The 107,196-nt window shown below is 48.2% G+C and overlaps 8 protein-coding genes across 18 annotated transcripts; 3 read left to right on the forward strand and 5 right to left on the reverse strand.

The window, feature by feature from the left end:
• Window positions 1–1,639: 1,639 nt before the first annotated feature.
• IFFO1 (intermediate filament family orphan 1) lies at window positions 1,640–12,080 on the forward strand (the record flags this gene model as incomplete). 3 transcript variants are annotated; one of them, XM_080348349.1, is made up of 9 exons in its annotated part: window positions 1,640–2,349; window positions 7,949–8,009; window positions 8,099–8,194; window positions 8,420–8,560; window positions 9,480–9,664; window positions 10,119–10,245; window positions 10,937–11,026; window positions 11,216–11,346; window positions 11,948–12,080. In XM_080348349.1, the coding sequence occupies 9 exons, from the start codon at window positions 1,640–1,642 to the stop codon at window positions 12,048–12,050; spliced, it is 1,644 nt and encodes a 547-aa protein (XP_080204475.1). In that variant the 3' UTR covers window positions 12,051–12,080. The 3 variants fall into 3 exon arrangements, with proteins under 3 accessions (XP_080204475.1, XP_080204474.1, XP_080204476.1); XM_080348348.1 differs by having other exon boundaries at window positions 10,119–10,239; window positions 10,934–11,026; XM_080348350.1 differs by having other exon boundaries at window positions 9,504–9,664; window positions 10,119–10,239; window positions 10,934–11,026.
• An 11,592-nt stretch (window positions 12,081–23,672) lies between these two features.
• GAPDH (glyceraldehyde-3-phosphate dehydrogenase) lies at window positions 23,673–27,598 on the reverse strand. The gene is made up of 12 exons (XM_080357268.1): window positions 27,574–27,598; window positions 27,011–27,054; window positions 26,344–26,443; window positions 25,985–26,091; window positions 25,816–25,906; window positions 25,522–25,637; window positions 25,356–25,437; window positions 25,054–25,205; window positions 24,847–24,925; window positions 24,541–24,624; window positions 24,316–24,413; window positions 23,673–23,961 (listed from the first exon to the last, which is right to left on the reverse strand). Exons 2-12 carry the CDS (start codon window positions 27,031–27,033, stop codon window positions 23,892–23,894), a joined length of 1,002 nt encoding a protein of 333 aa, XP_080213394.1. The 5' UTR covers window positions 27,034–27,054; window positions 27,574–27,598; the 3' UTR covers window positions 23,673–23,891.
• A 2,340-nt stretch (window positions 27,599–29,938) lies between these two features.
• On the reverse strand, window positions 29,939–31,792 carry LOC308043204 (C-type natriuretic peptide 2-like; the record flags this gene model as incomplete). The annotated part of the gene is made up of 2 exons (XM_080349128.1): window positions 29,939–30,211; window positions 31,694–31,792. The coding sequence occupies 2 exons, from the start codon at window positions 31,790–31,792 to the stop codon at window positions 29,939–29,941; spliced, it is 372 nt and encodes a 123-aa protein (XP_080205254.1).
• Window positions 31,793–36,203: 4,411 nt separating this feature from the next.
• Window positions 36,204–62,341, reverse strand: NCAPD2 (non-SMC condensin I complex subunit D2; the record flags this gene model as incomplete). Of its 2 annotated transcripts, none has more annotated exons than XM_080360552.1 (31): window positions 36,204–37,025; window positions 37,210–37,368; window positions 37,498–37,624; window positions 37,881–38,067; window positions 40,064–40,144; window positions 42,900–42,994; window positions 44,030–44,207; window positions 44,423–44,578; window positions 44,773–44,896; window positions 45,202–45,313; window positions 47,213–47,341; window positions 47,722–47,828; window positions 47,932–48,016; window positions 49,545–49,677; window positions 51,046–51,179; window positions 51,329–51,413; window positions 52,986–53,160; window positions 55,169–55,378; window positions 55,925–56,046; window positions 56,313–56,481; window positions 57,117–57,201; window positions 57,754–57,888; window positions 58,398–58,595; window positions 59,143–59,290; window positions 59,372–59,495; window positions 59,580–59,707; window positions 60,601–60,740; window positions 61,216–61,379; window positions 61,831–61,889; window positions 62,025–62,100; window positions 62,212–62,341. In XM_080360552.1, 31 exons carry the CDS (start codon window positions 62,339–62,341, stop codon window positions 36,946–36,948), a joined length of 4,035 nt encoding a protein of 1,344 aa, XP_080216678.1. In that variant the 3' UTR covers window positions 36,204–36,945. The 2 variants fall into 2 exon arrangements, with proteins under 2 accessions (XP_080216678.1, XP_080216677.1); XM_080360551.1 differs by having other exon boundaries at window positions 47,213–47,427; window positions 47,664–47,828.
• A 144-nt stretch (window positions 62,342–62,485) lies between these two features.
• MRPL51 (mitochondrial ribosomal protein L51) lies at window positions 62,486–63,378 on the forward strand. Its single transcript, XM_080361237.1, has 2 exons — window positions 62,486–62,861; window positions 63,040–63,378. Exons 1-2 carry the CDS (start codon window positions 62,603–62,605, stop codon window positions 63,234–63,236), a joined length of 456 nt encoding a protein of 151 aa, XP_080217363.1. The 5' UTR covers window positions 62,486–62,602; the 3' UTR covers window positions 63,237–63,378.
• Window positions 63,379–65,726: 2,348 nt separating this feature from the next.
• Window positions 65,727–87,244, forward strand: VAMP1 (vesicle associated membrane protein 1). Of its 8 annotated transcripts, XR_013922654.1 has the most exons (7): window positions 65,727–65,806; window positions 66,499–66,628; window positions 67,410–67,568; window positions 67,814–67,865; window positions 70,935–71,038; window positions 77,466–77,670; window positions 78,597–78,660. XR_013922654.1 is itself a non-coding variant. In XM_080351631.1 (6 exons), coding segments are annotated over exons 1-5 (399 nt in total). In that variant the 5' UTR covers window positions 65,727–65,804; the 3' UTR covers window positions 68,881–68,912; window positions 87,098–87,244. The 8 variants fall into 8 exon arrangements, 7 of the variants coding, with proteins under 7 accessions (XP_080207757.1, XP_080207758.1, XP_080207755.1 ...); XM_080351631.1 differs by lacking the exons at window positions 70,935–71,038; window positions 77,466–77,670; window positions 78,597–78,660 and adding exons at window positions 68,825–68,912; window positions 87,098–87,244; XM_080351632.1 differs by lacking the exons at window positions 70,935–71,038; window positions 77,466–77,670 and adding an exon at window positions 68,825–68,912 and having other exon boundaries at window positions 78,597–78,649.
• SCNN1A (sodium channel epithelial 1 subunit alpha) lies at window positions 75,855–82,466 on the reverse strand (the record flags this gene model as incomplete). Its single annotated transcript, XM_080351619.1, has 12 exons — window positions 82,102–82,466; window positions 81,427–81,682; window positions 80,364–80,551; window positions 79,478–79,578; window positions 78,621–78,784; window positions 78,174–78,272; window positions 77,892–78,009; window positions 77,566–77,644; window positions 77,191–77,248; window positions 77,007–77,062; window positions 76,399–76,474; window positions 75,855–76,181 (listed from the first exon to the last, which is right to left on the reverse strand). Exons 1-12 carry the CDS (start codon window positions 82,449–82,451, stop codon window positions 75,855–75,857), a joined length of 1,872 nt encoding a protein of 623 aa, XP_080207745.1. The 5' UTR covers window positions 82,452–82,466.
• Window positions 87,245–97,899: 10,655 nt separating the features above from the next.
• TAPBPL (TAP binding protein like) lies at window positions 97,900–102,280 on the reverse strand (the record flags this gene model as incomplete). The annotated part of the gene is made up of 6 exons (XM_080349248.1): window positions 97,900–98,009; window positions 98,712–99,032; window positions 99,218–99,559; window positions 100,013–100,291; window positions 101,586–101,834; window positions 102,031–102,280. 6 exons carry the CDS (start codon window positions 102,278–102,280, stop codon window positions 97,900–97,902), a joined length of 1,551 nt encoding a protein of 516 aa, XP_080205374.1.
• Between the last annotated feature and the right edge of the window lie 4,916 nt (window positions 102,281–107,196).

Consider the following 107,196-nt stretch of genomic DNA (forward strand, 5'->3'; position numbering starts at 1 on the left):
AGTTATGACTTCCAGCAGTCACAGGTGTGCCAGAGAGGATGCAGCCAGGTAACTGGCAGGAGAGGAGGTGTTATAAATGCCAGTGGGAACTGCTGCAGGAAGCTCAGAGTTGTGGGCAGGACAGGGGAGACAGGCAGGTCATAGGACAAAACTGATGCTGGACACAGCAAAGCAGGTGAGGGGACCCAATTTCATTCAGTCTGCTCCCAGGCAAGGAAGGCAGAAGAATAATGGAGGGATGGAGGACCCCTGCAGGCCTAGAGGAGAAACAGCAGGAAAAATGCAATAGGCAGACTCCCAGCCAAGACTAGCAAAGCTGGCTGTCCTCAGTGGGTCCAGGAAGTTTCTGGAAGTGTGGAATGAGCCAAACCTCAGATCCCAAAGGAAGGGCTGCAGCACACTACCCCACTGGAACCTGCCTGCCTTCTGCCACAGAGTTCAATGTAGTGCAACACCAGGCATCTCCTTTTAATTCAAACCCATTGCTCGCTCATCCTTTGCTAAAAGCTCGGCTGAGATCTCAGAGGCTGGTTTGCGCAAGTGCCATGCTCAGCTGCACAGAGGAAGTCCTGGGGGAATGGGTCAAGAGCACACAGACACATAGGTGCCCATGTCCATAAATGTTTATGTATTGATCAATTTGTGTGCCATCTCCTCCCACCAGAAAATGGGGTGAGGGACCATGCCAGTGCTTTTTGCAACATTGACCTAGGGTTGAGGTCAGGCTGAGCGGGAAGACACTATAGGAAAAGACCTAAAGAAGGCTAAAATAGCGGGCAGGAAACAAGACCTGAGGCTGCTTTGAGAACAACGAAGCCAGTCACAAGCCAGTCACAAGCCAAACATGATATTTGAGAGGCTGGCTGCCTCCACACAACCTCCTCTGCCCTCTGGCTCGCCATTGTCTGGTGGCAGCTCTCCGTAGGCATGCTGCTGGTAGAGCAGTACTGCTTTTAGAGGGGGGCTTGAGTGATGGTAAGAAGGGGGGCTTCAAGAATGCAAGAGGGAAAGTTATGCCGTTTTTAGCGGGGGGCGGCATAGGGGAAAGCACTAAAGGCTATGCAAAAAACAATAATTATTCAAACCCAGGAAAGCACAGACACACTGGGTTGATGACGGGAATCAGTGCCCGGTGGGAATTCAGCTTGCGGTGCTGGAGCGGGGTCCCTCCCTGCTGCCGCCGAGGCTGCCAGCGCGGAGGCCGGACGGTGCCCACCGAGGGCTACGGCCGGAGTCCCGCTAGACGTGGCCGCGCTGCCCGCCTGTTCCCTATCCTTTTCCCCTGCGGAGTCCCGAAACCGCCGGAGCAGAGCGCCGGGAAGCCGAGCCGCGCCCCCCAGCGCGGGGGGACGGGACGGGAGAGGAAAGGGAGGATTCCGCTTTGTCCCCTCCTGTTTCTGCCTCGTCCCCTCCTCTGCTCGCTCCGCCCGAGGCCGGCCGGCGGGGCGCGGGGCCGGGTGGGGGAGCGGCTCTCCGGCCCCGCCGCTGCCGCCGCATCCCCGCCGCAGCGGAAGCCGCACCCCCGCCGCCGGGGCCGGCCGGGCGCAGCCCCCCGGCGCATCCCGCCCCCGCCGGGCCCCTGATTGGCGCCGGCGGGCTCGGCTCCCCCCCGCGCCCCGCTCCCCGTCCCGCCGCCGCCATGAACCCGCTCTTCGGCCCCAACCTCTTCCTCCTGCCGCAGGAGCAGCAGGGGCTGCCGGGCTCCGAGCTGCCGCCGCCGCCCGCCCCGCGCCCCGCCGAGCCCCTGGCGGGGGACCTGGCCGCCCCACCGCCCCCCGGCCCCTTCCCCGCACCGCCCGCCGCCATGGCCCTCCGCAACGACCTGGGCTCCAACATCAGCGTCCTGAAGACGCTGAACCTGCGGTTCCGCTGCTTCCTGGCCAAGGTCCATGAGCTGGAGCGGCGCAACCGGCAGCTGGAGAAGCAGCTGCAGCAAGCTCTGGAGGAGGGGGGCGGCGGCGGGGGGAGCCGGGGCCGCGGACCCCCGCGCCGCGACCAGGCGGTGCAAACCGGCTTTGTGGGCCCCATCCGCACCCTGGGGCTGGGGCTTGGGCTTGGGCTGTCGCCGGCCCGGGCGCTGGGTTCCCCCGGCTGCCGCCTCAGCGCCCCCGCCCAGCCGTCTCCTCCCTTCTCGGCCGCCTCCCGCTTCATGCCCGGCACCATCTGGTCCTTCTCGCAAGCCCGGCGGCTGGGCCCGGGACCGGAGACCACCCTAGTGCAGGGACCGGGGGTCTCCTGGGTCCACCCGGACGGGGTTGGCGTGCAGATCGACACCATCACCCCGGAGATCCGGGCCCTCTACAACGTGCTGGCCAAGGTGAAGAGGGAGCGCGACGAGTACAAGCGCAGGTGAGAAGGGGCGGCGGGAGCCAGGGGGATGGACTCGTGTTCCCCGTGGGACCGTAACCATCGCTGGAGAAGCTGCAGGGCTCCGTACAACGGGTACTGGTGCGGGAGAAGCAGGCAGGAGTGAAGAGGCAGCCCTGGTCTGACTGCCTGTGAGTGTGGGCTCCAGGCAGCAGTTTGAGGTGAGGGAGCATGTAAGGCAAAAATGTGGACTCCTGAAAGCATCTGCCTATGCCTGGGTCTCCTCACTTGCCTCCTGGTGGTTGAACCCCCGTGGGATGCTCACTGTGCCTTTTTCAATCTTATCAACCTGGTGCAAGGGACTAGAAATGCCTTTCCAAGTGGGGAAGAAATAACATGACTCCAGGAGCAGCGTTTTAAAAGGGAGGGGATCTGGAAACACTCGGGAAGGAGGAGCAGCAAGAAAGTAGGTGAGGAAGGTGGATGTGCCGGGTAGGTTGGAAAAGGCTGCTGGGAGGAGAATGGTGCTCTGGGTATGTTAGATGGCACTGAGAAGCCCCTCAGCAGGATGACTGACACTCCAGGCCCATTCCCTCCCTAGTGGTCTCCCAGCTGGTGCCTCAACAGGAGCAAACTGTGCAGGAGCACCCTACTCCTCTGGGGCTTTCCTCCCAACCCAAAATAGCTGTGGCTTGGCATGTGCCTGGGAGAAGGGCGAAGCAGAATGCAAAGCTAATCTCTTGGCTGGTTCTTCTTTCCCATGTGGGGCAGTCGCTGGTCTCGCATCGCACTGGCGGCGCTTTTGTTTTAAGCCAGTTTCCGAGGCTGCTCCCGGATCTGTACATAGGTTGAGGTTGGACAGGGGGCTGGTGTCGCTGGATCAGGATGCAGGGCAAGGAACGGGGCTGCGTGACACCGCCACTGGCAACTGACACCACCCTAGTGACTGTTTGTTTTGTTTTTTTTTTCCCAAAAGTCACTTTATGATGCTTTAGAAGCACTTAGAAAGTAACTGATTATGTACCCCAAAGGGGCAAAAGAGTGTACTCTAGCCACAGGGGCCGTGCCACTGACCTGGTGGGCTCTGGTGCCAAGATCAAGGTTGGGAATCCAATATGACACCTTATGTTTTTGGCTTTATAAGGCCAAGTTGAGCAGACTTGCCTGTCAGATGCTCTGAATGCACTGGGCAAGGCACATGGAAAGGAGGAGTTGACATCTCTTCTTTCCCACCGACTGCTGCATGTACCTAAAGACTTTTATTATTAAGCCAGGGGTCAGGCTCCTTCTTCAGGGTTGGGCCTCCTTGCCTTGTGTTCAGCTCAGATATCGAGTAGCTGGAGGCACCTTATTTGGTACAGGGGGCTCAAGCCTCACCTATTCAAAGCAGGTCAGTCAGTGGGGAACAAGTTAGCTTTGTTGCTGCTCTAACTTTGGGATAGAGGAGAGCTTTTGGGGGTTGTCTTGCTCTGGCAAGCGGACTTTGGGGAAGGCTGCAGGGGGGTGATGATGGAGGGAGCGGGCACCCTGGGGGCAGGCAGGGGGACACCATGAGCTGCTGTGGGCCAATGTTGTTGATGGGATCTATTTTTGGACTGTGTTACCAGGAGCTGGGGAAAAGCAGACCCCACCCCCAGACCCTTTCCAGCACCGGAACTTTCTGACGGGTGCAGCCAGGTCCCAAACAGGGGAATGGGACAGGAGGATCCCGTTTCCACACCCTTCCCCATGCTGAGGGCAGATACCGACATCCCCCAGCAGCGACTTCCCTGCTATGGCAGGCTCTGATCTGCTGTGGGGACAGTGTGGCTGGTGTCATCCCTTTGCCACCTGCCTGGGGGCAGAGGGAAGAGATTATGTTACCAGAGGACTTCCCAGTTCTCTGGCCCACAGCTTGGGTGCCTGAGCTTGTGCTTTTTTCAGGGCAGCATTGCCACTATGCACCCCATAGTGCTCAGAGCAGTGCAGCAGGAAATGTGCCAGGCCTGAAATTCAAGTCTGGGCTCTAGGAGGGGTGAAGGGGCAATAGTGCAGGACAAGAAGAGATGCAGCAGCAGGAGAGAGGCTCACAGGAGCCCTACTTGGGAGAGCAGACTGAGGCTAGGTGGTCTGTGGGGGGCAAAGGGTGCCTGTGAGTATCATGCAGACCCACCAAGTGCTGGGGATCTGAGAGTTTCATCAGGTTTGTGCTGTCTGCTACATCTGTATTCCCAAGTAGTTTTTATCTTGGATGCTGCAAGGACATACTGGAGGTGTGGGTTGAGTAGTGTTACAGCACAGTGTGTTAGAGTCACAGAATGGTTTGGGTTGGAAGGGATCTTCAAGTCCCTGCTGTGAGGTTTCATTAGATCAGGTTGCTCAAAGCCCTGACCTTGAACACTTCCAATGATGGGGCATCCACAACTTCTCTGGGCAACCTGCTCCAGTATCACACCACCCTCAAACTAAAAATATTCTTCTTTATGTCCAATGTAAATCTGTTGTCTTTCGGTTTAAAACCTTTGCCCCTTGTCCTGTCATGACAGGCCCTGGTAAAAAGTCTCTCTCCATCTTTCTTATAAGCCTCCTTTCTATATTGAAAGGCCACAAGAAGGTCTTTTGTTGTTGTAATTGCCCTCCAAGGAGGTGTGCAGGGTGTCAGGGCATTCACCATTAAGACTGAAGTTCAAACATGGTGAGAGTGGAAAACATGCAGCTTCAAGCCCCAAGCAGCCCAAAGGGTGCCCCGCAGCACCGGTGTGCACTAGCTGTGCAGCACAGGGTAAGGCACCCCAGTGCCTTTTGCATTGAACAGGATTTTTAAAGATGTAGGGGGCTGTTTATTTTGCTAAGTGAACTTCTTGAGGTGCCATACCTGGAGGAGGGACAGCACTGCATCTGATCACCTCCCCAGCTTGGGGAGGGCTCGCTTGTCACTGGCAAGGAGATGGCCGGGTCTGTTTGCTGCTGGGACCCTCCTGTCCTCACTCTCTACCTTCTCCTGTATTTCAGCCTTTGGGCAGGTCGCTGCCTTGCAGCAGTGCAGGGAGGACGTGAGCCTCCCCTTGGCGTGCGCCAGTGGCCATGGGGTTGTGTGGGGCAGCCTTGCTTCCAGCCGGCAGCGACCTGGCAGCGGCTGCGGCCGTGCAGGGCTGCGGGCACAGTGCTGCAGGCGGGTTATTATTAGGAGTGGTGCATTGCAGGAGGGAGCAGGGAAGAAGGAGCCAGGCAGGAGGTGATCGGGAGAGAGGCTTGTAAGGGATGGGTGTGCAGATTTGTTGCTTGTGGGGCAAATCGCTGTTGCCTCCTGCCTTTAAATTGGCGTCTGCCTGATTCACACACATCTTCTGTAAGACTCGTGTGAAATGAATTCTTCCAAGGATTTGCAGCTGTGCTTTACTTCCCCAGTAAGTCCGAGCTATATAGAGACCCGGAGGGAGGCGGGGACCAAAAAAGAGAGAGGAAGTGCCACGCTGAGAAAGATGCTGACAATTTTTTCATGTGATGGAAGGCGTTTTTATCCCCGGGGAGGGACGCTTTGTTTGAACAGTTCCCATATAAGGGCAGTTCTACGTTTTAACTTTCTCCTTCCCTCTTTCTTCATCTTCCTCTTCCCCTAAAGGGATGGGAACCCCCTTTGACTCCCTTTCTGTAGCTGCGGGATGGAGCCAACACCAGCACGAGGACTGCACACTTTCTCCTTGTTTGAGTAAGCAGCAGCGTTGCCAGCCTTAAGAACTTGGAAATTCATAAGGCGGGACTCTCCTATGTCACCAGATTGTCCTGATACCCCAAGATAACAAGTGTGAGGGCTTTTCATATGCTTTCTGGTCTCCTAGAACTTAGGATTTATTTTTCGAACTTGATGTAAGCGAGACATTTTTCATGTCCTCATGCAGGATTGCAGTGCCTGTGTCATTGCTTGAAAGCATTAAATAGAAATTGGAGATCACAACACCAGGCAGGGCCCATCTCTGGTTGCTTTCCCAGAGAAATCCTGCTTTCTCAGAGAAATCTGGCTCTCCCAGAAGAGCCAGGAGCTGGGTAAGAATGCAGCAGCCCTGCCCTGTTCCGCATCGCAGAGCATGCCAACCCGTCTGCTCTATGGGATGGTCATTTAGCAAAGAGCAGTACAGCCTGGTGGCCTCCCAACAGACTGTGGATGGAGCCAACACCGCAGCATGGCCCAAAATGATGATCTCATGCAGTGAAACACAATATAATAATTGCTAGGCGATGTGTCTTTGTATAGCAAGGCTGGGCACCTTGCAGCTCAGTCTTGCAAAGCTGCAGAGCCTGATACAGTACCCACTGGCCAACCTGGCATAAATTGGAACAATCCATCCTGTTTCCTTGTAGGATGAAACAGTGTTATTTAATCAAGCATGTTATGTGGCAGTACTGCCAAGGAGACTTGTGCCCCTGCCCAGGTAGCTTGGCCCAGTGCAGGGCAGCCCCCTGCACTGGTACAGGCAGAAGATCACATCATGAAACACATCATAGCCACTCACACTGTAACATGGTTTGGTATTAGGTTGGGGTTTTGTGCTTCTGGACAGCCTGAACTGCAAGACTGCAGACACACAAATGTGGTCACAAATATGACGCAGGTGATTCTGCCTCTCTGCTCTGGTGAGACCCCACCTGCAACACTGCATCCAGCTCTGGAGCCCTCAGCACAAGAAAGATGTGGACCTGCTGGAGATAGGCCAGTGGAGAGTCATGAAAATGATCAGAGGGCTGGAACAGCTCTGCTGAGAAGGCAGGCTGAGAGATTTGGGGTTGTTCAGCCTGGAGAAGAGAAGGCTCCAGGGAGACCTTATTGCAGCTGTTCAATATAAAGGGGGCTTACAAGAAAGATGGGGATAGACTTTTTAGCAGGGCTTGTTGTGATAGGACAAGGGGTAATGGTTTAAAACTAAAGGAGGGGAGAGTCAGGTGAGACAGGAGGAAGAAATTTTTTACAATGAGGGTGGTGAAGCAGTGGCACACGTTGCCCATGAGAGGTGGTAGATACCCCATCCCTGGAGACATTCCAGGCCAGGCTGGATGGGGCTCTGAGCAACCTGATCTAGTTGAATATGTCCCTGCTCATTGCAGGGGGCTGGACTAGATGACCTTTGAAGGTCCCTTCCAACCCAAACTATTCTATGATTCCATGATTCTGTGTTTTTATATGATGCAGGTGGGGGCAGCTGTCCAATGTCTGCAACCCTGTTCTTGAGTGTGGGAGCTGAACAGAATGTGACCTGAGGCCAAGGGGTTTGGGAGTAGATGGAGAGGCCAGTGGGCTACATCGGGCCACGGGCCAGCACCAGCATGGCAGGCCATGTAGTGCAGCTGCTAAACAGAGCCTGCAGTTGGTGTCCCCAGCTTCCCTGTTGTGGAGCAGGCAGCTGTGGGCCAGCCCATGGTAGGGACAACAGAAAGCATGGTGGGGAAGGGGTTCATGGCTGGGTGTGGGTGGGGCTGACAGGCGTTTGGCAGCTGCCGTCGTCTGGAAACAAGCAGAGATGCATTCCTGGGCATGTTGTCCTTCCCACCCCGGTGCCGTCATCACTCCCTCTCAGATAGCTTTGGGGTGAGCAGCTGCTGCTCTGTCCTTTCTGGCAGCCAGCGAGGCGAGGCTGGTGGGATCCGACCAGTGTGTTTGTCTCCCTAGATGGGAAGAGGAGTACACAGTGCGTGTCCAGCTTCAGGACCGGGTGACTGAGCTGCAAGAGGTGAGCATCACTGTCCTCCCTGACCCCTGCACCCCAGCTGCCCCACACTGATTGATGCTGATCTGCACATCTCCCTCTGCCTGGGACAGGAAGCCCAAGAGGCTGAAGCCTGCCAGGAGGAGCTGGCCATGAAGGTGGAGCAGCTCAAGGCAGAACTTGTTGTCTTCAAGGGACTGATGAGCAATGTGAGTCCCTAACCCCTCTCCAGCCCAGCAGCAGCATCCTACCAGAGTGGTGGGGCTGCGTAGAAAAGCAGTTCCTTGATGGGGCACGTCCAGCACAGAGGTGGTCTGGCAGAGTTGGTCCAGGGTGCAGTCGTGCAGCATGGGGGAGAGCCTGGGGGCTCTGATTGCTGTTTGCATTGCCCAATCTTCCTTCTTTGTCCCCCTTCTGTGGTGCCATGGGTTCAGAACATCACAGAGCTGGACACCAAGATCCAGGAGAAGGCCATGAAGGTGGACATGGACATCTGCCGGCGCATTGACATCACTGCCAAGCTGTGCGACGTGGCGCAGCAGCGGAATTGTGAGGACATGATCAAGATGTTTCAGGTGAGAAGCACCTGCTGCTGCTCCAGGCTCAGCCACTGGTTCTGGGGAGGAGAGTTCCCGAAGGAGGTAGAAGAGACAACACCAGCTCCCTGCTAGGGGAGACGTTTGGTCACCCTCACGCTTACTCCTTGCAGTCCCTCGCTCTCTGCCTCTCTTGGGAGGGCCAGGCAAAAGGGCATGGAGAGGAGGTGGAATGCTCCAGATGTTGCTTTGGGCATCACAAGTCCCCTGAACCTCTTGCTGACCTGTTGTGTTGGGCTCAGGGACCCCTCAGTGATAGGGGAGCAGCTGCAGGAGGGAGATGAGTTGCTTGAGTGTCTGTCTCTAACTCCATCTCTCTCCTTCCCCTTCCCCTCTCCGTCACCTTCTCTCTGTCTCTCTTTTCTATCTCTGTCTCTTCTCTCTTTCTGGATGTTGCTGCCTTTCTGTCTCGCTCTCTTTGTCCCTACAGAAGCAACTGGTTAGTTCCATTCAGTTGAGAAAGCATACAAATTTTAAACTTTCTTTAAATAAGGTCGGATTGTAAATATTGACATATGTCACCTTTTTCAGACTCTGTCTCTTTTTTCCTGTTTCTGTCACTGTGTTTCCCTGTCTGTGGACTGGGGTGGTGGGCAATTTGAGTTTTTCTGCAGTAAAACCACATTGTTTTTTCTCATCAGGTTCATAGATTCCATCTTTAGTTGCTTAGTTTTAATTTTAGAAAATGCTAAAACCATGTTTTATCCATTGCACCATCTTTAACCTGATCATAATGAGCCCATCTCTCTCTCTCTCTCTCTCGCTTTTCTTCCTTTCTTCCTTCCTTTCTTTCTTTCTCTCTCTCTTTCCCTGCCTTTCTGTCCCTCCACCATTCCTTTCCCCTCCATCTCCTCCCAACTACCTGCTCCCGACCTCGGACCCGGCCTCGTTTCTGTAGTCTCTGCACTTGTCTCCCGTTAAGGTCCCAGCCTCGGTGGGGCGGAAGCGGGAGCGCAAGCAGGTCAGTGACGAGGACACCTCGCTGTCGGAGAGCGATGCCTCCCGAAAGCCTGACGAGGAAGAGGAGGACGAGACCACGGCCATGAGTATCAATGAGGAAATGCAGAGGATGTTGAACCAGCTGTGAGTGCGGCTGCTTCACATTTCTGCCACCAGTATTGAGCGAGGCTCTGGCACTGGGCTCCCCACCAGTGCCCAGGATTGGGGTGGGCTGTGGGCCCTGTGCCTGGGGGAGGGTGAAATGGGAGGTGCTGCCATGGGGTACATACACCCTGTGCTCTGTGGTGTAGTGGGACTGACCTCCCAGGAGACCTGAGCCCACCTGTGCAATGGGTGTGAGCTGGTCCAGCTCCCCTCCTCTTGCCCCCCTTCTCGCCTTTCAGGAGTCCCTACCTGAATTTGCTGGGGCTCCTGACCATGAAGCCAGCCCCTTCTCTGTCAGCTCTTGGGTTTGGGCACACTTGTGCTCACCCTGGCCAGACCTCCAAGTGCTGCAGCCCTGTCTGTGACTGGGGCAAGGCTTTCAGCACCGATGGTTTTTCTGCTGGGTGCTGATGTGTTGTTCCCTTGCCCCTAGGAGGGAATATGACTTTGAGGATGACTGTGACAGCCTCACGTGGGAGGAGACAGAAGAAACACTGCTTCTCTGGGAGGACTTCTCTGGATACGCCATTGCAGCTGCAGAGGTGCAGGGGGAGGTAACGGTGGTCAGATCCCCACAGACATCCAGCCCTGCATTGAGACACTTTGGTTCTGCCTGAAACTGGGAAGGTGCTCCCTCAAAGACCAGACCAGCCCTTCCATCCCTTGTAAATCTGTACAGATGCTTCCCCACCACAACCCATCTTCTCTACATGAATACATTACTGCATCCTTATGAAGGTCTCTTTGTTAGACAGACCAGGGACGTGTAGGCTGAAAGATGTGCTGAGGGCACAGCCCGCACATGCAGGGAGAGCTGTAGCCCTCTCATAAAAGGAGACCTTCTCTGGCTGGTGGTCCTTTGCTCAGGCTCTCCAGCCCACCTGGCCACTATGCAGCAGCACTGCCCAAACAGTGACCTCAATGTCTGGCCAAAGCCCTCACTGTCCCACATCTTTGGCTCTCTGCCGTCCCCTGGGGATGTATCATGCTTGGGGACGGTCTGTGCTCTCCAGAGCTTCTGTGCGTTAGCTGGGCTTGTTCTGGGCTGATGTGCTCAGTGCCCAGCATGGAGAATCCTGAGTCTCTACCCTGTGTTGGCAGGGCTGACTTGTGCGTTATTTATACTACATTGCTCTTCTTTCTTCCCCTTTTCCAACTGCTGCTAGTTCTTTCTCTGATTTCTCTCTCTTCTGCCTTTGGTTCCTCATGTTGAATGCTTCTAAACATGCCATCTGCTCTCCTCAACAGCAGGACGACAGTCTGGAGAAGGTGATCAAGGACACAGAGTCGCTGTTCAAGAGCCGCGAGAAGGAGTATCAGGAAACCATCGACCAAATAGAGGTGAGAGGAGGAGGAGGTGAGGAGGACATGGCACAGAAGGATGGGAAGTGAGGGAGTGGGTCTCCAGGGGAGGGAGACACTGTGCTGGAGCAGGTAGTTGATAATGTGGGACAGAAGGCTCGGGCCTGGCCGTGCCCCCTGCCCTGCACTGTGCCCCGGGCTCATCTCTGCGCTGTTTTCCTTGTGCAGCTGGAGCTGGCCACAGCCAAGAACGATATGAACCGACACCTGCATGAGTACATGGAAATGTGCAGCATGAAGCGAGGTTTGGACGTGCAGATGGAAACTTGCCGGCGGCTCATCACCCAGTCTGGGGACAGGTGAGCTTCAGCATGAGGGCTCCCTGGGCAAGGACCAGAGCCAGTGTGGTGGTGGGTGGGAGCTGAAGCACAGGGTAGTAGCCCTGTGCTGCTGTGGTCTGGGGAGAAGAGAGTTCCCGTAGGCTGTTGGACTCGTGGTGACCAGCCTCCATGGTGCCACCTCAGCAGAAGGTGGACTGTGTGCAGGAGTCAGTTTTGATAGGTGAAGCCAGACATCCCCAATGGAGAGAGGGGCTGCTGTTGTGCAGGGATGTTGTGCAAGTCCCCACAGGTGTGTGAAAACAGGGTGGCTCCAGGCTGGGGACCTCGGTGGTTGGCTTTCACTGACCCCTAGCCTCACCTGCCTTGACAGTGTCCTGCTCTGAGCCTGCTCCCTCTTCCACCTCCCCTAGCTTCATGCTCTGGACCTCTTGGCTAGTGTTCTCTGGTACACCCTTTTTGGCACCCGAGGATTCCCATGGACCCACACATGTCTCAAGGGAGTAAGAGGGACGCTTCAGCTTCTCTTCTCCTTGTTCTGGTGCCCACTGCCCACACCAAACTGGGTCCTTTCCCTCCCCTGGCCAGTGCTGTGACTGCTGCCCTTTACTCTTCTCTGCAGAAAGTCTCCTGCCTTCACCCCAGCCTCCAACAGCGAGTCAGCCCCGAACGAGGAGAGCGAGGAGTCCGACCGTGACCCCCCCAGCGATGCTTCCATCAGATAATGAGGGCACGCCCTGCTCCCTTGGACCCCCCTCCTGGCACAGGGGTGCCTGAGCTGCACCTGAGAGAGACTGTCAGGGATGTGGAGCCACTGGTAAACATCTCTTGCCCAGGCTCACTCCTGTTTTGGGGTGCTTGGCAGACCCCATGCCCCCCTGCTGCTGGATATTCTGCACATGGGAATAGCTAGATAGACCTGAGGGCCCTTGCTGGGGCTGCTCAGCCTCCAGCTCCTTCTCTATTCCCTTCCCCTGCTTTGGTTAAACTGTGGTTTGGGCAGGGAGGCTCCAAACCTGCCATGGTGGCATTCTCCAGGACCCCTCCCTGAGCCCCCCAGACCCATCTTGTCCGGTCTCCATCCTGGTACGCTTGACCCACCCCCTGCCCTCCCTGCACCACACGAAGCCGAGCGAGAGCCATACCTCCCTGCAAACTGGACCTGACACTGGTGCCAACTGGACCGAGCCCCGGGCTTTCTCCGTCCTTGCTGCTGGCTGGGCACCCGGCTGGGAGTCCCCATGCCGCACAGGGCACCCCGAGCCCCCCTGCCTCCTCCGAGGTGGGGGCCGAGTCCCGCTCACTGTGCACTTTGCTTTGCCGCATGTTGGCGGCACGCTCACTTTCTGTGTTACGGGGGCGAGGGGTCATTAAATGGGACAGTTTCCTTTTCTACAGCTTCGCCAGGTGTGGGCTCTCCCTGTGCTGCCGCGGGCGCCGTGCGGCTCAAGGCAGGGGGTGTCCTTTGCTGGACCCTCAACCCCACATCAATGGGGACCTCCCATGGGACACTCCCATCCCTTGGATGTGCCAGATGGGGCTGGCAGATGGGACAGTGGCAAGATCCCTGTTCTGGAGCCACTGGCTGTCCATGTGTAACACTGGTGCTGTGTGAGCTGCCTTGTTCTTAACCATGGAGCAGCACCGATGCTGAGGCTCAGGGATTGGAAAGGTCTTGGCTCCTGTGGGGAAAACGAAGCTGAATGTGGCTCAGACCTGCGGACTTTCTTCTCCCAGAGCCTGGCCTCCTCTGCCACGTCAGCTTTTTATCAGGACATTCCGGAGCATCTTCTTGCCTGCCCCCAGTCCCACATCCAACCTTGGCATAACCACAGCAGGGGTTCCCCTGTCCTGTCATCTCTTGTAGCATTTGCTTGGGTGGCTGTTGCTCTTGCTTCTCCAGTGATGGGAGGCTGGTGCCTGGCAGGGTCGCAAGATGGGGTGAGCAGCCTGCTGAGAGGAATTGTTTTCTGGCACCATCTGCTGACCAGTGGACCCAAACTGCACAGTCAAGGCAGGTGAAGCTCCGGAGAAAAATGCTCCTAATTAACGTTCCTGAAGGAAGGAAAAAGTAGATGGCAAGTAGAGTTTTTGGATCATCTCTAAGATTAGGTAAGGTAGATAAAATGGGGACTGGGGGATGCAACACTTTGTCTCCGTCGGTTTGGCTTGGTTAGCTAACGCTGCCATGCACTTGAGCTTTGAGCACGGGCACATCCTCACAGCGCAGTGCAGGGGGTCATTGTTTGTGCAAGGTGAGGTCCTCTGCCGGTGCCTGCAAGACGCGTTGAGGCATGTGTTGGCGTTTCAGCGAAGGCTGAGCTAAGAGTGGTGAGGCAAGGCCCTGCAAATGGCAGAAGTCAGCAGCCGAGGAAACCCTCCAGGCCACGGCACAGCTGGGGCTTTGCTGCTGGCTCAGGAAAATTGCAGTTAATCAGACAATGGTCTGCTGTGCCTAGGCTCTGACTCATGAGTGCCTCCTGGGAGCAGCAGGTGTGGGACAACAGCAGAGGGGTGCTTCCCCTGCTCCAGCAGCATGGGGCTGCACAGGACCTGTGCCTTGTTGCCTGCACTGGGACCGGGCCTTCTCCATGCACCTCACCTCCAAGCCTTGCCCAATTGCTTCATTTTTTTTCCCTCTTCCCTATTTTTCTTCCTAAAAGGGCCAAAGTCAGAAGAAATATTTTAATCTGGGCTTTTTCTTTCTAGTGATGATACCTCACATGCAGTAGCTCAGGGATCACTTTATATCCTGGCTGGAGGCTCTTTTGGTTGATGCAAATCCTCTTTCCCATACATTTCTTTACAACACTTTGTTCTTTCTCTGCTATGGAGATCTCTCTGAGTGGCTGGATAAGTCTGGCTTCCCTGTATGTAGTCCATGACATGCATATCTTGGCCTCTCAGTACTGCTTAAGAAATTCACAGGACTGTAGAGCATGTACGCTGAGAAATTTCAAACATGAAGCACAGAAGGACCAATCACCTCTGCCTCAAGCAAAGATGCCCAGAGGAGCAGCTAGTGCTGCCAGATGCCCATGTCCCGGGACATGTGGGTACCCCAGTCCCACATTGCTTGTCAGGACTTCATTTACAGTGAAACCAAGATATCCTCTGCCCACATGTGCAAGATACAGTTCTCTGGTGAACTGTATTTCCAGCAGTAAGGTCCATTCTCCAACCAGTGTGAAAGCCCGTGAGATCTCAAAGGCAGAACACACAACACCAATATTTTGCCTCAGCAGTTTCTTGGCATGGGAAGCACAGCACAGCCCAAGACCTCCAGTGTTAGCTGGACCATCTCCCCTGCATCTCTCCATCCATCAGTGGTGACCCCATATCCTTGAAGCCTAATATGAAGAGATGTGGACCTTCCATTTATCCAAGTCTTCTCTGGGCTACTCTCAGTTCTTTGGGGAGTATCTAGACTGCTTTTCTCCACCATGAGCCCTGCTGGGAACTGTGGTATCTGGGAATTGTTCAGTGCTGTGTTTCTTCTCACTTCCCTAGCCTCAGCCCTTTCCCAAGACACCGGGCTCAGGAAGCAATACCAGAAGAAATTGACTAGAGAAGACCCGGGTCTCAGCTGCTTGATCTTTTGAACACCTACTGGTCTGTATTCATCTCACAGGAAATAATTGTGTATCTTATTTACCTTTAGACCCCAGCCTATTAAAAAAATCTTTGGCCTAAACTTTCTCCAAGTCTTGGTTGCAGGGGCAGCTTGGCCAAGGATGGAAGAGGCCTTTTCCTATTCTTGACCCAGCTGATGAGTTGAAATGATGATGATGATGATGAAATGAACTTTGGAGGAACAGATCAGTTCCCCTTTCCAGCTGACCATGCTTAGCATGGCTGTTGCAGCTGAGCTTGTTGTGGTCCTTGGTGCACTAGAGCATACCTTGACATGTCCTGTCTCACTTGGCGTCCGTGGATTAATAGCAATGTTTATTGCCCAAGTACAGCCCAAGCACAGATGTCTCTTACTGAATGGAGTCTCATGACAGGATGCATCTGGGTAGTCTCTCTGTCAGCAGCCATCTCAGGACTCTTCGGAGGTGGCTGCTCTTTGTTCACCTCCATGAACATCTCTCCAAGACCATCCTTTTAGGATTATGTCTCTCTGGATTGGCAGTGAGGTCTTCCCACTTAACATTTAGGCAGGCCGGTTCAGCTTCCCCACCCTACATAAGTCTGTGTTGGTGGAAACTTACTTGGACAGTCTGAGAACATACTAGTGGTTGCTCTGGCTTCTTACTCCCCAACATTTGGACTGGCACAACTTGTATATCGACAATAGGAGTGGCACAAAACCCCTCCCTTGAGGCAAGAGCTGTCCCCAGGCTGGGACAGATCCTCTTGTCATCATCCCATCTCGATGAGGTGATAAGGGGCACGATCAGCCTTTGAGCTGGGGTGGGAAATGCAGTTCTGCATGCTCCATGTGCTGAGATCAGCCTCTTGGCAAGCGATCAGAACAGGCGGTTGCCAGGCATGTTGCAGAAGTGAGCCCTGGCTCCCTGCTGAATGTGTTTCTGATCTTGTGGCATGCAGAGTGGCCTCCCCTGTCCCTTCTCTAATGAAAACGCCTAGGACTCATTTGAAAGATGAGCCCTCATCTTCAGAGATGTTACTGTATGGCAAGCTAACTCTGAGACCAGGCCCCCTGAGTTTCTTGATGAATACCAGATTTTCCCACACAGAGGACAGAGAGCATCGCTCTCATTGCACCTCACTATGTGGATGTGGGATGTTCTTACTGGCTCTAGAGAGAGTTCCATCAGCATTAAGTAGTCCAGTTCTTCTTCCCTGTGTTAAGCAAGCCTGCTTCCTCCCATCTCTCATTCCTGGATCCCATCTATTTTAGATCATATCTCAGAAGTGAAAGAATCTGATTTGCCACTCCATTCAGTTAAGGTCCTGTATTTTCCACCCAGCACCCTTTTGCTGAAGACACTTAGTTGTCTGTCCCACAGGACTCTGCTTTGTCTGAGTTAGCTTTTTTCCCCTTTCAGGATTCTTTAGGTGGACCTAAATGTGATGCTGACAGCTTTTGCTGGAGCAACTTTTGATTCCCTGATAACCTGATTATCTTGTTTCTTAGCCAAGAAGTAGGAGAGATCAAAGCTGCATTCTTGTTTCTAGATTTGCGCTAGGAGATTGGCTTTCCTAAGCCTCCTACATCTGCCATAAAAGCTTTGATTGTTCTCGAAAGGCTATACTCTTTATATGTTTATGGTTGTTGCTGTCTTGGGTACCGGTGGCACAGAATGTCTCAGAACTTGATGATGATCAAGGATGTCAAATGCTCTGGTTGAGGGTAAAAGAACTTCCTTTTGAGAGGCTATGTCGGAATTAATGCAGAACACAGTGGAGTGCTGTCTCCTTGGACATCTTGCAAGACCCTATGCACCGTGGTAAATGCTGGGAGTGATAGTAAAACAGCGTGGAGAAAGGAGTGGGCTACCGACAGCTTTAGGGAAGTGCAGCCACTGCTGGCAATCTTCTACTGGGTGTATGAGACTGTGTTTTTACATGTGAATTTTCTAAATGCTTAGGCCACTTTGTCTTGGGACAAGAATAAGGAGAGGATGTCGTAGTCCTCTGGCAGAGGGGAGTATAGATTTCGGAGCTGGGAGAGCTGCTGCCTGAGCTGGGAAAGTACTAAGGCAACACTATGGAAAAGGAGCTCAAGTGGCTACTTAAAGTATTGTGACCAAGTCAAACCAGTATCACAACAGACGGGAAGAGGTAGCATTCTCACCTTCCATGGCAGACTGCATCTGGGCAAGGTGCAAGAGAAAACAGAAGTTCTTAGGGAAGGAAGAAATGCGTTTAATTGACATTTTTAATGTTCACAGATACATTGTAGAACTGCTAGCTCACCATATTGGTAAAAGTGGAATAGGCAAGAACAATTGTGAATTGGGGTTGCAAGCTGTGCTAAAAATCACATTCACTCTAGAACTAACAGCAAAACAACATGATCTGACACACAACTTTGTCAAGGCATTGAAGGATCTTTTATATATTCCTGAATCACCAAACAAAACGCAGTGATTTATTTAAGTACCTCTCTGCTTTGTGTGAAAAGGAAAATTATGTTGTCATGGGAGACCTTGGCTGGAGATACTGAAGAATATGCTGTGCCATGTAGAGTTTCTCATCAATTTACAAATGATGGCATGCCCATGTAAGGCAATGATCTTAGATGTCCTTATGACAGATGAAGACTGGGTTAGGATTGATGGTTGCCTAAAGACAAGGGATCAACTGAGAAACAAATCAAGATATTACCCAGGACAAAAATGCCATAACAAAGAACTGCATGGTGTCATGTAGCCTTTTCCTACTACAAAATTGTTTGGGGGAAGTATTAAAAAAGTATGATTAAGTGGGAGACCTTTGGAAATAAGAGAGTTTTCCCAGTTATCCAAAAAGCTGTGATTTAGTAGGCATGAGAAAATAGCTTTCAGTAAACTACTTCCTTGATAAGTGGCCATGTGACAACAGTACTTAGAAATAATAATAAAAAAAAATAATTAAGCCTGACCTTAATTAATTAAAATAAACCTTGTAACAACTGCAGCAACTGTGGGTGCAGGAAAAGGAACAGAGGGACAACAAAATAATTCAGCTGTATAAAAAAAGATCTTCAGCTACTCCTATCACCTCAAGCAAGAAGTAACAATACCTGGATGTCTAAGGACGCTAACAAGTTGATATAGTTATATTTAAAGAAAAATCAATACTAGCAGTAATATAAACCTTTCTTCTTGGCTGAAATTGGAAAAAAAAATGAAAATGAGGGGGAAAAAAATTTAAATACTCACCATATATGTCTGTTCTGCATTTAGAAAGAGCAAAATGTGGTCAGAGGGGAATGATGAAGCACTTTCCAGGCTGTTAGCAAATTAAGGAGGATCCCTGACAGGATCCTCTCAGAATAAACACTTCTACATTTCCAGGCACAGATGACCTAGAGCAGCAGAGAGGAGCACGGGGTGCCGCAGCAGCGAAGAAGCCACCGCACAGAGCCTGAGACTGCATGGGGAGAGGGAGTGAGTGGTGCTGGGAATGAGCACAGCGCTGCAGCTGCGTTCCTGCAAACGGTGTTTTGCAAAGCACTCTGACCCTGAGTGGTGATGAGGAAGTGTTGGCTGCTGAAATCTGTGGTCTGCTGATGTCAATTTTTAAATGCATTGGGGAAAACATTTAAAAAAGGCAGGCAGGTGAACAAATGAGGTCAGTGGTTAGTCTGACAAGCCATGTTCAAAAACCAATGAGAAATCAGTGGAGAAAGGAGGAGAGTAGAAATCATGGAGGAATAGAAAAAAGCTGCACAGATTTATGGAGGGACAAGTAATTGACAGCCAAAACTGATACCATTTTTTGATATGTAGGAATGGTATAGATTCTCAAAAGGAGTAAATATCTCAGTCAAAAATGCCAAGAGAAATTAAAATGTATTTTAAAATAGAGTCAAAGGATAGATTATATTGCCATACATATATAACCAATATTTAAGCTATGTATAGATACGTCTAAGAGCAGGAAATACTAGTGACTCATCATCCTCAGGGCAACTGGAGGTTTGGAAAGACTTAGAGAGCAGAGCTCACAAGCAAACTCATGGAAGTTCCCAGCCAGATGCTGAAGCTGACAGTATCTAAACATCTTTCATGCCCATGTGACATTGGTGTGCTTTGTCCTGCTTTGCATCACAAATTGGAGTAGGTGGAAAAAAGACTCCTAGCCATGATTCCAGGCTGGAGAAAAATGTTCTGAGAGTGAAAAGTATAGTTATTTTTGGTCTTTAAAAGAGGAAGGTGGGTGAGCATTTTTGCCAAGTGTCTAAAGTCACTTCATGATGTGTCTAGATGGCAGTGTAATCAGGCTGAGGAAGGCATACTAGGAGTCTGAAGGAGATTGAGGAGCTGGGGACCACATGAATTCAGTGAGATTTCAATGTCTGCTTAGGGTTCAGCGCCTAAATCAGTACCCACGTTCGTAACTCAAAAGCTGATTACAGAGATTACAAACCACCTATATTTTTTCTGTCCCAGGACTCGAGAGCAAGGCCAACAAAGGTTGCTCTTTTGGTGGGGAGTTGGGGCAACATTACAGGGGGGACTTTGAGACTTGCAATGTCAGAGTTCCCCCCCCACCCCAGTATGTATTACTTTTCACTTAGCAACCTTGAATTTTACCCATAATTTTTAATAACCCAGTCACAAGATCTTTCTGCACCTTTCTACAAGGCTGATTCAGTGTTGTGTGCCTACATCATTTTTCATAATCAACAAAGCAAATTGTTCTGAAGGCATTGAATGGAAATGACCCTGGGGCAGTGTCCTCAGATGCTGGTTACTTGCACCTTCTCTCTCAGTCACCACCAGCCTTGCCACTTGGTTTCAGCATGGAGAGTTGTCCCAGGGCAGTTCAGGTTCTTTGAAGGTTTTTGCCAGTCTGTTTTGTTTTTTTTTTTTTTTTCCCCTAAATCCAGTTGTTTTTCATCACATGGGAGCTGATGTGAGTCATTAATTACTTATAGCACAGCTACCTGTTCACCCATTTTGTGCTGGAGACCGTCTGGCCACTTGGTACTGAGAGTTTGCCTGCCCTTTGTGTCATGGACATCTTCTCAAGTCCTGACACTTCAGTTTGCAATGGTGGCTTTGTCTCATTGCTGCTGAGGAAAAAAATTCTCTTGTCTAGCAATACCCCAAAGCTCCTCTGTCCTTTTTAGTCTCAAGTTTAATTTGCTAGTATTCATAAGTTTTTCTTCTATATTCGAATACAGCTTCAGCTTTTTGAATGCTGCCTTTGCAAATCGTATTCAGTAAAGTATAATCCAGTACTACTCTTCCTTCTAGAAACATTTAATTGAGAATAACTCCCTCAAGAAGAGGACACTTTTATAGCAAGATATAATATATGGAGGTAAGCTAGCTGTCCTGTAGTAAGAAATTACATGCAGCTCAGAAGAGTAAGTAACAATTTATTGGGTTTTGCAGAGTGTATACAGTACAATTGCCCAAAGGTAGGCAGCTTGTTTTCAATGCCTGCTTTCTATGAGTATTTGCATACCCCGAGTTCAAGTCAGGAACCTGCATTTTTTGAATGGCATCTGTTAAAAAGGAGTTTGGAACATTATAGTTTAAGGTGTTTGTCTTATACGACTTTCCAGTATATGCCTTGTGTCATAGTCTTTCCTATCAGAGACCTGTATCTCCTTTTCCTTGCACAGATATTGTTGATGGCTTTGCTCAAGGACTCATTTACTTCAGAAGCAGACAGAGTATATTTTAAATGTCCAAGACTGTTTTTACTGTGCTTATGTAGTCACCATTTTGTTACATTTTGGTGTGATTTTTCAAGCAAGCTTATTTAGTTTCCACATCTGCTCAAGATGTTTTTCACTACACGGTATCTTCCTTAATGCTGAAGTTTTGTGCTGACATCTTGAGAAGAAGGTGGTCTGAGGACAACTAGCCCTTTCTTGGGGGGAATAGTGCACGTTTAGTAGTGTAAGCAAATATCAATGAAGTATAAAATAATTTCTCTAAACATTAGAAGTTGCCATAAAAGGGAATTTTCCTGTAACATCACTACTAAATACCATACAGCAGCATCACTTGAATTTTCTCTGTCTTAAAAAAGAAAACGAGGTGCAGTGTACCACCCCAGAAGTGGTTGGCTTCCCATCAGAGAAGTTGTCCCTTGGGTTGGCTGGAAACCTTTGTGTTGGCACAGCCTTGCAAAGGGGTGCAGCCTCTCAGGTGCATCCCTCTCCCCCAAAGGCCCAATGCAGCCAGCCCTCGTGCCAGGCCAGTTGAGGGAAGCAGAGTTGAGCGCTTGGCAAGGGTCAACATCTTTCTGTATCTTCCCCTTGCAAGGCATTCATAAACCAGGATAGATTCTGGCTTGTCCCAGCTGCTCTTAGGGCCAGTTCATCCCAGCAGAGTAGCATGAGTGGTTTTAGCTCCTTTGCTGAACAAGAGCCTCTTTATGACTGCCTGAATGTCTGCCTTCCCTGACCAAGCATTTCTATCAGTTTTTCTTAAAAATACTTTAAAAGCAAAGCTCCCTCATTAGGGAAAAACTTCTCCAGGGAGAGAAGCAGCTGCCACAGCAAATCTCCCATCTTTATCCCAGTGCCATCCGCAGTCATGCATGTCAAAAAAAAAATTAGGACAGGGTTGCAGTTTTTGGACAGGCTGACCACTGAGCTGGCTTTTCCATATGTCTGGAGAGGCCTTGCTGTGGTGCCATCTGCAGGCACAGTGTCTGGACACAAAATGGGGATTGAGAAGAGCTGTGCTTTTTTGGAAGCCTATGAGAGAGGAAACCAAGCCCTCCAGGGAGTCCAAAGGCTGCACGACTTGTTTGCTGTGTTTGCTCACCCTGTTTCTGTATAAAAGCAACCATGTTTTAAATTTTGTGATTCCTGGCTTGCATCACCTAGATACCATTATCATTTTTTCCAGGAATTTCAAGATTGTAAACCAGTTGAAATAGCATTTTAAAACACAGTGAACCTTTATCTGAGATGTTCTCAGCAATTGTTCATCTGAGATCACTACTCTTCTGCCAGCTAACCCCCCAGGCTGTATGAATTTGCTTGTTCTCACAGCAATTTGATCTCCAGTTACATAGGGCTCTTGTTAAATAACAAGCGCTCTTGAGTTCTTTGCTTTAGGTGAATTTCCAGGCAGCCTTATCTTTCTCAGCAAACAAGGCTTTTTAGAGGAAAAAGGTGACTTGGTGAACTGCTCCTACTTCAAACTCAGTTCAAAAATCTCTTTACATGGAAAAACAGGCATCCCCCACAATGAGGAGTTCCAGTAGCCTCTCTGCACTTCCAGATTATCAAACAAGACACTAGCTGGCTCACACACAAATGTCAGGCAGCAGCAGCGCACAGGACAGCCACTCAAAGCACCCAAGCACAGCAGTCGAGGATAGGATAGGACCACCAACCCAAGATGCTGTAAGCCTGAGGGGCCGCAGGCTGCACCTCTCCCCAGCAGAAACCCAACTCTGCAGGAGGGCTATCACCAGATAGCACCAGCATCAGGCAGCTCCCCTTTAAGCCCAGAGTTGCCAGATCTCCCCTGGGGCCATTTGTGGGATAAGGCAGGTGTTGCTGCTGTCCCAGAGCTAAAAACCTGCTCAGAGTCCCAGCTCCTAGCCAGGCCCAGGTTATTCAACCTGTTTGTCCTTGCAGAGCAGGTTTGAGTCATTGCCCTCTAGCCCAGTAAACATTTAATTTTTACACAGCCCAATCACTGGAAATAAGCAGCTCCAAGAAACTGTGTCCAATGTACCCCAGTCCTTGGAGTTTTAAGTCCTCTAGCTTCAAGTCCTTGCTCCAGATCAGGGTCTGAAGCTCCAACCCTGCCTGCCAGGGAGAGAATGACACACCAGCCCCAAGACAGTAAACTGAGCTGCCAAAAATGGAGGGCTACATGTTTCTGTGCAGTGCATCTTCTCTCTACCCAAGTACTCATGGATTATAGAAGACTTGGTTACTCGCCAGCAGCATTTCAGTTTCCAGAAGGTAACAAGTCCCTGATATAGGGCTGACACTCACCTTGCAGAGATCTGCTGCTCAGGGAGCTTAACTGCAACGGCCCCTCCTTCTGCAGAGGATTAATCCAGAATTAAGACCAGCTACCACCATGCTAACACTGGCCTCCCACACGTCCCTAGGCAGCCATTTCCTCTGGGGCAAGTTGATTCATTCCAAGAGGTAAAAGCAAATGAAAAATCCTCCTTGTAACATTCATGCTAAGGCAGGGGAATGAGAAGAAATAATTAGTTTCTTGTGCCCCTTTGCCAAACCAAATGCAAAAGAAGTCAGCTGCTTGGCACTTCATTCCACCTACATCAGACAAACAAATCCAGAGAGCCACCAGGCAGATGGAGCAGCAGAGCTGCTTTCGATCTCACCATGCAGTAGTCTTTCAAGTGCAGCCCTACACCACACCTTAATTTGGCTCACGGGCAGGAATCTTGCTTCCTGCATCTGGAACAGTCTGCATGCCACAGCTCTGCTCACTGCAGCCCAAAGACAGGCACTCACTGCTCCTGCAAGTCAGGTGTCCAGGGCTGTGCCATGCCTGTGCGTGATGACCCCAGCTGTCCTAATAGCTCCTACAGCATTTCCCATGTCTCTGGCGCCTGTGTTCACAGCCCGTGTCCATGTGCCACTGCTTAGAAGACCTGGCCCGGCAGCTGCAGCCAGGTTGGCAGAGCCCATCTTAAACAGGCACCTACATTTGCTTGTTATCTCCCGCTTTCTCCCATTTCCCACTGACAGATAAGGCATTTCAGATGGTGATCACTTTTATTGATGTAAGGTGGTACACAAACAGATCAGTTTCTATCAGCCTCTCCACCTCCCCCAGGCTCGGGGAGAAGTTGGAGGAGTGGGGGAGACAAGGGAACAGAACTGGCCTCTCACTGCAGGATGCAGAGCTAAGCGGTGGTGAAGAAGGGCAGGGGCTCCAACAAAGGAGAGTCCTGCTTCCCTAGGCAGCAGGGGGGGCTGTGTGCTCGGCTCACTCCTTGGATGCCATGTGGACCATCAAGTCCACAACACGGTTGCTGTATCCATACTCATTATCGTACCTGCAGACAGAAAGAGAAGTGCTGTCAGGACTGACCCATTTCTTGCATCTCCTTCTTCAATTGTTCCTGCTCCTCTGCCCCATCCCACACAACTGAACTAGGCAACTTCCCATCCACTTCCAGTAAAGAAAGCTGTAAGCACCCCATATGCCCTCCAGTAGGGTAAGGACAAGGCTACAGTAACTTCAGATAAAAAGCAATCTTGCTCCACAAAAGACTGTTAAGTGTTGGAGCCACCCTGCTTAGCAGGGGTCTATGTATCACCCCATATGGCCAGCTGACAGTGATGAACAGAATACAAGTCTGTAACTTGTCTGTGTCAGCCTCCCCAACTACCCTCAAGGCAGTGCCTACCAGGAAACCAGCTTGACAAAGTGGTCATTCAGTGCAATGCCAGCACCGGCATCAAAGGTGGAGGAATGGCTGTCACCGTTGAAGTCACATGAGACAACCTGGAACAGAGAGGAAATTGTAATACATATGGTTGATCCAGAAATCAGGATACAAAGCTGCTACCATCAGGAAAAAAAAAAAGGTAAGCAACACTAGCCACAGGCCAAGAGACTATGAGTTACCTACCTGGTCCTCTGTGTATGCCAGGATGCCCTTCAGGGGCCCATCAGCAGCAGCCTTCACTACCCTCTTAATGTCATCATACTTGGCCTAAGCAGAAACAAATTTAAGATGGTCAGATGCCAAGTCACATAAAATGTCTGCCGGGGAAGGGGAGGAGACACATGGGAGCACCATGGCAGGTGCTATTTTCACCAAGATCAAATCTTCTTAGGGAAGAGATAAATACAGAGAGGGCAATTCCAGGTGAAAAGAGTTTAGAGGAAGCAGGGGCAGATCTGGAGGCTGTTGGGTCTTGTTTGTAACACTTACTGGTTTTTCCAGACGGCAGGTCAGGTCCACAACAGAGACATTGGGGGTTGGCACACGGAAAGCCATTCCAGTAAGTTTCCTGTACAAGACATGAGTCAGCACGGAACAGCATCCAGCACCCCTCTGCCAGCCCTCCATTCTGCTGGGAACAGGTCAGAGCTGGCCAGGCACTGGCTACCCTGACACCCAAGAAGGGACACCACTCACCCATTGAGCTCAGGGATGACTTTTCCCACAGCCTTAGCAGCTCCAGTAGATGCTGGAATAATGTTCTGGGCAGCACCTCTGCCATCCCTCCACAGCTTCCCAGAGGGCCCATCCACTGTCTTCTGTGTGGCTGTGATAGCATGGACAGTGGTCTGCAGGAAGAGAGCACTGGCGTAAGAATGTAGCCAATACTCTCCAGAAGAAGCATCCCAAGCACCTTCCCCCCACTCCAAGGGACAAAGGAAATAAAAATGCTTCTCCTCTCACATGGGCCCCTCTTGAGCAGGAAGTTCCAGACCTACCATAAGACCCTCCACGATGCCGAAGTTGTCATGGATGACCTTGGCCAAGGGCGCCAGGCAGTTAGTAGTGCAAGAGGCATTGCTGTGGAAGAGAAAGAGGAAGGCTCATCAGCCAGAGGCATCTACAGAGGTGATATGAGACCCCCACATCTTCCTTTCTTCCTACCTGACAATTTTCAGGGACTTGTCATACTTTTCATGGTTGACACCCATCACAAACATGGGAGCATCAGCTGAGGGGGCAGAGATGATAACACGCTTAGCACCACCCTTCAGGTGAGCCTGGAAAAACAGAAGATTAAATTAACTCAGAATCCATTCAACAGCTCGCTTTTTCAGACAAGCTGTTCTCCCTCACAGCCCCATCTCTTTCCCAGCTTGAGCAACTCTGTACATGATGATGCACCTCACAGACAGGAGCAGTGGTCCCTTCTCCTGTGTGCCACTGTAGCATACTCACCCCAGCCTTCTCCATGGTGGTAAAGACACCAGTGGACTCCACAACATATTCAGCACCAGCATCTGCCCACTTTATGTTGGTGGGATCACGCCTGCAGAAGGACAAAACTGTAAGAGCTGCTCTGTAAGAAGCCTGCTTTCATCCTCCAAAGGGGCAAAGAGATACTTACTCCTGGAAGATGGTGATAGCATTCCCATTAATCACGAGTTTCCCATTCTCGGCCTTGACAGTGCCCCGGAAGTGACCATGAGTAGAGTCATATTTGAACATGTAAACCTAACAATGAGAGGGAGAGAGGAAGATCAGTCACCCCAGTTGCCATCTCTCCAACCCTTGTTCTACCTACACCCAGTCCCAGCTCCCCACCTCCTCAGTGACCTTGTCCAACTGCTGCACTATACTTGGTTCTGCTGAACCTCTCATCCCTGTGCCTCCATCTCATACCTGTTTTTCCTCAGAAGCTACTAGAACAGAGCCAGAGGAGACCTACTTGGAGAGGCCCCAAGGGGGCACTGTAAGGCAACTCACCATGTAGTTCAGATCAATGAAGGGATCGTTGATGGCCACCACTTGGACTTTGCCAGAGAGAATAGCAGCCCGAGTGACCAGGCGGCCGATGCGGCCAAATCTGGGGAGAGACACATGGGTGAGGAGGAGCAACAGAGAACCTGCTAGCCTGGGCAGGTCCTTCTGTCTTCCCCTCTGGAGCATCCACCGCTCCCTGCCCAGGGGGTTGGGAGGGAGCCCAGCAGCCGTGTTCAAAGGCCGAGGTACCTCAGTTAAAGATTAAGAGTGACCCTGCACCGGAAAGGTCAAGCTAAATTTACTGAGGGCCCTGGGGATCTGGTTACTCCTCAGCCCGGCGGGAGAAGGTCACATCCCCCGGGCCACTGCTGACACACGATCCACCCGGTGACCTTTTGGTGGGGGGCCGCAACCCGCCGGAGGGGTGCAGAGACCCCCGAGGAGGGCCAGAGCAAGAGGGGAACAGCAGCGCTTCCGGGGTGAGTCACCCCGAATCTGCAGGGGGAAGTGACTCAGCAGTCCGCCCTGCCCCGGCCCCTCAGCCCGGCATGGGGGCGACCACTGAGAAAGATCTGGGGGCATACAGATCCCCCACCCGCCCGTCCCGCCCTTGAAGCGACCTTGCCCCCCCCCGCGCCTCCCGCTGTGGCAGCCCAGCGCCGGCGCTCACCCGTTGACTCCGACTTTCACCATCTTTGCTTCTTCGGGATGTTCCTGCGGGCACAGACCGCCGGTGAGGCGCCCAGGGCGTGGATGGGCGGGGGGGCGGGTCACCGGCCACCGCCCGCGGCAGCCGCGCCTCGCATCCCCGCCCCACGCACCGTTAACGGCTCGCCCACCGCCGGGGGGAAAGGGGGGGGAGAGGTGGACGCGCTCCGAACCGCCCCCCGCCCGGGGCGATCTTCCCCCCCACCCGCGACGCCTACCCACCCCCGCCCCCTCAAGGCGGTCTGTGTGTGTGTGTGTCTCCCCCTCAACGCCCCATCGCCCCCTCAGTCGCCCCACGCCGCCTCCATCTTACGGCGCTCCGCGTCGCAACGCCTTTGTGCCCGCAGGCCCCGCCGCCACGCGGCGCCGCTCCGCCCGGGGGCTGCCGCCCGCCGCACCCCCTTCCAGCCCGGCCCACCCCCGCGGCGCCAGCCCCGGGTGGGCGATGGTGGGGGCTGCTGTGTGGTGGGGGTCCTCCCCAGCCCCTCTCTCCGCCCCCGCGCGTCTGCTTCCCCCGCCCGTTACCTGCTGCCTCTAAGCCGCCCCGGCGCGCAGTGAGAAGGTGGCGCAGCGGCGCTTCATCGCCCTTTATAGCCGCGCAGGGAAGGTCTGGGGCCCGCCCCGCCGGGCCGGCGCCGAATGGCAGCGCGAGGGCCGGGCCGGGCTACGTGCGCCCGCGCTGCGGGTGCGGCTGCCTCGGTCCCCCCGAGCGACCCCCCCTTCGAACAAAGGCCCCGCGCCGGGTAGGGGAGGTCCGCAAAGGTCCCCGCGGGGCGGGGGGAGCGCTGCACGTTCCCTCCGAGCCACCCCTGGGCGAGGGGGTGAGGGTGATCGTGGTGCTGGTGAAAGATGCTCTGGTCCCGGAGGACGCCGGGTCCTCGCTCTGCGGCTGGGAGGTGTCCCCAGGACAGGGAAGGGCGGCTGGGCCCCTGTTCGGGGAGGCGGGAAAGGCTCCCATTCCGGTGAGGGGCTGCCTTCTTGGGGCTGGCTGCCGCCAGCGACCGGGGCAGTGGTGCGTGCTGTTTCACGGAGAGACCCCCCCCAGCTGCAGCCTGCGCCCTGCACACCTCCCCAGTCCGACCCGTTCCCCCAGCATGGCATCAAGGGCAAAGGGGCTGCAGAGATGCTGGAGACACCCTGAGGGAGCAGCAGCTCCCCAAGCATCTCCTATTCCCCCAGCGCTAGGAGGCAGTGGGTGCTGGCTAGGAGCTCTCTTGCTCCCAGGCTGGAGACTCCCTGCCTGTCTTTGGCTCCCCTGGGGGGGATTTATCCACGCGTGCTTTGGTTGGGGCGTGGGGCCGGCGGCCCAGCTGCCTCCCCGGCAGGCCACGCGCCGCAGCGTGAGCACCATCTTAATGAGGCACTGCGGCACTGCTGCTACCCGCGGGACGTGACGGCGGAAATCCTGCCCGTCTGCCGCCTCGGCCCGCCTTCCCCGGCCACCTGCGAGGAAGAAGCGCTCCCTGTATGGCCGCTGCTGCTGCCCATCCTGCTCTCTCCCGTGCCACGCTCACTCCCTGAGCCACGCCAGGCTGCATCCCCCTGGCTTTGCCAGCCCAGGTGTGCTGGGACAAAGCCGTATTAGGCACAAGGCACAGAGCACACTGGAAAGCTTCCATCTCTTGGGGAGGGGGTCCCAGAGGAAAGCGTGGGAGTGGTGGGGATGCAGATCCAGGCTGTCAGGGGGCGATGGGTACAGGCCTGTCCCCCCAGCTGAGCTGGGCTCCAGGATGAGGAAGGAGGAGCTGGCTGGGGGAGCCACACGGGCACTGGGAAGGGGGTCCAGAGATGGGTCACACAGCTTGAACGTAACCCAACTCTCCTTATACCGCTGCTATTCCCGGTGCCACTGAGGGGCTGGTGTCTAAGTTTAGCGCCAGCTGAGGTTACGACCTTTTCTTAAAGGCCAGGGGATGACGGCTCTCGGTCCAGTGCAGGGCTGAAGGGGTGCAAGCCCATACCGGGGTTCGTGGTGCCCCAGCCGCAGCACGCCGCGGGGGGCTCTTGGGGACAGCTTCCGCGCAAACAGGAGGCCCCTGTGTTTGCTCGGCAAACACCGCAGCCCCGGGGGGCAGAGTGCGGCTGGGATGAGCCAACGCGGCCCTTCTGCCCCGGCCCGCGGTAGATCCCTCACCCGCCGCCCCCCCCGCGGCCCCGGCAGCGCCGCGCTGCAGCCGCGCGTGCCGCCCGGCCCACCCGCAATGGCGGCGCGTACCCAACATGGCCCAGCGCCTGCAGGCCGGGGGCGGCGGGCGCTGCCGCCGGGTCCGGCCTCTCCTCGCTGCCAGCCCCTGGGCCCCGCACAGCCCGCCGGCCTGGGGTCAGCCATGGCCTCCCGCGGGGGCGCTGTCGCCGAGCTCGCACGCAGCAATTAGTACAGCTCCGTTTAATTAGCAAGCGAGTCCTCATTCACGGCGAGGGCGCAGGGGGCTGCCGGCAGAGCAGGGGTCCTGCGGCCTAGGGGCAGCCGCGGAGCCGGGCAGCTCCTCCTCGTAGCGCCGCGCTGCTTCCCCGCCGCCGCCGTGCTCCTTCGGGGCAGGAGCTTCCTGGTTTCAGCCGCCGGCACGCCGTGCTGGTTCTCAATCCGGTCCTGCGGGCGCCTGGGTATCCTCCTCCGGCGGCGGAGAAGCAGGGCCGGTGAGCCGCCCAGCGGCGTGCAGCCCGCCCGCTCTGGCACCGCGGCCGGGCCCCGCTGGCACGTAGGGTCCCGCGTCCCAGCCTTCGCCCCGGCCGCAGGCAGGTGGGGGCTCCACAGCCTGCCCTTCTGACCCCGACGCTCGCTCCCGCGTCACTCCCCCCCATCCGTGCTCTCACATCTCCCCTTAGTTCTTTGCTGCCCGCCTGGCCAAGCCCTCACAGCTGGCTGTCTCACCTCAGAATCCCTCCAGAGCTAACACCCTAAACCACTGAAGGTCCCGATCCGGTCCAGTTTCAGCCCAAAGCAGCCCCTGGGTATGGCCTTCCAGGCCCAATCTCCAGGCAGTGCCCACTTGCGACTGGTGAGGGTCTTGCGCCAGAGAGAGGGACGGGCAGCTCTGGCCCCAGACGGGAGGAACGGGAGCGTGGAGGAGAGCAACTGAGGGCCAAAGCTGGACCCCTCCTTCGTGTCCTCTTCAGCCGGTGTGGGCTCAGGCTCCAGGGGCAGCAACTGGGAAAGGAGCATCTGGGAAAGCGGGATAGAGAGGAGAGAGGGGTGAGAGTAGAGTTGCCTGTGCTCCTGGTGATAAGCTTTGTACCCCCTTGTATTCCTCTGCCCTACACCTTCCCTCAGGCTCTGGCAGGACATAAAATGGTGCCAATACACAGGCTTTGTGTCCGTGATGTTGCATCCAGACAGAGGGAATGGCTAGACCAGCAGCTCCTGCAGTCTGAAATGATTTTGCAGTCCAAAAGCGCAGGGAGGCAGCTGCCATGAGCCTCTGCCTGTGTGCAGATTGCCATGGTCTTGTCAAACCGTACCCCCTCAAACGTGAAAGGTAACAAACTTCAGTCCTTGCTCCTTTTGCTGATGCTGAGCACCTCTGTGTGCTACTGTGTGGCATTTCTGTTTGTCCAGAGGGGTGGTGGGAAGCACAGACCTACCCAAATACCTGCCTCTGAAGATGAGTGGGATACAGGAGCAGCAGCATTAAGGATGCAGGTGTGAGGAAGGGGGGCTCTCCATCTACTGGGAATCCTCTAGGGTATCTGTGCAGGTGGGCACATGCTGGTCACACACCCCTGGCAGCCTCTGGCTGTAGGGAGGCAAGGGTCGGCGGGTGCATTGGGCACAGCAGAGGCATGGTGTGGCTGCCTGGGGAAGCAGCCTGCAATAGCCATTCCACATCTGTCCCTCACGTGGGTGCTGAGCTAAGGCTGAAGATGCCTTTGTGCAGCTCTTTCCGGTAACGAGTTAATTGAAGCGGACACAGGCATCCTCAGCAAGGAGTAGAAAGTGGTGAGTCATAGCAGCATCAGTCTTGTGATTTTAGTTCACATCCTAACTGCTTCCCTGTAGCTTTCCCAGGATGACATAAAAGCAAGGTGTTGGAGCTCAGGTTAGGATTGGGGTAAGAGAGAGCTTGATAGATTTGAAAGCCAAAATATTTTTGCTGTAATTGCTGAGGGTTAATGATTTACCCAAGTGAAGAAACCCTTAGCTGGCATCCTGACAGGCTCTTGGCCTTAAAGAGGGGCTACTGGAGGGTAGTACTGACTTAGGAGTGAAAATCCTGACCTAGCAGGATGAGCCTGCCCTCTGAGACATCAGAACCAGAACACTGCACACGATGAGGGAGACAACCGTAATTTCTGGTGGCTGCTGACACAGGGCAGAGTTAGATAGCACTAGTCTCTTCACCATTAAAGCCTCTGCAGGCAACATGGGGAGCCCTACAGACAGCCTGCCCCAGACCAGAGCTCACTAAAAAGCTTTTGTGTGTCTGCTCCCTTGTAATACTGGTGCTTCTTAGGAGCTGGGTTATAAAGACACAGTCATCCAAGAGCTGAAGCTGTTGGAGTGGAGGTGAGGGAGCAGTGAGAATAAACAGTAGCTTCCGGTAGCTGGAATTTGGGTCCCCCACTTATTCTAGGTTTCACCATGACCTTCCCAAATTGCCCCTGCTGCTCCTGAAACCTCCCTCAGTGCTCTCCCAGTCCTTCCTACCTGTAGCCTCTGTGCTGGTAAGGACACAGTCTGAACTCCGGCAGAGAGCAGAACTAAGAGGAGGAAAAGCGAGCAAGGCCACGACTGGAACCTCAGCATCTTCTTTTTTATCCCAGGGCTTGTGGGAGGCGAGGCAGAACCTGCAGCATCTGGACCAGATGCAGTCTGTAGCCCCTCTTTGCCTTTATAGTGTTGGTTCTGGCAGGCACTGGGCCCCCAGCTCTCTGCTGAACCACCCCCTGGTGCTTCTTAACCTTTCAGCCCTTTTGTCTAGGGTGATATATTTCAGGGTGAGCTCAGCAAGACCCCTTCCTCTAAAGAAAAGGGACACAAAGGTGTTTACTGAGTGTCTTGGAAGATAAATGTGAGTTGAGCTGCTGCTGGCCAGGACCTGGAGGTATCTGTCAGGGTCAGGAACAGGGTGACACTTTGAAACACATCCCAAAGGAGGGTATTGAAGGCTGCATTCTATAGTGATAATGAACATACTCCTCGTAGGCAGAGTGCTGTTAACACTATTCCTCTAATCAGCATGAGGATGAACTAGCAGTAGCCACACTGCTGGCTGACAAAAATTCAGCTCTGTGACAATACAGGCTTTTGTTTTTCATATTTATATCTTGGTGCGCTGGTTGGCCTGGGAATGAAGAGCTCTCGCTGCAGAAGGTGTGTGAATTCCAGCACTAACTCTATGGGATTCACAGTGGGAGTGTGGGTCTAGTACTAGGCAGGCATATAACTTGCAGGCTGGTTGTCCTGAGGCACCATCTGGAGCGCTGGGCTGAGTTTCCAGAGGAACCGACACAGAAAAGAGCTCATCGAGGCTCAGCTTGCACTTTCTCAAGCTCAGACACACAATGGAAGTGGGATGGCAAGGAGCAGATTCATTCCTCCTAAATCTTCTGGCCGTTAGTTTCCCCCACCTTTGTTTGCCTGTCCCATTTTACTGTAGTTTCTCACCAGCTGAACAAGGCAATGAGGTCACTGTTTGGAGACCAGGGTGCAGAAGTCAGCCTGGGTGTGAAGACAGAAACTAATCAGGAAAATTTGTCAGGGGAGAGGAATGGAGGGATTGTACCCCAGTACAGAATTAGTTGTGAGTGTGCTGGGTGAGTTTAATAACACCTTAAACTTCCCTTTCTTCAGTACTGTTGCACAAAGCAATTGGGTCAAAACTTGATAGTGTTCTGCTGCCTGCTGTTGGTTCGTTGGTTGGTTTTGTGTGGTGTGTGTTTGTTTGCTTGTTTTTTGAGGAAAGAAGAAAATTAGAAGAAGAAAAGTGTTTTGCAGAAATAACAAAAGTCACAGTCAAATATTTGCTCCTTCCTGCCTTCCTGCCTTCCCTCCTTTTTCTTCTTTCCTTTTCCTTCCTTCCTTCCTTTTCCTCCCTTCCTCCCTTTCTTCCCTACCTAAGAAGCCAGAAAGCTTTACAAACCATTTTACATCCAGTCCATGAAAAGAGGGCATGGGTCTTCAGCATGGAGCACTGATGCTGGAAGCAGGAGAGGTAAGGTTACCCAAGTATGTTAGTTCCACCTGATACCTGCAGCCCAGGGGTGGTGCTGGTTTGAGGGCAATACTCTGGTGATCCTGCCTGGCAGTCCCATCACCCCTGTACCTGGGCCAGCTCTCTGGGGCATGCCAGCAAATGGAGAGACTCCCCTGGTTTATGGCCTTGAGTGACACATTTCATGGGGAATGGGATTACTTTGGTACCAGCTTTTTAAACCACAAAGCACAGGTGACTGCTGGAGAGTCACGGGATGTGCTGTTCGTGTGGGCTTTCAGATGGAGTGCCTGTGTACAAATGGAGTGCGGGATGTGTGTGCACAGCCAGCCCCTCCGTGTGCTGGATGTGATAGGTTATGGAGCTTTGCATTTGTGAACGTTTCAGAGGGGTGGGAAAGAGAAGGAGGATGGGAAGTGAGCACGTGTCCATCCCACATGCAAGATGTCTCAGAGGATGTTGTTCTGCACTTTCTGGTCACATTCAACCATCCAGAAGCAGCTGAGTCAGTCTGCCAGGGTATTCATGCTCCTGACAAGACAGCTGCAGGCAGATGCATCTCAAGTTGAATGTACTGGTTCTGGGAGTCAGTTTGTCCCTGAGTGCAAGGTAAGCACCAAAGCAACAACACTTTTTTTTTTTTTATAAGAAATGTAGTGGTGGCTTGATCTGGTGTCCCTTAAATGTGGTGTACCCCATACTGCAAGAAGAATGCCAGAAATGTGTTTGCAACTTCCCTGAATTCCAGCCCACTTGCACACAGACTGAGCTCTGCAGGGATGGGCAGGCTCTGAGCTCTCAAGTGACAGGTCCCTGCTTTGGGTCCAGCAAAACCTCAGGCTAGCAGGAGGGGAGGAGTCATCATTGTCCCATACCAAGCAAGAAACATTGGGGTCTGCAGAAGATTTGCAAATTTTCTTGAAAATCCAGCAAAGTCTGGATAAATTGCAGGTGCTTAATGACTCAGGTGCTGTGAAGTTGCAGCTGCTGTGTCCCAGATCCTTGCTGGGTCTGCAGTAGAACTGAATAGTTGCTCTGATACATCCTGGCAATGACTGTGGAGTGAAAAGGCTTTGGCAGATGAGTCCCCAGTTGCCCCAGTTTTCTCAGACTCAAATAGATTATTGTCCTTCTTTCCTGTCTGGTGCTAACAAGTTTCCTCTGTAAAAACCCTTCCCCCTCTGATGCTGGCACACCAATTCTAGAGCTTGCGACACCACCAGAAAAGTGGTCTCCTGTTGAATCACAGATATTTACAAGCTGTTGCTTACAAAGGCAAGGAGCAATACCCTGTGTGAAGTAGCCTGGGGGAACAGCTCCTGGCCTGTGGTGATGCAAAGGGCTGATGGTTGTTGCAGGCTCCAGAAGCAAGAACTATACTCATGTCACTCCACTAGCACCATGTGTAGGAGCCTGGAGCCTCCTGTGGCTGGCAGTCCCTTAGAGAATGGAAACTCCACTGATCTCAGCACTGAGCAATCCCACTGCCTCAGAAGCGAGGGAGTGGGGTTACTCTCTCAGCCTGGTCATCATGGCAGCCACCAAAATAGTTGCTTGCCAGGAATAGAAGAGCAGCAACCAGCTGCTTAAGGCAGCAGCCACTGTGTAGCTGTTTTAACCCCTCTTAGTTTTTGCTGCATCCTTCTGCAGACCCCCACTCACTGACCTTCCACACACACTTGACCAGGCAGTGCTGGCCCAGGAAAGAGCAGAAGACAGGCTGCAATGCCCTGAAGGAGCTACCACATCAGCCCAGTCATTGACTGCCAAACCTTCTGCCTCAGAAAGGTGGCTGCGTGTCTCTCTCAAAGGAAAAAGTTTAACCGCTTCTAGTGGAAAAGCATGGCCTGAGGGTAAACCGGTACTTAGACAGTTTTATGGCCACCTTCTTTCCTCCATTCACTCATTCATATCTCTTTAACTGCAGTATTACCAACATATTATCTTTTATATATGCAAGATTTATTGCAGACTTGTAAAGCCTTGAGCCTGCGTAGAAGTCCGTTTATGCTTTTTTCTTTTCATTCTCATTTGTGAGTGACATACCTGTGAGTGGTGGCGGGGGAATCACGTACAGTATGCATGACTGCACGTCATATCTACTGTTAATGCCGAAGCTGCTGCCTCTGTCTCCTGTAGCCTTCAGTGAGTATTATAGCAGGGAGGACAGGCAAGAGGGACAATATTGCTATAGCTTCTGACCTTTGTATTTCATGTGATTTTCCGGTTCTCACCAGGGTGCTCTGGAGCTGGGGAGTGTGTCTATATTGGTATCTGGCTAGTTTACAGTAGTGGCTGCAAGAGGGCACATCGTTCCAGTGAACTGTGGGACTCAGATGTGGGATTTGATCCCCATGTCCCAGCCCAACAAATACACCTGTCATCCCATCATTCCCTAGTCTACTTGTTTCTACAGCATCTAACATGTTTATGTCTATTCATATGTTGGCATTTAAAAAAAATATTATTAAGGCCAATGCAAAGCAATGCAATTCGTAATGCCTTTTTTCCTTTTTTTTAATAGATACCAAAATAAGCTACAGCAGTCTTTTGTCACTACTCATGCAGCCAGCCCACAGAACTGAGCAGCAGGTTCTACATGCTGGAGAACCAAGGGTGACCATGACAACTGCAGGAACTTGGTAGATCCCAGAGACTGAGAACATGAAGATCTGCAGGAACCTGCTGACGGGAAGACCCTTCTGATGCCTGCCCAGCTAGTGACTAGTCTGCTTTCTAAGTAACTGACAGGTAAGAGGAAATAATTCTGTACTAATAGCTCTGGGACAAATGCCAATTTGCCTGTGAGACAGGAGGTTAAAGGTTGTTTACGTGATTAACTCAAATTCAGGGCACTTCATGTTCACATGGCAGTCCAAGGAGTGCAAGGACTGACTTGAACACCAATTTGGCATTCCTGGAAGGAAAGAGCTTAAGTGCCAGTCTTATTTGAAACATAACTGGATTCACACAAATGCCTTACAAAAAGTGCAGTGAGACTACCCATGTTACCAGTATACTCAGTAACCTGAGCAAATCAGAGTTAGGCAAAGATAATTCTGAAGGTGTGTTGCTTTTTTTTGTTGTTGTTGTGTGGGGTTTTTTGTTTGTTTTGTTTTAAACTTTAAGTTGTATTCTTTTCCTACTGACTTCGCATATTCTCTGTTGAAGCACTCTAGCTATAGCCCAAGTCTGGCTTCCTCATCACTTCCCCAATCCCTCAACTCTTGAGGAGATCTGTATAAGAAAAAGATGTAGGTAACTTCCCCTCAAAGCCCTGCAGGGCTTTGCATGGCAAGAGCTTCAAAGAGGATCAAACATAAAAGGGCCCAAAGTCAGAAAAATTGTATTGGTCCTGTGTTAAGAGAAGCTGAATGGTGTACTTATAACCATGTACAAAATGGAAGGGAATGAGCATTTTGTACTCAGTGGTTAGTTTGGCTCTTCTTAGAAAGACTTTCTTCCAAAGGTGTGGGGTTTTTTTTTGTTTGTTTTTAATGAGAGTGGTTTATTTTAATGTGCAAAGCCATTGTGAAACCACTCAAAGCAGTAGCTATGTTCATCACTGCCTTTTCTTTGTGGAGATATCAAAAGACAGGATTGGAATTGCTTCAGCCTGGTGTGTAGCTTCCATTTTGTCCTCATTTAAAGCACTGTCATATTACCCAGTGGTTCAGACAAGAGAAGACAACTGCTGCATAAACCGAGTTTTATTTTTCATTAAAGACAGTAGCAGATGGTTCCCTTAGCGCAGCCGGGAGCCTGAAGATCTGGTGATGGGAGTTGTTTTTGTGGGGGTTTCCTCCTCCAGTTTTCCCAATAGCTCTAAGGGAGTAAAATGTGTCAATAACCAGCACTCCACTGCCTTAAACAGAGAAAGCTACAGGCAACCTAAGCAGCCCTCTGAACCCCCACACAACTGCCCATTACCAAAGGAACATCCCTGATGGGGCAAATCTATAGTCTTCCTCCACTTTCACCTTTTGAGCATAAATGTACAGTGCCTTACCGTCCTCAGAGCTGTTCTCCTCATCACTGGAGAAAGCAATAACAGCTTTTTTGGGTGGAGGGCGTTTTTGGGTACGCTTATGGTTTCGAAGAGCACGAGGCTGGGGTGTGACAAAATCTTCATCCCTGTTGGCTGTGCTCAGGGGCTGGCGACGTGAACCTGCCAAGAAAGAGAAATATAAAGGTAGCGGCCATTCTGTCTGTAAGGGTCACGTAGGGAAAAGTCCCTAGGTGTCTCTGCTGGACTGCAGGATCAGGGGAAGGCTGCAGTCTCACAAAAGGAACATACTTCCTGTTGGTTTCTGCTTGGCCGGCTCTGGCACTGGAGATTGACTACCTTCCTGGCATGTTTCCACTGAATCCAGCCCTCGGTTTCGGGAGGCTGACAGCTTCTGCTCCAGCTCTTCAGCCAGAACCTGATGGAGATGTAATTTTGTAACAGAGTGGGGTAAAAAAGAAGAAAAAAATGAAAAAAAAAAGAGACAAAAGAAAGCGTGGAAAGTGGGGGGGAGAGAAGTGTTACATCTGTAGCAGAATTGTCACCAAGTTCTCTGATAAATTGTTGGGGCCAAGGAGTAGCCTGCTTAACATGGAAAACTACAAGGCTTTCCCAATCATCGTGTATAAAAAGAAGTTGTTTTATTGGCCTGGACACTTGCCACCCATCCTTACTTTAGTCTCGGGTTTGCTGCCTGCTCTGCGGAATCGAGCCAGCACAGTTTGGAAACAACTGTAGACAGCTGGGTCTTGGAGCTTGTCCGCAAAGCAGTCAAAGTTGTCCTGCAGCTTGTGAAGGCCCCGTTCTGAGAGGGGAAGCAGAGCGAGGCAGTGGGACAGATCCCGATACTGACGCTCAGTTCTAGGAAAGACAAAGATTGCTCTTATGAAAAGGGATGCGTAAGGATGTGCACATCCTACCTAGAAGCACAGCACATGAAGATGAAGCATTTCCTGCAGGTGCTTCTGCCCTGCAGAACATGAGATTCAGGTTGTTCTGTTACAGGTCAGTTAGAGGCCATACCATACTAACCACTTCACAACCACCACTGTATTCCATCAAAGACACTGAGTTAGTGTCTGTCAGACAAACATGAAGGCTTCATTGTTAGAGAATATAGTCCCTCGTTTAAAAAGCGTGAGAAGTTTTTTCCTTCTAGCTGGCAATAATACACTCAGTGAGGTGAGGACTTCTTGAAGGGCCTTATTTCAACTGAATAATAAACAACCCTGGCTAGTCATTTTTGCATGTTTGAGATATTTTCAAGCAGAAGTTTTACTTGTTCTCTCTTTTCTTTTTTCCTGTCCAGTGACAGGCCAGTTACATAAAGAAGGCCATTTTCATTAATGTACAAAGTGAACAGATGACAACTGCTGTTTCAAAAAGGACACATTTCAATTCCAGAAGTAGTTACCGAAAAGAAAAGAAAGGCAAACTAACATTCTTAATGTAGCTCACTGTGGTGGAATGGGAGGGGGAAAAAGCTAGGCCAAAGCCCTTATTATTAATATATACAAACCAGAGGGCCAGAAGTTTGTCTTGCATATACCCTCTCAGAATGCACTGTTCAAACACAGACAGATGGAGAACAAAGCTACAGCATCCAGTTGCTTCCATGTCTAAAGTCTGAATGATACTTGGCAGGTTGCTACGTTTAGAGCTCCAGAAAAGCTGAGGAGCATGATGGTAGCTGCAAAATCTTTTCTGATAAACTCCTGTTTTAACCTGGAGAGCCTTGCTCTAGCATTACTGATAGTGTGCATTAAAGTGATCATCTTTGTGGTATAGAAATATTAGGGCATTTTAGAGAGGCCGCTTTCCACTCCATCTCAGGAAATAAAATCCAAATATTTCTGGGGAATATGCAACCCCTGAGGCAGCTGAGCAGGTCACATGCCCAGGCACTGTGTACAAATGGCCAAGATAAGCAGACACAGCTTAAACCTCAAGGGCAAACCCACAACAATGGAGAAGGAAAACCACAGGAATGGAGGAAGGCAGGGTGCATCAAATCCAGTGGAAGTGCATCTTCATCAAGTGGATGAAGATACCATTGAAAGTACCTGACAGAGGCAGATAAATTTCTACTATCTTGGGGGGAAAAAAAAAGAAAGTACATCTGTACATCTGTGTCAGTGAGGTTACAGCTTGGGAAAAGGAGCAACAACAAAAAAACCCCTCAAAACTCAGGAAGCAGAACAATGTCTCAGATTCATGGGATGGGTTCTGCACTCTTTACTCTGTAATCAGCACCATGAGCAAGACATACACATCTCACAGACAGAGCAGAGCAAAGGCATAAGCACAGAGTGGCACAAGCCCTCGAATAAGAAAACGAAGTCTGAGGCATTGAGTTAGTTCTGCATAGCCCATGCACACAGAACAAGGACACGTCTAAATCAACCAGATAGTTGAGATCACCCCAGGCAGGACTGCTGGGGACACCCCAGCTTCCCAGTTGAACACACCAGTTTCTCAGCCAAGATACAAGGGAAAGGACCACAGAGGTGCATAAAACCCCCACATGGGGTGTGTCCTTGCTCAGCTGTAATGAAGATCTAAATTGTCACAAAACATTTTCCCTAAGAAAGGTGGGAGGGGACAGGGGCCAATAACAGTGTAGTAAGACCAGGAGCCTTAATTTATACATATTTATTAATATATTTTTAGGAGCAAGATAGGAAGGAAAAAAAAAAAAAAGAAAAAGGGACTTAATGCAGGTTCTCTCAGCGTTTGTCACTTTGCCACATAAAGAACATGACGGGAACCTGTTAAAAGCACTGTACACAAGGTAGTTTCTTCTAACAATTCCCAAGAAGCAGACCTGCTTGTCAGGAAAATTAGGATTAGAACCCACCTGGCAGTCCGGAATCGCTGACAAAGTTTCTCCACCAAGCCCTCTGTCTGTTTGTCTTTGGTAATATATGAGAAGAGATGTCTGCAAAGGAAAAAAAATGATGAAGTTAAGAGCCCAGAGAGGAAACCCCATTTCTGCCTACACCATGGGATGCTTGCAGCTATGCTATCAGCTGGCTGGTCTTCAAAAGAAGACAAGAGAGCTCTGCATGCCTCAGACTTGGTTCAGTTGAAGCTATAAGCCTATATACCTTTCAAATAGTAATCACAGTACCTGTTGGGGGACAGCTGCTATAACATCATGTATAATTAAAACAGCATGTTTGCATAATAACACCTGCCTAGGTTTAAATGAAGAAATCCAGCTAGAGCAAAAACCCTGGCAGGCCTGGAGTGAGAAGTGCTAATATCTGTTTGCGGTCTGAGGTAGGAGGGACACTGGATGGAAGTCTGCAGTGTCAACTTTTGATCAGCTCCTTCCATCCAGTTTCAGGAGTATGCAACACCTCCAGATAATCTCCTCACTTTTCAAGTTGCGCTGGCAGACTAGTATGTCTTACAAGCAGACCTTGAGGGGAACAGGGTGACATGCAGGTTTTCTTCCTTCACATGCAGGAAAAAAAAGTCCTGTGACTTTTTTCTTTCATTATGTTTTTTGAAGGTATGTTGCTGTATTTTGGATCCAGGCAAAAATGAGAGTTATTTTGCACTAAAGTGGAAACAAAGCCTAACAGAACTTAAATGCTGAGGAATAGAGAGACATGGACTTTAACACAGTTAAATACTTCTGCATTTTGCATGATGTCATTACAGAAATCACTGAATAAGTATTTATTAAGAAGGTCCTGATGGCCTCTCTTTTTCTTGTACCACCATTTCTGCTAACTCAAGCTCAATCAGGTTGCCACTGGCCTTGATGTAACTGCTCTAAGCACATCCTTGTTCAGTCTTTGTTATGTCTACAACCACCAACACCAAGCTGCTCTTCTAAGATACGGAACAGAGATCAGATCCTCAGTAGTCCTCCCTTTGCATTTTTTCCAGCATCAACTCATCTTTCTTTAAGTGACCAGAACTGTGGCAGCATTCCAGGCAAGGTCTCACCAGCATTTCCTATGCTTCCCTATACATAAACCAGAAATAACTTGACTGCTAAAACAGCAAGTGGGAAGTATCTCTAACTTCAGCCATAGCTTTGCAGCAGAGATTAAACAATTTCTAAACATTCAATCTTAGACATTTTTCTGCTAGTTTTAATCTTGGTTATTACTGTAACCCTCTCATTCTGCACAAGTTAATCCTTTAACAGTGATGCTCCCCCCACTACCCCAATCTTTTTTACACTTCTCTATTCTCCAGTCTGGCAAGTATTCCTGCAGCATAAGCCACTGCTTCCTTCCTAGCATGTACTTTGTCCACCACAGTTTCCAAGTTAAGATGTACCCTCTCCACAATGTAAGCATTTTCTATAGTACTACACAGGGAAACAGTTTCAATTACTCTCTGCTTTTTTCTGATTTAAAGGATATGATGTGGTACACTGATGATCATGTCTTCTTTAAAATTAATTAGCTTTAAACTAACTTGATACCTGGTCTACTTTGTTAAATCAATACTGCCTTTTCTCTTATTTGCCACGCACCTCCAGCTCTCTCCCTGCATGCTGTTGGAAGTCAGAAAAGTCCATCTATAGCTGTCTTAACCACATTAATCGCACTTATTCTCTAGGTCTGTGGCAACACCTCCAGTTTGACATTTATTAAAAATTGTACTGAAAATTCAAGGATTATGTCCCATTCTTTTCATACATGCCTTCTTCAGGGTTCTCTGATGATTTGCTTCCACATCAGACACTAACTTCCCCCTTTATATATGCTGTCAGTAGCCATGTGCTGTATTTCCAATTATTTCACAGTACCCTCCGTACTGAAAGCTGAAGCAAAACATACATATACTTTTGCAGCCATACATTATTTTCAGTCTCAATTTCAGCCTCACTAATAGACATTTTCTGTGCCTTGCAACTCTTACCTGTCCGAAATACATCCCCCTTCCTAAATGCACTAGAGTCTCGTGGACAGAAAGACTCTAGTTGAAAAAAACACTGGAGACGTTATTGTTCCTCTCTTCAGCAACAGCAATACTTTTGTTTTGTCCAACACTCCCCTCTGCAATCTACAGGGATTCAGGCAACTCAGAAAATTCCTCCTGTGGTTAAGTTTCAGATATGAAAGGAAAATTTCTGTAATTTACCACTAAAGACATTCTTCATGCTGTCTATGAGCAGCTGATGCCCTCAGATTAAAATATTTCAATGTATCTCTATACTATGGAGGCATTCTTGAAAACAAACAAACAAAACCACTACCACCAAAACAACAACCAAAAAACCCACAAAACAAAAAAAGCCCTCAACTCAAACAAACAAAACCAAACAACTCGAACACAAATCTGTTACTTTAATTACAGCTTTACTAAACTCCAGCAGGCCACCAAAATGACAAAGGCAGCTGAGTCTTTCAAATCTGTTGTGTTCTCCTGATGTTGTATATACATGTTCCCATGCATAAAACCAACAGATCTCCTTTTCTAGAGCAAAAGTAATTTTGAATGAGCTAGTGGAAACTCTGTGGAGTCTCTCCTCACTCCCAACTATGTGGATTTAGAATGGATTCCCCTCAGCATGACTACATTGCAGATACAGACTGAAAAAGATCAAGGAGAACAACTGAAAAAGCATTTTGTATGTCACTGTAGTTCGTCTTCCCTGGATCTGGCACCCTCACTTTGCATAAACATAGTTCTGGTCAAAAGATATTTCATTAACCCCAGAATACCTCATAATAGTGTGGAAGGATTCCTCCTGTATGCCACAGTCAGGATCTGAGAGATGACTGATTACATCTGGAAGCAGGTTATAGATGGCATTACCCTGTGCAGAACAGAAGGTTCTACATGAGGTAAAGAATTACAAAGGATGGCTTGAGTCAAGCCAGATAAGCTGCCCACTTAAAATTACCTCCTTCCTCCCCATCCCAAATCTACTTATTGAAAACACCAGCTTTTTGAAATCAGCTGTATACCGCCAGCGAAAGCTAACCACGACTACTTGGCTGAAGCTAAGGAGGGAAAGAAACAACCAACAGGATAACAACAACTGCAACCCTTGGTTTGCAACATCTCTGGTCTTTGGCAGACTTGGATGCAGTTTCTTTCCTTTCCAACCTTGTCACAACCCAACAAAAAAAAAAGCTTCCTGATTAAGGAATCTTGCACAGCAGTTCAGGCCAAGGAACTGTCTCTGATCTTGCCTGAAAAGACCCAATCCAGATTCCCTTTCCCACTATTTTTACATGGTTTTGTCATAGACACTGCAGAGATAAGAATTCAGTGCAGTTAGGTGGCTGGCTCTGCTTTTAACAGAGCAAGCCAAGATAGTAAAGCCCCAATATCAATGCGGTTTCTCAGGCAGTAAATCTCAAACTCTGAAGGGCCTGCAGCAGCCTTCATGTTGAATGAGCAGTGTATGGGGCAATGCTGCTACTGTTTTTACCTGCTTCACTTTAAGTGTCTCAATGTCACGCAGCCAAGAACAACTTTGAAAGGTTTCAGAGATAATGTACTGCCTGAACCATACGGTCAAGGAACTCTGTTGTTAAGTCTAAAGGTAAACTGCAGAAACCTGTTCCCAACTCTGTGCTAGGCATAGACAAGAAAGCAAAAGGACAAGGCACTGGTTTGGAGCCTGCCTTCTGATGTGAATGGATGAAGTAAAATTCAGCAATATCAGAGTTGAAACAAAACTTGTGTTGAAAAATTTCCTTGATCTACCCTCATTTAGGCAACACAGAGGGATAGAGAGCTGCTCTACACCACTGACACACCTTCTCCAGGACTCAACTCGTGTTAGTGACTTAACCTCCACCAGCCCTTCCCCTCTCTTGAAGGGCCCTGAGCATCCACTTGCCTTTTTGGAGAGTTCACTGAAAAAGTTTTGAGCTACTCCCATGATTGCCTCCTCTGGATCTATTAGCAGAGTTGCCATTTCGCTTACTTGGCCTTTCACCTTTACCATGTCTTTGAGGATAAGGTGAGTCATCACCAGTGCAGCCGTCTGCCTCACGCTTGGGCAGGGGTCCCGCAACCTGAGAGAAAAACAGAGGTACTGCAGAAAGCAGCTGAGTATCTCTATGTTACCAATACCCATGACAGCCTACTCCACAGCCCAGGGCTGTTGTCTCCCTGCACTGACACCTTCAGAATTGGCTTCCTGGACCATTTTCACCCTCTGGAGGCCCAGTGTGACCCTTCCACAGAGCTCTCATCACCTATCCTCTCTCAGCAATGAGCATAGCATTACCTGGCATAGAGATGCGATGTCCAAGGCTCCAGCAGGTTGGGGAAACGGATGGCCAGATCTCCTGCTGCAATAATGAGGTTGGATCTCACAGCAGGCAGAGTGGACTTCTCCATCATAGTGAACAGCAGGCGCAAGTGGGAGTCGCAGAACTCAGAGCTGACAGGACAGGGTACAGAAAAGATGACATAGATACCAAAATCCCATCTCTCAGAGAGTAAGCCACTCCCAGCCCAAAAATCTATGAACACTCTTTTGCGTTTGCTCTCTCCACAGGAAAGGACTTGCAACATTTGCTTGTGCTTTAGTATTAGGAAGGCTGGGAAATGAACACCAGCACGACTAGGTGTTACCTGATCATGCAGACTTTGCCAAAGGCCAAGGCTGCAGCAGCTAAGAGCGCTGAATCGCTGTAAAGCCCAGGGTTGTTGCAGATCTTGAGCACCAGTGGAACAACGGCAGAGAACAGGTGCTTCCCTAGAGAGTGGGGATGGAGACAGCAAGTATGAGAGCCGTGTTTGCACATCCCTCTTTAAGAACAATTATTCAATTTATCCCAGAACTTCTGCAGATTACAGAAACTGTTTGATTCAGCATTGAAAAACCATCTCCAGAGTGGCAGAGCAAAGAAACAGGCAGCACACATAGAAACAGACACTGGACAAAAACGGCAGTGTTTCCTTCTGAAGGCAATAGCCTTTGTCCTGGATCTGTTACCCGTCGTACCTGTTCTTTCACACAGGCAGCCAGAGCCAGTGCTCCTTGCTGGCAGCCACACTTACCATCTAGAAGTTCTGTCTCACAAATATTGCGGATGAGCTCAGCCTCGGTGTCATCAGCTGAGGCTCCCACGAGGCCCAGCTCCTCCTCCATAGTGGTCTCATTTCCTGTGCTCTGGACAGAAAGGAAGACCGTGAAAAGGTGACAGGCAATGATAACCCGTTCCTTCATGAAGTACTCTTCTCTTGGGCAAGAGATGCATGGATGTTACCAGCAGCATGACTAGAGCTGAGAACAACAGACTGATGGAGAGTTTTATAACCTGCTTTTCCCTCAGATCTGAATGAACTTGTGAAGTGTAGTCCAGGATTTGCTAGTCCACATGCCACAGAACACCAATGAAAAGAAAGCCTAAGCCACTCACACTACTAAGCTGAGATAGACATAGGACACATCTGGCATCAGTGTCAGTCTGGCATAGCTTAAGGGACATGCAAATCCCAAAAGCAAGAAGTTCAAAGCAGCCTTTGAATTGTTGAACTTGTGAGCCAAATGATGGGAAACCCTGCAGCAAGGCAAAAGCAACATGAGACATGGGCGTTGCATGGTGACCAAATCTGCATCCAACTGCTGCTTCTTGGAAAAAATCTCATAGTAACTTCCTTCTGTGTGGGCAATGGTAGTGGCACGTATATGCAGGGTGGATGAGGAAATTAACTACAAATTTCTCTGGACACAGCACTGTAGGCAGCTAACAGAGACCAGATACCCAGGAACACACAACATTTTTCTCTATTCTTACCTAATAAACTCAGCATCGCTACACTCTGGACTATACACTCCCAGGTTCCAGTATAGGTTGGGAAATTACATACTAGAGAGCAGTGTAGGGGAAAGGGACCTGGGGGTCCTGGTGGACAACAGGATGATCATGAGCCAGCACTGTGCCCTTGTGGCCAGGAAGGCCAATGGCATCCTGGGGTGTATTAGAAGGGGGGTGGTTAGTAGATCGAGAGAGGTCCTCCTTCCCCTCTACTCCACCCTGGTGAGACCACATCTGGAATATCGTGTCTAGTTCTGGGCCTCTCAGGGAACTGCTGGAGAGGGTCCAGCATAGGGCAACAAAGATGATTAAGGGAGTGGAACATCTCCCGTGTGAGGAAAGGCTGAGGGAGCTGGGTCTCTTTAGTTTGGAGAAGAGGAGACTGAGGGGTGACCTTATTAATGTTTATAAATATATAAAGGGTGAGTGCCACGAGGATGGAGCCAGGCTCTTCTCAGTGGCAAACAATGATAGGACAAGGGGTAATGGGATCAAGCTGGAACACAAGAGGTTCCACTTAAATTTGAGAAAAAACTTCTTCTCAGTGAGGGTGATGGAGCACTGGAACAGGCTGCCCAGGGGGGTTGTCGAGTCTCCTTCGCTGGAGACATTCAAAACCCACCTGGACATGTTCCTGTGCGACCTCACCTAGGTGTTCCTGCTCCAGCAGGGGGATTGGACTGGATGATCTTTTGAGGTCCCTTCCAATCTCAAACATACTGTGATACTGTGAAATGTTCCAAGACAGTCCTAACCAAATAGGGTATTTCTATCTTACAGATCCCATTAAGAAGGCTACTATTAAACTTTCGTTATTACTACCTGAGAGAAGATAGGACCCTCAAGCTCCATGGCATAAGGTTCCAGAAGCTATTTTCCAAAACTTAGGGTGTTCTTCAGCACTAGCAGTAATTACAAAATATTGCACTGGTAAGAAAGGAGATGATGGAAAGCAAATGTTTGACTTGAAGAAGGATAAGCATGGCCAGCACATCAGCCTTTATTCCCTCCTGTCTGGCTCTTCAAAAGCCAAGACCAGCATGAGAGTTTTATTGAACAGGGTCACTGAAAGACCTCAGCTCTCCCTGTCAATCCTGACCAACACATGTCCATTTCTATTTCAAAAGTGCACATTATCCTGGACCTTGTGCATCCTCAGGAGTGCATTCTCCAGAAGTCTGCTAGGGCAGTAGGTGGGACACTAGAAGAGCTGCCCATAGGAAAAAACAAAAAAACTCCTCAGTTCTCACCTGAGGTCTCTGCTTCTTCGCGCTGCTGTTCGGATGCTTCTTGTTCTTCTCCTGCTCTCTGAGGATGCGGCGTCTGCGTAGCTCTGCACTCACTGACACTTCCAAATATGCTACATGCTGCACTGCCACCTGTCCCACAAGGGACACCAGATGCATGAGCAGGAATGTGGGGAGACTGCTAGCACCAGAGACTCTGCTAGGGGAAACCCCTGGATCTAGTGGAGAAAAATTACTACAGTTCAGTGACCTCCTCTCCCATCAGTTACTGCCAAGTCTCACTGTATAACCCATCTCCATGCTCCAGACTCTTTTGCAGTGTTCACACCCTGACATGCCAACAGCTTCACTAGCCTCTCTTGCCCTGTTCTCCTCATGTAGTTACTCTAGGCCACCCAATTGCAGCACTAGAAACCATGGGTAAAAAATTTCCTCCACCAGCTTTTTTCCTCACCAGTGTTCTCAGGCCCATCAGCCTCTTGCAGCTTCTCCAGAGCTTGCTGAGCGCACACCTGCAGGATGTGAGCACATATCTCCTCTGCCCCTTCTGCTAGCTGGTAGATGAGCTTTATTGCTGCCTCCATGAAGGGGATCCAGTGACCGTCTGGCTGAGCAAAGCCTGATGAGGAGAAGGAGCCATGTACCACAAGTATCAGCAACAACACAGGCTGTCTCACAGCCCAACTCTATCGCCTCCAAACCTACTGCTAACTTGAGCTCACCTTTACTCACAGCCTCACGCAGGCACCCAAAGAGCATGTGGTCCTGTGGCAGCCGAAAAGGTGCACTGTTCTTCCCCAGTGCTGGCTGCAGAGAGAACAGATGAGTTACTCTTACCACATAGGGGAAACCCCCATGCCCTTTCCAGTACATAACCTTGCTATGTGCACAATGCTAATCAAACCTATGGCAGGGACAAACAGTATTGCTCTGCAACTAAACACACAGCAGGGACATCACTGTCTCTTTTGAAGGCATGGTGGCAGCACTGAGTGGATTTGAAGCTTGACTACATGATGATCCCAGGCCAACCCAGGGAGATCCACTACTTCATCTTAAATCAAAATAACTTTTTTGAAATACCAAAATTACTCTCTCAAGATCTGATGTTATTTACTCATTCTCCACAGTGAGCAAAGAGGGAAACCTTTAGAGCATCTTCAGTTACCAACAGTAAGTCAACTACATGCCCATGCCTAGTAGTAACTCCAGAAAAATGAGGTTTTGTTTAAAAGCAAAATATCATCAGTAGGAATAACAGAGGATAGCTCTGGATCCAACACCATCTCACACTTAGGCTGTTGCATATGCTCTTTATCAGTCCCACCACGTTTTAATATGGAATAAGATAACTGAGAGAACTATTAAACCAAGTATGAGTGACAATGCCCAAGATGTCTTCGCACATTTGTGGCTGCCTAATCAAGATATACTTGACCAGAACAAGTTATTGCTTGAGGGTTTACCAGCTTTCAGTAGCTGGAAACAAAAATCTCTCAATTCACAGTCCTACCGTCTATACGGTCTATATTTCAGGAGGAAGGGGAAATGGAAAGGATGAGCTATTAATACCACAGTCATTCAACTACCTACAGTTCAGTCCCTTCTCACATACAAACTTAAATGCAGAGTTAACCTAAAATTGAACTACAGTCACCTTCTGGACATTTAAGAATGTTGTAATACACATTAATTCGTGAAGGTCCTGTAGTAACGTCCCCAGTTGAAGGTGCAAATGCAGAATGACAGTGCTGTGTGAAGGAGGGCTGCTTTTATGCTGGAATGCCTGAAGCAAAATGCCCAAAATGCTTGAGTGAAGAAACAAAGAGGTTTTTTTTCTTTTTTCAAGTGCATTAAAAAAACCCTCAAAAATGCTGTTGTAAGTACAACATAGGCAGGTTTGAAAATCTTTCATGTTTTATATTCAGTTGTACAGCTGACAACTCCCAAATATCAATTAATAGGGAGGGCAAAAGAATCACAACACCAGAAAACATCAGTAGAGGAAAGGACTTCACGGTTGAGGAAACACAAATCAGCTTAGAACTCAGAGTCTGAGGAAAATAATTGAAAGAAAAACATATTTTCTTGTGCACTGAACTCTTTACTAATTGAATTCAGCCTGTTGCCTAATGAAAATGCTTTTATTATGTGTTCGCTGATGTGTGCTAAGCTTTCTAGACAGTGCTGCTGAATGGTCTCAACTTCCTTAATTTCAAAATCAGTAGAAACTTTATCACTTCTCTCTCTTCTCAATATAAAACATTTCCCTCTCTTCTTTGTCTCTGGACAACTGTATTTCTGGATGACCTCAAGAACAAGCTAAGAGTCTTACCTTAGGATTACCGGCAAGTTTGGAGATGGCATTGCATACTTCTTGAGCCAGGCAATAATCTTCACATACCTTGTCAGACAGCCCTACTGTCACCAAGACATCCAGGTTGCTACCTATGATCTCTGGCTTCTTCCTACAGAATGGAAGGGACGGGGTATTACAGAAGTTGCTGCTGAAAGTTTACAGGAATATGCATAACCGGTAGAAATACTCCTTGTGCCTCACAGAAGGCAGGGGTTTGAGTAAGAGGGGGAAAATAAATCCATCCAATGACTCAAGATATAGCTCTAGGAGCAGCAAGCAATATTCCACAGAAGCCAGTATAATCCATACTCCACTAAGAGAGTAGGTTCTCCAAAGTGAACAGCACTGGGCACACTGTCTCTTTGCAAAGAAAGAAGATTCTTGAATCTCCTTATCAGAAAAGAGCAAAACTTAAAAGGGTAAGAACAAAGTAAAACATTGCAAAACAGAAAAGAGTCCAGCAGCTCAGGACTGGTGATGTGTGACACTTCCTCCCTTACTGTGGGAAACAAAACAAAACAACTATACCCTCCACAAAAAACATGCCTACACAACTCCCTTTCTGCCTCCGAAAGGCAGAATTATGCAGGCCTGGTCTGAGGAACATACAATTAACTGGGTGAAGATGGCAAGAACAGAATCTAATGCATTCAAAAAGAGAATCTAAAAAGTTCATAGCCATAGGACAAAAGCAAAATCACCTCCTTTAGCAGATTTGTGAAGAAGGTGATGCTATTCTTATTTTACACACATAACCATGGACTCCACACAGGATCTCATGGGATACCCCAGAAACCTACAGTTTTCTTTAAATCACATTATTTTAGGGAAGGATATTAATTTTGAGACTGTGTCTGCAATTCTGCTACATGTACAGGGGATGGGGTGGTAGAAATACTTTGGAAAGAATATCTAATACTCAAATTGCAGAACTGGCTCCAATTCCAGACCCAAGAACTTTAATATCATCATTATGCTGACCTGTTTTTGACTGATGAAGGACTGAAGTAGGAAGAGCAAGAAGAAATCAGCAGGTAAGCTAAATGCTACAGGGTTACTGGGCTGGGAAACCGAGGGAAAGAAAACCTTATAGTGCAATTACACTCTTTTTGCCCCCAGAATGGGAAGCAGATTAATTTCCCTCCATGGTAAAAGCTCCAGACATCTCTACTCAGCAGCTTCTCACTGTTCTTATCCAAACACAGACAAAGCTGCAGAGCTGTGACACAGTAAACCCTGAGGAGGGATGGGCTTTCAAAACACAAAGAATGTAACACTGTCATACTTGTTCAGAAACTGTGCTGGTGGGACTCAGCCTACTTTGTTTAATTCCAGGCTTCACTACCCCATGACCTGGTTACTAATTTTGAAGCTGCAGAACAAAAGGTCAGCTGATGCAGCACCCACAGTTCTTCAATAAAAATCAACTCCCTGTACATCCTCCCACTCACAGAGTTAGACCAGGCCCTGGGCTCACCGTGCCATCATCCCCAGCAGCATCACAGCAGCACGTCGTTCTAGTTCCGAGCACTGAGATTTTTCTGTGAATCGCTCCCAAAGCAGCTGGATCACAGCAGGCTTTATTTTATCTGCCTGCACAAACTCTGAGAGCTGGAAAGGAAATGCAATAAAACAAGTAGGGAGAGGCAGAGGAAGACAGACTTCAAACCAAAGACATTAACTGCAATAACTATCATTTTAATACAATGGACACTTAAGATCACAAATGCAATCCAAACCCAGGGAAGGCAAGTACTCACTATTTCTTCTAAGCACTGTATTGTTCCTAGTGATGCATCCACCATGATGAGAGAGAGAGAATGCACCAAGTTCTGGGCCCTGGCCCTTTGAAGGGGGAAAAAATAAAATAAAAATTTTAAAAAATATTAAAGGGTAAAGAAAAAACAACTGTCACAATTACGTTCCTATTCAGAGAGCTGAGAACATATATTGAATAACAGACTTGATCCCTGGGGACAGAAAAACTTATCCCTCCACAAGCTGGAGCTTTCCAAGTCACCCAGTTCACATTTCAACAAGCACAACATGGGCTTAGAAGTCCACTGCTGCTCTTCCTGGTGCTCAAAGGCTCAACAAGGGGCACTCATCACCCACTTCCCACTTTCCTTTCAACCACAAGTACTACTCCCTAGAGCACAAGAAACTGAAAATCTTTCTACGAAAATATAAGGCCAGAGCTCAAACTGCAGGAGTCCTCTCCGGGCAACACTATTGAGAAGAAATAAGAAGCAGAGAGTGTTTTTTATTGCCCTGATGGTACAAATGTGGGTGAGGTACAGTGAGTCTCACCAGGGATCATGCTTATCTGAGTCAATGTGTATCCAACAGGATTTACACGTGGCCAAGTGCCAATAAAAATATAAAGTGCCACCCTAGAGAGGAGACACAGCTCCTCTCTAGCGCAGAAGAAACAAGCATGAAAGCGGTACCCAGCTCCCACCCCCAAATCCTCAATAAAGATTAGCAAAGACCACACTAACATCCTCTCATCTGCCACACAGAGATTTGTTACAAAAACATTTAAGATGAGTTTTAATTAAATACAAATAGAAATGTGTGTGAAAGCACCTATATGATAGTAACAACTAGCCTTGTACAGTGGGAGGCATGAAGAAATCGTGTATATTGAAAAATCAAGGACACAACTGATAGTACGAAAACCAGTAAACACCAAGGAATGTGTCAGAAGTAGAATGTCTACACTCAGATAAGGCCATAACATGCATGGCTTGTCAGCAAGAAAACTGAGCTTTGGTAACAGAAAGATAGCTCCAACTTTAGACCACACTATATACCTTTCCTCTTTCCAAAATGGCAATGGGCAACAACTTCACCCAGAGAGTAAAGTATGAAAGTCCCTTCGATACGGGATGACTCCATAACAACAGTTGACTCCCGAAAGGGTCATCCAAAATATCAGTTTATTGTTGCCAAACAAGAACTCCACTGACAAAACAAACATTCATAAGTGACACTCCTTGTTCCCTATCACACAAGGACCCTACTCAGATCATCTGAGCACACGTGTCTTGGTGCAGTGCCTTGCATGAGAGTGAAATTTATAAGAATGTTAAGTGTGAGTGCCTGATAACAGTGTAATTTAAAATAATTCTCAGCTTCTCTTTCCATATGGTCTTACATGAAGTTTTGCTGCATGGATTTCCTATACATGAACACTATGACAAACCAAGAACAGAAGCTCAGCAGAAGATCCCACAGGAAGACTGGGATACTCAGATATATAACCTTACGTTTCAGCTCAGCACAAAGTGTGGCAACTTTCATTTCTCTTCTTGTCCATACTGGTTTCCCAACAGCTCCCCAAAAGAAGAACTGGGGAGGGGGAAGAGAAAAAAAAAAAAAGGAAAACAACCTTATAATTAGACAGAGCCATACCTCTCTGAATCCCCGCTGGGGCTCAGATAGAGCCGCCTGTAGGCGTCCAGCACAGCCTCCTTAATACCAGGCTCTTTTGACCATATGAGGGGGAGCATCCTGCGGACTCCAAGTAGTGCCTGGGGCATGCCAAACTGCGAGACTGTCACAAAGAACTCAATGGCTTCCTGCACCACTGGGGAGAGAAGAACAGTTGCGTTAGTGCAGTTATTTCCTAATCCCCATCAGAGAGGCCATCAAAACAAATCCATAGGTGTACTGCTCTCACAGCAAGCTCTGCAAGTGTCTAAGATCGCTGCTACTGTCTGCAGAGGGTTCAGGTCAGAATGGGGTCACTAGTACACAGATGTAGATGTCCTGGAGGAAACCGGCACAGGTTAACAATGTTGCACTAAAAATCAGATGTGATACAGTTAGGAGAAGCAGCATGGAGAGCATGTTTGAGAAAGAACAAAATTCTCGTCTGTGAAACAGTAGCTTTGGAAAAAAAAAAAAATCTCATGGTCACAGCAGACAAGAACAGCTGAATCTAAGTCCCAGTGCAATGCTGTAACCAGAGGAACTAAGCTATCTGATGTATAAATGGGGTAAGGAATAATGTATTTGATTGCATTTTGACTACTCCTGAAATACACTGCCCAGTCTTCTTCTCATAAGGCAAGAAAACCATTAAGTTGGAGAGCATTCACAAGAGAGTCACAGTAATGATTAGAAGGACTGTACAATGAACGTAGAGTCTGACCTCTGGTGAAGTAGGAGCTTATACCAGTATAAGTTTCAACTTATACCTCATCTAGGTGTTCCTGCTCCAGCAGGGGGATTGGACTAGATGATCTTTCGATGTCCCTTCCAATCCCTAACATTCTGTGATTCTGTGATTATAAATCTGAATGAAGATTCCCATCAGAAAAGCTGGTATCCTTCCCCTGCCCCCAGTCACACCACAAGACACATATTCGCAACAGAAAAAATAAAGGTAAGTCTTTAAATCTTAAATCATAATTAAAAACTGTAAATCTGAGCACATGCATCACTTAAACACTATCCCCCCACCCAGCAGCATACCATGTCTAAATGGAGACAATGTCTTAAAATGTCTCGCCTGTCCAGACACTCAACTTGCCTTCCTTACACTACAGCATAGGACAATAGGGAGGTGGAAAGTTAGTAAAATCTGTGCAGCCATAAAAAAAACATAAACAAAACCCCAGGTTTTTAAATATTGGGTGAGGGGCACTCTCTCAGGCTGGAACTTCAAATAACCTGTAATGACACAACTCAGAAGTTCATTTTTGTGCTAATGACATGGAAACCTCACTGGGGAAGCCCACATGCTTATCACGGCCAACACATGAGTTCTTAACACGGATGAAGCCTCAGAAGTGTCTGCATGAAGCTAGCATGTTTTAGTGCCCAGATGCATCTGTACCCCAGCATTGTGTGAGTGGTTGGCACGGGGATGTGCCAGGGAGGATGGGAGAGCTGTGCCCCTCCATGCCCCAGCCCCCTTGGGAGTGCTGATTCATTATAAACATTAAAAAAAAAAGTCTAACTGGTTACAACAGTTCTAATATTAAATATGAATAGCTGAATTAACTCAAAGGCCTACTCGTCACTACCTTTCACTACAGCACTAAAAAGGACCAAGCAATAGAAACTGTTGATCAGGATCAATTTTAGCTACAGAATAAATTTAAGTAAAGGTGAGGTGAACAAGACAAGCTGCTCAGTTCCCCTCTGGTGGGCAGCATAACATCTGAAGCTGCATCAGGGCATTGAGCAGGTAACAGAACCCAACTTCATTGGCCATGCTTTCTTTGTGAGAATCTGGGCTGGGATTATGACCATACCTCCCCTCCCACAGGATGGGGGGAGCCTCCATAAATTCAGTCATTTTGGTCACCTGGCTTTCAAAAACATTTTCAACCTCAATATTTTAAAAAAATTGATTCCTAAAAAGCCCTTTTATGCCCTAATGTAACCTCTTCACGACACTCATGTAGATGGTGTTTGCTGTTCCAGCATTCTAGAACCGCCTGTAACATCTGCTCAGCGAAGAGCAGGTCCTTCAACGTTTTCCCCTTCCCCTAGAGCTCCACCACTCTCATGTTGCCTGTTCAGCAGGGGAAAAGATCTGGAAACGCTGAGCAGGGGAGAAAGGGCTCCATGGCTACTTTACTCACCTGAGCTACAGTTTTCATACATCATCTTGCTGATCAGGCTTAGGGCTTCTGTGATTTTCACTGAGAAGTTGTAAGCATCTTGCAGGTATTGCACCAACATCTCCTGTTTGATCAGCTCTGTTTGAGGCTGCTCCTCTGGTACAATGACTGCAGTCTTAGGATTACTGTTGATATGTGGAGAATCCTCACTGTTCTCACCTGGGCATGAGCCTGCATAGCACAAACACTTGCTTGTGAACAGTATTGAGGGTACAAGAGAAACAGGCATGGTTTCAACCCTTCTATCTTCACCCCATAGTGACATCTTCCAAGAGCAAGTTTTCCACAAAAATCCAAATTCTGCCATCAGATTTAGCTACAAAGACAAAAATCTCAACATGCTGTAGACCAAGTTCCAGTACTACAATGGGATGCACTACAGAAATGACACCTTAATGCAGGGGTGGAGAAATGCATGGTTCAGTTGGGGTAAACTCCCCTCAGTAGTTATTACGTGAGTTAAAGTATTGGAAATGCACTTCTAGTGGGAAAACTGAGTGATTCCGAGCAGAAATGAAACAACAGGACTACTGTGATCCAGCCAAAATGTCAGGCCACTAGACAAGTGAATGATCCAGAGATGGTGGTGCTCTATGAACTGTCAAGTACACGCAGACTAAGCCACACAGGTCAGGAGAGGGAGGACATTGCAGAGGGTTTTGGTCTAGCTCTGGCATCAGCTTGGACTTAGGGAAGAGAGTGATCTGAAATAGTTACCTGTGTAAAGTCTCTTCAGAACACCCAGGATTGTTGCCTCCTCATTTTCCTCTGCGAGACCACTGAAGGGCTCCTTCCCCTGGAAGCGACACAGGGCCTTCTGCGTAAGGCGGGCTGCACTCCTGGACAATGACATTGCCCAAGAGAAGAATATCAGTAAGCCGTTAGGGCAGAACACAAGGGAAATCATCCAACTTTGCCCAGAACACCTGGGAAAGCAGCTCCTGCCAGCATCTTGTGCTGGTGCTCAAGTCAAACCCTTCCTACAGAGTAATGTTACTGGAAATCACCCCTCTACCCTGGAGCTCAAACCTTTCTTGAACAAAGAACTGGAGACCAACACACCCCTTTGTGATAAACACTCTCTCAAACTACAGAGCCTTCTTACTTATAATTCAGCTTCCTCAGCAGCCCAGTGATTTGCTCCAACATACTCTCCAGTGTTTCCTCAACCTCCAGCACCTCCTCTTCCTCTTCCTGCAGTGGCTGAAAGAGCTGCTGTGTGGCAGCCCTAACTTCTGGCAGCATTGCCTCCCACTCCTCCTCTGGGGTGATTGCTGGAGGTATTAAAAAAAAAAAGAGAAAGCAAAGAATACAGAGACTCAAATGACACCATAAATGGGGAGAGAAATTAATCTGGAACTTAAGAATTCTACAATTATTTTTCATCTACAGACAGGCACTATTCCCATTGCTGATCCCACCCAGACTGCAGTAAAATCAGATAAGAACTCTTTGGCATTAAAAAAAAAAAAAAGAAACTACGGAGAGTAAAAAAAAAAAGACAGGTAAGAGAGAACCATCATTTGCTATTTATCATTTTGTAGGCAGCACCAGGTCCAAAGCTACTCAAGTTTAATTTTATATTTAACCAAAATTATGGCTTGAGCAGTCCTTGAACCATTGAAAATGGAAACCTGGGAGGGTGTTCATAGGTATTTTCAGTTCTCACCCTGAAAAATAAGGTATTTAGCTAAATGGACTCTTGATGTAGATATGGACATTCATACAGTCTTTTTCTAACACCATTGTACAAAAAACTTGTGAATTTAATCCCAGTTATCTGGCCTCACCATCTCACATGAGTTAATATCTGAGATAAAAGCCATCACAACCTAGGAGCAAATTTAAGATGAGTAAAAATAAGCCCTGGTACGCCCTGCGAACGGGAAAGAGGAAGAAGGGAAATTACCTGCTGCAGATCTGCTATGATTCCTCATTTCCTGCAGCTTCTGCACCTCTTTCTTCAGTGGCTCAGCCAAGTCAGTACAGCTTAACTGAAGATGGCAGGAAGAGAATAAGAAATATGTTACTTATCCTCCTTTTTCTGAAATGCTAGAATTCTCTCTCTTCCACTCTGTTTTAAGATCTCAAGCCCCTCAGATAACCCTGGTTTTGGAAACTGGAGTAGTAGACTCCAGCCATCATCCTAGAATGGCACCTACTGTAAATTGCCAGTTTGAGGCTCAGCTCAGGTGAAAGAGCAGTAAACACAAAGAGCTGTCGCCCTGTGCAGAATATTCTAAAAGACTAATTCTGATCCTAAAGAAACCCCACAATGGATCCAAATCAAACTGCTGCAGGTTTTTCCACAATCAAGCACAACCTTCCTGGCCTCCAGCATCCCTTTCAATTACACCAAGAGAGGGAAGAGTCAGAGAAAGCAAGATCTGAACCTGGGAAAACCAGAAAGCTCGCACCCACAGAATCAAATGCTATGTTGTCCCTCTCACAAGACACAGGAAAGTTGCTTCCCTGGTTATAGCACATTGCAGATACTCAGCCTGCAAACAGACATCTAGCATATTCATCACACTGGTTGCAATTACCTTGCAGGAGAAGGGATTGTTGGACAAAAATGCAGCCAGGAGTTGGATTGCATTTTTAACTACTACCACAGATTTGTCTTTGAGACGCCCAACAGCCAGCGATACCACAGACTGAAACTGAGTCAGAGGCAGGGCCTAGGACATAATAAGAACACAGACAAAGTTAACAAGAAGGCCTGGAGACTCACGAAAAGTTATTTACTGCAGACCTATTAAGGTACTAAAAGGCAAGGATTTGTAGAAAAGTTTAAGTCTGAAGGGACCTCTGGATATCTTCTGGTCCAACCTCTGTTGAGAGCAAGGATTTAGATTAGGTTATCCAGGGTCCTGTTGAGTCTTAGCATATCTACCATGGGTGATATTTTCCCATACCAATGTCCAAAAAGAGCTTATGTACTGTGTGATTCCTTCTAGTCTGTCCCAGACACAAAGAGCAGAATTTAATTTCTATTCCCCAGTCCCCTCATCTCTAGGATCTCTGGTCTCTTGGGAAAAAGGAATTGCAGACACAATGTATACAGGGACAACACCTTTCTCTATGAAACTTCAGTCTCTGCAAAGAGCAGGATGACAGAAATTCCCTTAGAAAACACAACAGGGGAAAGGATGACCAAGGCAACATCATTTCCCTGCCACAGACTTACCTTGCATTGAACAATTCGAGTGAAAAGCTGCAGCACACGGCTGCGCACAAATCCATTGATGTCACAGACATGGGCCTGCAGTATATTCAGGAACTGGTCCCGAGTACCACGGGCAGCCTCCTCCAGCTGGTCACCATTCAGCACCTGAACCAGCACTTCTGCCATAGCCGCCAGAATGGCATTTCGCATCATATAACTCTGCAAAAAGAGTTGTTGAACCAGGAACAGACAAAAACACAACTTGATATGCCAAGTGGAAAGAAGGCCCATAGGTTGGGCCTTTTAAGTCCCAGGTTGCAGCTTTAAGTGAATTTCTCCATTATGAACATTTTATTAATCTTGGGTGAACATGGCTGTGTCTGCAAGACAGAGTAATGCAACCCTGCTATCAACTGAGTCCACAGAAGCCAAGAATTTATATGAGAAACACAGCTTTTAAGGGCAGTTCAAGAAAAAGTAACACAATGACAAACTCATTAAGTACCAAAGAACAAGGGACAAGAGCTGGGATCTCAGACTAGTAAACAGCCTCTCATTCTTTGATATCTGAGAGTGACAACCAGATAGTAGACGTCATGGTTTCTGTTTCCTTTACATTTTTTAGGTAAGGGCATAACCTATTCCAAGGGGCAGGGTTTTGGCTATTTCCTCTCGGTCAAAGAGTTTCTGTTTTCGGACAGAAAAACTGGATAGCAGCACCTCCACCACTTGACTTCTCTGGACAGGTAATGTTGTGGAAACGTACCTCCCCATCCAAGTGACACAGGAGAACACTTATGTTGGATAGCATCAGAGCTGGAATCTGTTCAGCCAGTTCAGATACGAAGATAGCATAGCCCTTCATTCCAGAAACTTCACGAGCTGAATCCTGCGGACATTTCTGTCCAATTTCCCTGTGCAGAAAGATGACACAACGAATAGGGTACCTCAAGTTGCTAGGGACAGAAGGACAAACCTCAGGGTATTTTTCTTACCTTAGCAATTCACCCACCAGGCTTTTCAGACCATACTCTGTAGCCCAGAGGCTCACAGCCTGTGCAAACACTGAGGCTACATGTTCAAAGTGCTGCAGCATCTGTGTGATCTTCAGAGCGGCACCTTTCATACATGAGAAGAAAGAAAGAGGTCAGGGAAAGTAACTGGGAACAGCTTCAGGAAGATGATAGAAGAGCAGGAACTCACTGAACTGGTGACCATAATGATTCAGAGCCATAGCGAGCAGACGTGTCACAGTCTCCCGTGTGGCGCGGTACTTCTGAAGACCAATACTTGGATTCTCCAGGATACGGTAGCAGCTTCCTGTCACTAAGCTAAAGCCACAGAAGAGAGACAGTGAACCTCACTGTCACAACTTGCACCAACATCATTCAAGCACACTGCACTAGGCAAACGCTTCTCTCATACCAGAGAGATTCTCTGGTATCCTTAAAATATTGAGAAAACAACAGTTGATTTTTAGAGGCCTGCATGAGGAAACTATGTCATTCCTAAACACATCCGTAAGTACATTGCTTCTTATAGAACTTGTTTAAAAACTGCTTATATAGAATGCCTTAATCATAAGTAAGTTGGCTTAGCATAACTTCTGCAAGCTGTGAACATGTGAACTTTTGGCTTCGTTAAGTGTAAAAGGCCTCAGAAGATAAGAAGATCTGCATCACTGGAAATAAGTAAATGAACGGAATGGTGTCTAACAGAAGACAAGAAAAAGAAGAATGTTTTAGCTGTTACCAAGAGCTTATTTTCCCCAGCTGCAGGTGCAAAATAGCAACTGAATGTCAGAACTTTGACTGACAACCTGCCTGACAAAAACTAAGGGATCGAATGAAGAATAGGGAGACCCCAGACTCTAATTTTGCTATTGGGCCAGAGTGACGTGTGTGCAGTGGGGGCTTGGATTATAGGGGTATAGTTGTCCCAAGTTTTTTTCTACTGAGGGTCCCTCCACAGGAGGCACCCACCTTGAGCTGCTCTATGCTGTACCTTGCAAATACATTGTTTATTTTATCTCTGCCACCAAAAAACCTAGGGAAAAGGAACTACCCTAACGCACCACTTTTGCCTCAAGATGGTTTCCTCAGTTTCCCAGTGATATGCACCCACAGAGGACTGTAATACTACTTCATTGGCAGATTTAACACTTAAGTCTCCCTTCCAGAAAACCAGTCACTCATCCCACCTCTACATCCACTCCATCCAATACCTGACAAACTCTTCTTCCACCATCGAACCACCCCAAAGCTGACAGAGGTCCAGCTGCAGTAGCTGCATGAGCAACCGTAAAAGTGGCTCCCTCTCCTCTTCCCACACGGATCCAGAGGTTTTGGTACGATTTTTCTTGTTCTAGAAACGAGATTAGACAATGAGATACATCAGCAACTTGACAACAGAAAAAAAGCCATCACTACCCTGTTTCCCTCCAAAAAGAAAACTACTGTTGAATTCTACAGCATTAGACATACAGTAAGATGTATCAGAAGCTGATATGCCCATATCAAGTGACTGTTGTTGTCATCTTTGACCACAGAACGGAACTCTTAAGAAAATACTGGCACACTAAGTACTAGCCAGACACTGAAGAGTGAAAAAGAGGCCTCAGTATCAAAATCCCTGATGATGTTTAGACTCATATTGTCCTTTGGCTCTTTTCCATGTACAATTTCACAGAAATACCAGCACTTCACACTATGCACTGCTCCTGCTGGCATCATGTCTAATTTGACAGATACCACAGAGTTCAGCAAACTTACAACATTCTCTATTTTTAGCACCTCAGTTTCCCCCTAGTCCCCTCACCTACCTTCCCACCAGGACCCACCTCCAACAAACCATTCCTGCAGGTTTCCATTTCAAAGGCATCCACCAGACCAGCCAACAAGTAGCAGTTCATCTTGAGAGCATTGAGGTGAGCAGCGCGGTCAGAATGGCTCAGCCCAGAAACACCCAAGATGGCAGGAAGTTCATTGGAGTGATGAGATGCCACTGAAGGAAGGCAGAAAGTCATGAGCACTCCTTGCCAGGCCCTTCAATCATCGTCTCTTTTAGAGACTTAGAGCAGTCATCAGATTACCAAAGATGTGTGCTCACATCTTGACAGCTGTAACAAGGGCTACCCCCTGCAACCCAAACCTTGGAAGCGCTGTCCTGTCCTATCTCCACAACCCCATATCAGCTCAAAGAAATACTCATGCAAAGCTGATGCATCCCAAAGATATATTTTCCAGGGACATGGGGAAGGGGATTTTTTGTCGGCCTGCCCTTACAGCGAACATGCACAGCTCAGCATTGTTCACCAAGATTACAGACCCGTATTACTGGAATGGGCCGAGGGTGCAACCCAGCTAGTCAAGTCACATTAGCCTTTATGTCATCATTGAACTGCCAAAGGAGAACAACCTCTTGATCACTCGTGTTGGTTACAGCAGATACCCACCCTGCATCATCAGCTCCAGGGCATCCTCCTTCACAGCGATCCCCACAGCTTGGAAGTGGCTGCAGGGCAAGCAGAGTGCATAAAAGCAGCGAGTAAACAGCATCAGGGAGAGAGGCGAGCGCCCGGGTGCACCAGCCTTCCTGCTCCCAGTTTCCCCAGCAGCCCCGGCCCCAAGCTCATGGCTCTGTACTCACTGGAGCAAGCTGTAGACGGGGTCGAAGTGCTGCAGCACCGCCAGCGCTCCCTGCGCCCGGAAGGCGGCTCGGAATGCTGCGGAGAAACACGGGGAGGGGCGCGGGAAGACACAGGCGGTCGCGGCCGTGAGCCGGTAGCGGGACCAGGCCCAGAGGGGTGTATGTGGGGGGTAGGGTCTGGCCTTACCTGTGAGGGCGGGCGGCAGCTCGCGGGCGGGCAGAATCTCCTGCACCACGTAGCTCCCAGGGCCGCTGTCCCGCAGCAGGTCGGTAGGGACGAGGGGCAAGTGAAACTCCCAGGCGTCGGCCGCCGCCATGGTCCGCAACACAGCCCCACAGGCCGCCGCTTCAGGCCCAGGCACTCAAAACAGCGCGCGCGGGCCGCACTCGTCCCGCCCCCTCCACAAGCCTATCAGCGTCCAGCAGCGCAACCGCGCGCCAGCGCCTCACCCAATCGCGCCTCTCCTCCCTTCGACCGTTAGCGCTACGTCACCCATGAGTCCTTCCGCTTCCCGACGGCCACAGCCAGGGACCGGGCGGGCCGGCGACGCCGCTGCTCCGCCCCCGGGGTCACCGCAATGGCGGCGCTGGTGCGGGCGGCGGGGCGAGCCCTGCTGGGCCGGGTCGCGCCCCTGCTCCAGGCCGAGCGGAGCATTAGCGGTGGCGGCGCGGCGCGCTGGGGGCCTGTGCGGCCCGGCCTCCCCGTACCCCTCTCCTCGCCCCTGGCGGGGCTCACCCGGGCCATCCGCATCAAGGAGCCCCCAAAGCGCAAGCAGGTGGATCGGTGGACGGAAAAACGGGCCTTGTTTGGAGTTTACGACAACGTGGGGATACTGGGTAAGGCACTTCCCACGCCTAGCTGTAGCCCTCGGGCAGGAGGGGGGGAGGACAGACCCACCTGCGAGTGAACGGCTGCTCCAGGAGCGAGAGGGTGGGGAATCGGGCTGACTGCCCAGAGAGCAGCCTGCTCCAGGGCTCACTTTCATCCCCTCTGCTTCTGCCATACTGTTTTCAGGCGGTTTCCAGATGCACCCAAAGAACCTCATTGTGGGGCCCAAGTGGCTGCGAGGCTGGCGGGGGAACGAGCTGCAGAGGTGCATCCGCAAGAAGAAGATGGTGGGAGATCGGATGTTTGTAGATGACTACCTCAAGCTCACCAAGAGGATCCGGTATTTGTACAGGCGCTTCAATCGCACTGGGAAGCACCGCTAGGAGCAACTATGGGTTCAGCACATGGAGTATGGCTTTGTGGCATCGCGGTCAAAATAAAGCCAGCTTTCACACAGTTGTGTTCCTAGTGCTTTCTGCAACCTTTGCTGTGCATTTCTGGCCCTGATTAAAGATCCTGCTGCTGCTCCAAGCCTGAGCTCCTTTGTGCAAGTTCTGCCCTGACAATTATTTCTGATGTACTTCTCACCGACATCTGTTCCAGCCTGCATCCCTGAACTTGACCTGAGTCCTCTATTTTTCGGCCAGGCTTCTAGCTTCCTTTCAGTCTCTGTGAGCCCCAGGTTCTCATATCCTCCTTGACAATTTCAGTACACTCCAGCTTAAATTTTTCCTCATAGCCAAATTTTCAAGTTAGTGCTAAGAGTGCCTGCCAATATGTCTTTGTACTCACTGCTTGCCCCCTTGGCCTCCATTTATCGTTAAGTGTGGATGATCCAAATGTCAGTTGAAATGCATCAAAACCTGTCTTAAGAGCAGGATTTTTCTCTGTTTCACACTGGTGATGGCTTAACCTCATACTAATGACACTTATTGACCAAGTGGCCTTTTGTTTACAATTTAGGATTTGAAAAAATAATTCAGGCACTTAACCGTTTTTTAAAACTCTAACTTCTAGTTTTCCATAACTGTTATTGGTTCCTTTAGAGGACAAGTCACAGTGAGTCAAAGCTGACATCCCTGTATTCCAGTATCACAGAGACTATTTTATACTTCAGAAAAATCTGTATGATGAGCAGGCAATGCCTGCTCTTTTGCTTGCCTCATTTGCCTATCTTTTCTCCCTTAGTTGTTATTTCAGCTGCTAGGTAATTGGGGAGTTGTCTGCTGATTACATATCCTGTTACAGAGCAATGCTACTCTGTCTTCAAAACCACTTAGTTGGAAGAGGAAGGGAATAGAAGAACTTTCAGTCTAAGGATGGTGAAGCCAAAGTCTCTGTTCAGGAAGCTGAAGTCCTAATTCTCAGGAGCATGGTGGGACTCCTGTAATAAGGTGGTGTGGTTTTGGGAAATGTGCACACATCCAAGTGGAGACTCAGTAAGCACCTAGAAGGCAACAGCTGTGGGTTATTACATACATAAACTACAGGGGTAGCAAACCCTTTGCTGAAAATATCAGAAACTGGAAAAGCATCAGAGAAAAGTATGTTGTGCCCTTTGTCAGCTCTTGGTACCTAAGCACCAACTTGGCAAGGACTCTCTGCAGCAGTTCCACAAGCTCCATCTTCTGTTATTTACAATGGTTGTTGGAATGGTCCTCAAACTGCGGTGGGAAGGTTGCCAAGCTACAGAAGCTTCTTCCACAACTTGTCCCTTCACGGCTTGTCTGAAGGCACAGCTGAAAAACCTTCAGTTCTGCTGAGGCTAGTGCTAAGTTGCTCCTTAACCCTCAGTAGTCCTACCTGCAAATCACTTAGCTCTAGTCACAGCCCTGTATGAAGCTTTCCCCTTCCTTGTAGTCACAGACTTTTGGTCCCAGGCTATAATTTAGAACATCTCTATCTTGTGTACCTGCTAACCTGTCAGATCTGACACTAAAAACTTATTAATGGCTTGTATCACCTTATGAGAAGAAATTGAAGTTCAGTGTAGGTGTGAACCAGTCACTTGCCACACTACTCACCATACCAAATGCTGTCTGGAGACTTCTTGTGCCAGCACACTCCTGCCTCCCTTTTTGTCCTGAATCGAAGAGTCCTCCCTTCTGATCCAGCAGGCTCCTCAAAATATATAGAGGGGTAAAAGCAAACGTGTAGCTGTTCTTGGGACTGCTGCTGGAGCCTGATTTCCCCCCGCGGGCAGCAGAGGCTCAAACGCAGTGACTTCAGGGATTCATTTGGGTTCCCGTTGACGCCATGATGTACGGTGGAAGCGGGCCAGCCACGCCATACCGTAATTGCACGGACAACGGTTTAACCCGAGCCAACAAACGCGCTACGGCGGCGGGAGCTGCGGCGGCCTCTCTGTAACGGCACTAGCACGGACGGGGTTCCGTGTTCGGGCCCTGCGTGACCCACACGGAGGCGGCAGGGCCTCGGCTCAAGGCCGGCGGAAGCAGCGGGTCCACTGCCAGGCCGCGGGAGGGGTCCAGAGGCCGCCCAGACCCTCTGGGGCCGGGAGAGGTGCGATGGCGGTCGCAAGCCCGACGAGACAGTGGGAGAGGCACCGGGCAACCCCGCCCCGTTACTCACCCGCCCCGCCGCAGGGGAGGGGCGCCGCGCGGCTCGCGCATGCCGACCCGGGGGTGCGGACTCTGCTCCTATTGGGCAGCCCCGAGGGCGAGCCACAGTGGGGCGGAGCTTATACCCTCGGAAGTCAGGGGAGGGAGAGAGGACTGATTGGTTGCGGAGGCACCCTAAGACGGTGCTGATTTGCTGTTCCTGGAGAGTCCTGCCTATGTCTGCTTCTGACTGGCTGCTAGCTCTAGGGGGTGGGGCCTAATCGCCCATAAGTTCGGGGCCCCAGGAACGGCTCCACTGGTGTGTAGCTGTGGGTGCCGGTGTGGAGCAGTTTCTTGCGGCGTGCCCGGGGGTCCTGGTCCGGCTCGGCAATGTGAGTGTCCGCCCGACCCTGGGCGGGCTGTGGCGGGCGCGGCGTGGAGTTCGGTGGAGCGGGAGGGAACGGGCCCGTGCGGAGCTCGCGTCCTGGCCGGCGGCAGGGCCGAGTGGCGCATTGCAGCAGCCGCAGGCAGGGCTGCCCGCACCGCCCCCCCGGGCCCTGGTGCTCGCCCGGGGCCTATAGCGGGGGAGGAGAGGTGGGGTGTGCGTGGGCCGTGCCCCACCCGTGATGCGCGGGGCCTCGGGCCGCCGCGCCCCCTCCCAGCCCGGGGACTGCCGTTCACCCCGGGGCGCCCACACGCTGCCTCCCCCGGTCGGCGTGGCCCTGTTCCTCTTCCCCCCGCCGCCCCGGCGGTTGCAGTGCGCTGGTGGCCACCTCCCGGTCACCTCAACGTGGCCAGGTGGCTGTCACCCTCCTCCTCGGCCCTAGGAGACTGCAGCGCCGGGCACAGCCGCACTCCCAAGCCCCCCTGCCTCTGGGCTGGCCCTCCCTGCTGCCCTCCTGGGCCTGTCTTTGCTCTAAGCCTGCCTGCTCCCGCTCCCGGGGATCTAGGGAGGGCACGGGCACCCGGGGCTGCTGCCTGCGCTGCACCAGCCTGGGGACACTGGGTTTCAGGTGGATTTGAGAGAGAAGGTGCCCTGTGTTTTGAGCCGGTTTTCTCTTTGCCAATACGTGTGTTTCCCTAGGTCTGACCCAGCTCAGCAACCTGCTCCCGGGGCCCCCGAAGGGGGAGCCCCTGGTGGGGGCCCCCCCGGACCACCCCCCAATCTGAGCAGTAACCGTCGGCTGCAGCAGACACAGGCCCAAGTGGAGGAGGTCAGTAGTTCTGCCAGCTGCTCTGGCTTCCCACAGGCTGCCTGGAGCCTTCTCCTACTGCTCTGCAGCATCGATGCTCTTGACAAGTGTGTGTTGCTGAAGGGGTGGATGCTTTTGTCATGCTAATAACGGAAATGCATTAACACCCAATACACAAAATATGACGGCAGACCTATAAAGAGGCTGTAGGACAGAATGCTTTATGTTTAAGAACTTTTTTATTTCAGGTATGACTTCTGAGGACCAGGCTTGTTACACTTTTGATACCATGTGTTGTGCATCTGTTATGGAAATTCAGCTAGATGGCATCCAGAACAGCTCTTAATCCCTTCTAGCTGCTTCAAGAGAATAGTGTATGTGCAGGCTCGATGTGTGAGGAACCTTGCCTGACTTTCCAGCGTCAGTCTCTGTACTGTGCTTGCTGACATGCAGTAACGCCTTTGTGCCTCACTGGGGCAGCAACATGTAGCTCAAAGTTGTCTTTGCAGCTACTGGGCAGTGAGGATATGATTAGTGACGGGGGTGGCTTAGGCTTGCTGGATTTGAGAGTTTTTGAAAACAGGTTAGAATGTGAGACTGAGGACCTGTTTTAAGTGTGCTTGAACTGAGGGTCTAGGTTTTTTACACCCACTTCAGTGTAGGCAACACCTGGAAAGGTATTCCTTATCATGACCTTTTTGCTTTGTTTGGGGCTTTCATTTGTTAGTTATTGGCCAAGTTACTCCTCTTACTTTTTCACTGTTTACCAATGCAACTGCTGGTACTATTCTTACTTCTGCAGGTGGTTGATATAATGCGTGTAAATGTAGACAAGGTGCTGCAACGAGACCAGAAACTGTCAGAGCTAGATGACCGGGCAGATGCACTTCAGGCTGGTGCCTCACAATTTGAAAGTAGCGCAGCAAAACTGAAAAGGAAGTACTGGTGGAAGAACTGCAAGGTGAGTTTCCTAGTGCTGTGATCTCTTTTATTAGAAGGAAATTGGGCTAGTCTTCTTCTGCAGGGCTTTGAGAGCATAATTGAGGCCTAATTATTTCAAATGTATAGGATTTTTTTACTGTGGAAAGACTTTGAGGCCTTGGCTGTCCCACCTTCAGGGTCTGGCATACGTTCCCTGGCTGTAAGGGAAGATCGGAAGTTGTCAATTTGTTCTAAGTATTACTCTTTGACAATATCTCTCTTCAGATGATGATCATGATGGGAGTGATTTGTGCCATTGTGGTGGTGGTGATTGTAGGTAAGTATTGAAAAGCCCGGGATCAAAGCACCAATTTTGATTTGAGATCTGGAGGGTCTTAGCTGCATAAATGTTGTCTTCAGTCCTTGGGGAAGGGAGGTGGTGGTGCTAGAACTCCCACACTTATTGTGGAAGTGGTATGCTTTACACATAACAGAAGGAATTGGGGTTGGCCATCACTTTAGAAATGAGAAATTCTGTCTGCCAGATCAGGTGAACTGGTAAGTATGAGGGGCATTTACCCTGGAGTTGGGTGGGTTGGCAAGTCCATTCCCTGGTTGGGGATTTTTAGGTCTCTGGGGGATGTTTGGTGTAACTTGCCCTTTTGTTCTTTCCTTTTTTTCCCTATTGCTTTGTCTCCAGTCTACTTTTTTACTTGAATGTAGCTCCTTCAGTCTGCAGCCTACTGTCCCCTGTCACCTTGCCTGTCTCTTCTTGCCCCTAAATCTTTCCTTCCCTTCCACCTAGCTTCTTCATTTATTTCTTTATTGGTTTTAATTTGTCTTCCGTATAGGACTCTGAAGTGCTCTACTGAACATAGTTAGACTCTTCAACAGCTGCTACAGCTTTAGGGGGGGTCATCTAGTTTAGAAGAAAGGGAGGTAGAGGAGGAGTGGGTAGCTATTGCTCCTTCTCTTCTGCAGGGAATTTTTGTGGTTTATTTTGGGATGTGAGCTTGTCAAATAGTGCCTGTGTGGACTCTAGCAACATAAGAATGCCTTAATGCAGTGCCTTTGGGGATGAAGGACTTCAGCATATAAGATTATTTAGTGTTCTGCCTAAAACGAGTGGCAGCATGACTTAAGCTTTTTGTTGAGCTTCTGAAATAAAGGCTAGTTTGTGCTGGTCAGTGACTGTGAGCCATCTGGCTGAGCCTGGAGACAGTCATCTAGACTTCTCTAGCCATGGAGAGATGAGCACTTAAAGAAACAATTTATTCTTCCTGTCCTTATTTTCAGATTACTTGCTGTCTGAACATGGCCATTTCAGTTATTATAAAGGAGAGCCTACATGATTACCTCAGTCAAGTGCAACAGACTAAACACAGTTAAGTGAAAGGAGCTTTGTTACTACCAAAAAGGCATGTTTGGGAGTAAAATCTCCTGCCAGAAGGAACAAAAGAACAACAGTAAGGAGTCTGGTGGGGGGTGTCAAATATTCCTTTCATCTATGCAGACACAAGCCAGGACCCTGTGCTTTCTACTGTCTTGTAGCTTTCTGGGAGACTTTGGGGTAGTGACAGAGTGGGAATGGGTGTTTTGTCTTTGTGTTACTGAGATGAATGTCAAATGAAGTCCACTACATAGCAGATGGAGGTGAAGGAGACTGGAGGTATTCCAGATTAGACTAAACAAGCCACACAGCTTTCTGATTACAAACAACTGTTCTGTTTTTTGCTCCCACAAAGCCCTAACTTTCAGCATGAGTTTGACAATGTGTGGAATGGTTAGGTAGGGATTCAAAGGTAAATGCTGCTCTGAGCATGGGTTTCGCAAAGTTGTATCAGATGTCCCAGTACAGCAGCTTAGACCTCTAGAGATCTTGCCTATTGAACTGAAATCCTCCTATTTGCCATGGGTTCCTTTGAATTTAGCTCTGAGGTGGTCTGTGCTGGAAGTAAACTTGCAGCATGGAATGCTGTGGCTTTCTTTAAGCAATCTCCTTGTTTTTAAAAAATTACAAGAGCTGTGAATTGCTTTAATGTGTTGTCAAACCTGGGGTTAAATGAGCTGCCCTGTTCCTCAGTTTCTGCAGAGTTTTCTGAGGAATGTGCTTTTTTAAAATTTTTTAAAATTTTTTTTACAAGCTGAGCTGTAGCTTGTAATCCAGACTGGAAAGAGGGTACTCCTTTTAGAAAGCTCTGCCTTGGTTCTAGAATACACTGGGATCTGTCTAGGCTTTAGAGGATGCAAGGAGGAAGGAGAGAACATCACTGGAGTTCCCAGATAGGAATGAAGTACAAAAGCTGGGAGGAGCAGATGCTTTTTGTTTCATTGGGTATACTGAGGAAGCCCCTTTCCTCTTCACAGAGCATCTGAGAAGGGGCTAGGTTTGCATGCTTACTTCCATGCCCCAGCATTTCATTTGCGCTGAGTTCATCTCCCTGCAATTCCATCCCTCTCCACCTTGGGTGGGGGCAGAGATGAAGATCTGGAGCGAAGCAGCCCTCGTCCCCTGAGCACTTCCCTAATTCCCCATGGAACTGAGATGTGATGGACGGTCAGAAGTGCATCTACTGAAGAGGAGCCAGGGCCTGCTTGTACTACTTACTGCTATCATTTTAGGGGGTTGGGCATACAAGCTTGAGGCCCCCAGACCAGCAATTCTCTTAAACTCTTCTAAACAAGCCTTTGGTGCCCCATTCTTCCTATTCCTCTGGGGGCTGAGGTCCCCCTAGGCTGTCTCTTCCATTTCTTTCTCGTAGATGTTGTATGTTGCCTCTTTTGCTCCCTTTCCCCTCCTTTGTGTCTCTATGCATGGGCAAAAAAAAGAAAATCACCAAGGCCCTCTGAGTAAAAGCAAGGGACTTTGCTGTCCACAGCATTACAGCCAGTCACGCACGTGCAGTTTATTTCCTTCCTATATGAACACAACTGTAATCTCTTCTGGCATGATATAATAATCAGCTCATGTATTTTAAATGGTCTCTAAGAAACACAATTCACCACCTTACTGAGTCTGTCTGGTCTGTCAGTGGGTGGGAAGGGGTTGGGATACCAAATGCTTCTGGAACATAATTTTTATGTCACTTCCATACTCTACACATACCTCAAGTTCTGGCTCTCAAAGCACTGGGTAGTCTTCTGTTGCAATGGTGGTACTTCCAGTTGTACTGGAACTAACTGTGTGCTGGACCAACTCCCTGGTAAGTCTCTAACAAGATGTATGGACCAGCACCTCTGGGGAAGAGGCTGCCCGGTCTAACTCCTGTCCACCAAATGTCTAGCCACTGCATAATGCATAGGGAGGTAGTCCCCTGAACGGGAGGGTGTGTTGCTGGTAGCTCTAGTTTCTCGAGCTGTGCTGCTTTTGCACTTCAACAACCTATCGTCAGATCCTTAAACACAGAAAACAATTCTTCTTTGGTATTGGGACGTGTTCATGATCCAAATGAAGACCTCCGAGAGTAGGGTGCTGTTCACAGTGTATCTTGGAGCATGGCTGGAATAAAGGTAAGTGCCCCCTTGTTTTGCTTCACTGTATGCTTCAAACTCATTAAAAAGAAATTACAGAGCTTTGTCAAGTGCAGTCCCTGCTCTGAAGTATCCACTGTGGCTGGAAGCCTTAACTTGGAGAAGAGAGGCAATAACAGGGAAGTACAGAGGTTTTACCTGTTTTTATCTCCAAGCAAATAATTACTCTCTGAGAGATGCAAAGGATAAGGATGTAGGTTTTTACAAAATAGGCAACCCAACTGTGTGTGTTGATACGTGAGTTCAGTGCAGTGTTCCCTACAGTGTTCCCTCTTAGAGAATTTAAGTGGGCACCTTCATAAAAGTTCTCGTTTACAGGCCGAAATGAAGTTGTACTTCAACTGCTATGCTTCTGTTAGTCTTTGAACTTTTTTTGACAGATACAGTTATTCAAAGCACTCTTATTTTTGTTCCCAAGGTTTCCAGTGTGAACAGCCTCATAACATCCTTCAGTGCATAGACCCACTAAGTGATTATTGCGGAGGCCAAAATTACTTTCTTTTCATGTTCTCTCATGTCAGGTTTCTTTCCAAAAACACTTGTAACTATTTTTAAATAAATTTTCCATAATCTCCAGATAGTAATATATTTTTTTTAATTAGCTAATTGCCTTCCAGCATGTACTTGGAAGCTGAAGGCTCTTTCTTGTGCTCACAAGAACCTTTTAAATACTGAACATTGGTAACTACAAAAAAATGCAAGACTGAACATGGCTATCCCTCTGGTATGTTACTGAGCTCTGGTTCCTTCTGTCCTTTCATCAACAGCACCCCTGCCCTTTTCATCTTTTACATCTCCACTCCTTTGATTTTTATTGAAACTGTCCCAAGAGCCTGGTGGCCCTTTCTTCAAATGTCTTCTACATTTTACCTCAATCTGTGCAGACAAACCTTGCACCTATCTGTTCAGCTTCTTTAGGCACTTCAGCAAGCAGAGTTCACTTCTTCGAAATGTATTGCTTGTTTTCTGAAGTGTTGCTTTTTATCCCTTTCTAGCTTCTCTAGACACTTAGGTTGTATTTCCATGCATTTCCTGTATTACCTTAATTCTTATGTAAAAAAAAAAAAAGTGTCTGTCAAATTGTGACTGCCATGCTGTTAAGGAACGAGTTTTCAGCAGAGTGTGGGGCATGCCTGCCTTTGGTGTTGTCTTGGTGTTCCCTGCCTTCTCAACCATCCTGTGCTTACTTTTTCTGTTTCCTGGAGGGGCTGGCTCATTCTTCCCTTTCTTCCAGTACTTTCTATTGCCGCTGCACACCAGATTTTCTTATAGGTTCCCAGATCCTCCAAATTAATCTGATCTCACAGAGCCCTCAGAAACTTAAATGTCCCTACATTTCCCAGGCTCCTTGTATCCTTTTCTTGGCTAGCATATGACTTCCAAATGCCCTTAGCCCTCAATCACCTTGCAAATGCCACCACTGTGGTCCCACAGACACTTGTGCCCTTTATACCCTGTCGCTGTGTGCTGTTCTGCATCTCAAAAGGGCTCACATCTCTTTCCTTGTATTTCAGCAGCACCAAACACTTCCACAGATCATTTGCTATTGGTTTTAGCTCTTAAACGCTCATCCTTCTTCGTTTGTAATTTCTGTCCTATAAACCTTTTCCTCATCCTTGTTCTTCTTAAGCATGTGGAGCCACTGACTCCTGTACTGATTACTCCAGCAAACCAACCCACTCTAATACTCCAGCTTACCCACAAAAATATTTTTCTCCTCCTGCACTTCCCTTTGCTCTTCAAGCAGCTGTATTTCTACTTCTCTGCTTTACCCCTGCATGACAGAATGTTCCTAGTCCAAAAAGACATGACTTGCTTTTTCTGTAGTGTCCTATAACATGCAGTTGCTCCTTGCATGTTTTCTGTGTACTCCAAATAACTGCTATGCTTCTAACATATGTATAACTACTGAGCATTTACTTCCCCACAACTTTTTCCTCTTGTACAAATTCACCCCAGCTCAGACCTTTAATTTACCTTTTGCTGACAGATGAATCCCTCTAGATGCTCACTTCCTCTAGTATTTCACTTTCTCAGTGAAACACTCAGTTTTTCCTGCTCTTACTGCACTGTTGGTGGACTTGTCTCTTGTTTTCAGCCAAACTGAGCTCACTATACATCTGTTGAGCTGAGAATTTGTGGTCTTGTCAGCCTACAAGAAGTATAGGGATGTTCCTCAGAGGATGACCTGATTTCTCCCAAGATGACCATTTTTGTACTGCTCCTCAGGACAGGGAGACCTAACCTATTTACCAACTTGTATAACAACTTCACATTTATACAGGCTTTTAACTCTGGATTTACAGCTACAAGCTTCCCCTAGGGAATACATCATCTTCTACAGCTGTATTTCTTTAGGACATTAAAGAGAATGTAATGTTTCAAGTAGTTATGCCTCTGATTATTCTTCCTTTAATTACCCATTTATCTATATGTGATGCAGTGGGTCACATTGATTTTTATGGTTATCACAAGGTACTCTGTGATGTGAAGAATTGTCTTGCTATTCAGATATTCTGAAGAGATCATGTTCAATGTATAAATCATTGTATGTTTGTGATACACAGAGACTGCTTTAGATGTTGCACCTACTCTTTCTCCTTTCTTGATTTGGAGGTAGTTTTGTGAAGCAAACAGTTTCATGTGTCCAGTGTCAGGTTTTTGCTCATTAATGTGCTAGAAGCTATGGAAGGCATTAGTCTGCAGTACTGAATTCATGACCAAGAACTGGTCTGGGAGTGCAGCATCTTGATTCCTCAATTTGTCTGTCTTGTTTTTAATTGTGACCAAAGCTGCTTTTTTGTTTTAGCTGCTAAACCTATCTTTTAACGCTGCCTCTTGGGCAGTGTTTTTACAGAACACAGAAGTCCCTTCATTAAGGTAACTTTGAGCTTTCCTCCTTTCTTTTCCCACTCTCTTTTTCTTCATTTTAAATCACCAATAAACACAGAAACAGTGGGGTTTTTTTTTGTGTTTGTAGATGTCCTGATTTTTTTCCCATGGGGGCCTTACAGGGGGAATACATGTTCCTATGACTCTGAATACCTGTGGTTGCAGGGCTTTCCCTCCTCTTAGGCTGCCCCTCTTGCTGAAGGACACCCATGAATTGTTTGCATCTATTCCCAGCAGAGAGAGACCTTCACTTTCATACAAGGGTCATCAGCTGAGCACTGGGATAAAGTTTGAAAAACCACCAATATTTGTGTAATAAAAAATATAGTGTTAATGTCTGTGAGAAGGAAGAAAATCACCCTCTGCTGGGAAGTGAAAAAGTGCATTTTCAAGGCAAGAGCAGTACAATAAATGTGTGTTTAACATCTCAAAGGAAAGAAATAGGCAACAGTTCATATACTGCACTAGAATCTTCCATCTTCCCAAGGGCAGTGTATCTGCCTTAATTTAAAAAATATCTTAAGTTTTTATTTTGTTATGATTAACTAGTTTTTAAATTCAAAAGAGGCTGTTTGTAATGATATTGGGTACATGGTACCACAGGTCTTTGCCTAAACTATATGCTTAAATTCTGGTATCTCTGTGTCCAGTCAAGTGGGTAATCCTGTTAGTTAAGGACATCACCCTTGCTCTCTTGATACTACATAAAGTGCTGTGTAAACATCATTGCAGCAGAAGTCTGAGTATTTGTAAAAAATAGTATGGCAAGCTTACTGCAAGAAATAAGATGTGTGGCCTTGTGCAAAGTTCCTGGGAAGAGGACATTCTTTGTTCTGACCTTGATTGCCTATGCAGTCCATTCTAATAGGCTAATACATCCTCTGGAAGGATCTTTAGGTCTGCAGCACTTCTCCTGTGCTTCACAATCCTCAGTAGAGCCTCTGTGGGTGAACCAGAGGAGGGATGAGTAGAACAGAGCAGGCACTGACTTGTGCTATTCTGATCCTCTTTTGCAGAATTTCATGGCAGCAGAGATACTGCTTGGGATGTTTTTGAGGGTGTACACTTTTTTTCCATTGTTCCTATGTAGAGATCAGTTTATCTTGAACGTTCAAATGGTCAAATGGCTGGACATCCATATGTGTGGTATATCACAAGGAAGGAGCTTGCTATATAGCTATGATCTACTAGTACCACATAGGCAGCTTATAAAGGGAAACCATATTCTGCCAGGGCTGTTTTTTTCCTGACCTGAGAGTGACAGCAAGCATCAACCCCCTCCCCAGAGTATTGTGCATAATATAAATTAAGACTATGTCAATGGCTGTCATGTCTTGGCTACACAAGTAGCCCCTCCTCTCTGGAAGGAGAGGATGGGTGGCTTGGTCTTTGGATCAAAACTAGACAGTAAGACCTAAGAAAGAGCAACCAGTTTCCAATCTGAAGGAGAGCTTAACAAAGCTTATCCTGTGGAGAGCCTTGTACCTGAGTTGAGAGGCCTTTCCTTGTCCCTTGTCATGCCACAGAGGAGGCCATTCATACCTGCCAAATCTCTTTAATTAATGACAGTCCACAACTGTGGCAGCATCCTTGTTGCAGGGAAAAGAAAGCATGTGTGTATGTGTATATGTGCAAGGAGTATAAGGAAACCAAGTTGATATCTCCCCCATATATACACTAGATTAATTCTCACCCCTGGTGAATCCCAGAGCACTAGTATTTTATGAGACTGAAGAATTCAGCTATGGTAGTGAAAGCAATGAACCCAGGCCAACCATGGAGCAGTCTTCTGCTGTGGTCCAGGTAGAGCACCCTAGAAATAAAGAAATACAGGTGCCACAGAGAAAGTGTGAAGCCTCTGCTCCAGTTGTCACCTGTTTGAGCTGTGGAATAAGCCACTGCCTCACTCGTGTCCCACCTCCCCATCCCTGCTCAACCCACATGGTTCCAGGCTGTTGTAGGATGGCAGTGTGGTCACTACAGCCTCAACAGTGAAGCGGTGTGGAGTGCTGAGACCTGGTGCCTCGTTTTGGAAAGCAGTGTTATCATGACTGTTTGGAGGGGGTGACGGTGGGGAGAGCTGCTGCCGGGAGCGGAACCAGCGTAAGGCCAAGATAAAGGTGATGGCGGTGAAATCCAGAATCAGTTCCACAAGCTCCATCACAGACAGGACAGAGGATCCAAACCAGAGGCTCCACTGGTTCCCAAACTGGGACAGCAGCGTCACTACCTGCAAGAGACGGAGAGAGGGCAGTGAGGACAGCCCTCGTTCCAGCCTTTTCGCCTCCCTGCCTGCTCCCACTAGCAGTGCCCCTGTGGTGGTGGGGGGTTCCTCCCATCCTGCCACGGGAGAAGAGAGCAATGCTGCTGGGATGAACACCAGCCAATACAGAGGGACATCAGTGGGGAATGGGTGGCTGGAGAGGACATGGCAGTAAAGTGTGTACCGTGAAGGCTGGAGACTCCCCATTAGTCTTGTAGTTCCACTCCTTAAAAAAGATATTCACTTTGGCAACTCCGTTCCTGTAAATGAAAGATGAGGTTCAATAATCCCAAATCCACAATCCCTTCAATTCATCAAGTTTGTTTTCTCTGTCCCCTTCTGCCACTTGTCCTCCTCCCGCATATACCACCCAGAAGCTTTTCCCCATCTCTGCAGTTTCCTCATTCTGCACTAAATACAATCTTTAGTACTTGCAGTGCAATTCTGAGACTGTGCTGTGAAACCCAATGTTTGTGGCATCCTACACTGGCTAAGTACAAGCTCCTGTGTGGCTCTCATTCCCACTATTCCACTAGCCCTTACCATGACTCCAGACCACATGGAAGCAGCCTGGGGCTTGCTATTTTCATACCAGCAGCTGACCCTTTTCAGACTCTTCATTTGGATTCCCAGTCCTTGTTGAAGTCTCAGTTTACTCTGACTCAAATCCACTGGCCTTGTCCATGGGTCCCATGTCTAATCTTCCCAGAAATTATTTAATCAGCCCCCAACACACACACTCCACTAGGATGGTTTCAGGTTTGGATGCAACCTCTGTTTAGGAGCTCTCACCTCTTGGATGTGATATTGTATTTGTTCTGCTGTGAAAGCACATGAAAAACCCAGTCCTGAAATTAAAGTGCAATAAATTGTGTTACATGACCACAGTCACCTCCTGTAGGTGGAGTACCAGTCGAGGAAGGACAAAATGGGAGTTTGGAGCAGTGCTGGGGAGCCCAGGAAACTCTCTTCTTACCTCTGAGACAGCAGAAGGCCAGCGGGAATATCCAGCTGACAGATGGTATTCTGTCATTCTGGAAGACAAGAGGCTGTGTTAGCTGTTGAAGCGTTAGGAGCTACAAGGCCAGGTCTCTCAATCCCCAAGCACACCTGGAAACTCCCTCCCATGCTGAAGTTCTGCCCACTTCCCACCGAGCTTATGCACAGTCCTCAGGAGCTCACCCCACAGCTGACACTGATGCTCCTCAGCTGTCAGCTTCCTGATGGGAGAAATATGATTTTGGGTTGCAGCTCAGCTACTGACTGAAGCTTTTGCCCTGGTGATTGGATGCTTTCCAGCACTTCTAGGAGTAAAGAGTTCCCAATCCACCTGATGGATGTTCAAACTTACTTGCAAGGTTTCCGACATTTGTGGAAACAGCCCAGCACATCAGCTTTGAATTCAGCCAGGAGTTTGTAATAGCAGTAGCCTGAGCAGCAGAGAAAGTAGATCCAGGTAAGCTCACAGTATCTGTATACGAAAGGTGATCTGTGACAGTGAGGGGAATCCAGGGGAGGTTTCCTTCCACAAGCTCAGAGGGAGTAACCATCCAAGACAAGAGTGTCTTTTGGATGTCCTGCACCAGGAAGCTCATTGAAGACAGAGGTGCTAGGACACGAGATGGACCGAACAGGTTCAGGTGGGCATGAGCTTTACTATTCTTCCTGTCCACTTACCCCAGGCCACATGCTTTGTGTAGTCACAGTACTCCGCTCTAGCAGGTAAGGGATAAAAGTAATAGGCACAGCCACAGCGCTCTACCATGTTGAGCTGAAAGCAGGAGCGAATGCAGACCTGGAGGTGCATGAGGTGGAAAAGGTTGAACAAGGCAACCAAAGCCACTGCAGCTTGTATCACATCACCATAGTTAACCGTGCCCGCAGACAAGTGTTAGGGCACTGAAGGATTTTGGGAAAGTAGGGAAACAAGCTGGCACAGGACCAGGGATAACAAGTTACCTGTTCGGTGTAGCGGGATGAGTACAGGTTTTGCACTGGCACGTCACTGCCATCCTCTGTGCAATCACTGTAACGGCCCCCAAGACGCATAGTAATCTCCTAGAACATCATAGTCATTACAGTCAAGAACTGCCACTTTGTTGTCTTCCTTCTACACTTCCATGCCACTCACTCCTTGTCCATCAGTATCTGATCTTTATGCTTTCCTCTGGATGCCAGCTCCCACTGCTTCCCTCCATTTCCTTGTTCACTGATAAATTGCAGTCAAATCCTTCTCATCTAATCCAGTAAGCTCCTCTTCTTCCCCCTCTTCACTCCATGCGATTAACCCTCTCCCTCACACATGGAGTCCATGACAACCCATCTGTATCTATCTACTAAGTTAATCCTCCCCCACTGAAGTTCATATCTCCACATCCACAGCTCTTACCCCTGCTGCTTCCTCACCTTTCTCATGCTGATGGAGGTCTCAATACCTGGACGCACATTGAAACCCCCATCATCCATGAAGGCTGGCTCATTCTGATCATGGACCATGACTCTGGCTCCTGTCACTGTGGACAACAGCGGGATGAAATCATGCTGTTCGGTGCGCACCACCAGGGAGAGGCCTGAGGGAATGTCAGAGAGCAAGGGATGTCATGGCTGGCCGTCATATGGAGCAGGAGAAAGAACAGAATGGTTAGAGGTGAGTCTGTAAGAAAGGAAGAAACATCAATCAGGGCTGCACCAAAGCTGGGCAGCAATGGAGGGTGGCAGGAGAGAAGCCAGAGACAAAGCTGGAGGTTCCAGGAGAGATCAGAGAAAACTGAATTTCTTCACTGTGGCTTAGAAAAAGCAGAACTGGGAACTGAGAGAAATTTCATGGAGAGACTCAGAGCCATATGGAAGAAAGGCCATAAGGCTGGGCCTAGAGAGGTTTCAGGAGGTTTAGGAACACAAATAGGTCAGCTGCTGAAAACAGGAAAACAGGGAAGGAGAAGGTCAAGAACAGGCTCTCAGGAGCACAGCACTGGAACTCAACAGAGGACTTGAGGAATGGCCAGCACAGGTCCAGAGGGAGCAACGAACACAAGGATCAGGCACTGATGGGAGAGATAAGAGCTCAGTGGGGTATCAGCGAGGGACAGCCATGTCCATGAGACAGCCATCTCCACATGGGTGAAAACAGCTTGGGTGAGACAGAGCAGGGCTGCAATCTGCCACCGCCAGGAAACGCGCAGCAGGATGCCTGTAACTCCTCTTGGGAAAACAGAGATGACCTGTTCTCCCTCCCTACTCACCAAAGAGCACCTCTCACCCACCATTATTGATCCCAGGCATCGAGGAGGTCCACAGGCTGCTGCTGTTGTCGTTAAAGGTATAGCAGTTTCCATACAAGGGATGGTGGAAGTGGGTATAATTCCTGAGATGGGAACAGAAACGTTCACACGGGGTGAGAAGGGCTGGGAGACCAAGGGGAAGGGCTTTCTGAAAGGAACAACTCCGTTTTCCACCTGTAGGGAGAGGGGCTTAACAGCAGATGGGCAGTATTTGTTATGTAAACTCACCCAAACCAGGAAAAGCAATAAAAATGTGCTGTAAAAATGTCCTGGAGCTGGACAGGTTTTTACACCAGGTTTTTCATATTGCTAACTCTTGAGAGCCTGAATGGGTTTTAGCAGTACTAGCAATTACTGTATTATCTTACTAATATTGAAAAAACTCCTAGCTCTTCCTAGCCATTGCTGATGGGTTTCATTTCACTACTTCTTTGCGACATTTTTCCATAATGCCAGGAGGGAAGTGCAATATTGTTTTTACTGTCCTTTTGTAACAATTATTTCTTTTCCTCCTTCTGTATGTCAGCTGATGTGTACCACACCACCACTGTAGAGAGCAGAATAAAGAGACTTCTACACTGTAGATCTATACCCACAACAGAGTTTGAACAACTGTTTAATTTGTGTGAAACCCAGGAAAAGGAGAAACCATCCTCTGAGGTTCATAGTCCACAGAAACTGTGACCCTTGTGAGCACAGCCCACAGGAAACACTCATGAAACATCATCTGAGACAACAGGAATTGAACAAGGAACAATCCCACCTTGGGAAAGAGGTTCTCTAATGTGGGTTTCTTGAATTCTCCTCGACCCGGGCACAAAATATGGGTGGTGTTAGCAAGACATATTGGGATGTTTCTGCCACTCACGCCTTGTCACATGTTGCTTCATTGAAGCGGCAAGCATAGATGAAATTCTCAAAGTCAGACTCATCCAGGGCTTTTGCTTCAGGCATCTGCGCCAGGATATTGATATAGTGAAAGCTGTACCATTCCCTCACAGCATCCACCCCTGAGGAGTAGGCCTGATGGAAACAGTCCTCGTTGTTCTCACTGCACTGTTGAGAAGGAGAAAACCGGCCATGTCAGAGAAGTCCTGTCCCAGAGGCGAGGTTGTGGCTGTGGGTTAACTATGCTCCCTCAGCACAGGCAGGAGATAAACCTGAGGGAGTGGACAAGATCTGCAGGGCTCCTGTGCTTGATCAAAAGGTGATCAGCGGTATGGGGAAAAGCAAACCCAGGGCAGCTCCTTGGTGGAAGGGAAACACCAGGTGAATGAGCAAGGCTGAATAAAACCCAAGAGGCAGCAAGTCCTAGTGAGGTGTGCGGGATGATCTGCTGCACATAAATTCTACACGGTATAAAACCAGAAGCTTTAAATTCTGGCATGGGGGGCTCTTCCTTTGGGGCATGTCTAGGAAAAATGCTTTTGATCCTGTGGGAACTCTAGTTAACTGGCAAGGATTAGTTTCAGTCCTTCACTGCCTTTTTAAATGCAAACACAGATAGCCTCAGGCGAAGAAGCTGCTACCTTGGAACAAATGCAATCACAACCACATTTCATGTGGCCCGCAGCCATCCAATACTTTCCCCTTTGCTATTATTGGGCAACACTAGAGTTGATGTTAATAAATGGCTCTCCAAAAGGCTGGTGCAGCCTTCAGGAAGGACAAGGTTTCTCTGCCCTACCTAGGTAAAAAATGGGTACTGACATGGACAAGTCTCCAGGAGCCTGCATGAGCAGGGTGAGGACTTGGGGAGCAGGATTGCATTGGGCAAAGGATTAGTCTCTCCCTTTATCTGCTATTAGCAAAAGCCAGTGCAAATGAATCAGATTTCTACATAGAGAAAGGCATGGTCAAGGGTCTAACAAGACAGAAGCAGCTGGGCAGAGACTGGAGTGGGAAGGACACAGGATACCTAGGGATCTCACCAGAACAAAGCCAATTTTCCAGTCATTCTTGTCCACTGAGGGACTGTTCTCTGGCAAGTTGACTAAGTTATCCCGCTTCTGCCTTCGCAGCGGATGGCGCTGGACATGATGGAGCAGGCTCCTTGAGCTACGCTTTCGGGTGGACAGCGTGGACCAGTCGCTTTGTGCCAGAGACATGTTGTAGTCATAAAGGTCTAGCAGTGTCTGATGGGTGATTTGGTCCAGTTCATCCAGCTTCTTACGGATGGCACTGTATCTATATGGGGGGGAAGAGGGGCCTGCAGCTTTAGGGTTGGATGCACAATAAACCATTCTGAATAAGACATGCAGCAAATTTTGCTGGCGTGATTCAGGACATTCCTGCTGCCAGCTGCAAATCCAACCCCTTGCTGCAGGCTACCATCCATGTAGGAGAGAAAGAAATGCATCCGCTTTTGCCCTGTGGCAGTTTACAGTGCAGCCCGCTAACATACACCACCAAGTAGAGCTGCCTAAACTAATACATCTTACTGTGAATGCCCTGCAGCAGCAAAGGCCTGTGAAAAGTGGCCTTTTCACTGCCACTGCTACTGAAGGGGACAGTCAAGGACCATCAGGAGAACAAGTGTCACACGCTTTTATCCTATGCCTGCAAAAGTCAAGGCAAGACAACAGCTCCGGGAGTCTGCTTCTTACCTGTATGGATTGAGGGTGCACAGTGTCACGGCTGGGAAAGTCAGCCTGTCGGAGTTAAGGTTGAGGTTGAGGTTGACAGGATAGCTGAAGTACTCCCTGTAGAGGATCCCAAATTGCCAGTACATTAAGCTGAAGGTGAGAAAGAAGAGAACGGACCAGAAGGCTGTCTTCATCTTATTATTTTTGGAGCACACCAAGCGGATAGCCCCATGAATGGTTGTGTTGCTGCAGAAGAACTGGAATAGCTCCTTGTAGGAACTGTAGAATTCAATGAGACCCTCCCGCTTCTCTTCTTTCTGCTGCTGGTCCTCTTCTTGCTTCCATTGCCTTGTTTTCTCGTCCTCTGGCATCTTCCCTGTCTTCACAGACCCACCCTACAGCACAAACTCAGAATTAGGGGGTAGCTCTGCAAGATTGTGGCTCCGGGAAGCTGTGCCTGGTGCAAAAACTGGCTCTGCACCCTCGTCTTCCCAAAACCTTGCTGCTTTCACCCCCTCCTCCCTGACTCCATCCCAGTCTGCAGGTCCCCAGCCGCCCATGCACACGCTCCCTCCCACGGGTGACAGGGGGCAGATCATCCCCCACCGAGCAGCCCCCACCGTCCTCCCCCAGCTCTGCTCCCGGCCCGGCCCCCCCGCCCGGTGCCGTGGGACTGACGCGGGGCTCCGTGCCCATGGCAGGCGGAGGCCCAGTGCGCTCTCCCCGAGCGCTGCCGGCTCTCCCGCAGCCTCCCCGGCTCGACTGGGACCGGTTCCTTTCCAGTTCGAGCCAGCACCCCGCCCGGCTCCTGCCCTGCCAGCCTCTCCCCGCCCGCCCCTCCTTCCTTCTCCTGCCCCTTCCCCTTCCCCCCGGCACCGCTCCCGGGGAAGAAAAGGCTCTTTAAGCTCTCAGGTGTCCTGGCCGGGCAGAGGAGGCCGAGGGACCGGGGGACTCGCCGGGGCGGTGACCTTGGCGGCGCCGGCGGGGGTCAAGGCGCGGCCGCCGTACTCCTGGCGGGCAGCAGGACCCCCCCGTCCTCCCCAAGGGGAGCCCTGCCCCGGCCAGGTACTGCTGCCGAACAGCTTGTCCCTCCTCCTTCTCCTCCTCCCACCCCCCCGCGGCGGGGACGCGGTGTCCCAGCGAGCCGAGGTGATGCAGGAAGAGAGTTGGCAGCGCTCGTCCCAAGGGCAGCTGGAGGCAGTGCCCGCCGGCCGGGAACCTCCCGCTCCCCTCTCGGCGGCGGCAGGACCCTGCCCTGCCCACGAATGGGGTGCACATACCCCAGTTATAGTCGCCAAATCTTGCTTTTCAAGAGCAAAACTCAGGTAGATGGAGAGTTTTGGGTGAGATTTGCAAGAAGGATGGTGCTGGGGCAGATAAGGCTGGTGGCAACACGGTGATATGCATGAGGTAGCATTGGTTCTGCTAGTTCATTAACTGAAGAAATCTGTCGTATCCAGAACTAGCTGGCCCAACCAAGAGTGGGAACATATTTCACTGATCTGTGCCTGGGAAATTAAAGCTTCCTGTCATCACCCAAAACCTCCATGCATTTGCTGAGACCATGGAAATGAACAGCTATACCCAAATGTGACCAGGAATCGCATTATAACAGTGGAACCTCCTTCCCAATCCTTCCTCCAAATGCTTTTCTCTCAAACTAGCTCTTTCTGAGGTTTTCACTTCTTTCTTTCCCTTATGACTACCTCTTTCACATTAGTCCTTGTTCAGAGCTGTCTGGCACTGAATTTCAATCCTTATTGGAGTTAGCAGTGGTTTGATTAATGACTCAAAACACACAGCCACTTTTACCTCTTCATATTGCAAAACACCATGCTTGAAAATGGCAAGGACTGCACTTCTGAGGCTGGCAGCTAAGTGACAGCATGTCAGGAACAGCCTTGTGCCAGCTGTCTGTTAAAAACCCGACTTAGGGCTTTCCCTCCACTCTGTGCTGTGACAAAAAGCAATGCAGAGCAAAAGCATTGCTTCTTTTGCAGTTCTAAATTAATTATATCTCAAGCAATTTATTATGAACTGCCATCAAAGATGAGTTGCCAAAAGTGGGAGGGGTTGGGGGGAATAAACTAGCATTGTGTTGGAAGCCCATTAATGCTTCCTCATAGCATTAGAAGTGTCCTGGATCAGACCAACAGTCTGTGCAGCTCTGTGTCAAGTCTCGGGCAGTGCCATAGGAGATGCCATTTAGCGGAGGGATGTAAATTCTTTTTACCTGTGCCATTTGTGTGTTTTGTGCACTCAGACAGACTGGAGAATCCCTGAAGATGCACATGAGCCGTTTGAACCAGCCTTGACCTCCGTGAACACACACAGAGGTACTAACAATTATGCAGCATCAATGGTTACAATTACCAGTGTAACCTATGGAACTACAATCCAGTCACTTCTTAGAGATGATGTTTATAACTTGTTTGATTTAGATTATTGTAATCTCTTTGAATTACATGGTTACACTAACGGACCATCCTCCCGAACCGCCTCTCTCGTTGGAATTGTGGCTCTGTCTTACTGGAATGACAAAAATTGTTTTGCCCCTGAAAATGCCTATTTAACACCAAGCACCAACAAAGCGACTACAGCCAGATTTGGTAGTGTTGGTAGTTCAGCATTCTCTGATTTCCATAGTCTTTTAAAACATTTTAAACTGTCTTCAAGTGATCTTTGCAAATGACTTCAGAAACACAGTCCTTTTTGCTGGGTGTGAGACAAAGTTAACTTACACTTTTTGATTTCTTTTGACTTGAAAAATAATTAAATATTCAAACATCTAGACTGATTTGGTATATCCAAATGACAGTCTAAAGCAATTTTCTCAGCATTTTCTCATGGTTGACAATTTCCATCACCATGTTGTTTGAAAGAACATTTGGCCTTTGCTAGTGAGGACAAGAATAGCAGAAAATTAGGGTTTGGGTGCATGTATTGTATGTTTTATTTTTACATGTGTGTAAAAGATGTACATCATATATCTATGTATCTCTATGTGCACATCTAGATACATATTTATTTTATTCTTTGGAAGACTTTTCTGCATGCTTTTTTCTCCCCCTAAAGAATTAAAAAAACCCAGTTATTTGCTCTTGCACCATTTTGCCTTTCCCTCTTTCTCCCATGGGTGAGCTGCTCAAGCTGCTGCACATTACCTGCTGTTGTGGCACACCTCACAGCACGGATCAGCTCTGAGGTGACTTCCAGTCATTTCAGTCATGTGAATATCGTGCTTTGGCCGTGGCTTTGTAAAAGTCTTCACCTTCCTGTGGTCCTTTAGATGTGCTGCAGATTGATTGCCAACTCAAAATGAACGAAAAATGTATTTTTAACATTTTTTGCAACCACAGTTACCACTTGATTCCCCAAACACTTTAGAAACAATGCAAACAACAAATCTGTTGCCTCCTCAGCTGCCAGTCTCAATTTCCATCTGTAGAACATCAGAATTTGCTACCTCTTCAGGGCTGTTTGTTTCCTTGTTTGATTTACATCTTCCCAGCTTTTGTTCTGTTTTTGTTTCCTATGTGTAGATGAACTAGGTCACTTGAGTTACCATCTTCTGGCCAAGACTGTCAATCATAAATTGTATCATTTTCCTCAGGCACGCTTCAGTGTGACAGCAGATAGTAACATGGAACTACCAGTGTAGTTTGCAAAAGCAACTTCTGTTGATAATTTAAGTGATTAGATTCACTTTTATCTCAAACTTCCCTCACCACAAGAGTCTTCTGAGCATTTTACCCACCCACAAGTTTCTGAATATTTATATGATGTATTGACCTTTCAAGGTGAGTCACACTTGATGGATCTGTTTTTGACACTGATGGTTATTTCCCCACCCCCATTCAGGCTCAGCAATTATGCGATAAATGGTCTTCTGAAATCCTGAGTCTTGCATTAACATGAAAGATCTTCCATCAAGCATCACAAATAATTTTCAGAACTTTTGATTCATAGTATTTACTTCACCGCTAACAACATTTTGAATGCTGAAAAGATCCTTCTCCTTCAGATGTTTGTCACTAGGTCCTTCTCTTTCGAAAAGGGAAGCACCCTGCTATTCTGGGCAGTGCTTCTGTGTATTGTATCTTCACAAGATAAATGCATGATCGCTTTTTATTGCTGCTGAGCAACCTTTGAGTAAACATGAATCATTTTTTATGACATCAAATTTGAAATGTTTCCTTACCAGCTATGTCTATTATCTGTCCAGGTAGGAATGTGATAGTGATCTGTAATGCACACATTTTAAAATAGAATGAACTTTTTTCATGCACTGCTACTACAGTGGGGAAAAAAATGAAACACCTCTCCCCTTCCAGTCTGGATTCTAAACATAACAATTTATACACGTTTTTGAATTATTTGAGAGACCTTAGATCAGTTTAGTTCTTTTGTATATACATATATGCAACCATGTTTTCATTCTGCTGCAAGGTAGAAGCCAGTTATTATTTCTGGATTAGCTACAGCTGCTTATATTTTTCTGCATTAAAACCAGCAACCCAGACTGTCAAGGAATAACAACATGGATGGTGCTATAAGTTTAACTGAAGAGTTTGGCCAAATAAACACCAGCCTAGTGGCTGATAAAGATGGGTAGATGAGAGGTGGCACTTTGTAGTGCTTTTCAGTGGGGAATAGTTTACCCAGGATTCATGGACTCCCTTGAGGCAGAGGTGGTGATCTCTGAAGAAGATCAGTATTAAAAAGCTAGCAGGGATCTGCAAGCCAATCTAATGGGCTGTTGAATGCCTTCTACCTTCCTACTGATGGAACCTGCCAGGCAGAGTGGTGTCTGTCCCAAATAAACAATTGTACTACAGCAGCAGGAACATGTCTGTGTATGCACTTTCACACCTTTGTGTCCCTAGGAGGCTGCTTTTCAATGTATTTATTAATATGTACCTTGTAGGAGCAAAGTGGCTGCAGAGAGCTACTTCGGTGACACAGAAAGGAGCCCTGGCAGAAAACTGAAGCAGTGTGTGTTATCTCTATCTTTCAGCCTGAAAGGTGGCAGACTGGATGGTAGAGCTCATGAAAATAATACTGTAACACCAGACAAATCCTTCTGGAAACTGCGTGGGGGGAACCCAGTCTCTCTTCCTAGGAGAATGAAGCTAGCAGGGTAAACTCCGGAAGATCCATATAGATCTCCTTTCGTTGCTCTTTGCACACTGCAATGTGGTACAAAGCCTGGAGGAGACCCTGTATGGTGGCTGCACATGCTTTGCTTTAGGTGGGAAATCAGTCAGCTCCTGAGAAATGTAGCTCTCTCCCACCTGTCATCTGTATTGCGGGATGAGGGATATTGCCTCCTGAATCAGCCTGGGTGCTGAAGCAGCGCAGTGACCCAGACCCTGTGGTACCTCAGCCATACTCTTCTGTGTCAGAGCCAGCTGCCACCTTTGCTACTTGTGACCTGTCCTCTGTGAGAAAATCGCCAGGCTCTGAAAATGGGTCTTCAAGCTCTACCTCTGCTGCATAGTCCCTAAAACCAGGGTCTTATGTAGGATCTCTCAGCCAGATCAACAGCTTCTCAGATACTGATCTCAGTCATGTCCTATTGCAATAGGATCAACTGTGCAAATGGACAGATGAAATTCGCACCCACTGGCATAGCTAAGCTTAGACTAATGCCCATCTGGAAGCTGGGTGTGCAGTCAGGCTGAAACAGCAGTAAGGAAAATTCCAGGATTGGATGTCAAAGCTGGTGATTTCTCCAGCTGCTTTGCCCTGTGGGGCAACTAATAAATGGGGAGATCAAGATGGAGCCTCCTTGAGTTTTGTGTTTCCCCCACCCGCCACAGATAAAACCTTTAATTTCCTCATTCCAGCCTTAACAATATAACTATTACCACAGCCACCTGACTCCCCAGGCCTGTGTCCCCACCCCTTTCATGATCTCTCCTGCCTGTTCCTGGAAGTTGGAGGCAGAGGCAGCCACCTCAGACCAGTTTTTCTTCTGACGCCTGTTGCTCCCGGGCTGACGGAGATCTCAGGGTTGGGGCCGGTCACCTGCTGAGCCCAACCCAGCACCTGGCCCAGCACAGCAGGCATTTGCTTGATGGACACAGGTGCTCACTACTGCCCATCTGGAGCTGTCTAGAGCTGACATTAAGACAACCTAGTTGATGTTTACCTTCATTTTTGATACTGCCTCATGTAATTCTCCAGGTGTCCCCCTCAATCACTCCAACCTCAGTGGTTTCAAGTTGCTTCTGGTTCTCGGTTTTGCTCTGGTGATGGTGATCCTCTCCTCCCCTGGAATATGAACCAGAAGTTATGCCTTCAGGAAATAAGCCCTTAAAAAGAGAAGTTAATCTATAAACCCCATTTCGTTTATGGTTAAGATTTCATAGTGAAATGTCTTGATGGAATGCTTCCCACCACAACCTTCTGAAAAGGCAGAGTAGAAGGCATACCCCTCTTTTCCATCTCCTTTAAACTTGTCCAGATGTGTTCAACTCATTTTTCTGCTTGAGGTTTTATGTCTTCCCAGGCACTATGAGCCCTCAAAAGATCTGAGGCTAGCAGTGACATGAAGTTCTGGAATGGTTCATGAAGCAAAGAATCTCCATTTTTTTCAAGATGTACTTCAATGAATTCAAGTTAAGGGTAACAAGACCCACTTTGTGATTGTCTTCATTTTTATAAACTAATTCAATGTGGCTTTTATTTGTTTGGTTGTTGTTGTTGTTGGGTTTTCACAGTATCACAGTATCACAGTATGTTTGGGGTTGGGAGGGACCTCAAAAGATCATCCAGTCCAATCCCCCTGCTGGAGCAGGAACGCCTAAGTGAGATCGCAAAGGAACATGTCCAGGTGGGTTTTGAATGTCTCCAGAGTAGGAGACTCCACAACCCCCCTGGGCAGCCTGTTCCAGTGCTCTGGCACCCTCACTGAGAAGAAGTTTTTTCTCAAATTTAAGTGGATCCTCTTGTGTTCCAGCTTGATCCCATTACCCCTTGTCCTATCATTGTTTGCCACCGAGAAGAGCCTGGCTCCATCCTTGTGGCACTCACCCTTTATATATTTATAAACATTAGTACGGTCACCCCTCAGTCTCCTCCAAACTAAAGAGACCCAGCTCCCTCAGCCTTTCTTCATAACGGAGATGCTCCACTCCCTTAATCATCTTTGTTGCCCTACACTGGACCCTCTCCAGCAGTTCCCTGTCCTCCTTGAACTGAGGGGCCCAGAACTGGACACAATATTCCAGATGTGGTCTCACCAGGGCAGAGTAGAGGGGAAGGAGAACCTCCCTCGATCTACTAACCACCCCCCTTCTAATACACTCCAGGATGCCATTGGCCTTCCTGGCCACAAGGGCACAGTGCTGGCTCATGGTCATCCTGTTGTCCACCAGGACCCCCAGGTCCCTTTCCCCTACACTGCTCTCTAATATGTAATTTCCCAACCTATACTGGAACCTGGGGTTGTTCCTGCCCAGATGCAGGACTCTACACTTTCCTTTGTTAAATTTCATCAGGGTTTTGTTTGTTTGTTTTGTTTTCATCCTTTATTTTAAGCAGAAGTGGTTGGCCAACAAAACGTAGATCTTAGTTGAGCCATGTGACCACTTCTGGTGATGCTGAGAAGAATGAGATTTCTTCATGATAGTCACTGCTCCATTCTGTCACCTTTTCTTTTAATTCTATATCAAGACTGCAACTGTTACAGAAACAGCTCATATATCAAGAAGTTTATACTCTTGGGCAAATTTGGGGGTCAGGATGGGATTTTCCTCAAGTAAAACACATAGAGTTGCTGGATTGTTTTTAGAGAAAGAATCTTCCCCTGTAGCTTGAAAAATAGTCCACTTCTCAGAGTCTAGGGCCTTTTGCCTTCCAAATTCCCTGCCAGTAAAGGATCTCAAAATATTTACAGCATGCCTCCTGATATGAGGCTGTGCATATTTATCAGCTGAGGCATTTGATCTTTCATGCTAAGGACTTAATAAGATCTTGATGGTATTTCATGGAAGGGCAGGTCTGTGAGAATGATTTAGATATATACGAAAGTATAAAATTCATTAAAAAACCAATACTAAGCAAACCCATTACTTCGGAATTGTTTGAAAAAGGGGAAAAGAAAATGGTAAAAAATACTGCTGAAAACAGGGGAAGGAGAGAGAGCTGAATGGAAAGAACAGTAATGAATAAATTCAGAAAAATAAGAAAACCATGGCCTCATTCCCCACAAACTGTGTCTGGTTGTGGTGGGAAGGCCTGCATTGCCCAGTGACACTGAAATACATGCTGGCAAGTCACATATCTCCCAGAAGATGACTCGTGCCAGAGAGTTCACAGCACAGGAGGCTGAAGATAGTCCACAAATTCTTAAAACAATGATGTGTTGCCTTTCTTGCCTTTGCAGTCTTTTCTCTTTCCTCTGCTGCACCTTATAATTTTCGATCCAGCCTATGTGGACCTCTCCTCAGCTGTCCATCGGCATTGTCCAGTGCTGCCTGCTTCACTGACACTCATTGCTTTGACCCACCAGATGTCAATGTGATCATCCCATACAGTCCTGTGCCGCTACTCCTCATTGTGAATCCTGACCCCTTCTGCCACCTCTTGTAATGCCACATCACCACCCCAACTGTACCTGTTGAGGCAATGTTGCTGTTCTCTCTTACTTCTCATGCCCCCTTTTGATGTGACATCTCAATTCTTAGTGTCATAATCCTTTTTTTCCCACCTTATGTCTTCACTGCTCTTAGCATCCTACCCTCTAACTCTCATTGTTTTCCAGCCACTTTGCTTCTTCCTGCTCTGCTTTGGCAGCCTTTGTTGTTTTGACCGTTTGCCCAGTGTTGATGGCATATACCAACACCTACCACAACTATTTTCTTCTGTCTGTCCAATAGTGCCGCCCCAGTTGTTTTCATCTTCATAATCTGAATTCACTCCCTGGTCACCCTTTGCCATCTTTACTCAGCGGGTGTGCTCAAGAAAAATGGGATGGACACCTTTCTTGTGGGATAAAGAAACTATTGTTCAGTGGGATAAGAGAAGTCACTAAAAGCATCTATCAAAAAAACCTGAAGTTGTCCTCACATGGGAAAAGTAGAGAAAGATATTAACTTTGTCAAGTTGTCTGTAGAAAGGCAGTGAGTCAGATTAAACAAGGCTTCAAGGTACAACTAGCAAAAGGAATCAAAACTAACTTTCTTGAAACATATCAGAAACCTGGCAGGTGTTCTGTAGGGCAAACTGGTGATCAGGCTATGAGAGGAATGCCTGGGGGAGGTAAGGCCATTGCAGAAATCTCTGCTTCTGTGTGAAGTGTTGAGTGACAAGATCATCACGGCAGAACCCATTCTTGCGCAGGGCGGGGTTCAGCAGTGAACGTGTCTAAAATTGAAGCTGCTGTGGAAAAAGCTATTCAACACACTGACAAAGCGAACAGTAACGATTTGCTGGGAGCAATGGCATTTGTCCAAGAGTCTTAAAGGAACTCAAGAATAAAATAGATGAGCTACTCCGAGCAGTGTCTAACCTATGTTTACAGCCCCTGTGGTACCTGAGGTAGGGAAAGTGGTAAGTATGATGCCAATTTTTAGAGACTCTACATGGTCTCAAAGTGAGAATGGACAGCTTCATGGAAAAAAAAACCCCAATCTATGGGGGGTGACTGAACCACAGAAACCACACCCAGTCAGGAACCCTGACCTGAAAATGTTTGAAGGTTGGAATAGAATTTAATATTATGAGATATATCATATGAATGAGAAGTATGATACATTTGCTCTATTCATCTTGAGCTCCGCCTGAGGAGAGAGGAGGGGGCTAGAGGAAATCAGGGAAAAATCCAGTTATTATGATGAGGGATGAGTGGAGTGGAGGACATGATAAGATGAAAACATACAACAGAAATTTAAGAGGGGTCACAGAGCACAGCACCTGCAACAGTACTCACTGCTTCCTGAAGGCACCTGAGGGTGCCAGGTGGTGGATGATGCCCTGTGATCCTCTACATAAAGTTGTAACAGCACGAGGGAATAGAAATAGGCTGTGTGATCACCAGGAACACCCCTGTAATCAAACACCCTCCTCTTGGACCTGTAGGTGGCCAGTTTGGCAGGGGCAGGCAGTGGAAGGCGGGTTCTGGGACTTGTTTGGGCTTCAGATGAAGACAGCATGAATAGAAAGGTGAGAGGTAAGTACAGCTAGAGTCTAGGAAGGTCTGGAGGAACTAGAAGAAGTCCTGAGCCTCTCATACCACTCCATGGTGCTTGTGTCCCCAGCGGGCTGTGAAATCCATACTATCATCTGCAAGCCTAAGAGAGGTGTGTGCTGTTGTCCATCTTCTGAGGGCTTGGATGAATGCTACCTGGTAGCATTGGAGCCAGCTAGGACCTGCATAGTTTTTGGTTCTTGCTGTAGCATGTAATGGGTGTTGTGGTCCAGGCACTTTGATCCAGCTGCTGGTGAAGGTGACAGCAACAGTGATAGAGGAGTTTGTGTCAGCAGTGGATATCAGCTGAACTGATTTAGCATGACACATATGCAATGAAAGGAAGCATGTGTCCCATGCTTTTGTCTGGAACACAAGTTAGGGGGTGGTTGTAACAGAGCTGGAAGCTTTTCAAAAAGACAAGACCAATCCTTTTCTGTTTTCCTCTCCACCCCCCTTTTTTCTTTTCCTTCCCTCTGCCCCTTTTCCTTTTTCCCCCTTTCTTCTTTTTTCCCTTTCCCTCTTTTTTCCTTTCCTTTTTTTTTACCTTTCCCCATTTTTCCTTTTCACTTTTTCCCCATTTCTCTTTTCCCCCTTTCCATTTTTTCCTTTTTCCCTTTTTTCTTTTCCTTTTTTTTCCCTTGTTTTCCTTTCCCCCTTGTTTTCCTTCTTTTTTGTTTGTTTGTTTTTCTTTGTTTTTGTTTTGTTTTGTTTTCTCTTTTTTGAGACGGGGAGAGTGGAATATTACAGGAGATTATTTACCCACTGTAGCTTACTAGTGCTTCTGTCAGTGAAGCTGAGATGAAAGGCGGGCCAGAGAAAGTGATCAATGCAGAAGATTTCTGTTACTAAGAAAAGCAAAGGCACAGTGCTAGTGAAGATGTGTCTTTGATCAGCATTTCATACTCCTCACAGAGAGAAGCCCAGGGGCAGCATTCCTGCAGGCAGTGCTAGGGAAGAGAAGCAGCCATTGTGCAGCTGTGAGATGACCTTCTCTATGAAAAGAGGTCACCTAGCTATTAAGAACAACTACCTGATGTCCATGGACTTTCAAGAAGCTGTAGCCATGTGGGAGTCACCTCGCTGTGTACGTGTGAACCCCTCGCTGCTCATTGTGCCGGTTCAGCCGAGGACTGTGATGCCAAGCTCTTGCAATGGAGCTTGCTGCTTCAAGCTTCTGATCTGGAAGAAATGCACAGTAGGAGAGCACGAATGCTGGCTCTGATGCTTTGTCCTGGCCCACCCCTACAAAGTAGGTTGCAGTGATTCATTGACCAGGATGGGGGAAAGTTTGGCATCTTTTCTACATTCAGTGTGGAAATCGGTTTCCTGTTCCACAGTAGGCTTGAACAAGTTACTGTCTGTCATGCCTGGTGGGCTACAGGAGAAGGAGTTTAGCTTTGAAGTGCATTAGGCACTTCACTGTCTCTTCTAGTTAGTGCATATTCTCTTTGAGGCACAGGTTGGCTGAGCTTCAGGTAGGTTCATAAAGTGCATCTAAACCAATATAGTTAGACTGCTGGATCTCTTTTGCTAGCTTAAACGGAATGAGCAGAGGCACAATCAAGCAAGGGGAACCTATATGGAAAAGACAATCTTGAGCTTGGCTTTGTTGTTTGCAATGACTGCTCTTTCACTACAACTTCAGAAGTTTTGGCTTGTCCATATTCACAACGCAGCCACAGACCCTACCTAAGTGATCTTGTGTTGAGTCAAGCGCAAATAACTTAATCTTATGTTTTGCAGGTTGACAAAATCCATATCAAATTTCATGTTGTATATCAAATAATTATCCTAAAGAACTTGTTTAAAATAACTACATTTTGTATTTATTTATAGAGACACAGCATACCTTATAATGGTTTGGTCTGCCTGGCAGCTAATCAGATGATAACCGATTCCTGCTTCTCAATTCACGTGGCCAGTCATCGATGCCATGTGGCACTTGGCCATGGCACATTCAACCTTGGAAGGTAGTCTGGCTCTCTTCCCAAAGACGCAGAACTTATAATATTATTTATACATGTATTTATAATGCAATCAGGTTTATCTCTGATGAACTTCCAGTTTCTTAGTGGTATTTTCTGTAATAAGTGGCTTCTATTTAAAATATAAGGAAGATTGTTGTTAAACACAACATCACTTTGTTTATCAGTAAGTATTACTTTTTCTACTTTAGGTTATTTTATATGCTTTACTTGTTTTCGTGGTTTAAATTCAGTTTGAGACCTGCAGAGACATAGTAAATGTGGACTCCTCATAGCAGCTCTAGTGGGGAGCATCAGACAGCAGGTAGACAAATAAAATCAAGTGCCACGGTATATTTCTCCTCATGAGGAATATGGTCACTCCTAATGTATTTCTTGCATCTCCTCCTTATTCTTTTCCTTTGTTTTATTTTCCTTTATGTTGATTTATGGACCAAAAAGACAGACAAACCACCAGTTCTCACTTCATGTGTAACGCAGGCCTTGGAATTTTACCCTTTTAACTGATGCCATTAACTTTTCAGAAAAAAAATTTTCTTGAATGGCAGCTTGAGAAAACTAAATTTATTTGAAGACTTTGAGAGATAGTCTACCATTTTTATTCACAGATGTCTAGGACAATCATCCTCATCGTTGAGTATATGATGTCATTATTCTCTGAACATGCCTAAATATAACTTGCAGCTGTTGGTTCTCACTGTGCGTTTCTCTGCAGGTTGTGGAGCCACCAGTACTCCATATTTTCTGTGGTGTAATTGAGAGATAATGGTTTAGTAAGACCAGAGTAATGTCTCAAAGTGCTCCCTGTAAGGTGCTTTCTGACCTTCCTAATTGGTCCTGTCATTTTGCTCTGGATCACCTCCAAGCTCTCAACATGTTAAAAACCCACGTGGGCTCCTGCACTGCTGATGGGTGTTGCAGCTTCGGGCTTTGCTGGGCTTCCAATTCGGGTGTTGGCAGTCACGGGTGACAGTGACTTCTCCAGTGGTCGCCAGTGACGTTTCTGCTCTCGGCAGCTTGCCCATCCTCCCTGGCTGCACAGGAGCCACTATCACATACCCACCAGTTATCTGGGGGTGTCTTTGAATACAGTAGGCACTACGAATAGCTTCTGTGAGTCCTGCTCCAGAGTAGCAGCCTGTGGGAGTGAGGAGACCAGTACTGACACCCAGGGTCCCTTGGAGCTGCCCTTCCCAAGTCCCAGGTGGTTTTCCCCTCTGTGTGGGGCTCAGGCCCCTGTTCACTGGCCATGGAGCCACACAGTGGGCTGGATCCCACAGAGCGGCATGGGGAGGTGCACAGACATAGAGGACAACCCTTGGAACTAAAAATACTCATTTATTGGTGACACATCAAAAATTAAGAGGAATTGATACAAGCAAAAACTGCTTCCACCAGCAGTTACATTCTGTCTGTAGTCACTCACAAGTCAGGAAACTGATAGGGATTCGTAGATCAACAGCATTGACACAGCATGCTGGTCCTGTGCCTGAGGAGACTCCACTGACATTACTGAGCATCTTTCAGCATGTTCAGCTGGCCAGGTGACTTATGTTGATCTGGAAGACTCCCTCCACTTTAGCTACTGATCTTGCCATTTGTAAATTTTATCAAAGAAATTTTTTTAAAATTGTATTTCCTGATGCAAATATTAAGCAGCACAGTTCTTGCAAAGAGGCACACATTTTCAGCAGTGATTGCTGTTTCTTTTATGGACAACGAATTTTTGCCATTCATCTGTTAGCTCATAATTAATCCCTAAAATGCAAATTATGATGCATACATGCACTATTATTTTTTGTTCAGAAATTACAGATTTATTGGTTTGTTAAATCTGTACCAGTGTTTTTATCAACCAAATGTATTATTACATCGAATAATGACATCAAGTTTGTTTTTCACATTTTTTTTTTAAACATACTAAATTATTGATGTTATTTTCATTGTTGAAGCCTTTGTTAGCTGGTTTGTAGTAACTTCACACTCTTGTACTTATTATTACTACACAACCACCTAACAGTCGTTGATGTCATCTCACTTTCTCTCTGTGAACACAGGAACAACACGCTTTTCCAAGATCTTGCGATTTCTCTAATATGCCAGAATTTTTAAAAACCTAACTCTATTGGGCCAGGTGTCTCCTCAGTCAAATCTTTTATGATTCTGAGATGCAAATTTTCTTGGCTACTGATCCAAAAATACACTTAACAGATGCTGTTTAAACCCTCCTTAGTTCACAAATAGAAAGTCGTTTACCATCCTCATGTAGTACGAATAGACAATGCTGTTTCTTTTCATTTACAACCAACCATCTTTTCTGTATAAGAAAGCCTCCATGAAAAATAATCTCTGTCAACTGTTTAACCTATATCCACACAGTAAGAGCCTAAGCCATTGCTAGAATTTATTGGTTTTCAACGTATTTTGAAAAAATACCTTCCAAGTGCCGTTAGCACTTGCAGCAATCCAGTTTTTCCAGATTATTTTGAACACTCCTTATCACCTTGTATGCTTCATAAATTCTCACTTTTATTATGTGTCATATACCTCCTTTCCATCAACACCTTCCTTCTGTGTTTTTTCCCCTTGTTGGTTATATACAAAATTTCTATATGTTACTTTCAAATTCCCTCTTAGGCAGGAAAAGCATTTAATCAAGCCCATCTTTTTTGCAGCTACAGAACTGCAGATTTTCTCCATCTTGTAAGCTTCTAGAAGTGAAATTTCTATTAAAAATATTATTGTAACTTTCTCCTGGAGAGTAATATTTTTCTGCTTGTTTGATTTGTGATCAGTTTAACCCATAACTTCCTTTGTTTGAGGATTTACCATTTTGAAGTCCCAATTTTGCCTACATATTTGCCCAGCATCACAGGTAAAACACATACACACACACACATAAATATCTTAAACACTTGCCTCATAGGCATTAACCAAATGTATCCATATACAGCTACAGATACATATTTACATACATGTGTAAATGTTGCATACCTATTTACAACATGTACACATACATGTACACATGTACACATATCTGTATACACACATACATATACACAGTCACACAAATACTCATCTATATACAATTTAATTTTCCCTGAAACCAGAGAAGAGGCATTTCTAAAAAGGTATGTGGGTTACCTGTAATTCAGCATCCCAGCAAAGAGCTGAGGTGATAGATGTTGCCCTCCCAAGATGAAGGCATGTTTTCCTGTGAGTCCACCTCTGATCAGTCACTCACCTCCTTCATCAAGGGCAGCCCTACCCCTCCCATACTGACCAATAGTTAATATTTGGACAGGGTTGGCTCTCCGGAGCAGGATTTGTCAAGGGATGGGAAACAAAGGACTGCACGTGAGTGACATAAAGGTTTCCTCTATTCTGAAGCCCTTGAAAGTTGCTCAGACTCTGGTTTAGCTGAAAAGAAGAGGAAAAATATTGAAGATGCAGGAAGACTGAAGCTGTGCAAAGCATTGCCTCATGCTGCCTTCCACCAGAAATGAGTATCCAGCTCATCTGCTCCCCATCCCTCCCTCCAGGATTCTGGGATATCCTGATCCCCACCTCTCCTGAGCAGGGGTGCAGGGCAGAAAGAGATGCTCCTTGCTGCCTCTTGCCCACCCAGCAAGTGGCTCAGCATTTTAAACTCCTACCTGCTCTTCTCCCGAGCACAATGAAGAGGACAACAATGAAAATGATGGTAGCGATGAAACTCCCCAGCAGTCCTTCTGATCCCGTTTGCTCTGCAGAGGAAGAGGAGGATCAGTGATCTGATGTTGGCTGGAGCATCTGAACAGCCAGTGACTTGTCCAAGTTAAATGAAGTTCCCCAGCACCGTGCACAAGCTCTTGTCAGGTACACCGATGTGACAAGACACACATGAGCTAAAGCCACACAGACCCATGGCCAGTTATACTGGCTGGACTGATGTGCTGTAATTTGTTAAACCACAGTATTGCTTGCTTTTCCCTGATGGGTCAGGAGGAGACACAGGAGTAATCTCCCATCAGCAGGGAGAGTGAGAACCCCAAGCTCCGATGGGAGGGAAGGGTTTTTTGCTATAGTGCCTGAGCAGCATCAGTTTCCAGTTGAACATCAAGTCCAGCTCAGCATCTAATTCCCTGAGCATGGCTGTTTTCTTGTGCGTGTCCGACAGAGTACAGCTCACATACTACAACCTTTTGCTCTGTTGCTCCACTTTTCCCCTGAATGAAATGAGATATTTGCTCCTCAAAAGGTTCAGGGAGTGAAATAAAAGCTGAGGAAATGAAAGGGAAAGGGAAGAGCAGGATGGAGAGGATAGGTATGAAAGGACACCAGAAGGAAAGCAGGGAGAAACAGGCAGGTGTGGTGTGTCTCAGAGGTTTTGATCTCTGTGGTAGGTGGATGAGGTGGGAGGAAGTCCAGGCAGGGCGAAGAACTTGCTCCTCTGCTCCAACACTTACCTGGTGCCTTAAGATGGGCACTCACAGAGATGGGCTTTTCCAGGGCCATGTGTGAAACACGGCAGCTGTAGGTGGCTGGTGCCTGTGCTGTGGCTGAGCTGATGCTGAGGTAGGAGGTGATGCTGTAGGTGCCATCTCGGCTTTGTCGGTGGCTGGAGAAACGTGCGTTTGAGAGACGGATTTTTGCTTTCTTAGGAGTCTTCTGTGACCAGCTCACCGAGACGTCCAGCGGGTAATAGCCAGCAATGTTGCAGGTCAGAGTAGTAGTCACACCTCTCTCAAACGACACCACTTCCGGAATCAAATGAACTCTTGGAGGCTCTGGAGGAGATAAACAGGCAACTGACTTACTGTTAGCAGAGTACAAAAGTTCCCATGCACAAAAGGCAGAAGACAAGCTGCCTGTGATGATGAGTGTTGGGAGCAATGTGTTAAAGGTGCAGGGCAAAGCTTCAGTGATTGGGGACATGGGACTCCTGCTGCCTCAAGGCATTTGCCTTCCTCACCGGCCACTTGAAGATGGATGTTGTGCTGGACCTTATGCAGTGGGGTGGACACCAAACAGATGTACGTCCCTTCATCTCCCACGCTCACTTCTTGCAGGCTAAGCGATGCATCTCCACGCCCCAGCAGCTCTGCCACATCCACATGGACTTTTGGCTGTGTTGCTGAGCCTATGCTCTCCACTTCATACCAGAAAAGTCTACGGCCGCTTCCTCGGTGCTGCCTCCTCCACTCCAGGGAGGACAACGTGGAGCTGGGAGCCAAGGCAAAGTGGCAGTCAAGGGTGACTGAGCTGCCAAGACGTGCGCGCAGGGAAGTGTTGCGTGACGACGACTGAAACTCAACTAGAAACAGAAAGGTCACAGGCAAGCAGAGAGTTAACAGATGTGGTTTAAGAGGCATCCTTGGGTGGGAAGGTCTGGTGGAAGGGCTGGCAGTGAGCTCCTCACCCAGAGGAGGAGGAGGCACAGGCATCCTATGTGATGCCCCAGGGGCCATGTGGACTGAAGAGCTGGAGGAAGACACTCTGGTGGGGTTAGCAGGGAAGGGAGACAGGCAAACACCAAGTTCACATCACAGACTTGAAGGTGCTTGTCATCCTCAGGGGCTGGGGCATGGGAAACCCTGACAGGAGGCAGGGTGGGGGGCAATCTGCACAACCCTTCTTTCCCTAGGCATCTACTCCAAGCAGCCCTCAGGTTCTGTTGGCGGGGGCGGGTATGGGACTCTTGGGGAGGCAGGCTCCCAACCCATCATGCCCCTTAGTGCTGTGGGGGCACCCTGGGCAACCTGGTCACCTGTGGTCAGCAATGTCCCCTCCTTGCTCATAGGAATCCTCAGCTTTGGGTGCAGTGTTGCATGGTGCTCCTCTTCCTGGCTGCTGCAATGTGGTCCTTTGAGCACGAGGGCAATACTGATCCCGCTGGAGAGCCGCAGGTTTGCGATGAACCAGGAGGTTTGGCAGGGCCCCTCGCCAGCCTGCTGGGGGCTGTATGGGGAGATCTCGCAGTTCACCTCCTCCCCATCACAGTCTGTGTGCAGCAGGGACTCTGCATGTGGGATGGATACTGACTGGGCTGTGAGGACAGAGGAAGAGCTTTAGCCATCTGAATCCAAAAGGGGAAAGAAAGTGCAAGCTGATGAGACACATTATTTTGAAGGGCCAACATGCACTGTTGGGGTCAGTCAGAGCCCAAAAATACCAGGCTATGCTTAACAGATGAAGGCCCGTAAAGAATATGAGAGGTTTGTTGTGACTTTCTTACATCCCTCAGTCTGTTGATTGTATTTTATCCTGCCAGATTGCACAGAGTTCTCTCTGGGCAAAGGAAGCTGTTAGGATAGGAGAATAAACAGAACAGATTCCCTCTAGCTAGCTTGAGAAGGCAAGCAGTTTATGTGATATGCCCAGTAAAGACCTGCAGTGTTTATCCTTTTTCGGCCTTAATAGAGAAACAAAGGGGATGCTGAAGAATCCCAGGTAAGGAAAGAGAGGGTGGCAGGAAGGCAGGAGTGGCTGGACGTAGAGACACACTGTATTTGTGCCTTTGATCATAGCATGGGCTTAAGCAGAGGCATAAGCATCCTAGTGACCTATTACACATGCTTTCCATGGAAATTAACTCCGTGTCTGCAATGCCTAATGGTAGCCTGGCTGTCGTGTGCTTGAACTCACTCATGCCCAGTCCATCCACACCACCTGAAGGACAGCATGGACCCACGACAATGGATCCTGCTGGACCCTCAGTTTCCTCTCCGAAAAATTCTCTGGGCCTCAAATAAGCTTGTAGCAAAGCCCATGCTTGCAGACAGGCATTGTAGGCAGCAAACAAGACCACAGCGAAGTACAGGCTCACACCTTTGCTTGACTCTGTTTATAAAGCTACATGCATAGCAAGGGGAACAGAGACTGGACTGCAGGTCTGCACCCATGAGTGAAGTAAGGAGAGCCAAGCTGCACAGAGCCGGCCTTGTGAGCAGGACAGTTCTGCTTCATGTCCACTTACTGCCATGATTCCTGCTAGCAAAAAATATCCTCACGACTAAAGACGTGAACACTTTTTACGAGTGCTGTAATACTGTTTAGTGGAATAATTCCTCAGTTGGTTTTGGCAACGTATTTCCCAAGAGACAGGCAATCCAGGATAGCCCTAGTAGGAAGGAGGTACCTCAATAGGGATTTCTAATATCTTCCACAAACTTCCTTTCTTAAAAAGTCCAAATTGCTGAATTCAGGGAATCATGCATGTAACTCTAGTGGCCATTCAAAAATTGTCTAAACGCAGTCAAAGAAAAATCTTGTAGAAGCCCAGTATAGGAAAGCAGCCAAAACCCCGGTGGCAGGTCTCCCACCCCAGCTCTCCCACTCACCTGAGGCTTCAAAGACAAGGGGAGAAGAGGAGTCAGGTTTTTTCTGTGGGGCTTTGTACTCCATCACATCATCCAAGTTCCCGTCATCTCTGACGCTGACACTCCTCAGCATGAGGGTGGCAGGATGCTTGGAGGATGAGCGCCCGGAGGCACGGGGCGAGCCCCCCGCATCTTCCCCCAGGTAGGAGCAGCCCAGGGCGATATCCACCCTGCGAAATGGAGGCGCTGGTGTGGGAGCCTGCGCTGGTCCTTTAGGGAGAGAAAAGAACGGGCTTGAATGCATGAAGCCCGTTGCAAACACACAAGAGTGTATGAGCTTTCCTGGGATAGGGGATAAATAATGGGGAGGCTGGGGGCTGGCTGCCGCTTTGGGGTTGTCCTCCCAGCCCTGCTGGCAGCCGCCCCCTCTGGCCCTGCACCACCCTCCCCTGGCAACAGCAGTGACCTTCAGGAAGACCCGCGTTTGCACTGTGCCGATGAAGCGGTGAGGTGGGGCGGAGGGTGAGCGCAAGAGGAGCCCCGGCCGCCGCCCCGGCCGCCGCCCCGGCCCTCCCCCCGGTCCGCCGCTCACCCGCCGCCAGGGCCGGCAGAGCCCCGCAGAGCAGCAGCGCCCCGCACAGCGCCACGGCCCCGCCGACATGCGGGTCCCCCCGGACACCCAAGGCCCCGCGCAGCAGCCGCAGCCCCCCAGCCATCCTGCCCCTCAGCGCCGCGGCCTCCCCGGCGTGCTCCAGGCCCTGGAACCCCGGCGGAAGGCAGCCCGGCTGCTGCGCTGCGCTTGGTTTCGCTTTCACTCCAGCAAAGCACAAGGGCAAAAAAACCCCCTCGACCCTTAAAGCGTTAACTCTTGCTTTGCCACACATAGGAGACGTGAGGCAGCGGGTTAAGTGGGGCGCGATCAGCTGGGATCAAGGGACATCGCCAAACCTGCGGCTGGGCTGCTTCTGCCAGGTCCTTTTAAAGGTCAATATTATATCAGCCTTTCCCACTGCGCTTCTGTGTGCAAACTCATCTCCACCAGACCTCCAGCAGCCTCTGAAAGCAGTCACATCTCTGTTCGCTTGCTTTTCAGATTACTTTATCTTCGTGAGAGACTTGGATGTTGAAGCTTCCCCCCCCCCCACCCCGCTGCGGATTCTTCTTTAACTGCATAGGAGCGGGTTTTGCTCTGCAGCAGCATGGCCAAGCCCCACAAGCCCAGCAGCATGTGGTGCCACCACGAGCTGCCAAGTCAGCCCCGACTCCAGGGGATAAAACATCCTGGGAAAAAAATCAAGCCGTGAGAGGGGAAATGGGTGAGCTCTGATGGTATTTTAACTACTGCCTATTTCCTTGTCTTTCAGACACACAGAAGGAAAATGGCTGCTTCTCTGCTGGTCTGTTCTTCACAGCTTTGCCAGCCCTGCAGTACCACAACTTCCCCTTGCTGTGGCCTGCTATGATCATGTATGCACACTTGCAGGAAGCCACCATAACCCCTAGCCACAGCTCTTCCAGTAGAACTTCCTGATATCCAGCGCAAGAAGCACCGTGTGCTGGCTGGATACAGCTTCTTGATGCTTCCAAATTGCCTCCTCACTCACCACTGCAGTCCTTCTTGGAAAAGCCTCACAAGGAATAGTAACTCTTCCTGCTGAAGTTATGCTTAGGAGCCCTGAGCTGTCACATGTGGCCACCTGCTCTGAGTACCTCTCCCACTGCCTCACCAAGGTCATATCACACACCTACCACCACACTCTGTGGGTCCCTGCATCCTACTTCAATCTGAGGTGCACTCATCTCCACTCCCCTGGCCCTACATGTTATTATATGGCCATATCTGTGCTCTCAGAGGGCACCCACATATTCCTATGAGCCAATGATGCAGAGCACAATTGTCTGTGCAGCTCCATCACCTGCTTGCTCAGGCAAGGCTTCTTTCTTTGATACTTTTTGTACCCGCTCCATTGGAGCCAAAACTGCATTTCAGCAGATTTGCCCATTAACTGTTTATGCAGAGGAGCTGGGGGAGGTCTGCAGCCTATGCTGTGGCTGTGAAATGAGTTGTGAGTTACTGTCCGTGAAGGGGCTCCAACACAGCATATCATAGCGTCATAGAATCACTATAGGATCCTAGAATAGTTTGGGTTGGAAGGGACCTTCAAAGGTTATTGAGTCCAATCCTCCTTCAGTGAACAGGTACATCTTCAACTAGGTCATGTTGCGGTTGTGGCAGACTTTGTTTTGCAGAGTAGCAAGCCACTCTGGAGTATTCTTCACAAACAAATCTCTCCAGGTTTCTGCTAAAGCTGGAACTCCCTTCCATTCTCCAGGGCTGCAGTCCATTGCATGCTGGATTAGCCTGGATAAAAGGAACAGCTTTGGTAAAAAAATATTCAACTTACTAGGCCAGCTAGTAAATATAATTTTACTGTGTAGGTATCATGTTCAAGAGAGCCATTCAGTGATGCTGCAACTGGTGGGAGAGGCCCGTGTATCTGTTTTCCTGCACAGGGAGATGAAAACCAGTTAAATAAGTACGTGATGACAGATAAGGAGGTATCGATGGGCAGAGGCCTAGACACAAAGGGAAAGAATATACTAATTGTGATGAGAGAAGCTGCAGCAAACAATACAGGTAGTGCAGCTAAAGGAAGTGGGTGAGGCCAGGGAAGCAGATCCCTGTGTACTATGAGGAATCAGAGAAGTCATCGTGGGAGGAGATGTCCAGAGCTCTCTGAACCAACCTCTGGCTCAAAAAGGTCACCATGGTTTTGTCCAATCAAGTCTGGAAACCCTCCAATGGTGGAGATACTGCTACCTTTCTGGGTACCTGTTACAGTGCTGCATTACCTTTCTGGTAAAGAAGTAATTCCTGAAGTTCAGCCTGAACCTGCCGAGCTTCAGTTTGTTGCCATTGCCCCTTGTTATATCACCTGCTACTATTGAGAAGACTTTGGATCCATTGTCTTTGTAACTATCTTCCAGATATTGGTGGGAAATAAATATGTGCAACTTATTTGGGGTGTAAACTAGCTATCATGAAAGTAACAGAAATATGGTAGAGGAACAGTCATCCCTGGTATTAAAACATTCTGCTGTTCAGGACTGATAGAAAGGCAGATAAAAATAGTGCATTAGCATCACATGAATGATGTTATAGGTTGTTTAGATGAAACTCAGAAATTTAGAAGAGGCTTTTCACTTGTGCAGCTCAGAGTCATCTGTGAACCACTCAAGTTCATAACTGGGTCTGTAGGGAGAGAGCTAGTATTAAAAGAGAGAAATCCTGGTAAAAATATGCTGCCATGTACATGACAGATGACAAATTCCTTCATAAAACCATCGCCAAACCTAGAAAAGATTAATTAGTTGTAAATAGAAATTAAGTCATAGAGCAGGGGGTAATAAAAATAAATTTGGAGTGTGTGATCATAATTTCCTTCTATATAAATTAGGTGGGAAGCTAAATAAGAATAGGCCTGTACTGTACATGCAGGTTTTGTTTCAAAATAAATTTAAACCCAAGGAATTAAGAAGACTCTTTATTGTGGACTGTAGTGGTAAGGAAATTAGACGTGAAAGATGCCCAGAATTTCTGAAAGAGATGCACAGTGTCTGTAGAAATTGCACCCCAAGTAAAGAAGCAAAAATCTCTCTGTAGCTACCTGGATGAACAGCCATAAGGTCGCAAGTAAGAAGAGACATTGGCAAAGAAAACTCTTCTTCAAATGTATGTAGATGTAATGTCAATCTGTAAAATGTATTTTTAAAGATGAGAAGATGTATTTTTAAAAGAAGAGAAAGTCTTTCATATAAGTAAATAAGTAAATAACTAAATCAGGAAGGAGAAAGTGGCTATGCAAAGAGGATGAAGTAAAAAATAAAAATATTTGTTAAAACTAAATAAATATAAAAAATAAATACAAGTAATAGTTTTCAACCTGGACAACTATAATGAAGAGTGGCGCAGAGAAAAGGAGTGTAATGAATATGAGGGTACAGGAAATACCACATCTGATTTGAAAGCAAAGTAAACATTAATGTAATGAAACTAAGAAAACAAGCTAAGACTTTGGATTTTGCTGGATTTTTAAAATCCATAATAATTTTTATTCTTAAGAAAGCAATGAAGAGTTACAGAGTTTTGCAAAACAACAAACACTACTCAGATAAACTTCACCTTATCTGTGCTTACTTTGTTTTTGGAGTTGGAGGCCCAGCAAGTAAGTTCTTCCTCCAACCCAGAGTTATGATACATGTCAGTAGGTGACCTACCCTTTCACCCCTCAATATCACCTGCCCCGTGTTACTGTTATAACACTGGTTTGGAATTTCTAGCTCCTTCCTCAAGGAGAAACATGTATCCAGAATGTCTGTTGTTGGCAGCAAATTATGAGTGTACAGGAACATAAAAATCAGTGACTCTGTGATTTTACCGTGGGCTCTCAGCTCATGTTTCAACAATCTACTGGCTGAATACTCTAATCCAGAACCAAGGCTGTGCCACAGAGTGAGGTCCACTGTATAAATTACAACTCAAAACAGATTTTACATTTCACTGAGTTTTTCAGGCTCATCCAAATGTCTTAATTTGTCCATAGAAACCAAGTAAAATAAACTCCCTGTTCTCCTTATGTCTCTATTCTCCTAAACATCACTCCTGTGCTAGTGCCTGTTGAATCAAACTGTTTCCTCCTAAATCATTTACAGCTGCATCACCTCTTCCACATCCCACTGCCCCATCATCCATGTGTCCTTTTTCCCCACTTGCCTCTCCTCATGATGCCTACAATCAAGCAGGTCTCCTCTGTCCACATCCACTAGCTTTCCTTTTGTGCATCTTTGTGCTCTCTTGTCCTCAGCCTTTTTGCCCTGCCCTGACCTCTCTGATTTCCACGATGCCGTCATTTCTTTTCCTGTTCTTCCAGTAAGAGGAAACACTGGAAAACACATCAGCCTGGAGTGTGCGGAGCGTCGCTCTTGCCATCATAAGGCACATGGGCAGCACAAACGGGACCAAAGCCATGGAGGTCTGGAGTGTGTGATCTCGACCAACAGCAGCCTAAGCGCTCTGCTGGACTTGGGTCCTTTTTTCCAGTCCAGACACTGCCACAGCAAAAGAACTGTTTTGAGAAACATCAAATGCCCTGTTTCTTCTAATCAAGTCCCTCAAGCTGAAATTCAGGAGCTGTTCTGGCTTGTAAGTCCTGTTCAGAAGTCTAACTTTCTAACGGGAAAGTTTCCTTACTTAGCTTTCCATCAGTCAAGTTACAAGCTTAAACTAGGAGCCTAAAAGCTTGCTGGACCCAAACCGATGCCTCTTGCCTTTTAACTAAACTGGTGTTGTGCTCACCAAGATAAATACGGCACTGAAACTGTGCAGTCTCCAGGAGCAGGGAGATACAAGAATGCAGTCCACTGGCGTTGACAAAAGGACGCCAGAAGCAGAATAGCAGCACTGCCAGTGACACTGGCACTAAAGGAAAAATGAGCCTGATTCATACCTGACATAAACCACAACTTCAGGTCAGCTACATCGATTTACAGGAGCTAAGCAGCTGATCAGGTGAGAGATGGTTCACAGGCTGAACTAACTTTTTAATGGTCTCTTATACCAGCCTTCAACACT

The sequence above is a fragment of the Nesoenas mayeri genome, assembly GCF_963082525.1.
Source record: "Nesoenas mayeri genome assembly, chromosome: 1".
Classification (NCBI taxonomy): Eukaryota; Metazoa; Chordata; class Aves; order Columbiformes; family Columbidae; genus Nesoenas; species Nesoenas mayeri.

Bases quoted from the DNA above. Each gene is read 5' to 3' on its own strand.
- MRPL51 (XM_080361237.1), top strand. From the start codon at position 62,603: ATGGCGGCGCTGGTGCGGGCGGCGGGGCGAGCCCTGCTGGGCCGGGTC. The intron at 62,862-63,039 runs GTAAGGCACTTC...TACTGTTTTCAG, and splicing joins CGACAACGTGGGGATACTGG to GCGGTTTCCAGATGCACCCA.
- VAMP1 (XM_080351628.1), top strand. The intron at 66,629-67,409 runs GTCAGTAGTTCT...TTACTTCTGCAG, and splicing joins CACAGGCCCAAGTGGAGGAG to GTGGTTGATATAATGCGTGT. The intron at 67,569-67,813 runs GTGAGTTTCCTA...ATCTCTCTTCAG, and splicing joins ACTGGTGGAAGAACTGCAAG to ATGATGATCATGATGGGAGT.
- GAPDH (XM_080357268.1), bottom strand. From the start codon at position 27,033: ATGGTGAAAGTCGGAGTCAACGG. The intron at 25,638-25,815 runs GTGAGTATGCTA...CTGTTTTTCCAG, and splicing joins CCACCATGGAGAAGGCTGGG to GCTCACCTGAAGGGTGGTGC. The intron at 24,625-24,846 runs GTAAGTGTTACA...GTTTCTGCTTAG, and splicing joins CCTGCCGTCTGGAAAAACCA to GCCAAGTATGATGACATTAA.